The following is a 144,179-nucleotide window of genomic DNA, read 5'->3' on the forward strand; positions in this document are numbered from 1 at the left end:
TCCAACCCGTTACTAGCATGGTGTATCTAATAAAGTGGCCGGTGAGTGTATATTATAACCAGATAATATATCATAACGCACATTTATATTTGGAACATTAACATATATATTTCAATCTCAATATAACAGTAGGCACCTACCAGCACATGACATCAACAGCCCATGCCTCTTCACTTCCTTTGCCCATGTTATTTAGAACTATGCAGATTAGGTAGCACACAGGTATGATTGTCACCTCATTTTCACTAAAAACAGGTTACAGAAGCCCATCACACCTTCAGTGCACATATTTGCATTACAATTTAATTGTGTTATAACTTACCTTACACCCTGACAGAATCCTCTGTGTAGTCCTAGGGGTTGAGCTTTGGTTTGGATTCATTTAAAAAAACAATATGTGACTTGTCTATGCTACAGACTCCTCAGCTCTCAGTCCCCACCTTTGTGCTCCTGTAAAGAGAGGAGAAGCTGTACAGGAGCACAAAGTTAGGGGCCAATACCTGAGCAGTCTGCAAGTCACTTGTTGTTGTTTTTTAAATGCATCCAAACCAAAGCCCAACCCCTGGGACAACACAGAGGATTCTGCAGGGTGAAAGGTAAGTTATAGCATACAATTATATTGTAATTCAACTGCTTAGAAAAGGCAGAAAGGCATATTTGCATTACTTGTTTGATGGGCTTCTGTAACCTGTCTTTAGTGAAAATGAGATCCCGGTGACAAGTTCCCTTTATGAGTGATCCTGCTCGAAAATTTGGTCCAATAAAGAAGATGAATTTTAACATGGATTTCTAGACTCATATTCATATACTCATATACTCATACCTTTATGTGAAAAAGTATAATAAGCACTCAAATACATGTGCACATAAATATCTGCACCCACATACATGTACAATACTAATAATATATACCAGTTGGGAATAAACTGCAAAAAATGTATTGCACTCCCGCATTCATAGGCGCACCTGCCATGAGGTGAGTTGAGCATCTCGCCTCAGGTGGCGCGCCTCTTGCTGGACAAGGTGTCAGCACCATGCTCCTGCCCTCCGCTGGCTGGCACCGAGCTTCCAGGCCACTGCTGGCACTGTGCTTGCGCCCCCTGCCGGGACTGCGTTTCAGCCCTCAGTCTGGCACAGTATTTCCGACCGCTGCCAGAACTTTGCTCCCACTCCCCGCCGGCCGGCACTGTGCTCCCGCTCCCCGACGGCCAGCCAGCACTGTGCTCCTGCCCCCTGCCGGCCAGCCAGCACTGTGTTCCCGCCTGTCGGCCGGCACCACGTTTCGGTCCTCCATGAGGCACCGTGCTCTCCGCTGCCCCTAGCTCCCAGCATACCTCCATTCCTGCTTCCCCCCACCCCGATCTGCGCTCCCGCTCTTCTCCGCCCCCCCCCCTGTGTTTACGCAGCGCAACTTATTGCTACAGAATTCACCACAAGATGTTTTCAGCAGCACATTGTGAAACTGCACGAACAAACTTTGGGTCACTCATGATTACAAAATAACACATTCTCTAATTCACTGTTATTAACAAAAATTCAGCATTTCACAGATATAATTCCAACATGTCCTAGTGTATACAGTTTTGATTACCCCTAGGGGCCGTCCCTCATTTAGACAGCATGCCAGATTAAACGTGCAAAGTCTGACAGAATTGTGTTGCACCCCCATGTTAAATGTACACCAAAAAAAAGTTGGTGGACTCTTTCGGAGCTATGCAGGGGGCGCCATATTCATGAAGATCATGTGCCATAAATCCTGAATCTGGTGCGCCCTGCACACTACACATTTAGTGCAGTTTTTCCTGTTGCCCAGAGTGCCCTGTTTTTAGTAAATGTTCCCTATTTTTCTTCTATCTGACCCTGCACTGAGCTGAGCTGCTCTCTCCCTCTAGTCCCCAAGCTCACACACACACTGACTTCCTGCCAGCAAACAATATTGTGAGGAGAGTAAAGCTACAAGCTACAGGCAAATACAATCTTTATCCAGCGGAGAGGGAGGGAAGCATATAGCAGAGCGAAGAGTATGTAATATAGCAGAGGGGCGAATGTCATGTGTAATATGCATCTCAAAGATCTCATCATATCTCAGCTCTGATCTGTCTCATCTCTCTTTCTAAGTGTCGGATACTAGTGAATGTCTAGATGCTAAATAAAAGTAGAAAGTAGATAAACCTGGACCTAATAACATAAACACATTGTTAGCTCACAGAACTAAAGAAATCATGAAGTGTCTGCTTAGTGAGTCCCCGTCCATACCCTGGAATTTTACTCTGACCAACACTGAGTGATAGGAGCTAAAACAGCAATAAAACTGAGTAAAATTGTAAAGTAAGAGGTTAGAATGGTCTTTATTGTGTAAACATCACTATGGGATTGAGATTTGAATCTGAGAATTTTCTTTCTTGGTCAAACTCCTTCAAGAGCTGAAATCTCCCAGCGTCCTCATCTGGTTGAGCATTTGCACACAGCTTACTTTGGTAAATTTGCTTTCTGACAAGAGTCTTTGTTATATCTGAATATGTACAATATGGACTCGGAAATTGTCTACATAATAATTGACTTTTGATGAGGTTTTATAAGAAAATAGTCTTCATGTTTTTAAATGGAAAATCTTCTCAAATATGGAGCACTTGGCTTGTACCTCGGCATCACCTCTATATGTCTTCATTAGTGGAGGGAAATGTCTCCTGACTAAGGCTGCAGAGTTCACAAGAAACATTTAATAACATTTAACTAAACGCTTGCGAGGAACTCCGGACTGCGACAATTAATTAACTACTTCAGCAGATAACTGTGATTTGTAAGAGCAGCCGCCTGCTCTGTAACCATGGACTGGAGCTCTGTGGATATTTGGGGAGTGTCTCACAGTGTGCATAGAAAGTGTAATCACAAAATGTTCTACACCTTCCTACTGTGTTCTCATTCTATGGTTGTACAATCAGGGCAGTTTCTAGGTATCTATTGTACAGGGCAAATCTTAAAAAATGGAGGGTCAAGGGATCTCTAACTTTCCATGATCAATCAACAGTTAGAGATCACATGACCCTCCATCTGCGGCCATTTTATGGACAGTAATTTAAGGCTAATGAGGTAAAAGACAGGAGGCTTTCACATATGAAGAAAGCGGAGCAGAACATTTACCAAATGTATATGTCAATTTCCCAATATCCTGCAGACCCCCCCCCCACACACACACACACACACATTACAAAAAACAAGAAGTAAAGTGGCCAACCCCTTTAATTTTTTACATTTTATTGGGGATTCAGCTCTGATAAGTTAAGCTAGGAACCTAAGTGTTTCCAAACACATAACATAATGGAGATGCTGATCCTCCTTTTATTTTAACTCCACTCCTGGTTTGGACATCAGAAAATAGTTTCAAAAAACCCCATTCTTATCTCGGCATTCTCATTGTCATATATAGACAATTCTTCAATGACATTTTATTTAAAAAAGTCCCTGTGTGAAGATAATTTCTCATAAATGTCACCATTTTGTCCCTTAGAAACAAGATGTCCTTGGATACAACTGTTTTCGGACATGTGGTGTAAACATGGGCTCAAATTTATTAACTGGCTTGCACCGTTTTATTTACTTACTTTTTGACGTTTCTGACTGTATTGTGTTGTGACTGCAATATGCTGCCACAAAACATTACCCTGCACCTTAATGGGTTTTGCACTGTGGATTAGCACCAGTCATGACTTTTATGTCGGCAATTCCGTGGTGCGCACCTGATAAACCGGGTGCACCAGAGAAAAATTGGTGAAACCAGTTTATTCACTTTGTGCACATGCAGCGTGCGCCAGATTCATGAAGACAGTAGAAGTTTCTGATGTGGTGGAAATGGAAAGGGGCAAGTGCTCTTCACACCTCCCACCTTCATAATGAGATGTGGCATTGTGGCTTGGTCATGGTGTGGTAAAACACGGTGTGCTCACAGTACCATGCATAATGCTGGTCAATGGCATCTGTGGAAGTTTGGGTAGCCAGTTCACACAGTTGTGTGCCACCTCTAGTAGCAATATATACTGTGCCCCCTCTATTAGCTATAAATACTGTACCCCGTCTATTAACTATATAAACTGTGCCCCCTCTATTAGCTCTATTACGTGTATATACTGTGCCCCTTCTATTAGGTATATACTATGCCCCCTACATTATATAAAATGCTCCTTTTATTGATATATATACAATGTCCCACTCTATTAGATATTTCCTGTACCCCTCCAGTGCACACTGCCAACCAATATATATAGACAGTGTACACTGGGGGGTACAGGAAATATATAATAGATTAGGACTTTGTAGAAAGGTAACCCCGGCACACCTCCCCTGTATATAGCTAGATAGCCCCAGCACATTCACCCCATCCCACCGCAGTATAAGGTAGCCTCCTCATACTGCCCCTCTTCCACCCTCCCCCCAGTATACAGGTAGCCCCAGCATACTGGCATAAGGAAAATAAACTCATTACTCACCTTCCAGGCACTCTGTGCAGCTCCTCTTCTCTCCTCTTCTATTGCAGCACTGCCGGCACAGCCAGCTCCGTGGGCTCAACCCATGCGCACACTTGATGTCCTGAGGCGGCAAAGTAACTGGTTATGCCTGCACTGCTGCAAAAGAAGAGTAGGAAAGAGGAGCCACGGAGAGCAATGCATTTATTTATGTGCTGGGGGCAGTGGGTGGCTTCCTGCTCCACCCATTTCCCCCACTGGGTGGCACTCAGGCCCGGTTTAAGAAATGGGATTATGTGCAACATTTCATCTCCATTTCCAAGATTGTCTTAAATGAAACCTACCAACAGGCTTCGCGGACAAGGGTGTGCAGCTCCTCATAGCTGCGTGCCGAAGATTTCTGGTAGGAGGATCAAAGAGGCTACTGCCCCAGTAGCCTCTTTATAAAATCTAAATATTAGGGAAATGAAAGGTTTAAAAAGATTGCGGGGCTATCCTCACGTCCAATAGATGCACCTACCACCCGATATACCTTTATAGGTAGATCGGTTATGGTAGGTTTCCATTAAGTGGAAATATTCTTTTGAGGTGGAAAACTTGTCCTGGCCTACAACTAAAGCCTTGCTAAGGTCAGCCACTTCACTGCCCTAATAGTTTGTTAAACTGCACTGATTTAGTCAATGCTACATTGTGTATCTAAGGAGGAATATTTACCTGCAGTCTTGTGTTTGTTGAAGTGGTTTGCACAGATTCAGTAAAAGGAGAAGACTGATCATGCATGTTGAGATGGGACTATAGCCTCAACACTCAATCTTCAGTTTAATGGTGGACCCTTCAGACCTGCCTGGCATAGATACATGCAAAGGATCAGATTGCATGGGTATATATAGATGATATAAAGTCACAATATGTCACTTGATAAATATAGGCCTGGCTCATAATACAACCCTATTCTATGATTGTTTTAATTATTGTGTCAATCTTTTTATTTACTTCTCTCAAAAACTGGGCACATGTAAACCAATCTCCTAATATGAAGCAGCATACCGGGGCTAGAACACAATGCACTGAAGATACACTCAACAAACCTCTATTCTTTTTTACCTCATGTTGATAGGAGAGAATCTGAGACTTCATGTCTCTGAACACTGGTTTGGATCCATAATAGAATCTTCTTTGTGTTCACAAATAATAACACCTAATAGGAAATAAGACATTAAAGGATAGGTGCGGGGGTGGCAGGTGAAAGGGTCTTCTATGGTCTCCATACTGTTTTACCCAACAATATAAACACTTAAAGATCTCAGGGCAGACGCCATCATACATAGATTACACATCTAATGCTTTGTTGTAGGGAATTGCTGTTTACTACTTTCCGATTGCTTTAGCAGAATACATTGTGAAGATAAAGTAATTTATCATTGTAAAGAGTTGTCATGTGTTCTCAAATGTTAGTTTTTTATCACTTCTTATTGAGGCTTTTTGGAGAGTCTACTTATTACTGCTAAGAGATTGTAAAGATAAAGTGTAACAAGGAACAGTTTCCATGATATACAGCAATCACCCTTCAGGAACTGTAGGTCTCCATACACTTACATTTTATGAACCCCACTTTACTTCCCTTATCTGCAGGTTCTGTCACCTGGAACCCCTGACTGGACATGGTGAGAATAGATTACACTTCCTCTCAGCTTCCAACCCAGTCACTAAGGCAGACAAACCGACCTTGTACTGAAACTGACACCGTACCACTCCTGGTACTTTTCTATCCACAACCTGCAGGCTCTCTCACCTGAAACCCCTAACCGGACGTGGTCAAAATAGACCGCCATATCTTCTGTCGGTTTCCCTGGTCCTGTCTAATGGCCTCTTTCTGACCTGACAGCCACCTAACCCTGCACTGAGTCCTTACCTGGGAGCTCTACCACTCTTGGTACTTACCCATTCTCACCTGCAGGCCATTCACCATCAGCCCTCTGTCTCTCACTACAATGGAAGTCTCAGAAGACAACAGATGCCCACAGGATGACTAGCCAATCCCAAAGGTAGCCCGACAATCTGCTGGAATGATCCCCTCTCTGCAGGGGGAAGTTGGACCCCTGACATTACCCACCCCTACATTTTCAGCAGTAGGCATGTCAACCTCATTAACATCATCATTCATCAGCACCAATGACATTATCAGCATCACTACCGGTGTCAAATTCAGCTGCAGGCAGGATATTGCCGTTTGAGGGATCAGTCCCTGATGATCTTCTGGTTAAATACTGAAACGCTGGACGCCCCAAATTCTTCTCTAGCAAAGCAGTAATAGATACTTCGGATGATACCCCTACCTACCTCCCTCACTCCAATTTAAATAGACTATGGCAATGGACAGTGCTGATTCAGTTTCTCCAATTCCGGAAACAGTGAGGGTTTTCCTCGGTTCCAAATCCTGTGGACACATCATTTCAGCTTGTACAAGGGCCAGCTCAGTACCAGTGTCTCTCAGTCCATGATATCCTCATAGGTTAGGGTGGTCCCGCTGGGCAAATATTTCCAGTGCCTTCCCTCTACCAGACCCATAGCTCCATAGGCACATGGTATTATTGACAAGTCTTTTCAAAGGCCAGCAAGAAAGTATCCAAGACTGTAACTTTATATCCACCTTTGGAACATGGTTCTCAGGCAACCCTGGACTAGCTGGGGAATACTGCAGTAATTGGAGAATCTGTGGTTGGTGTTCACGCTCAAGTTGCCATTCTGCAATCTCTGCGCACTCACAATGTTCTCTTTAATCTGCTTGCATATGATGTTCTGAAGCCGCCAAGAGAAGTCAAGGCAACTTGCAAGATGCAGGACAGACCACTGGCGACTAGTTCCATGGTGAGCCTGAGCCATGCACCTCCTCACCTGGAACAATAGTGCCAACCACCTGCTTCTGGTCCACCCGCTATATTGTATCTTCCTCAGTACTATCCATAGTACTGGCCACATTCTTTCTGCCCCTGCTTCCAATAGCCATCCTTCCAGCTGTTGATAACTAACATAAAACTGCAACTTAACGTACCACACACCTTACTGTAATTGAACTTTGGCTGTGGCTACTGAGCTCATGTTAGGACACCAACGGTCATGACCGGTTATAGACAAAGAGGGGCCCTGGGCAAAACTAAAAGTGGGACCCCAAAATAAAACTATATTATGAACATTCACATTCAGTAAGAGGCTCCCATAGCCCTGCACAATAATAACACTTTGTAGTTTCACAAAATAGTATGGTAAGGCAATGTGTAATATGGCAATCTGCAATAATTCTCTGTACTAGAATTGTATAGGAGATAGACAGATGAGCAACTCAATAAAATGTCACTAAAGTAGAAAGAAATGTTCAAGGGTCGATCTAACCACTTTACAAGGAGGGAAAAAGGTGGATTTCAAGATAACAGCACATCTATAACTATCTTGTCCTCTAGAGTGCCGCATACACCGTTCCTCCCAAAGTGCTGAGAGAAGTTTGGCGGTTTTTGATGCTCCAATAAAGACTAGACATAAAAGCGTGCACACATAGTTCAGGACACTTCCATAGATTTTAAATCTATTTCTATATTCCATCTACTCACAAGAGAGCTTAAAAACTGTGCATTGAATAAAATCCTTTTGCTTATTACGGGGCATATTTCTGGCATTTCAAATCTATCATTATATACATTACTTAACAGTACAAAATTCACATTATATAAAGTTGTCCACAATCACATAATCACATTTACTTGAACGTATGCCTGCCTGGACCTTAGCCAGGCGGGCATACATGAGACGCGCAGGAGAGGAGGAGGGGTGACCCTTCCTCTTTCCATTGACAATAATGCCACACGTAAATATGGCCTAAGGCTGCATTCACATTGCCATTTGGGGGACGTATATACGGCCGACGTATATACGACCTATATACGTCCCCCATAGACAGCGATGGGCACACGGCGCCCCTACTGGTGCAGTGAAGTGCAGCACAAGTGCACCACCGTACCGTTCCGTACCCCATGAAAAGATAGGACATGTCCTATCTTTTCCCGGAATATGGCGTCGTGCACAGTGTTCCTCTATGGAGAGGGACGGGGGTGAGCACCGACGTGTGTCCACCGTGCTACGGTACGGCGGCCACAAATCAGTGTGAATGCAGCCTAAGATAGAGCATGCTCTATCTTTTTGAGGCTACGGAACGGTATGGTGAGCACATGTTGTGCTCTCTGGACCCATCTTTGTGGCTATTGCCATCTATGGGAGCAGATGTACGTCCGCAAGCTTGAAGATAGTGATTAGAGTTAAGATCATAATTGTGGTTTGATGATGATGGTGGAGACCAGGGTATTGTATTAAAGTCCCTGGGTGGTTCACAGATTTGGCCCCCGATATAACATGGTATTAGGGTATAGAACAGATTATATTTTGTTTTCATTCACTTCTCTTCATAAACTGCGTGGAGTTTCATGAAGTTTTGTAGTCTTATCTTCCGATGTCATGTAATATGTGCTGTTCTCGTGACAGTAACACATGTCTTACAAGACTCCCGAAAACACATCTGAGATATCTATCTATTTTGTGCACAGAATGAGACATGTGTTTGGTTTGGGGAAAACTCCTCCAGTCCTGCTGCAGTATAAATAGCAGCCACACTTACAGCCTCCAGATCTGGGGAGAAGCAGAATTTACAATGAGGAGACATTTTTCAGATTTATTTGTGGAAGATTTTCTTTGTGTAACAAGAAATGAGCAAATGTTTGGGCTGTAAGGAGAGTAGTGTTTTATGACACCACTGCTGCTGCTTCTGGTTCATGATCAGTATTATGTCCCCGACCAGGAGATCTGGAGTGATTTTGGGGGCGAATGGTCTCCCTTTGCAACATTTCTAAAAACCTAAGCAGCTGCTTATTAGAATTGCAGATTTGTCATCAGAACGTCTGTGCGATATATGTAGCATTTAATCTGATATTTCCTATCTATAAATTCTGCAAGTCACTCCAGTAATTGATTCTAATTCCTGACACCCACTTTTCTTGTACATCATGTTTTAAGCTACAGTCACATCCATAGCTGAAGTCATAATTCTGCTGGTATCTAGTTAATTCTCAGGATATAATCTGTTACATCTCACTGCTGTCCCCTGCTGGTTAATATAGCCTCATTACAAAATTCTTACACCATGTAGCAGTGCACTATGGGAAGTCAACAGAACTGGAAAAGAGGTCCTGCCAATACCACAAATTGCACCAAAGAAGATGATCCATGGATTCCATCTGCCACAAGAACTAAAGTTTTGGATCTCTTTATGTGAATGAAGAAGTGGTGTATTCACCACTCTATATAACCATTTAACCTCAGTACTACTGATATCAGGGTGTCCTTACAGTCACACCCCAAGTGACCAGTTATAGCATTATCCCTTTAGGGGGTTTTCAGCCAGTACAGTGGGAATGGATTTTAAGCAGCAACCAGCAGAACTGTAAATGCAGCTGTGATTGTGACAAGAGTAAAAGAGTTGACGCCCTGTAACCTTTATAGGACTTTTAAAGTAGATGTAGACTTTTAGAATATTTTGAAATGTAACCTTTCCATTGACTGATCTGTTCCTGAAAAGGCAAATCCACAGTTTCTTCCACAGCTAGAAGCAGAGCAGTGAGATGATATTGTGATAGGAAATAATGGATGACTGCTCCTTATCTCACATCTCATCTGCTTACCCTTCTGATCTAAGGACATGATGCAGACATAGTTACCGACCATTCATCAAAGCTCTGGTAAACGCCACCTCATGTATCCAGCTCACATTGTAGGAACTATTAACCGTGGATCTGTCAGTGTTACATATGCTGTGCGCCACGCTCTCTTCTTACCATCCGTCATGGGGCCGATCAAACCATCACCGATATCTTAATCTTGGAGACACAGTAATGGATGACACCGTGGGGCAGGGAGATCATGTAGGGACTTTTAGATGAAAGACATTAAAAATCGACATCTACCTAGAAACCATCTGAACATTTACAGATATTTATCACTGACACCATAGGATGAAGAAAGCATTTTAACATATCTGCTAAATAACTACATGAAATAGTTATTACTCTCCACATCCTTCCACATATTCTTAACTACATAAATCCCAACCGTGGGTAAAACATTGTTACTAGAGATGAGCGAGTATACTCGTCCGAGCTTGATGCTCGTTCGAGTATTAAGGTACTCGAAACGGCTCGTTGCTCGGACGAGTATTTCCCCTGCTCGAGATCGAGCATTTAATTAAACAAACACAGTGAAGAACAATGAAGAATAGAATAAAAACAGTGAACACAGTGAACACAGGATCATTTAAGTGAAAAAAACAGTAAAGAACACAGTGAAGAATAGATTACAGATGTTCGGCACATCTGCTTACTTGTCGGAAGATACGCGCGGAACGGCAGCAGGGAGACATCGCACAGCAGGGAGACATCTGGCGCAGCAGAGACACATCTGGCGCAGCAGAGACACATCTGGCGCAGCAGAGACACATCGGGCGCAGCAGGGAGACATCGGGCGCAGCAGGGAGACATCGGGCGCAGCAGGGAGACATCGCGCGCAGCAGGGAGACATCGCGCGCAGCAGGGAGACATCGGGCACCAGGGAGACATCGGGCAGCAGGCAGACATCGGGCACCAGGGAGACATCGGGGAGACTTCAGTGGAAGAAGAGGAGTGGATCCCGGGACAGCGTATCTCCTCTCCCGACAAGTAAGCAGATGTGCCGAACATCTGTAATCTATTCTTCACTGTGTTCTTCACTGTGTTTTTCACTTAAATGATCCTGTGTTCACTGTGTTCACTGTTTTTATTCTATTCTTCACTGTTCTTCACATCTGATAACTTGTCGGGAGATAATATACGCGCGGAACAGTGAAGAATAGATTGCAGATGTTTGCATACATCTGATCACTTATCAGAAGACATTCTTTTTCAATTAAATAACACATTTTATTCCCGAACCATGGTCCCTTTGAAAAATGCTCGAGTCTCCCATTGACTTCAATGGGGCTCGTTATTCGAGACGAGCACTCGAGCATCTGGAAAAGTTCGTCTCGAATAACGAGCACCCGAGCATTTTAGTGCTCGCTCATCTCTAATTGTTACCGGAGATGACAACATGACCTATTAGAAGTCCTGCAATTATATGACCTTTGCTCATACTGAACTGCCCATTTAATGAACAGAATTCTAGTTACACAGTGAAAACTGACACATAGGGGCTCATTTGCTAAGGGTCCGAATCACGCACTTTAGTTGGGTTTCCCGACGATTTCCGATTTGCCCTGAATTGCCCCGGGGTTTTGGCGCACGCGATCAGATTTTAGCGCATCGGCGCCGGCTTTCACGCGACTGTCGGACAACCCGATGGATTCAGAAAAACTGCGGAATTGAAAAAATAATTTGTGTTGCAAGATAAGCACTTACATGCACCGGGAAGAAGAAGGTGAACTCCTGCAAACCTCGGCGCAGCAGCGATACCTGGTGGACATCGGGCGCACGGACCTTAGTGAATCCTGGCAGACCCGAATCCTCATCGGAGAACGTGCCACTGGATTGCGACTGAATCGGGTAAGTAAATGTGCCCCATAGGCTAAAAACACATGGTCAGTCCTAGAATCACGGACTGGACACTGTTCTAGAATGGGATTCTGTGCACCATTCAGTGATATATGATGTAAGAAGTCCCTGCTTCTCTGCAGAAGAAAAGCACCAAAGTATAATTTATGATTATGCCTGTTTTGCAGGAAAGAGGGGAATCCTTTCATCAGATATTACCATGATGCATGGAGTCCCATCCTCTGCACCATGGTTGTATTTTTATCCATATTACACAGTGAGTAGTAGGACAGAATAAGCAGTACTGATTATTTACTAAGAATGTTTGCATGCCTTTAATAACTAATAATGTTAGTTCATGATTTAAATAATAGTCTGTGACTCAAGCCTTTTCATAAATTGGTAACTTGGGCCCCAAATAACAGTAAGAATAAAAGAGCACAAATATCACTGTCTTTCCATATGCCCAATGTCAGAGGAATGTATGGATATGTTATATAACATACAGTGGAACATTTTAATAGCATAATTTGCATAATTTCGAAGGGCTGAAGCAGCGGGAACAATTAGTTCTGCCCATAAAGAGTTAAAAGCGGAGAGAAATATTAAAGAAAAATCACAAAGATGTAGAAATCAATTTGCTTTGACTCCGGCAATAAAGCAATGCAATAATATCACGCTGCATTCTCCGTACCCGGAGGAAACATGTAGGAACATGTGTGCTCTGATTAACCGCTTGTGCCTGCTGCTGCGTCTGTGTTCTGATAGGAAATAAGGAATACTGAGCGGCAAATTGTGAATCTACGCAGACACGCGGAGGCCAACTTAATCCAATCACAGCCACATTTTGCTGTGTCTCAGTATGCTGTGCCATATGAGCTGGTCTGTGGATATCAGTACTGTGTAGGGTCATACAGGGAGAAGATGTACTGAAACTATGAGATAAGATACACACCTAGTTATAAGTATTAGAGATGAGCGAGCACTAAAATGCTCGGGTACTCGTTATTCGAGACGAACTTTTCCAGATGCTCGAGTGCTCGTCTCGAATAACGAGCCCCATTGAAGTCAATGGGAGACCCGAGCATTTTTCAAAGGGACCATGGTTCGGGAATAAAATGTGTTAATTAACTGAAAAAGAATGTCTTCTGATAAGTTAGCAGATGTATGCAAACATCTGCAATCTATTCTTCACTGTTCCGCGCGTATATTATCTCCCGACAAGTTAACAGATGTGAAGAACAGTGAAGAATAGAATAAAAACAGTGAACACAGGATGATTTAAGTGAAAAACACAGTGAAGAATAGATTACAGATGTTCTGCACATCTGCTTACTTGTCGGGGTGATACGCTGTCCCGGGATCCGCTCCTCTTCTTCCACTGAAGTCTCCCCCGTGCTGCCCGATGTCTGTGTCCCCCGTGCTGGCAAATGTCTGTGTCCCCCGTGCTGGCAAATGTCTGTGTCCCCCGTGCTGCCCGATGTCTGTGTCCCCCGGGCTGCTGCCCGATGTCTGTGTCCCCCGGGCGGCTGCCCGATGTCTGTGTCCCCCGGGCTGCTGCCCGATGTCTGTGTCCCCCGGGCTGCTGCCCGATGTCTGTGTCCCCCGTGCTGGCAAATGTCTGTGTCCCCCGTGCTGCCCGATGTCTGTGTCCCCCGGGCGGCTGCCCGATGTCTGTGTCCCCCGGGCGGCTGCCCGATGTCTGTGTCCCCCGGGCTGCTGCCCGATGTCTGTGTCCCCCGGGCGGCTGCCCGATGTCTGTGTCCCCCGGGCGGCTGCCCGATGTCTGTGTCCCCCGGGCGGCTGCCCGATGTCTGTGTCCCCCGGGCGGCTGCCCGATGTCTGTGTCCCCCGGGCTGCTGCCCGATGTCTGTGTCCTCCGGGCTGCTGCCCGATGTCTGTGTCCCCCGTGGTGCTGCCCGATGTCTGTCTCCCTGCTGCTTGATGTCTCCCTGCTGCTTGATGTCTCCCTGCTGCCGTTCCGCGCGTATCTTCCGACAGGTAAGCAGATGTGCCGAACATCTGTAATCTATTCTTCACTGTGTTCTTCACTGTGTTTTTAACTTAAATGATCCTGTGTTCACTGTGTTCACTGTTTTTATTCTATTCTTCACTGTTCTTCACTGTGTTTTTTTAATTAAATGCTCGATCTCGAGCAGGGGAAATACTCGTCCGAGCAACGAGCCGTTTCGAGTACCTTAATACTCGAACGAGCATCAAGCTCGGACGAGTATACTCGCTCATCTCTAATAAGTATATGATATGCATCCAGAGCAGCAACCACAATATTGCTTTATATCATGTCTTACTCTAGTTACATCTAGAGCTGTGTTCACTATGCTGCTTTCTATAGTGCTTTACTCTCCAGTTACATCCAGAGCTGCATTTCCAAACTGCCAGACTGTAAGGTGATGAACAAAACTGGGGGACTATTGTGAACCCCCTTTTTTTTATTTTAGTGTTTCCTTTTCTGTTCTCCTCCTAAGAGGCATAACCTTTTATATGATGTATGAGGGCTTTTGTGTGACAATTTGGATTTCCTAGTGGTACCATTTATTTTCCTTGAAATATACTACTAAGATAGAAAGAAACACAACTGTCCCATTTATTTTAACCCTTTCAGGACCTGGCCCTTTTTTGTTTTTTCATTTTCATTTTTTACTCCCCATGATCAAAAATCCATAACTTTTTTATTTTTCCATGTACAGAGCTGTGTGATGGCTTATTTTCTGCGTAACAAATTGCACTTCATAGAGATGGTATTGAATATTCCATGCCGTGTACTAGGAAGCGGGAAAAAAATTCCAAATGCAGTGAGATTGGTAAAAAAAACGCATTTGTGCCGTTTTCTTGTGGGCTTGGATCTTACGGATTTCACTGTGCACCCCAAATGACATGTCTACTGTATTCTTTGGGTCTGTGCGATTACGGGGATACCAAATTTATATAGGTTTTATAATGTTTTCATACATTTAAAAAAATTAAAACCTTCTGTACAAACATTTTTTGGGGGATTTTGCCATCTTCTGGCGCTAATAACTTTTTTATACTTTGGTGTACAGAGCTGTGGATGATGTAGTTTTTTGCGGATTTACAATGTTATCAATTTTAGGACTGTTCGACCTTGTGATCACTTTTTATAGAATTTTTACATTTTTTTAAATGACAAAAAAGTGCCATTTTCGACTTTGGGTGCGATTTTCCGTTAAACGCAGTGAAAAACCGTTATCATATTTTGATAGATCGGGCATTTTTGGACGCGGCGATACCTAATGTGTTTATGATTTTTACTGTTTATTTACCGTATATACTCGAGTATAAGCCGACCCGAGTATAAGCCGAGACCCCTAATTTTACCACCAAAAACTGGGAAAACCTATTGACTCGAGTATAAGCCCAGGGTGTAGTATACAGCCGGCCCCCCCATGTAGTATACAGCCAGCCAGCCCCATGTAGCATACAGCCAGCCAGCCCCCCCATGTAGCATACAGCCAGCCCCCCCATGTAGCATACAGCCAGCCAGCCCCCCCCATGTAGCATACAGCCAGCCAGCCCCCCCAATGTAGTATACAGTCAGCCAGCCCCCCCAATGTAGTATACAGTCAGCCAGCCCCCCCAATGTAGTATACAGCCAGGCAGCCCCCCCCCCAATGTAGTATACAGCCAGGCAGACCCCCCCCCCCTCCAATGTAGTATACAGCCAGGCAGACCCCCCCCCCCTCCAATGTAGTATACAGCAAGGCAGACCCCCCCCCCCCAATGTAGTATGCAGCCAGGCAGCCCCCCCCCCCCCCCCAATGTAGTATACAGGCAGCCCCCTGTCAAAAAAAATTAAAAACTTAATACTCACCCTCCGGTGTCCGGATCGTTGGTGCGGGTCCCGATGTTCAACGCGGGGCTCCCGATCTTCGGCGCGGGTCCCGGCGGCTCCTCTTCTCTCGCTGGCAGCATCGCGTCCATGCGATCTTCGGCGGGCACACACTATGATGCGGCGGTGTCGCCGCTGATGACGTCATCAGCGGAGACACCGCCGCATCATAGTGTGCGCCCGCCGCAGATCGCATGGATGCGATGCTGCCGGCGAGACAGCAGAGAAGAAAGAAGAGGAGCCGCCGAGACCCGCGCCGAAGATCGGGAGCCTCGCGCTGAACATCGGGACCCACGGCAACGATCCGGACACCGGAGGGTGAGTATTACGTTTTTTTTTTTTACTTGACTCGTGTATAAGCCGAGGGTAGTTTTTTCAGCACATTTTTTGTGCTGAAAAACTCGGCTTATACACGAGTATATACGGTATATTTATATCAGTTCTAGGGAAAGGGGGGTGATTTGAGTTTTTAGGGTTTTTTATTATAATTTTTTTTAAAACTTTTTTTTATTTTTATTTTTAGTATTTTTCAGACTCCCTAGGCGATCCTCAAAAAGATGGCGGCGCCCATGCGCCGCAATCCTTTTGAAGCCGCCGACAGCTTTGCCGGCGGCGATCAGTGGGAAAACACCCGCGATCGGTGCTGACACCGATCGCGGGTGTTACCGGTAAGCCTTTGCTGCAATATGCAGCAAAGACTTACCGGCTATGGAGAGGGCTCAGCGCGTGAGCCCTCTCCATGCACCCGCAGCCGACCCGTGACGTGCTATTACGTCAAGGGTCGTGAACGGGTTAAACCTTCGGTTTTTACAGCTTTTAATTAGGGGTGCATCAGCCATCAGACGGCAGCACCCAATGGCGGATCTTCATGTAGGCAGTATGGGCGGGCGCACGGGACCTTTGGCTCCCTAAGGGCCCACGCTCACCCATGCCTCTGTTTTATATGCAGATCCTCCATTAGTGATGTCATCAGTAAAAAAAAACTGTACTTCTGTCTTCTCCTTCCTGCCCTGGCACATACACTATGACACGACGGTGTCAGTGCCGTGTGACCTCACAGTGTGTGCGTGTGTTGAGCAGACAGGAAGAGGAGAAGACAGAGCCATAGGGAGAAGAAGCCAGATGTGGGTATGGAGGGGTTTTTTTTTCAATAGGGGCTTTTTTCTTAGGTGGGCATTCTGTAAAGGGTGACCCTACTGTGAACATTTCATTAAAGGGACATCTGGTGTGTACATTTCATTAAAGGGGGGCATCTGCTGTGGACATTTATGTAAAGGGTAGCATCTTCTGTGGACATTTCATTAAAAGGGGGCATCTGCTGTGGACATTTCTTTAAAGGGGGGCTCTGCTGAAGACATTTCTCTAAAGGAGGCATCTGCTGTGGACATTTCTTTAAAGGAGAGCTCTGCTGTGGACATTTCTTTAAAGGGGGTCTGCTGTGGACATTAATTTAAAGGGAGGCTCTGCTGTGGACATTACATTAATGACGTGCTTGGGTAGTACAATGAGATACAAAATTTGTGTAGCTTTTATTATGTTTTAAAGCCTAACTGTAAACCTACAATGATTTTACAAATTATTGTGAATGTGATTCACCCTTTAAAAACAAAAAGAGCAATCCCTGCTTTGTGCTGGTCACCTCTTTCTCACCAGAGGTGAAGTGGGCGAAGACTAATGTCTCTCAGTCTATGCCCTCAGGCTGAGGCCAGTTATCGTTCCCACAAATCCTATGATGTTCTCTCTCAAAGTATTTTAGCATTAAATACACTGAACACTGCACAGTGCACACACAGGATGCATTTGGTGACTAGCCCAGCAGCTTCCATCACATGGAAAAGCAGGGTACATGTAAAAAGTGGAAGAAATCATAAGTAAACCAGTTATATGAAGTCTATAGCCTGTGCTGTGTGAGCACTAAGGGTTAATAGCTTATCAGCACAGTACACAAAGTGCGGAGTACAAGGTGGGGGAGGGAAGCTGCGAAAGTTCTGTAGAATCACAGACTGGGATGGAGGAACTGACAGGGAACAGGGGAGATCTTGTACCTCACTATTCTGTGCAGGAGACATCTGTATCCACAGTCTTGAACACATCCAACCCTGCTTCATACATAGAGAGAGCTCTATCACATGACCTCCTTTCTTGTGAGGTGGAAGCTGCAGCCCGTCCCCTCCCAGGAGTCCTAGAGATTTTATAGTTTGTTTATACTATAGACTTATCAGCACGAGTTGAGGAAGCAGCTACTGCAGGACTGTCGATAATTTGAGAGCTATAGAAAAGAAACCATTGGATATAGGTAATAAAGATAATAGGCAAAGTTGTTTTACATCCCAAGAGCTATTGATTTGTGGGGAAAAAAATGTTACAGTTAATCTTTTATACACTTATACAAATATATAAATATAAATCTTTTGAACATAAAAAAATCCACCATATTACCATATACTGATGTCCATAACTTTTTCATTCTTCGATGTACAGAGCTGTGAATTCTTTTATGGGACAAGCTGACGTTTTGATTGATACAACTTTTTTATTTATTTATCTTGAGGTGGAATAAGGACTTTTTTTAAAAATGTTTTTAAATTTATTTTTCAGGCTCCCTAGGGGTTTTATACAATATACTGCTATACTACTGTTGATATACCGCCTCCAGCCGGGTCTAATTCTGATTGATCTACGAAAGCCATGGTAGCTCTGATGAAGCCAAGGGGACAAATCCCTGGGTGGTTAACACCTGTAATCGGTTTAGCACCAAGTGTAGGTGTTATAGGCAGGTTTTTTTAACCTCATTTTGACCAATTACCGTATATACCGGTGAATAAGCCGAGTTTTTCAGCACAAAAAATGTGCTGAAAAACGTCCCCTCGGCTTATACACGAGTCACACACATATATATATATATATATATATATATACTAAAAAAATATTTAAAAAATAATAAACTTATATACTCACCCTCCGGTGGCCCCGACGTGCAGCGCTGCACCCCCGATGTCCATGCGGGTCCTCTTCTGGCTTCCGCGCCCGTCTTCTTTCTTCTCTAACTTCGTGCTGGGGACAAGCTGTATACTACTGGGGGCAGGCTGTATACTACTGGGGGAAAGCTGTATACTACTGGGGACTGGCTGTATACTACTGAGGACTGGCTGTATACTACTGGGGGCAAGCTGTATACTACTGTGGACTGGCTGTATACTACTGGGGACTGGCTGTATACTACTGGGGGCAGGCTGTATACTATAGAGGGCTGGCTGGCTACATACTGGTGGGGTCTGTGACCCATGCATTTCCCACCCTCGGCTTATACTCGAGTCAATAGGTTTTCCCGTTTTTGATGGTAAAATTAGGGGTCTCTGCTTATACTCGGGTCGGCTTATACTCGAGTATATATGGTAAAAAAAATCACGAATATTGGCGCATAGGAGAGACCATCATCCTCTTCATATTCCAATCTTTCATGCAACTGATCTACACCCTGTCATAGATAAGGTACTGCAGTATTAAAAGTGACATGGAAAATCCTGGGTCAAAACTGACCATAAAAATATGTTGGTTGTGATGTATTCCCCTCTGATCATTTGAAAAATGTTCGATTATAATGTGCATGTTTACACTGTCTTGTTCAAGGGTGCAAAGTTACCTAGAGGCTTATTTTTTGTATCTCAATTTTTTTTTCTGTTGTATTTTTATGATAAATGTTTGTTATTTTTAGCCAACTTTAAAAGCAGAACATTTTCAGAACTTTATTTTCTTGCCGGACTTTTCTGTAATTGCACTAAATTACAAAAATAATTCCATGTTAAATAGACAGGGTACAGACTAACTTCCCAAAGGCCAAATTACAATTTCTGAATTTTTTTTTTTTTTTGGGGGGGGGGGGATAGGTGGTGTTTACCATAAAATTATATCAATAAAAACTACAGCTCCTACTGCAAACTAAAAGGCTGGAATTTGGTAAGGGAGGGAAGGGGTTGAATGTCAATGTCAACTTTGTCTAGAATGTCCTGACACTAGAAGTCCTACAAGTGATTCATTGGGGTATCGTAAAGGTTTTATGTTTATTGGTTTGTCCCTTGTGAAATCAACATTGGTACATTGCAAACCACTGCAGAATTATGTCACATAATAATGTCCTCATTTAGGCCTCTGGAATACTTACTGTGGGGGAATACCATGCAGCTGCTTTGGTGCCTAACATTGTAACCCCTTCATATAAATAGATCCTCTTTCCTGCATCCACCACTAGAGGGAGCTCAGCGCAAAGGGTATTTGACAGATTCCAGTGAGTGCAATACTCGGCATATAGATTCCAATGCACTGAGCTCCCCTTAGTGGTGGCTACAGGCAACCAGTTACATGATGTACTCTTGAAATAGAAACTTCACAGAGCACCTGTTCCACTTTTTTCAACATAACAGTTGTCTGAGGCTAGGGCCCAGACTAGGTCCTAAGATATCTGAGTATCCCCTGCATATTCCCATAATATGGCATTTGTCATTTAGACTTTTCTCTCATCTAGATTTATGACCATCAATAGCCATTTTCACTTTCTCCTTGTCCTGAGAACTTTAATACGCCTCCTATATTTACCCCAATTAACTCCTCATCATATGAGGGTGGCACATAATATTTTATGTTGTCACATAGTTCTGTAGATTCTGGTTTTATAAGGGCACATCACAGGATGGCATACAGGAGAGAAGGGGGCAGTGATCATTGTGTCACTTGGAACAACAGACAAGTCATTAATATTGTTTGCCGCCGATGACTGAACCGTCTGGAGCTGTAGGTACAACTATGGAAGCAGCTGTTCAATCATTTGGGATTTTTGCCGGGAATCCGGGGCTTACACAAAGGCAGCTTTCATGTATCTGGAAAGAGCAGAACATACTGCACCGACCCTATTGCTGGACATATTGTAGGCTTGTGGCTGACCTATTTATCAGCAGTTTATAGCTGTAAAGTGCTTAAGAGCTCAGCTGCATTCACAGGAACCTGAAATGATATTTTCAGATGGTAAAAAGAATTTATCGGAGAACAGACAGGACCGAGCACACCTGCAGCCTGCCCTACCGCACTACACATCCTGCTGGGATGACTTCATATTTGCACCTTGAACAGGATTTACTACAGGCTGCTTATTGTTAAGTTTAGTATTGACCAGAAATACATGCAACTGACATAAGAAGCAAAGATACCAATAAATACCCCATCTGTATCCATAGACCTGTAACAATGGTGCAAAATCATGTCCAATGCATTGTCAGTATAGAGCAGAAATAAGTCCGCTCGTCATCATTGTGAGAGAAGATTTGTCATCTTTCTGATATAGTTTGTGTTTCATTTCCTTGCTAATTTAAAGGGTAACTGTATAGTTTATAAAGTTTTTTCTATAGCTGCATTAGCTGAAAACTAACATTTTTCCAGGATACACTCATTACCTTATTGCATCCATTCACCTGCTAATAATCTGCATTCTGTTTGTCTCAGTCCTTCTCACTTCAGCCTGCTTTCTGGTTGCCAAAAAGGAATCTGTAGACTGAACCAGGAGGCAACAGGAAATGGACTATGCACTGTGCTCCTTTCTGCTCAGTAATTACAGAAAGCAGCTCCTTCATGTCTGCTCTCTCCTGTCTACAGTGTGCCTTGCCTTCACATGTTCATTTTAATAAATAATCTAGTGTTATCCATAAACCTCTCTCATTCTCATTGACTACAGTAAGCTCAGTGAGAAGAATGGTATTTACTTCTGTTTCTGCTATGTATTCTTTGTTCTCTGTACACCCCCTCCCCAACAGTCTGGGGTTGAGGGGATAGTGATGTGCCCAGGTTTAGCCAAAACTTGTAAGTCACAAAGTAGAAAAAGAAGGTGGCATCCGCTGCTTGCGATCCCATCAACTTTATTCTAATGACTAAATGACACGTATATCACTTTGTCAAACCTCACATTGGAATTGTTGTTGCAGGCTCTCTCTAGGTAACTTCAGAGTTATGCTTCAAGATCTCTTCAGTCACTGAATAGTCTACATTTCAAGGTTAAAACCTGTATAGGCTGACCATTGTTTATAACGGATACAATGTTAACAAAACTTTAGTCTGGTTCACCACTACAATAGGCTTATGAGAGCCCCTGACTTTCATTGCCAAGGGTCAATACCAATCACTGTTCTCTCCTTACATAAGTGGATGAGAGTAGATAGTGGTTGTCACTGGAGAGATAGCATGTGCCTGTGTTTGGGTGCTTTTAGTACTGAAGGTATGGCATGGGCTTAAGATTTAATATGTGGCTTTTTCTGCTGCAAGGTGGTGGGCACATGAGACTTTGACTACCAACATCATCAGGATCAACTGATAATCCTTCTTTTTATTGTTCCCTTCCCAATAACCCATGATTCTCCCTCTTCCTGAAGGATTACCTTTTAAGTACAACATGGAAGCGGATTACAGACTAACACTAAAGTCCTGAGAGGCTGAAGTCATTGTAATGAGAAGCTGCTCTCTGTGATCGGAGATTGTGTTACTTGTCTTCAGAGGGAGATAGGAATCTAGACTGCTTGGAATGTCCCCAGGTCATAGAGGAACTGAGGCCAGGAGCATGGGGGCTGCTTTTCAGGAAACACTGTGAGAAATGTCTGGATTTGCTGCACTGAAAATGTCCACCCATAATGCTCAGCTACACTTCCAAATGGTCAAATTTCATAACGTTTACAAAAGCACCTACAGTAGCAGACAAGTCATAAATATTAGTAAGAAAGTAACTGGATTGTCTGGCAGGATGAAGGAGACAGATGGCCAAACGCTTGTGACATTCTAACTGAATATAATTCTCACTGAATTCACAGTAGGTAGATGAATAGAAGAAAAAACAAAGTAACAAGTGAAGAGGTAGGTAAAGAAGTAAAGAAAACAAAGTAACAGGTCCATAGAGAGAAGAAGAACCAGAACTGTAACTCGCCTTTTCGTCACCCAGGACTATACACTAGCTTCCGAAGCAACTCATAAATTAATTTAAAGCATAACTGTGAAGTTATAATAATTTTACCAAATACAGGATGTATATGGTGACCAGCCTGGCAGCTTCCATCACAAGGATGAGCAGGGAACGAGTAATAAGTGAAAGAAATCCAAGTAAACCAGTTACATGAAGTCTATAGCCTGTGCTGTGTGAGCCCTGAGGGTTAATAAATTATCTGCATGGATCTGATATTGCAGATGACAAGGTGGGGGAAGGGAGCAGTATGAGGTACAGAGAGAGACAGAAAAGTTCTGTAGAATCACAAACTGGGATGGAGGGGCTGATATGAAACAGGGGAGATCTTGTGCCCCACTATTCTTTGCAGGAGACATCTGTATCCACTGTCTTGGAACACATGCAGCTCTGCTACATACACAGAGAGCTCTGTCACAGGGAGAAGCAGCCCCTACCCTTCCATAAAACTGAGTGATAAACTATAAACAAAAGTATGGATGCACAGGGCTTGTCAGCACAGGGAGAGAAAGCAGATAGAGATGAGCGAGCACTAAAATGCTTGAGTGCTCGTTACTCGAGTCAAACTTTTCCCGATGCTCAAGTGTTCGTATCTAATAACGAACCCCATTGAAGTCAATTGGAGACTCGAGCATTTTTCACTTAAATAACACATTGAAAGAACACTAAAGAAGAACACATTGCAGATGTTTCCGTACATCTGCTAACTTATCCGAAGACACGAGTACGGAAACATCTGCAATGTGTTCTTCACTGTGTTCTTCACTGTGTTCTTCACTTAAATGATCATGTGTTCACTGTGTTCACTGTTTTCATTGTATTCTTCACTGTTCTTCACTGTGTTTTCTTAAGTAAATGCTCGATCTCGAGCAGGCAAAATACTCGTCCGAGCAACGAGCCTTTTCGAGTACGCTAATACTCGAACGAGCATCAAGCTCACATTATACCAGCCCCTGAAGAGAACAGAAAACTACAATGAACCTCATTATTTCTTGGTTACACTGAATATAGCTTCTACATAGGGGGGGGGCGGTGAAAAAACAGGGCCAACTTTAGTATCATTGGATAGATTTTTTAAGAAATATTTGTAACATATTTTTTTTTTATTTCCCGAGATATCTCAATTTTTGAATGTGTTTTCTTTATCCATTTAAATTTTTAGCGACTACAGAGCCATCTGTTAATGAAAATAACTAAAATGGTTGAATGAATCACAAACACATTACGTTTCTCTCTAAATATCCCTTTTACACTACCCATGTTTCTCCTCTGTCTTATATGCTCTTAGGGTGCACATGCTGGCTCTTACTGCTTTTCATTCCTCTAGGACAGTGATGGCGAACCTTTTGGAGACAGAATGCCCAAACTACAACCAAAACCCACTTTTATGTCGCAAAGTGCCAACATGACAATTTAAACAGTAACTTATTGATCGCTGCTGTAGCACAGTTTTTAATCGTGTCCTGAGTTCACCAATACAGTAGAAAGATGATGGAGAAATTTGGATTGTAGCTTCCCTCCAGGGTCCCCTGAAGAGGAAGAGTCAAGGGACCAAGAGCAGGAGATCAAATGACAATCCATCTCTATCCACACCATCTCACTACTCCTGTATCCCTGGCAGCGAAGGATGTTGCTTTAAAATAGTGCTGAGCATGGCACATCCTGGGCTGTCTTGGACCGCAGGAGGAAGCTATTCAATGGGGGGTCATTTACTAAGGGCCTGATTCGCGTTTTCCCGACGTGTTACCTGAATATTTCCGATTTGCGCCAATTTCCCCTGAATTGCCCCGGGATTTTGGCGCATGCGATCGGATTGTGGCGCATCGGCGCTGGCATGCACGCAGCGGAAATCGGGGGGCGTGGCCGAATGAATGCCCGACAGATTCGGAAAAACCGCTGCATGTAAAAAAAAAAAAAGTGTTGCGGAACTTGCACTTACCTTCACTAGGAATAGACCGGTGAACTTGAGTGCATTTCGGCGGGCCTCGGGGGAACTTCAGCGCAGCAGCGCCACCTGGTGGACGTCGGTGGAACTGCCTTAGTGAATCCCGGCCGGACCCTAATCCACCGCAGAGAACGCGCCGCTGGATCGCGAATGGACCGGGTAAGTAAATCTGCCCCAATATGTGCAGTTTGCCTGTGCAGTGTGCAGAGGGCGCAAGATTAGAGATTTCTGGAGCACATTCTGCATGAATCTGGTGCTTCCTGCACTGCCCCGACATAGGGCATGGGACACAATTCTGTTGGGCTTTGCATATTAAATCTGGTGCAGAGTCGGACTTAGCACCAGAATACCATCTTCAGTGAAGAAAATTTTGTTGCATGAATAATAGTGCAGCCGCAACACAAAAGGGTCTCGTGCAACACATATGTGGCGCGGACCCTTCTTGAATTCATGTGCAAGCCGTTTTCACCTAAAAGAACCTGCAAAGTCCGCCAGAAAACTGCCGCAAGGGCCTTAGAAGATGTACCCCTATCGGTTTTTGCAAGCCCGGAGGCGATAGCCGTTGGGCTAATGACTGCACAAAGGGGGGTCTTAGTTAGTGGGGTTTAAATACAGGATAAGGCCCCTTTGACTGAGGTGGGTTCTTCCCTTCCTTTCTCATTTCCTGCTTTTGACATGGTGGTGGGGGCTACGTGACTAGGGCCGGGCCTGTGTCGTGGGTGGTACAGGAAGTGAGCATAGCTTAAATACCAGCTGCAGCCGTCACTCACCCTCTTTCTCTGTCTGACAAGGCTGTCCGGCAAAGACTTAGGGCCAAAGGGTCCTCCTGGCTTCAGGCCCTCTTGGATGAGGCCTCCCCTGGGTCCTCCGTGATGCCGCCGCCTGCTCCCTCCCAGCAGCGCGCGCTCCTAGTGCACGCACTGCTGCTGCTGCCGCTCACGTCGCTCTGTACGCCGCCACCTACCAATCAGCAGTGTTGGCGCCAGGCGCGAGTGTGGCTGTGGTTAATTATGGCCCCCAAAATCCCATCCCGGCGTCTCGGGCCCCTCCCCCTCACATAGTGCCGCTGGGCAGGGGTCAGGCTGCTGCTACCTTTGGCCCCCAGCCCCCTGCCCAGTTGGTCAGTGGCGGTGCCTGCCAAACACGATGCCTCCCCGCCACTGTCCCCCCCCTCCAATATTTGCAGCGGGCTCCGCAGCGAGAGCCGCTGTCCCCTTGGTACTCATGCTGTCCGGGGATTTGGGCCCTGGCTACCTTGCTACCTTGTCCCCGATAATGCTTCCCAGGCCTCCTCAGTTCTCTCTGGGGGTAGCTCGCAGCGCAGCGGCAGTTCAGGCGTCTCCAGGTGGCGCACTGCCTCCCGTTCTCCATCCGTCAGGCATAAGCGGCATCACCCCAGGGACAGGCGGGGCTCTTTCTCTTCCTTCTGTTCCAAGTCTGTTCTTCGATAGCATCGGTTGAGCCCCGCTACCGCAGCAGTCGACCGGTGCATCTTCATCATCACGATCAGCGGAGTCGGCATTCTCATCGTGGCTCTCCAGCTTCTTCCCGGGCAGCTGCGGTTCTGGCGCCTCTGCTCCCCTGGTGAATCCGTTTCCTGCAGTTCCGGTTGCTCCGGCTTCGTCTGCTGCTCCACCGGGTGAGTCCGCCTGCTTGCAGGCTTGGGGTGGGATGGTGTCCGATTCTGCTCTACTTGCTTCTGTTTGTTCTCTCTTGAGGACAGCCCCCTTGGCTTTGGTTGGAAAGTCGTGGCCGAAGCGTCCACTTTGACGTTTACTCCCTCTCTTCCAGCTTTTAGGGATGCCTATTTCTGTGGGGACTCTGTTCTCGGCACTCGCCTGATACCAGAGATAAGATTCTCCAGAACGATCATATTGATATTTGGTCCCTGGTTTGCACGGATTCGGTGACGGTGGACAAGGAGCACCGGTGGTGGAAAGGAAACTCAGGGTGGCAAAGACCTTTAACGATTGGGTGCAGACCTTCGCTGTGCTGGGTTGTGTAATTTCCCAGAAGTTCCCTGATAGATCATCGCAGTTGTTTGTGTTTTTAGATACGATTTTTAGTGCTTTCCGCTCCCATGGTGGGTCGGCGTGGTGGATGTATGATGAGGAGTTCAGGAGGAGGTTGGACCAGCGTCCTGACATTGGTTGGGATACTACGGACGTTTGTCTTAGGCTCATGATGACGCTTAGGCCCTTTCTTGGGGCGCCTTCTCCTCCTCAGCTGCTCCAGGGGCATCCCTCGGGGCGGGGGCGCCTCGCAGGTCTGGGACGTGTTGGATGGGATCGTCAGTCACTGACGGAATCTCTAAGGATTTGATATCGGTGTCTTACGTGTCCTTTGATAGGGCTGCTGATTTGGTTCGCAATGCCAGTCCCGATGCCCTTATGGCTAAGTGCGATATCGCTTGCTGCCTGTTCATGCTGATTGCTTCCATTTATTGGGTTGCCAACTGGATGACGCCTTTTATTATGACATGTGCCTTCCGATGGGGTGCTCCATCTCATGTTACTACTTTGAGGTTTTTAGCACCTTCTTGGAATGGGTTCTCTGGTACGAAACGTCCTTCTCATTGGTTACCCACTATTTTGACAATTTCTTATTTTTTGGTCCAGGTGGCTCCTCCCATTCCGACTTTCTTCTTAGCTCTTTTAAGCTTTTGGCGCAGTGCTTTGGGGTCCCCCTTTTGGCAGAAAAAATGGTGGGCCCTTGTACGGTTTTGTCTTTTTTGGGTATTGAAATCGATTATGTTGCTATGGAGTTCCACCCCCCTCCCCCAGGATAAATTGTAGAAAAGAAATTGCGCAACGCCATTTCAGGGTGCCTAGGTGCCAAGAAACTGCTGCTGCATCAGGTGCAATCGCTGTTAGGCCTGTTAGTTTTCGCCTGCCGTATCATGCCCATGGGTCGGGTGTTTTCTCGGAGGTTATCGCTGGCGACTGTGGCGACGAGCTCCCCTCATCATAGGGTCCATATCACCAGGCAGATTAAGGATGATATGCGGGTTTGGGAGTACAATGGGCACACTTGCTAGCGCTCCACTTCGGAGTCCAGCTTGGATCTCCAGTTGTTTATGGATGCCTTGGGAGGGCAGGGTTTTGGAGCTATTTTTGGTTCGGCTTGGTTCGACCCCCTTCCTGGCCCAACCGTGGCTGGTGCGGTAATCTCACCCTTCTCAAACTTTTTCCTATCGTAGTGGCAGTTGAATTGTGGGTGGCTTCCATGACTGCTAAATCTATCGTGTTCTGGACAGATAATTTGAGTGTGGTGCATGTGATTAATAATCTTTCTTCTTCCTCCCCTCCAGTTCTAGTATTGCTGCGTAGGCTGGTGCTCCGCTGCCTCCAGCACAATATTTCTTTTTAGAGGCCATATATAAACAACAAAAATATCCAAATCCATAACACACACATTCATTCACCTACAGCACAATATAGAAGATGTTGACTGCTACTCTGTCCCATGAACCCGACACTTTTAAAAGTTAAATACATTTTATACATATCTCCTGCACTTCAACACATCTCATTTTAGATTGTGTCTACTTGTACTTGTGTTTGCTTACTTTTATTTGAAAACACCTTACCCTACACCGTTTGTAATGTTTTAACCGCTTAAGACATTAGGACGTTCCGGTACGTCATTATGCCGTTAAGGATGTATGAAGAGGGCTCACGGGCTGAACCCTCTTCATACTTGCTAGCACCAATCATGTGTCTTAACAACTCACCTGCTGTCAGTGGCAGGTAAATGCCAGCAGTGCGTGGGTGACGCCATCTTGGCTTGGATCAGCGCTCCCTGTGACATCATCCGGGAGGGACAATCCGTTCCCACGGCAGCCTGGAACCTAGCAAATTCTCCATACACTGCAATACTGTAGAATTGCAGTATATGGTAGGAATGATCAGACCCCCAAGGAGATTTTGGCTGTGTCTGATTCTCTGAAGAAAATTCCTGATGGGTGGGGAATGACTGAGTTAAGAGAGATGTTGGCTGAATGTGATTCGCTAAAGAGAAATAAACTCCCTCTATCCCCCCTCCCTCATGCTGCAGGTGCAGCAGAGACTTATGAATATACCAGACTCTGCACCGAGGAAGACTCTCATAGGGTTATTTGCGTATAGTACATGGTGAGATAACTTTGGGAACAACATGTAAAAGTTTATAAGCATAAGGAAGAATAATTTAGGGATGGTTACACTGCTTTCTAATTGCTATTAAAAATATGTTTATTTAGGGGCAATAATTGTTATACCAATCAGCAACTAATAATGTCCCTATTTTTGTAACCCTTTCTGTAATATCACCCTTCCTTTAGCCCGGCAGCTATAAGGATCCTTTCTGTAATCCAACTTTATAATGCCCATCAACTTATAATACCCGCTTACCTTTTCCTATAAAATAAAAAAAATAATAATTTTTACTTCTCATAGTTTTCCTGGTTCCTTCTTTCTTAAAGGGGTATCCAGGCAATATATGATGTCTGATACAAAAACCCATAATGCTATAAATAAATGAATATAACAAAACTCAACATCATTATTCACAAAATGGAGCTTAAATAGTTTGATTTTATGTTTCACATAATGTTATTACTTTCTAAAGTAAGCTCCTCCCTCTCATGCTCTCCCAATGATGATGTAACAGACTGTCCTTATCTGTTACCATAGCAACGGTGTGTAACTGCCATCAATGCAGATTACTTCATTGAGACAACATTATACCACAACACCGACCGACCAACTACAACTGACTACAGCCAAACATAGTGATGATCTCATGACCTACCAACAGGGGCGGACTGGCCATTGTACCCACCGGGAATTTTCCCGGTGGGCCGGTCGGTCCTGGGCCGGTCCGGAGCTTCTCCGGGGCCGGCCCGCACTCCCTCCCTACAACTTTTGATTTAATCTATAGTACCTGCATCGTACGATCGTACGATGCAGGTACTATTAATTAGTACACAGACGCAGCGCAGCACCGCTGCTTCTGCGTCTGTGTATACATTCAGCTACACAGGTCGCGCAATTGACTTCATTGCGCGACCTGTGTAGTGTGGAGGAGGCTGACTTACCAGCTGTCAGCTGTCCAGTCGCCTGCCTCCGTGTAGCTCCGCGGCTTGGTGTAAGAGGCGCGGAGCAGTGACGTCACTATCCCGCGCCTCTGCACCAAGCCGCCGAAGACCGAGGGAAGACGGGAAGAAACCTGCTCCAAAGAGGTGAGTATTATGTGTTTTTTGTTTTTTTTTTAATTATAGAATGGGGGGCTTTATTGTATATCGGGAAGGGGGGGATTCATTATATGGCAGGGGGCACTATTCTATATCTGGGACTGGCAGGGGGAATTAATTATATGGCAGGGGGGCATTTTTCTATATCTGGGGTTGGCAGGGGGCATTAATTTTATGCCTAGCCATGGGGCATTATTCTATATCTAGGGCTGGCAGGGGGGCATTAATTATATGGTGGGGGACATTATTCTATATCTGGGGCTGGCAGGGGGCATTAATTATATGTCTGGGGCGGGGGGGGGGCATTAGTCCATATCTAGGGCTGGCAGGGGGCATTAATTATATGTCTGAGGCGGGCAGGGGGCATTATTATATGTCTGGGGCGGGCAGGGGGCATTAATTATATGGCGGGGGGCATTATTGTATATCTGGGGCTGACAGCGGGCATTAACTATATGTCTGGGGCGGGGGGCATTATTCTATATCTAAGGCTGGCAGGGGGCATTAATTATATGGCGGGGGCATTAATGTTTATCTGGGCCTGGCAGGGGGCATTTATTATATGTCTGAGGCGGGCAGGGGGCATTATTGTATATCTGGGGCTGGCAGGGGGCATTAATTATACGTCTGGGGTAGGGGTGGGGGGATTATTCTATATCTGGGGCTGGCAGGGGGCATTAATTATATGTGTGGGGCGGGCAGGGGGTATAATTTCTATGTCTGGGGTAGGTTGGGGGCATAAATTCTATGTCTGGGGTAGGCTGGGGCCATTAATTATATGTCTGGGGTAGGGGTGTTACATTATGGGGCACTATTTGTGTGGTACTAATATTTCAGGGGGCTCTATTACAGTATTTGTGGCACAGTATAGGTTATAGCAGAAGAAGGGACAATGGGAAAGTGCAGAACATAAGACGTCTGTGTGGTAAACTCTGCAGGAAAGCTGTGTACCTGGAGGAAGAGACAAGGAGATGGTGGAACTAATGGAGAAGATGAGGAACAAGTACAATCCGAGGAAACGTCACCTGATGTCTCTGGATGTAATAGGTGAGGATCTCGTGTGTTTTCTGTAGCTGTATATGATAAATACTGATTTTTTTCATGTTCGCTTCTGTGTATATATGTAGTATTATAGTAGTTATATTCCTGTACATAGGGGGCAGTATTATAGTAGTTATATTCCTGTACATAGGGGGCAGTATTATAGTAGTTATATTCCTGTACATAGGGGCAGTATTATAGTAGTTATATTCCTGTACATAGGGAGCAGTATTATAGTAGTTATATTCTTGTACATAGGGGGCAGTATTATAGTAGTTATATTCCTGTACATAGGGGGCAGTATTATAGTAGTTATATTCCTGTACATAGGGGGCAGTATTATAGTAGTTATATTCCTGTACATAGGGGGCAGTATTATAGTAGTTATATTCTTGTACATAGGGGCAGTATTATAGTAGTTATATTCCTGTACATAGGGGCAGTATTATAGTAGTTATATTCTTGTACATAGGGGGCAGTATTATAGTAGTTATATTCTTGTACATAGGGGGCAGTATTATAGTAGTTATATCCCTGTACATAGGGGGCAGTATTATAGTAGTTATATTCCTGTACATAGGGGCAGTATTATAGTAGTTATATAGTAATTGGCTTGTATATGGGAGAAGGTATTGTAGTAGTTTTATTTTGTATATAGAAGGCAGGATTGAATGTGTTATTGTAGCATTATTCTTGTACATAGGAGGCAGTATCAATATATTATTTCTCTGAATTGTACATGTATGGCACAGGGGAAAGCTATTTAAAGCTTATCGGGTTGTGTGTTTGCATCATTTACTAATCGACAGGTCACATTCTTTGCTCATTAGATTCACTTACTAGCAAAAGATGTTATTGTTTTGCATTAAGGCCATCTACCAACAATTTGTCTGTTATAACCCCACCCACTTTATCTGACCACACCCACTTGTTTTGACTCCGCCCGTTAAATGGGGCCACTTTTATATTTTTTTCCAGGGCCATTTTAAATTCCCAGTCCGCCCCTGCCTACCAAGGCAGGTGCAGGACATGTTATATGGACATGTGACCAGCGGCCATCTTCTGTCCTGTGTATGCTTCGCACGGAGAAAATCAATGGACTGATTAAAGGGCAGAAGCGTTTTTATTCTTTATAGTGTATGTCACAGCATTTTTCTGCTATGGTGAGAAAAATTTGAAATCACAACTAATTACATATTGGGGGTCATTTACTAAGGGCCCGAATCGCGTTTTTCCGTCGCGTTACCCGAATATTTCCGATTTGCGCTGATTTTCCCTGAATTGCCCCAGGATTTTGGCACACACGATCGGATTGTGGTGCATCAGCGCCGGCATGCACGCGACAGAAATCGGGGGTGTGGCTGTAAGAAAACCTGACAGATTCGGAAAAAACGCTGTTTTTGAAAAAAAAACTTGTCGCTTGACACGCGCTTACCTGCACCCAGGGTAGGACGGTGAACTTCAGTGAACTCCGACGGACTTCAGCGCAGCAGCGACACTTGGTGGACATCGGGCGCACTACCTTAGTGAATCGCCGGAAGCCCCGAATCCTTCACTGAGAACGCGCCGCTGGATCGCGTCAGGAGCGGGTAAGTAAATCTACCCCATTATCTTATATTTTAAGGACCCATTTGTATATGAATTCTGCTGATTCCTGGAATATCCCTTTAATTATTCTGTTGCTGATTCTGGTGGGGGGAGTAAGGGCAGAATCAGAGCTTTAATCAGGACAGTATTACCATGTGACAGTGGAACATCTGGGACTGTCCCACTAAATAGTTGGGGTTTGGAAGATATCTGTGAAAGATTAGACAAACAGTTACCTTGGTGGTAATTGCAATGAAAACATAGAAAACATAGATATTGCTACTGATCAGAATGTTTTTTGCATAGTTTAAAATGAAAACAAAAATGCTTTATTATTGATGCTTTTATTTTTAATTATGATGTAGTGCTGTTGTTATTCTTATTATTGGAATTATTATTTACAGATCATTCAAAGGTGAAATGGTGTTTACAGCCTTCCTCCTACTTACTCTATGGCCGCCTCAGCTCGGCTCTTGGACTTACTTATAATCTGGGAGCCATAATTTACTGTACAATAATTAGTTTGCTTCTGTGTTTCTGATGTGGAATTATTAATCTGAATGTGTCAGGATCAGCAGGAGCCCCCTGTAGCCAAGACCACAATGGTTAAAACCACAATATTCCAGTGAGGTCTCAGCACTGGCCAACACCTTCTCATAATATACAAATAAATTATAAAAGTGTAATAAGTGGTGGTGAGAAGGAGAGGATATGAAGAAGTTGACACATTTCTGGCGTCATGGAGAGACTTAAAAAAAAACGTGGAGTTCTTGGGCACATTTATTTAACCGATCCGCGGAGTTCACTCTGCTGCGATTCACTAAGATCGTGCACCCGATATCCTGCATTTGTCGCTTCCCCATTCTTCCACCTTCTTCTTCGTGGTGAATGTAAGTGCATTGTCTTGCGACACAATCGAATGTTAAATCCCGTGTTCAATCCGAATCAAGCAGAACGTCTGACAGCGCGCCCCACAATTTGCATGAAAGCCAGCACAGCTGTGCCAAAAAAACGATCAGGTGCGATACAATCCCAGCACATACCCCTGTTAAATACCTGTCAAAGCTGTGCAAATCCCGAAAACAGCGCACAGTCCGACAGAAGTGAGCAGGGCGACCCTTAGTAAATAAACCCCTCTGTGTCTGTAGTAGCCACTTTCCCTTCCATTCCTCCTCCATATCACAGGACATTGCATGCTGGATCTGCCTGTTGCTCTGTGGACATCCCTAATATGAGGCAGTGTGAGGGTCAGTCAGCTGCAACAAGGGAAGGAAATGACTGGACTCTGGCATCTGTTTTCTGGTAAAATGAAATGTCTGCAAATTATTGGAACATTTCTTTTAGGTCAAATGAAGTTTAAAATTAGCATTTTCTGCCAACTCTTGTCACGTTTTCTAACCTTTATTTTTATGGTAAACAAGGCAGACAAGTCACAACCACTCCCTTAGCTCTCTGGAATATGTTTTATATTTAGAAGAATTCATGGGAACATAGAGAAAAGAAACAGAACTTAGAACTGTAGATATTTCAGCTTGTATCCAGGGATTGGAGACGGCCCCAAGGCAGCCATAGACAAGAGACAGAAATCTGTCTTCTAATAAGTGGCCTGCTCTTCAGCGGGCAAAAGCGGGGTTAATTTTAAATTTACTAGTAATCTAGGATAGTATAAGTGATAATTTTCCTCACCTCCAATTAAACCAGACTGGTCTGGAATGGGGTGTATTTCCAACCAATAACTATTCCAGAAACTTTGGTCTCCTGAGAAGATTGCAGGGTTTTACACAGGTTCTGCAAATCAGAAGTCAAGGTCTTGGAGAAATGATGAATGTGCCGAAATGTCTCAGACTTTTCCGCCCATTCTCTCTTCCTGTGGCTGTAGTATACCGTCCTCCTGGCTCATCCTATCAGTTCCTTGACCACTTTACCTCTTGGCTCTCTCACTTTCTATCCTGTGACATTCCAACCATCATAATGGGAGACTTCAATATCCCTGTTAACACTCCCATTTCCCCTCCTGCCTCTCAGCTCTTAGCACTAACTACTTCTCTAGGTCTTTCACAACTCTGCGATTCCCCCACTCATAATGAGGGAAACATCCTCGATTTGGTCTTCTCCTGACCATCTTCAATATCTAATTTTACCAATTCTTCCTTTCCACTTTCAGACCATAACCTCCTTTGCTTTTACTTTCAATAATCGTTCACCTTCTCAGAATTCTTCCACCCATCATTTAAACCGGAATGTGCAATAGATATTCACTAACTCACAGACACCTTACAGTCTGCACTGTCCCCCATATCCTCTTTCACCTTTCCAAACCTGGATACTAACCACTATAATCCCACTGTCAGAAGCGCGCTAGATTAGATGGCACCACTCACCAACCTTGGCACACCGAACAAACTCGTTTCCTTTGGCAGTACTCCAGGATTGCCGAACGTCTGTGGACATAGTCACGCACATCTGCAGACGTTTTACACTTCAAATTTATGCTAAAAACCTATAACTCTGCCCTACACCTCGCTAATCAGGTCTATTTTACTAATCTAATTTCCTCTCTGTCTAACAACCCCAAAAAGCTCTTTGATATTCTTCACTCCTTACTAGCACCAAAGGTGCAGCCACCTGTCACAGACCTTGGGGCTGAAGATCTGGCCACTTACTTTAAGGATAAAATTGAATGTATTCACCAGGAAATAATTGCTCAATCCTCTCACCCCACTAATCCCTTCCCTCCGGTGCCTTACCTTGTTCACTCTCTTCCTTTGAGCCAGTCACAGAGGAAGAAGTGTCCAGGCTCCTTTCCTCTGCTTGACCCACTACCTGCATCAGTGACCGAATTCGTTCACATCTGGTACAGTCTCTTGCCCCAGCAGTCACTTCTCACCTCGCTAAAATCTTCAACCTCTCTCTTCTGGTATCATCCCCTCTTCTTTCAAGCATGCTGTTGTTTTCCCTTTACTGAAGAAACCTTCACTGGACCCATCCAATTCTACTAACTACAGACCACTTTATAACCTCCCTTTCATCTCCAAACTCCTGGAACGCCTGGTCTATTCTCGACTAACCCGCTATCTCTCAGCTAACTCCCTCCATGACCCCCTACAATCTGGTTTCCGCTCTATGTATTCCACTGAAATTGCTCTTACCAAAGTCTCCAATGATCTTCTCACTGCAACATCTAAAGGACACTGCACTCCTTTGGTTTTCTTCCTATCTCTCTGACGGCACTTTCAATGTCTCTTCTCATCTTCCTCTCAGTGTTTGGGTCCCTTAGGGCTCAGTCCTAGGTCCTCTTCTATTCTTCCTCTATACTGCCCCCATTGGACAAACCATCAGCAGATTTGGTTTCCAGTATTATCTTTATGCTGCTGACACACAGCTGTATACATCTGCGCGTAACATATCCCCTGCCTTAATCCAGAACACTAGTGAATGTCTCTCTGCTGCCTCTAACATCATGTCCTCTCTCTTCTTGAAACTTCATTTTTCTTAGACTGAACTTCTTGTCTTTCCACCATCTACTAACCAACCCAACCCTGACCTCTCCATCTCGATCTGTGGGATCACTATAGCACCGAGGCAGCAGGCCCCCTTGGGGCCTGCTGGACTCTGATCTCTCCTTTTCATCATATATTCAATCTCTTGCCAGATGCATCTCAGAAACATCTCCAGAATCCGACCGTTTCTGACAATTGAAACTTCTAAACTGCTAATTGTTGCACTTATTCACTCTCGACTAGACTACTGTAACTCCCTACTAATCGGTCTTCCACACTGGCTGCCTGTCTCCTTCTGTATTCACTTTAAAATAATAACCCTCATCCACAAAGCTCTGATTAAGGCTGTACCTCCATATCTCTCTTCCATCATCTTAGTCTATTGCCTTTCTTGTGCTCTTTGAACTGCCATTGATAGCTTCAAACATTCTCTTAAAAACCTCTTTAAGCAAGTCTATCAGACTCGCTAACTGCATGAAACGTCAACTCTCCCTTTACTAATCCAGCCTATGTCCAATCTCCCATCTATTTTTCGGCAGATAGATACCAAGTTTCAGGCTTCTCTGCAGTCTTTTTCACCTTGGACCCTGTACATAAGATGGCGGCTGATGGCTGGTGCAAGCAGCAGAATTTTTATTTATTAAATTATTTTTTAGTGTTCCCTTATAAAGAATGGCTGGACCATTCTACAACCTCTTTTGTCAACACCCTCATCCTCATAGTCTGTAAGCTCTTGTGAGCAGGGCCCTCACTCCAGTTGTTCCATATGACTGTTTGTGCTCTGTAATGTATTATTATATTTGTATATGTCCCCTATGATTTGTAAAGTGCTACAGAATTTGATGGTGCTATATAAATAAAGATTATTATAATGTCTGCAGATGTATAACAATGCAGGGATGTGATTCATCCTTACACAACTTCTCTAGTGTTTTGCTGTGGTAGTTGGTGGAGGGGGGGTGAGTTAATATTGTGAATATCTGATAACTTTAATGTTCATGCAACAGCCATTTGGTTGAAGGTGGCAAAGAGTGACTTCATAGTGGCTGTATCTGTTCCTAACGAATGTGTATCTAATAACCAATCACTCCAGTGATATTATGAGCAGCACCCCAAACTATCAGACAGTGAAGCTCCATCTGGTCAATCGCCAAGTCCAGAGCATGAAGATCTTGGCAGCATCTTGGCTTCAGGCTTGCAAGGTTCCTATTTCTTTGTGAAGGGGAAGCTGCCAAACCACAAAAAATACTGGAATGTCACATTACTTACAGAAGAAGATAAAGTGCCGAGGTCATATTTTTCACTATGGAGAAGACCAGAGAACCGAACAGAGAACCAGAGAACCGACTAGCCCTTTCTGATTGTGTTGATTTCCTACATGGGGTGATGTTGAGACATATTAGCTGGAAAGTTACAATAATGTCATTAATCTATTAGAGGATGATTACTAGAGCCATTTCTGGAAAGAAACATTTAGGGTTGGTCTGAACATTGTAGATGCTGTCTAGTTTTAATATAAAGCTGCACCGACTTTGGGTTGAAAAGTATTATGGGTATGGAAAGTATTCAGACCCCTTTAAATTTTTCACTCTTTGGATCATTGCAGGCAATTGACAAGATCAAAAAAGTTATTTTTGCTCACGCATGTACACACTGCACCCCATCTTTTTCCTTGAAAAAAAAAACAAATGTGGATATTTTTACTAATTTATTAAACAAGAAAAACTGAAATATCATAAGGTCATAAGTATTTTACTAATTTTAACACATATCTGCATTAACTAAACAGCTATTTTTTAAGACCCTGAAAACTGTATTACATGTTTATAAAGTTATTTTTCTATTGTATTGAATTTTTAGGATTTGGTGACAATACGAGGTCGGATATGTTTTGTCGCGCATCACTTCATATCATTGACAGTAATAAATAAAAGGTGCAGGGCAGAGCACTATTTGTCCAGCTTGTCAGAATGGAGGTCTGCTCATGTATAATCAGCTTTGTAATGTCAAGCCCAGCTTCAGCACTCATGTAAATGGTGTCAGCTTGAGTTGTTGTCCCCATGCTGCAATGCATCATATTAGGCATTGTTCTATATAAATGCAAAGGAAGCCAGGGAGCAGTGATTACATAATGAATGAGGGGGCACAGGTCACATGGTATGGTATAGCGACACAGGGGAGTAGGGAACATAAGGTGGAGGTCACAGAGATTTACCTTTATGATCATATGTTCTAGAAGCGACAGGCGCATAATGACACATCAGGAGAAATAAAAGATAAATGAGCCCCAGGACAGATCCCTGGGAAATAAAAAATGATTGCTGCAACTTTATGAAAAAAAAAATCTTTGTAAAAATTGAATTTGCCAAGTAAAATGAACATGGAGAAATCTTGGCTGAACCTTGATATGTAACGGTGCAAAGTAGATGAAGGTCACTTTTTAAATCACAGATAGTTTAACACAGACGGGAAGTAGATAGTAACATAGTAATACAATAATAGTAAATATAGTATTAAAGTAAAAATAATAGAGCAACATGCAGTAGTGAGAAAGCATTATAGTAAAAATGTATAAAGTTACAGAACATTGAGTAACTGACTAGGATTATAGTGAAATAAAGAATAAAGTAAATAAAAGTTAAAAAAAGGAAATAAAGAAAGCTATGGTTGCTACAAAGGGGCCCATAGCAGGCTTTTGCATGGGGTCCACCTTCCCACTTAAATATATATATATATATTTATATATATTTGTATACTCAGACATGCAAGTTACACATTTATACACTCATATAGAGCATATAGAAACACATACAGTATATACACCATATACACATTCAGCATATACACATCACAGATACAGCATGTATATATCACATATACTGTATGTTATATGCATATTATGTTGTACAATGTGCAGCATATGTATTTAATTGGGCACATCCTCTATTCTTGAGTGTGTCCGGTCAGATAATGTGGCCCCCTGACACTGCAGGCCCCATAGTGGCTGCTATGGTTGCTACCGCTCTAGTTACGCCCCTGTAAGGAAAGTTTCACAACTGCATCATGGCTTCTGTTCATGACCCTATGTGAAATCCATGTACAGCAGATCTCAGTGGAGTGCAACAGAACCCTTTGATGTATTATAAGATTCTGTTGTAGACGCCAGTGTTTATATCAGCAAAAATGGTACTTATATCCAAATAGAATCTGGGGTCCCATAGAAGCTAAACATTTGGCTGTTTAGTTGACGTATCATACATGACAGAAAATTTGTAGCCTTAATACATAGAATCTTTATTTTTGGTCTGTGCACCATTGGAGTTACTTTTGAGTCTGGTGCAACATTTGCACTAGTTGCATTGGGTTCAGGGCACTGCAATGGCTGGTGAAGTGGGTCTGAGACACCCAAAACTGAAATCTGATCATTGGACAGAACTAGAGATGAGCGAGCACTAAAATGCTCGGGTACTCGTTATTCGAGACGAACTTTTCCCGATGCTCGAGTGCTCGTCTCGAATAACGAGCCCCATTGAAGTCAATGGGAGACTCGAGCATTTTTCAAGGGGACCAAGGCTCTGCACAGGGAAGCTTGGCCAAACACCTGGGAACCTCAGAAAAGGATGGAAACACCACGGAAATGGACAGGAAACAGCAGGGGCAGCATGCATGGATGCCTCTGAGGCTGCTTAATCGCACCATTATGCCAAAACTATGGGCAACAGCATGGCCATGACAGAGTGACAGAATGAAGCTAGATAGCATCTAAAACATCCAATAATTGACCCTGACACTATAGGGGACGGCATGCAGAGGCAGCGGCAGCAGGCTAGAGAGTGGCATGGCGACATACCCTAAATGGACTCAGGCTTCAAACCAATGGGTGGCAGAGAGGAACCAAAGGAGGTGAGCAAGAAGCGCTCAAATAATATCGGTACATGATAAAAGTTTGCCAGTATATTTTGTGGATTACACAGCAGGGTGGCGACAAAGTTAACATGGAAGCCATGAAAACAACCCAAAATTCTGCCTGACACAGCTCGTTTGATAAGGGGACCATGTATGGAGGCAGTGAACTAGTAGTAGATTAAAGGTGCTGCAGTTAAAACTATGTTAGTTGGATCTTGGCATGGAGCTGGCGCTCCGCTGCCAGGCGAGCTTTCGCCAATCCAAGCCCCTGTCTCTAGGCTACTCCCCAAACAGCACTTCTAAGAACCTTTTGTATAAGATCAAGTGTAGTAGCGTTCTTATAAGTTTGGGATATGGCGGGTGAGGGGAATGTAAACAGATGCGCAAGAAGCGCTGAAATAATATTGGTAAATGATAAAAGTTTGCCAGTATATTTTGTGGATAACACAGCTGGGTGGCGACAAAGTTAACAACTTTGATGTGGAATCCATGAAAACAACGCAAATTTCTGCCTGACACACCTCGTTTGATAAAGGGACCATGTATGGAGGCAGCTATATGGACGACTTTTGGAGGTAGCAATGGAGACAACGTGTGGAGGCTGCTATGGAGACAATTTAATTTGGATAGTGCCTGTATGTGGCAGTCCCAAAAAGTTTTCAAACCAGAGGAGCAGGTAGGTGGCCCTCCAGAAAAATGAAATAGATTGAGTGCCTGTATGTGGCAGTCCCAAAAAGTTTTCAAACCAGAGGAGCAGGTAGGTGGCCCTCCAGAAAAATGGAATAGATTGAGTGCCTGTATGTGGCAGTCCAAAAAAGTTTTCAAACCAGAGGAGCAGGTAGGTGGCCCTCCAGAAAAATGAAATAGATTGAGTGCCTGTATGTGGCAGTCCAAAAAAGTTTTCAAACCAGAGGAGCAGGTAGGTGGCCCTCCAGAAAAATGGAATAGATTGAGTGCCTGTATGTGGCAGTCCAAAAAAGTTTTCAAACCAGAGGAGCAGGTAGGTGGCCCTCCAGAAAAATGGAATAGATTGAGTGCCTGTATGTGGCAGTCCAAAAAAGTTTTCAAACCAGAGGAGCAGGTAGGTGGCCCTCCAGAAAAATGGAATAGATTGAGTGCCTGTATGTGGCAGTCCAAAAAAGTTTTCAAACCAGAGGAGCAGGTAGGTGGCCCTCCAGAAAAATGGAATAGATTGAGTGCCTGTATGTGGCAGTCCAAAAAAGTTTTCAAACCAGAGGAGCAGGTAGGTGGCCCTCCAGAAAAATGGAATAGATTGAGTGCCTGTATGTGGCACTCCCAAAAATTGTTTAAAACAGAGGACCGGGTCGGTGGCCCTCCAGAAAAATTAAATGCATAAAGTACTATACCTAGAGCCAGTGGGCCCTGTCAAAAAATAGCCAGTTTCCTCTGCTTTACTGTACAAAGAGGAGGAGAAGGAGGAAAATGAGGAGGAGGAGTGGATAAATTATTCAGGTTGAGCTTCCTTCACCTGGTGGAGATTGGAAATTATGAGAAATCCAGGCTTTATTCATCTTAATAAGCGTCAGCCTGTCAGCGCTGTCAGTCGACAGGCGTGTACGCTTATCGGTGATGATGCCACCAGCTGCACTGAAAACCCGCTCGGACAAGACGCTAGCGGCAGGGCAGGCAAGAACCTCCAAGGCGTACAGCGCCAGTTCGTGCCACATGTCCAGCTTTGAAACCCAGTAGTTGTAGGGAGCTGTGTGATCATTTAGGACGATGGTATGGTCAGCTACGTACTCCCTCACCATCTTTCTGTAAAGATCAGCCCTACTCTGCCGAGACTGGAGACAGGTGACAGTGTCTTGCTGGGGTGACATAAAGCTGGCAAAAGCCTTGTAAAGCGTACCCTTGCCAGTGCTGGACAAGCTGCCTGCTCGCCTACTCTCCCTCGCTACTTGTCCCGCAGAACTACGCACTCTGCCGCTAGCGCTGTCAGAAGGGAAATACTGTTTCAGCTTGTGCACCAGGGCCTGCTGGTATTCATGCATTCTCACACTCCTTTCCTCTCCAGGGATGAGAGTGGAAAGATTTTGCTTGTACCGTGGGTCCAGGAGAGTGAACACCCAGTAATCGGTGCTGGAATAAATTCTTTGAACGCGAGGGTCACGGGATAGGCAGCCTAGCATGAAATCTGCCATATGCGCCAGAGTACCAACGCGTAAGAATTCACTCCCCTCACTGGCCTGACTGTCCATTTCCTCCTCCTCCAACTCCTCCAACTCCTCTTCTTCTGCCCATACACGCTGAACAGTGAAGGACTCAACAATGGTCCCCTCTTGTGTCTCGCCAACATTCTCCTCCTCTTCCTCCTCATCCTCCTCCTCCACCTCCACCTCCTCCGATATGCGCTGAGAAACAGACCTAAGGGTGCTTTGGCTATCAACAAGGGAATCTTCTTCCCCCGTCTCTTGTGACGAGCGCAAAGCTTCCGACTTCATGCTGATCAGAGAGTTTTTCAACAGGCCAAGCAGCGGGATGGTGAGGCTGATGATGGCGGCATCGCCACTGACCATCTGTGTTGACTCCTCAAAGTTACTCAGCACCTGACAGATATCAGACATCCACGTCCACTCCTCATTGTAGACTTGAGGAAGCTGACTGACCTGACTACCAGTTCTGGTGGAAGTTGACATCTGGCAGTCTACAATCGCTCGGCGCTGCTGGTAAACTCTGGATAACATGGTCAGTGTTGAATTCCACCTCGTGGGCACGTCGCACAACAGTCGGTGAGCGGGCAGTTGGAGGCGGCGCTGCGCTGCCCTGAGAGTGGCAGCATCTGTGCTGGACTTCCTGAAATGCGCACAGATGCGGCGCACCTTCGTGAGCAAATCTGACAGATTGGGGTATGTCTTGAGGAAACGCTGAACTATCAGATTTAACACATGGGCCAGGCATGGCACATGTGTCAGTCTGCCGAGTTGCAGAGCCGCCACCAGGTTACGGCCGTTGTCACACACAACCATGCCTGGCTTCAGGTTCAGCGGTGCCAGCCACAGATCAGTCTGCGCCGTGATGCCCTGTAATAGCTCTTGGGCGGTGTGCCTTTTATCGCCTAGGCTCAGCAGTTTGAGCACCGCCTGCTGTCGCTTAGCGACGGCACTGCTGCTGTGCCTAGAGCTACCGACTGATGGCGCCATGCCCACGGATGGTAGTTCGGAGGAGGAGGTGGAGGAGGGGTGGGAGGAGGAGGAGGCATAGTAGGCCTGAAACACCTGGACCGAGGTAGGCCCCGCAATCCTCGGCGTCGGCAGTATATGACCAGCCGCAGGGTCAGACTCGGTCCCAGCCTCCACCAAGTTAACCCAATGTGCCGTCAGCGATACATAGTGGCCCTGCCCGGCAGCACTCGTCCACGTGTCCGTGGTCAGGTGGACCTTGTCAGAAACGGCGTTGGTCAGGGCACGGATGATGTTGTCTGACACGTGCTGGTGCAGGGCTGGGACGGCACATCGGGAAAAGTAGTGGCGGCTGGGGACCGAATACCGAGGGGCGGCCGCCGCCATGAGGTTGCGAAAGGCCTCGGTCTCTACTAGCCTATAGGGCAGCATCTCCAGGCTAAGCAATCTGGAGATGTGGACATTAAGGGCTTGGGCGTGCGGGTGGGTTGCACTATATTTGCGTTTCCGCTCCAGCGTCTGGGGTATGGAGAGCTGAACGCTGGTGGATGCTGTGGAGGATCGTGGAGGCGACGATGGGGTTTTTGTGGCAGGGTCCTGGGCAGGGGGCTGACTATCAGCTGACACAGGGGAAGGAGCAGTGGTGTGCACGGCCGGAGGTGAACGGGCTTGTTGCCACTGAGTGGGGTGTTTAGCATTCATATGCCTGCGCATACTGGTGGTAGTTAAGCTAGTAGTGGTGGAACCCCTGCTGATCCTGGTTTGGCAAATGTTGCACACCACAGTCCGTCGGTCATCCCGTGTTTCCTTAAAGAACCTCCAGACTTCTGTAAATCTAGCCCTCGCCGCAAGAGCCCTCGCCACGGGAGCTTCACTAGTTGACACATTTGGCGCTGATGCACCAGCTCTGGCCCTGCCTCTCCGTCTGGCCCCACCACTGCCTCTTCCAACCTGTTCTGGTCGAGGACTCTCCTCCGTCTCAGAAGCACTGTGTTCACCCGGCCTATCAACCCAGCTTGGGTCTGTCACCTCATCATCCTCCGATCCCTCAGTCTGCTCCCCCCTCGGACTTCCTGCCCTGACAACAACTTCCCCACTGTCTGACAACCGTGTCTCCTCATCGTCGGACACCTCTTTACACACTTCTTCCACTACGTCAAGAAGGTCATCATCACCCACAGACTGTGACTGGTGGAAAACCTGGGCATCGGAAAATTGCTCAGCAGCAACCGGACAAGTGGTTTGTGAGTGTGGGAAGGGTCCAGAAAACAGTTCCTCAGAGTATGCCGGTTCAAATGCCAAATTTTCCTGGGAGGGGGCAGACTGGGGGGGAGGAGGCTGAGGTGCAGGAGCTGGAGGAGTGCCGATTTCGGTGACATGGGTGGACTGCGTGGAAGACTGACTGGTGGACAAATTGCTCGAAGCATTGTCGGCAATCCACGACATCACCTGTTCGCACTGTTCTGGCCTCAACAGTGCTCTACCACGAGTCCCAGTAACTTCAGACATGAACCTAGGGAGTGTAGCTCTGCGGCGTTCCCCTGCTCCCTCATAAGCAGGTGGTGTCTCACCCCGGCCAGGACCACGGCCTCTGACCCCTGCAGTAGTTGGACGCCCACGTCCCCGCCCTCGTCCTCTACCCCTAGCCCTCGGGTTAAACATTTTTAAAATGAGAGTTATAACTTTAATTTTTTTTTAACTTTTTTTTGTGTTTTTTGTTTTTTTTTGTGTTTTTGAGTTTTTAAAACCAAACGATGCTATCCTATTGCTATGGCTATTTTCTAGCCAAGTATGAAAGCACACTACTATGCCAGATGAGATGACGCTGAGTTATTAAAAAAATAAACGTAAAATAAAAAAGGGAATGGCAGACTGTGCCTAATTGAAATCCAACCCCTAATAAATTTTCCCACTTCGGTCTTTGCGATGGATATGTGCGTCACTAAGCGCAAAACACAGTGGTCGCAAGTCTCACTACAAATTGCTCACAATTTGCTAGTAGATGCACTGCAGCAAGTACAGCCACCAGCAGATCAACCAGAAATCAAATATATATAACGCTACTGTAGGCGTAAGTAAGCCGTTTGGATTCTCCTATGGCTATTTTCTAGCCAAGTATGAAAGCGAGTTATTAAACAAAATAAACGTAAAATAAAAAAGGAAATGGCAGACTGTGCCTAATTGAAATCCAACCCCTAATAAATTTTCCCACTTCGGTCTTTGCAATGGATATGTGCGTCACTAAGCGCAAAACACAGCGGTCGCAAGTCTCACTACAAATTGCTCACAATTTGCTAGTAGATGCACTGCAGCAAGTACAGCCACCAGCAGATCAACCAGAAATCAAATATATATAACGCTACTGTAGGCGTAAGTAAGCCGTTTGGATTCTCCTATGGCTATTTTCTAGCCAAGTATGAAAGCACACTACTATGCAAGATGAGATGACACTGAGTTATTAAAAAAATAAACGTAAAATAAAAAGTAAATGGCAGACTGTGCCTAATTGAAATCAAACCCCTAATAAATTTTCCCACTTTGGTGTTTGAGGTGGATATGTGTGTCACTAAGAGCTAAGCACAACGGTAGCAAGTCCCCCTGCAAATTCCTCACAATATGGTACTAGCTGCAAATAAAAAAAAAAAAGTATAACGTTATTGTAGCCCTAAGAAGGGCTGTTGGGTTCTTGGAGAATCACTCCTGCCTAACAGTAAGCTAATAGAACACCCTAACGCTTTCCCTGACCAGCAGCAGCTCTCTCCCTAGCGGCATCCAGACACAGAATGATCCGAGCAGCGCGGGCAGCGGCTAGTCTATCCCAGGGTCACCTGATCTGGCCAGCCAACCACTGCTATCGACGTGTAAGGGTACCACGTCATGCTGGGTGGAGTGCAGAGTCTCCTGGCTTGTGATTGGCTCTGTTTCTGGCCGCCAAAAAGCAAAACGGCGGGAGCTGCCATTTTCTCGAGCGAGCATCAAGCTCGGACGAGCATGTTCGCTCATCTCTAGACAGAACTCAACATGTCACTATTGGGCATCGGGCTTTAGGCTGAGAGGGGTTTGCTTTGCAGTGCAATTGGGCCAAAGAGGGTGCACTGGATCTTGGGCAATACCTGCAGTGCGCAAAATGATAATCTGCATTAAAAAACGTGCTGATGCCGAACAATTCATCTAAGAGACAATACTGTATACAGTAATTAGTTTATATGTGGATAATAAATTTCCTTTAATGCTATTAAGGTTTCCCAAAAATTGTCATACAGCTGACCTAGATGTAGGTGCTGAATAAATGGTCACAGAAGAGGATTTTTTTACCGTAATTTACCAATACTTGGGGACCACTCATTTTAAGGTGAATTTTTAGCAATTAAAATATAACATTCATTTTGATTTAGTTCTAGTGATGAGTTTATTCATTCTTTATTTAATTCCATTACCGCACCTATCTATTAACACTTGATGGATCTGGAAATACATTACCTTATTCCAGGGATGAATACTAGCCTTCCCAGGACAATGTCATGTTCATTCCCTATCATATTGTTCCATCTCAGGTTCAATGTCACCAAATATTCAGATTGATGAAATTTTGTGTCCAATTCCATTTCCTGATCATTTGTCATGAGCTCCGTTAACACTGATTCCTCATCAAATGTAGGAAAAATTCTATTTACGGTGTCACAGTCTCTTAGGTTCACAACATCAGATTTATGTTATGGAGGGATGCTCCAGCGCCTGCGGGGAAAGAATTACAATATAGCAGGTAGCTGCTGGGTAAGGTAAAGGTGCTGGTAACAGGTTGGCTCATTTATTAGCTAGTAACTTATGATAATGAACGCCCTTACAATATTACACAGATTCTGTATTTATAAAGCTTTAGACTGCTTAACCCCTTGCTACCACAACCCCTTTACACTTTTTTTTACTCATTTAGCACCTTTTAATATTCCTTGTAATGTACTAGGAAAAGTGATGAAATTGTTGAAAAAATGCATTCACAACATTCACCTGTTTTATGAGCGCCGGAGCTGTGCCACAAAAGGGTCGCGTGCAACACAATAGTGGCGCGGACACTTCTTAAATACCTGTGCAAGCAGTTTACACCTAAAAGAATGTGCAAAGTCCTTCAGAAAACCGACGCAAAGCCCCAATGGCCGACATTTACAAAGGGCTTTGCGCCAGTTTTCTGTCAAACTTTCCCTGTTATTTTCAGTGCAAACTCCTTGCACAGGTATTTAAGAAGTGTCTGAGACACATTTTTGGCACACGCGACACAAATTGTGGTGCACATGACACTTTGTGGTGCGCCCTGCATTATACACAGGCAAACACACTTTTAGTAAGGTCAAAATAGCGACATTTATGGGAAAATATCTTCACACAGGGTAATTTTTTAAAATAAAATGTAATTGAAGAAATGTAAATATACAGCAGATAAATCAAATGTGAATACCAAGATAAGAATGTTTTTTTTTAAAGAATTCAGTTTTTGATGTCCAAACCAGGAGTGGAGTAAAATAAGAGGAATAGCAGAATCTCCATTATATGTTCTCTCCCAGTAGTCTCCACACCTGCTTACAAAACTGCATCACAAAACAACAATGTGAGAACACAGCCTAACAGTAATGGTTATGTGTTTGGAGTCAGTTTGGCTTCACGCTTAACTTATCAGAGTTGAATCCAGAATAAAGTGTAGAAAAATCACTTAATTCTTTTGTATATCAGAAGTTTTCAAACCCCTTTAAATTTTTTCATTCTCTGTTTTATTGTAGTCAATTGAGACAATCAAAAAAGTTTTTTTTGTCTATTAAGCAATAAAACTGAAAAAGCAGAAATGTAGATATTGTTGCTAATTTATTAAACAAGAAAAACTGAAATATTACATGGTCAAGTATTCAGACCCTTTGCTGTGAGACTCACATGCAGTCAATTTCCTTCTGATCATCCTTGAGATGGTTCTACTCCATCATTGGAGTCCAGCTATGTTTCATTAAACTGAATGGAGTTGATTAAGAAAGGAACACACTTGTCTATATAAGACCTTACAGTGCATGTCAAAGCACATGAGAATCATGAGGTCTGTGGAACTGTCCAAGAAGCTCAGAGACTGAAGTTTGGCAAGGCACTGATCTGGCCAAGGTTACAAAAGAATTTCTACAGCACTCAAGGTTACTAAGAGCACAGTCACCCCCATAATTCTTAAATGGAAGAAGTTTGGGACAACCACAACTCTTCCATAACCTGGCTGTCCTGCGAAACTAAGCAATCATGGGAGAAGAGCCTTAGTGATAGAGGTAAAGAAGAATCCCAAGATCACTGTGGTTGAGCTCCAAAGATGTGGTAGGGAGATGGGTGAAAGTTCTACAAAATCAGTTGCATCCTTCTACCAGTCAGGGCTTTATGGTAGAGCATGACATATGAAAGACTGCATACAGTTAGCAAAATAAAAACCAAAAAACATAAAGGACTCTCATAAAGACTATGAGAAATAAGATTCTCTGGTCTGATTGGACAAAGATTGGACTTTTTGGTGTTAATTCTAAGAGCTATATGTGTAGAAACCTAGGCACTGCTTATCACCTGCCAAATAAAATCCCAACAGTGAAACATGGTGGTGGCAACATCATGCTATAGGGGGTCTTTTTCAGTTGCACAAGACGACTGGTTGCAATTGGAGGCAAAATAAATGCGGCCAAGTACATTGATATCCTGGATAAAAACCTCTTTTAGAGTGCTCTGGACCGAGGACTGGGTCAAAATTTCCAACAAGACAATGATCCTAAGCACACAGCTAAGCAAATAACAAAGCAACGGCTTCAGAACAACTCTGTGACCATTCTTGACTGCCCCAGATAGAGCCTTGAACTAAACCCATTGAGCATCTCTGGATAGACTTGAAAATGGCTGTCCACCAATGTTCACCATCCAACCTCATGCCTGACAAAGGTTCCTGTACAGAGCCAAAACGATTTGCACTTTATTTATTTATATATTTTTATTCATTTTTTATACTTTGCAAATACAATCTTTTTATTTGGAACTTTCTACGCTGGTTCAGTGAAGACTTACTAAACGCCAGTTTTTCGCCTGTTCCCCCTCCTGTTTCCTGCACAAACCTCAGGGAACTGGAGAGGATCTTCAAGGGAGAATGGCAGAGGATCCCCAAATCCAAATGTGAAAAACTCCAAGCATCAATCCCAAGAAGACTCATGTCTGTACTAGCGCAAAAGGTGCTTCTACTTACTGATGAGCAAAGGCCCTGAATATGTATGACCATTTGATATTTCAGATTTCTTGTTTATTAAATTTGAAAAATATCTACATTTCTGTTTTTGTAAAGCTGTGGTGCAGAGTGTACATTAATGAGCAAAAAAACTACTTACTTAATAATTGGCTACAATGAAACTAAGAGTAAAAAAGAGTGAAACATTTAAAGTGGTCTGAATACTTTCTGTATCCACTGTATATGACCCAGTTTTCCTATTAAATAAAAAATTGCAATAATGTTGAAGTTGGTTCAATGAAGTTAAAGTGCAGACTACTGTGATGGCATTTACAGGGCAATCACTTCTTACGTGTGCTCCCTATGATCTGTATCCCGACCTCCTCTGCATGTGTTTGTGGTGTCCTCCATTGTCTCCTTCCTGTGCAGGTTGTTGGGTTCAGACGCTTTCCTGCAGTGACTTCTGTTCTCATGCCCCAGGGGTTAAACCTCTGGATCACACTTTACAATAAATGATTCCTTTACCACATCCTCTGGCACAGCTCCACTCCTGATGCGGCCTTCACCGACTTGAATGAGAGCACTTACCTCATATTTAACACAAAGTATAAAAACCACAAAATGGGAATAAAATCTGAAAAAACAAATATCCCCACAGCCTTAGCCGTCTGCAATAATGTAACAAAGCTGAGTCAATGTCACTGCTTTAGAAGTATCACATGCTGAACATCTGTACTCCATCAAGAACACCTGGGTGCTGGCTTACAGGACAGTTATTGGTCATTATCTGGTAAAGAATGGCAAAGGGTGTGGCCTTGGAAACTACCAACTCAGACAACCAGCTTTGTGCCATTTTTGCAAAACATATTACCAATGTTTTGGTTTACTCCTTCTTTATCCTTTACCACATACACTTAACCCAAGAGCATCTCAAAATTGCAGTGTACCAGGATCGTATTGTAATTGTTTTTAAGACTCATATCCACAGTGGGTGCAGCAAATATTTAGACCCCTTTAAATTTTTACTCTTTGTTTCATTGCAGCCAATAGGTTAGCTCAAAAAAGTTATTTTTTTCTCACTAATGTATACTCTGCACCCCATCTTGACAGAAATAAAACAGATAATGTAGATATTTAATGTAGTAATTTATTTAACAAGAAAAACTGAAATGTCACATGGTCATAAGTACATAAGTAGAAATAGTGAACAGAATACCCAAGGTTAAAAAAAAAGACTAGTATTTGTGGAGGGTTCCAGTCAGGGGTTCCTCATGGATCCAATAATAGCAAAGAATCCATTGTGATCTTTGTCAAGCTTTCCGGGCACCACAGGAAGAAGAGGAAAAAATGGGATCACTGGAGCAATTCGGAGGTATTCATTTTTAGGGGGCCTTCGACAACTTGCTGAACTTTACACTACTTAGGGGAAAGCAAGGAACCGCCTTAATTAGTTAGGGGGGAACACAGATGGTTGGTTGTGCAGAGGTCTGCTAAATTTGCATGATTTAATTAGTGGAGAGCCAGAGTTGCATTACACTCTGCATTACATAATATTGGATATATAGTATGGGAGTTATTTTATCCATATACATCTTTACTCCTCCATTTGACAGGCTGTTAAACACTAATGACATAGCTAACCTAAATTAAACTTATTGTACTAAGCTTGTATCCTTGCTCTGTGGCTTCCATTATTATTATGTGTGGGGGCGGAGCTTGGCCGCGAGTGGAGATGGCAGCATAGATCCTGTGCTCCTCGCTCACCTCGCCTCGGGACACCAATATATCGCCTAATACCCTCCGAAAATGGGCAGACTTGGCAAGGATAAGACCAGGGACACGCCAAGCGCTTTCAGAGGAAACAAAACCCAAGGAGACTTAGAAAAATACCTCAGAAAGAAGCTCGCGGTCTCCCCTGCACGAGGTCCCAAGATGGCGCCCGGAGCAGCAGCGGAGCAAGGCCTAGAGGAGGACTCTGAAGCTGAAAGCCTCTGCAACGGCTCCGAGACTGGAGGTGAGGACACAGACTCTCCAGCCTCCAGGGGCTTTATTAAGAAGGTTCTATTTCAAGCTTTAAGCCCTATCGCCAGAGACTTAGCAGAGATTAAAATAGATATAAAACATCTGGGCAACAGAGTCGAGCAGGTAGAAACCACTCAGACTGAAATACTGCAGCACAATGTTAAAATGCAAGAGGCTTTAGCGACCCATTACAACCTAATAAATGAGGCGCTTCTCCGAACAGAAGATTTAGAGAGCCGCAGCCGCCGACAAAACGTACGCATCAGGGGGCTCCCTGAATCATATGCCCACGAAGCTCTGCCTAAGTTAGCCATAGAGATATTCTCAATTCTCCTGGGCCAAGAGAAAGCTGAAGCCATCCAAATTGAAAGGATCCATAGGTCCTTAAAGGCGAAACCTGGAAGGAATGATCCGCCCAGAGACATAGTCTGCGGTCTACACAGATATACAGACGCGGCAGCCATCCTAAAGGCCAGCAGGGAACATGGTGAAATCAAACATGAGGAAACCATTATCACTATATATCAAGATATTGCCCCTGCAACTCTAACAAAGAGGCGCATCCTGAAACCACTACTTGATGCATTAAGGGCATCCAACATCCCATTCCGCTGGTTATATCCTTTTGGACTGGCAATAATGAAAAATGGCAAACACATCGTGATCCGAAAACCTGCTGACCTGAATACAGCCTGGCCCTTACTCGAGTTGGATCCAATAGAAATTCCATCCTGGCTTCCCTTTGAACAAGAGCTACAGATGCCTGCACTCACCATCCCAACGCCATGGAATCCAGTGCTGAAGCATAAATCCCCAAAGGCGAAGAAAGTCCATAAAGACAGACTCATGTCACCCTGATGTCATCTACGTCAAGATATTTGCTTGCCCACAGGAAGGGACTATGTCCCTGTTGGTGACCCGAAGAGGGTATCGTATTGACAGACGTTTTTCATATGTTTTCTTATTTTCCCTGTTATTAATGCTAAAAAGTTAATCTAGAACAAATTTACCCGTCACAGGGATGTAATCGGTTACATGCATATGTTCTGCCTAAAATTAGGTACCCGAGGCGAGGCCGAATGAGTAGGCCATTCTAGATAGGTAGGTCTCCCCCCCCCCCACTTCCCCTTGTATTTTTCACCCAGAGGGGAAGCACAAGAGACCAACCGTGTTGGACCTAACTGTGACTTCCCATCATGTCACAGAGTAGTCCAATTTTCTATTTTTATTTCATCAAAGTTATTACTGTTTCTTTATTAAGGCAATATTCTACCCCTCAAGCAGGGGAGTCGTTTACCCTATCTGATAAGACACACTGCTCTTCCCCTTCACACCCCTCTCCCCAGCTAGTAGACAATACATACGCCCAATGTGACCAGTTATATGTAGGTGTAAAAGGGCTTTATCTCCAAATATGTACTGTATGAGTATGGCTGAAATTAAGTTAATGACATATAACGTCAGAGGTCTGGGCACCCCTCAGAAAAGGAGCCAAGTAATGCGAATTCTCAAAAAACACAAAGCGGGAATAGCTTTGATCCAAGAAACCCACTTCAAAACAAACAAAATTCCCAATTTACCCACTAGAGACTACAACCAATGGTTTCACAGCACTTACTGCAAGGCATCTCGAGGGGTTTCAATAGCTATCCATAAAAATATCCCTTTAATCACATCCGCAGAACTAGCAGACCCAGAAGGGAGATATCTCTTCATCAAAGGGCAAATAGGAACTGAAACAGTTACTATTGCTAATGCATATGCTCCTAATTCTGGACAAGCACTGTGGGTTACCCAGACCCTAAATAAGTTGAAAATGTTTAAAGATGGTATTGTATTACTAGGGGGTGACCTGAACATAGCATTAGATCCCTTACTAGATTCAACAAACTCAAAGTACACCTCCAGCAGAAAACTCTCCCGGATCGCCAGAGCCTTATCAGACCTAGAACTTGTAGATATATGGCGTACTCACTTTCCTCAAACTAAAGAATACACTTACTTCTCCACCCCACATGGAACATACCATAGATTGGATTACTTATTTATCTCTAGAAAATTTCTCCCTATGACAAAATCAGTAGGAATAGGCAACATCCACATATCTGACCACGCACCAGTGACCACTTCTTTGAATTTCCACAATATTCATAAAGGCCAGTGGTGCTGGAGATTTAATGACACAATAGTAGCAGACCCGTCTCATAAGACGATTATTGAGGCAAAACTGAAAGAACATTTTAGTAGTACATTACCAGGGGATGTTTCTCCTTCAGGTCTCTGGGAATCCCATAAACTGATTGTGGCTGGAGAAATGATTTCCATAGGCACATATCTAAAACGCAAACGCACTAGAGAGTTAGATTCCCTTTTCAACCGAATATCATCACTGGAAGCCTCGCATAAAAAGAGAGCAGAACCACACGTCCTTTCAGAACTCCAGAACCTTAGGAACCAAATTAAAGACCTACTTAACACTCAGTCATATAAAGCATTCACAAAAGCCAAATATAAACATTATGCACACGGGGACAAGGGCAATAAAATAATGACAGCCCTTATACGCAAACAGAGAGATAAAGCACACATTCGATCTATTAAACATGACTCTAAAGGTAAAGTAACATCCACTGAGCTGTTTGGAGACGCTTTTAAAAATTTTTACGAATCATTATACAATATCCCAAAACCCCCATCCCCGGGAGAATGGACAAGTAAGCTAAAAGACTTTTTGACTTCTTGTCAATTACCAAAATTAACCGCTCCAATAGTAGAAAGTTTAATCGTTCCTTTTACGGAAGAAGAACTCTCAAAAGTGCTCTCATCAATTATATCAGGCAAAAGCCCAGGGCCGGATGGGTTACCTATCTCCTACTACAAGCTGTTTAAAAATACCTTGCTACCACATTTCACGTCTCTATGTAATTTTCTTCTCCAAGGGGGCTCGCTGACTAAGCAAGCCCAATAGACGCATATTACTATAATACCGAAAGAAGGTAAGGACCCAGAACTATGTGGTAGCTACCGTCCCATATCCCTCTTAAATTGTGACCTTAAATGGTGGGCAAAAGCAATGGCCTTTAGACTAAATCCACTCCTCCCGGGCCTGGTGGGTGAGGAACAAACTGGGTTCATACAAAATAGACAAGGCAAAGATAATACTTGTAGACTTATCCGCCTTATAGAACATGCCAAAAACAAAAGTATACCCTTGGTCCTTCTCGGCACAGACGCCGAGAAGGCTTTCGACAGGGTTAGTTGGGATTTCCTCTACGCCACTCTGGCACAATTCGGAATTCCATCTCCTTTTCTGCATGCCATCTCCACACTTTATACCTCCCCAAACGCTAGAGTTAGAATAAATGGAGTTTTGTCCGCCCCATTCTCAATACAAAATGGGACTAGGCAGGGATGTCCTCTGTCCCCCTCCCTGTTCATTCTGGTTATGGAGACTTTGATCAGGAAAATTAGACTAACATCAGAAATAAAAGGCATTCAAATAGATGGATATGAACACAAAACAGCATCCTTTGCAGACGACTTGCTCATACTTACCTCAAACCCATCTGTCTCCTTACCCATTATTACCCAACTTTTCGAGGAATTTGGAGAACTCTCTAACTTTAAAGTCAATTTTGCAAAGTCAGAGATATTAAACATTAGTCTAAACTCTGCAAAATCAAAGGAACTTCAATCCCAATCACCCTTTAGGTGGCCTAGAGAAAAAGTCACATACCTAGGTATGCAGTTATCTGCTGATCCTAAGCAACTATACAAATTCAATTATCTCCCTCTACTGCAAAATATCCAAAAGCAATTAAAAGACTTACAACTCCCATACATGTCCTGGTGGGGTAGGAAAAACCTCCTACAAGCCTACATCATTCCCCAACTTATATATTTATATCAAACGGTTCCAATTTGGCTGCCTAACTCCTTTTTCAACAAAATCAAGAAAGCCTTTTCACAATTTTTATGCAAAAACAAAAAACCCCGAATCAGAGCCAGTCTCCTTAATTCAAGACCAGAACAGGGTGGAATAGGCCTTCCTGATCCCAAAATTTACTACCAAGCGTGTCAAATCTCCAGGTGGTTATCAATCACCCAAACTCCAGAACACAGTCTATATAGCAAATTAGAAAACTCCTTATTAACCGCAGAAAGTAGGGCTATTATCTGGGGACTCGGAACCTCGCTCAGAGACCCCAAGAATTGTAGTGTTCTGCACAAAGGACTAAATCAAGTTCTCACACAGCTCACTAAAGCATCTCCAATCTTCTCTGTTACCAGCCCATTAATACCCCTGGGCTTACTCCCCACCATAATACACCCAAATAGGGAAAATACACACACCTTCTGGAACAAACTGCACCATACCTCACTAGAGACATTCTTCAGCTCACAAGACACTATAGATGAAGCACACTTATTAAGAACCACAGGGTTGAGAATTACTAATTTTCTCCACAAGAAAGACTTTGAGGAAACCTGCTCCAAATTTTTAGCAAGGCCAAATTGCGATCCTGACCCCACTTGGCTGGAAAAGCTAGCTTCTTCAACTCCCCTTCACAAAAAACTCTTATCTAAGACATACCAAGAGATTGTCAAACTACAAAATACCACTAGCCCCTATTTCCTAGCGCAGTGGGAGAAGGATTTACAAGAGGTCTTTACATTAGAAGACAAAGTAGCTATTTTAAAGGCTTCTAACGGGTTCTCAAGGTGTATTAGAATTAGGGAAAATGCATACAAAATAATATCAAGATGGTACAAGACACCCCAAGGGCTCCAACAGATATTCCCACAATTAGACAATAAGTGCTGGAGATGCAAGTCCTCAGTAGGCACCATGGCACATATATGGTGGGCATGCCCCCAGATACAAACTTTCTGGAAAGAAACCCTCATAGTGGTTGAACAAATATGTAAAATACAAATCCCCCGCTCACCGAGTGTTATATTGCTAGGCAAACCTAGCCCTAACTTCGCCCTTAGGAAAAAAGATTTAGCTACCTTCCTCATATCAGCTGCCAACTTACTAATTCCACGCAACTGGAAGACAAACTTACCCTACCCTCTCCCAATGGTGCGGTAAGGTCGCAGAAATATGTAGATTCGAAGAATTGGCCCACTGGGAGGGGGGGACAAGAAACAAATTCTTAAAAATCTGGTCCCCTTGGATCCAATATCAGAATAGAATTGCTGCTAGTCTACTACCCCCCCAATCATCCCCCCTTTCTACCTAAACCACCCAAACACTTCCCCCCTCCCCCAAAAACGGTCTCTCTCTGATTAAAATGAAGGTTTATACCTATCAGTAAAGCCCATTAGAATATTGCCTAGTTCTGTTCTGTTTTTCATATAAGGTTCTTGATTTTTGTAACACGAAAAATATAAAAATGTACAAAATAATACTTTATACTGAAATAGTTCTGTATGTTTATATTTGTACACAATAAAAACAGTTTTCAAACATTATTATTATGTGTAATATCGGTAACGGGCCGCCGGATGGGTCACTTACAAACCTTTATACTTCAGGTATCCTTAGAGAGGAAGGTGAAGTATGGCCAACAAGGGCTTTTTTATTAACCAATGAAAAATGTTGTTATTTGCTTTGCCATTCCTATCCTGCCTTGAGGTTCCTGATTGTTTGGATGCTTGGAATTCAGTCAGAGTAGGAGTTGATAAATTTGTCCTCTGGCTGGAGTTCCAAAGAGTTTTGAAAAAAGTTTTCTAAAGAGTCCTGAAAGAAGAAGATTCTTCTGTTTCAGAGTTCTAACTAGACACAAGGCCATCAGACACCAGCCTGCTGCTGTCTTACCATAAGGCAATCTTCATCCATCATGCCTTCTGTAGCCCTGCACCAACAACTTCATTTGTGTTGTGTCGGGCATAGTGCTGACAATTTATAAATAAATGTATTAGCAGTTTGCACTAGTGCAAAATCAGACAGAAAACTGGCACAAACGCATTCCTAAATGTGGGCCTATGTGTGAACCCTGGCAGTAGCTAACATCACAGGCCTCCCCCGAAAATCCCTCAAACACGCATACACTGGGAGTGCCCCAGGAGGAACCATCCATCATACTGCAGCCTCTACCTCTTCTTGAATCAGCTTGCTGGAGGGGCCTGGGCTGAGGCCTGGTCCACCTGGACCAAGCGACTGTGACAAGCCTAGCCCCAATAAAGCCAGCCACTCAGGTTCCAGAATTCTGCCTCCCCAATGCCATTAGTTCTGGCCCCAATGGTAGGATGTTGCATATGCTCTTATGCTAGGTTTATTTATCTGTCTGAATAGTCTATACCTGATCCAGGAAGCTAATGATGAGCAGTGGTATAGCCCCACCCCATGTAGGGGAGTCTTTGGGCTGTTTGTAAAAACGTGGATATATTTTCAGTGTCTGGTTACAACCTACCATGCCATTCCTCATTTTTCCTCATTTAGATCTTTATTCCTTGTTATTTAAAAACTTTCCCTAATGATCTCTAATGAATCTTTATTGTCGCAGTGAAAAGGTCAAGTTTGCACTTATTAAACAATTTTGTCTGTGAGGAGTACAGGCCATAAGAGATAGTGAAGAGGGAAGGAGCCCCAACACAGACTCTAACAATCCAGGTGTCTTTATGCAGTTACTCAGAGCTGAGAATTGTAGGGCTTTTGAGGTTATTCATAAGAAAACCAAAGCAGAAACTAGACCTTGCTTGGATAAGAGAACTCTCACTAAATTTAAAGATGCGCATTTCATATTCCTAAAATAATGTTCACAGTTATGGAGTACCTGCCATAACCAGTACAGAGAATATAGGGGCACATTTACTAAGGGTCATGCGCCAGTTTTCTGGAGGATTTTGCACATTCTTTTAGGTGTAAACTGCTTGGTTAAGGTATTTAAGAAGTGACTGTACCACATTTGTGTCACACGTGACTGTTTTGTGTCCTGGCTATACTATGCTTCACGCAACATAAATCTCTGCACTGAAGAGGGCACTCCAGTGCTCAGTCGGATCGTGCACTGGATTTTATAAAGTCCAACAGAAATGTGTCGCAAGTACCACGCTAAAGGTGCACCAACAAAAAGTGGTGTCAGAGAAGTGCAGAAGGCGCCAGATTCATGCAGAACGTGTGCCAGAAAGCCTGAATGTGGCCTAAAAAAGCTAAATCTTCATACAGTAAGTCTAGATGAATTTGGTGGTGGAATCGGGGCTGTTCTTTCGAAGTTACAGTAACCAGATCGACAGGGAGCACTACACCAATCTACACAAATCAAATGTTTTCACTTTTGGGACAAAATCTTTCCATAAAACTGAAAGGGTATCAGTTTACAGTTTTATACCCCTGTCTGTACAGGTAATTTCTTGATTTGATTGTTTCAACAATAAGCTGTGAGTCATGCCAAGTATTGCCAAGTCTTGGCATGTATGGCCCTTTGGATATAAAATAAGCTTTAACTAAGCATCAATTGACTGGAAAATTGCCAATACATTTTCTGAGCATCATCTCAGAAGAATCACTTCAAAAAGTGACCTCATACATGTTCAGAATATACAGAGAAATGTGTAAATGGGTAGATGGTGACAGCACCTTGCTTGGTTCCACAGGTTTTGTCAAACACCACATATGGATACATTTATCGGGTCCCAGTGCATAACAAGTTTGCATGAGGCAGAAGAAGATGATTTTCCCTCAGTAGAAGTTTCTGATTTCAAAATTATCATAGAAGATAGCAGAGGGCAGCAGGATAGGAGAGAAAGGTCATATTTCACATATGTTTGCCCTCCTCCATCTTTTTGCCAGAACATGGGTCAACCACCTGGATAATGAATATTCTAAAGGCTGCAAGTGCTACCATCTTGTCGCTCACTTCATAAATACTGAAAGAAAGAAAGAAAGAAAGAGAGAGAGAGAGAAGAGATGGAAACAACTGTCTATTAATTGCTGCACATTTTTCCAATACTAACCCCCCCCCCCCCCTCAGCCAGCATCACAGCACAGCCACTATTCTTTAATGATAGTCCTATAGACATGATTAATACATTTACACACATAATAAATCAGCACAAGAGACCGCACAGGAATATTACTCCAAACAGAGCAAAGGTTAGGTGTAACACCAGCTACTGATTGCTAGAACAGGACAGTCCTATGCTGGAGTAGATTATCCTAAAGGTGGAGTAGACTCGTAGTACAAATGGAACATGGGTAGACACTTTTTCTGTATCTGGTAAACTAGATAAATGTATGTTTTGGAGCATAGCACAGTGAGCATGACTTCTAACTGTTCCAGTTTGGGTAGGATAGAACTAGATGTAAAGGAAATTAGCCATTAAAACTAAGCATGATAAACCAGGAGTACTTTCTCATAGATCCAGGCAGTGTCACCAGTGTCACTGGGGTAATCTTCTTATATTTGTTATTTATGCCCCCCCCCTTACTTCTAAAATGAACTTTTAAACTTATGTTAATAAGCCAGAAAAGGGTATTCTGGCTTCACAGTCTATTGCTGTCTCACCCTCCCCCCCCCCCCCCCCCCCTGCTGCCTTGGCACTTCCCCCTCTCTCTGCATGAGCAGAGAAAGTTCAGCACATACTGGAGGGCATTTATTATTTTTGGTGCTAGTTATTGCTTTTTTGGCGCCCTATTTAGAAGTGTTTTGCACTGTGTTTATATACTGTGGCACATGTCCTTAATATATTTGGTGCACCATAAGAAGAACAAATGAAGGTGAGAAATGTGAAACCACATAAGGGGGTTTAGAAGTTGCTAGACTTACTTTTTGTTGCAAAGCCAATAGTAAATGTAGCCTAGTATTAGGGGGAAGTGCTCCTGTGCAGAGTAACAGCCTGTGAAGCCACAGAGGTGCTCAGGTATTGCCCACCTATACAAAATGTGTCCGTCTTTTTTCTTTAAAAAGTTGGGAGGAAGAAAAAGTATACAGTATGTATTCGTGAGATTACGAGTATATGTCGATGTGAATTTGTTGGGTATAATGAAGGTTAAATCAGGGGTGCACCAGCCAGGAGGCCAGTTGACCATATTGCCTCAGGCAGCAGCACCTGCAGCAAGATGGGAGCAGAATCATGGGCATAGTTATTTGCTAGAAAGCAGGACCTGACACTTAAAAATAGTGGGGCAATGGGAAGCTGCACTAAAAAAAGTGCTCTGCCGGTGTATAATTCTCGGTGCGCCAGATAAATTAAGAATGTGCTCCAGAAATCATGAATCTGGCGCTTCCCTGCTCTGGCCCAACAGAGTTCACCAACTTTTTTGTTGTGCAACAAACTTTGAATGTTAAATCTGGCGCACTGTCTGATCACTGATCACCGGAATACCCCTTAATTTGTTTTACATGATGCGGTTGTGTGCGACACATTTGTGGTGCGGACACTTCTTAAATACCTGTGCAAGCAGTTTCCACTAGAAAAAAGTGCAAAGTCAGACAACAAACTGGCTCAAAAGCCCTTAGCAAATCTACCCCAGTGTCTCTTCGCACCTGTCAGCATTGGTGTAAGACACTGGATATAGACACCACTTACTAAAAAAATTAATCTGATATATTACTACTGTATGGGGCAGAGAGGTTACTATTCTATAGCTCACCTCAGGTGGCAGGGAGTTTAGGTTCAATTGTTACTAAATCACTGCAATGATCAACAGCCTGTATCTACAACTGTACAACTTAATACTTCTGTATCACCAGATTTTGTGTCATGGCGTTTATTGTTTTCTGTGTAAATGAATCTCTCTGTTGCAAATGTAATTGTGCGTCCTCAGCTCCTGGCAGCCGGCTGCAATCCGATCTTATCATAACTGGACAACAACGTCTGCAAAATCCAAACATCCTACTAACCACTTACAGATGCGCTCTGGTTCTGTGTAGGTGGGGATACTGTAAAAGAGAAAATTGTAATCATTCATTGTCCACTAACATCATAAAGAGGATGTATGCATTTTATTTGTTCACATATCCCTTTTTTATAATATGACAATATAGCCTGTATAGATTTTATCATTGTATATTTTGTATATGATCATGGGCGCTACAATCTAAACAGAACTTTCTCTTTGCCCAGATAGCAATGTATAGTGAAATACTTTATAGCAGCCTCATGACATTGAGCAGCAATAAACTGGATCTTTCTCATTGAAGACTGTGAGAGAGCAGTGAGGAGATAATGATGGCAACACAGGGACTCAGACACCCACATGGCTCAATGGCTCACAATTATTACAGTGTTTGCACCAATTTCTTTGGTGGCTTTGCACTTTAAAGAATGTGCAAAATGCTTCTATCTGTATTTATGAAGTGTTTGTGCCACTTTTGTATGCCCCTAAATGGGTATTCAATCGCCAATTCAGACCATGTGCCACAGTTGTTACTGCGACTCGACAAAATTGTGTTGCACGATATATGTGCAAAAAAAGTTGGTACACACTTCCCGAGCAGTGCAGGGTGCACCAGATTAATGAAGACTGCACGCCATTATTCAATAATCTGGCCCACGCTGCACCTTAGAGAGACAGGCTACACCTAGTGCAGTTTGCACTACCCTTGATAAATGTGGGCCAATGCAGTTTCCTGGCAGGAAACTTTTTTAAGGGAGTGGTACCAGTAATGTTAATTATAATAGCAGATTGGGAATTAGTTTTAAAAAGGCTACCTGTCATTAGGTTGAAAATGTGAAATTGTAATAGCAGGTTTCTACTGTGTGTACTGTTTTGTCTACTGTGCCTTGAAAGCAATTAAATATAAAATGTAACCTGTTCTTTTATCTTGATCCACAAAGCCCCACGTCCATGTCTTGGTTATATATATGCTGCCCTGGGGTTGACTTTCTGACCCGATATAATTCTGTTATGACCAGGCTTATATTAAATGAGAAGTTGGTTTCAGCCTACTATTCTGATAATCTAATCTTTTACTTAGGATAGTGAAAGGGGACTTTTAGCCGTTCAGAGTTGTGAGCTAGCATTGTGCCATACCGGTGGTTGTGAGGACAACTTGTGTCTATAAAATAATAATAAATTGACCTGGTGTGCCCCTTCAGGGGTCTAAAACTTTACAAGAATGATACAAAAATTAAAGATGTTGCGATCAGTTGGTATAGGCTACCTTTTTACTTTTATACATATATCTAATTTTGGGATAGACTTGACACATTGGGGCACATTTACTTACCCGGTCCTGTAGCGATCCAGTAGCGTGTTCTCCGACGAGGATTCAGGTCTTCCGGCTATTCACTAAGGTTGTGCGCCTGATGTCCCCCAGGTGTCGCTGCTGTGCCGTGGTCCGCCGAGGACCGCCGGAGTTCACCAACCTATTCCTGGTGCAGGTAAGCGCGTGTCAAGCGTGTTTTTTAAAAATACCGCTATATTTCCGAATCCGTCGGGTTTTCCGACGGCCACGCACCCCGATTTCCGTCGCATGTATGCCGGCGCCGATGCATCACAATCCGATCGCGTGCGTAAAAAACCCGGGGCAATTCAGCGCAAACCGGTAATTTTCGGGAAACCCGACGAAAAAGGGCGATTGGGACCCTTAGTAAATGTGCCCCATTGTGCTAGTAGTTAGACATTTTCTACTTTTGGTACACATTAGGAGACCATATCATATCATATTTATCACACACCAGTAATAAATCTGGTACATTTTAGAACTCAACTTTACAAACTGTTTCTAGGAAGACAGATGCATTAGTTCTTTTTGGGCTGACTTAAAGATAAATTTGTCTAAAAAAAGAAGTTTCATAAATCTGGTTCAATGTCCTTAGTATTTGTGGGCCAAGATGTCTGTTAATTAAGAAGATTTAGCTTGTAAAATGCTTAACTGGATCAATGATTTCCTAGAAACCTAAACATTTTTCAAGGCTGGGTGAACTATGACCCCTGGCACCAGGGTCAGCTGTTAATACTGAGCCTATGATCTGCAGCAAGCACAGGATCAGAAACTTTTTTGGACTGAAATCACAACTACAATAGAGAAAGCAGAAGGAAAAGACGACAAAACTGCCAAGTGGCATAAAAATAAATGTTACAGACAGAACTTCACAGTTTCATGAGGTAAAAAACTGTATGTGTCTACGGAGATAAAAATAATTCCCTGCAAGTGACTGCCATCAATATGTGGCATTCTACATAACTGCAGGCGCTTCTTCTAGTTGCTCAGGTAACTGGGATATTAGGCATTTCTGTATTTGCACTAAGCCAATACTGAAGCCTTAGATGTGGTCTGATTCCTCAACCTATTCCCAGCACACATCCACTTGTGTCCAAGCAGTTCATCACTTCCACCTTCAATAGGATTTTTCCCTTTAAGATTGGACCACATATTCACTAGGAGAAGAACGTAAGAAGATGGTGACCAGGTGCCAAATACACGAGAAGCACATATTTATATGAATTATAGTCAATTCATTTGGACATAGAGTACAGCAGTGACTCTATTCATTGACTATTCAGTGACTATTCATTCTCTACAACAAATTTGGCATTGACACAGTTAAGAAAGGGAAACTATTGGTTTACTTATAAATGGTTTCCTCATCCAGGTATGAAATGGCAATGCGGTCTTTAAGAGAAACTGCAAGCGACACTCACCCTCCAGACTCTCATCTTTTCCTCCTTTCCAATTCACTTTCATGTTCCTAGAATAAGCAACTTGTAGCTAAAACAGCATGTGCAGAACTGAAGACACCTGATGCACTGCATCACATTCAGGAAGGCACAAATCACATAAATTACATCGTTATTATAAGGAAAAACTGCCCGGCACAACTCTAGAGGTGTAATAAGTGGCAGAATTGATCACTATGTACCTGTCAGGAGGTAAAGAGGGCGAAGCAATCTTCTGCAGATCTCTTGAGAGGTCAGTGGTGGAATAATCTGCAGGATATATTAGAAGAGTGACTTTTTGCAAGATTTTTAATAAATGTATAATGCAATAGTTTTTTAGTAGGACTCAACAAAAATCTCATGGTTGCCCGTTTGGACAAACAATAAACCGGTTTAACCCCTTAAGGACGCAGGGTTTTTGGGCTCATTTCTCGCTCTCCAACTGTTTTTAATACATTTGTGTTTTAATACATTTTCAAAAATTAAACGAATGTGTACAAAAAAGAAAAAAAAATTTTTGCCATCTTCTGACGCTAATGACTTTTTCATACTTTGGCGCACGGAGATGTGTGAGGAGTCATTTTTTGCAAAATGAGGTGACGTTTTCATTGCTACCATTTGGAGGTCTGTGCGACATTTTGATCATTTTTTATTTCATTTTTAATGTTATGTAAAAAGGTGTAAAAGTCACATTTCGGACATTTGGGCGCCATTTCCCGCCTCGGAGGTCACCGCCGCCCGTAACCGTTTTTATATTTTGATAGATCGGGCATTTTGGGACGCGGCGATACCTAATATGTCTGTGATTTTTACTGTTTATTATGTTTTATATCTGTTCTAGGGAAAGGGGGGTGATTTGAACTTTTAATATTTTATTAATTTTTTTTATTTTTTAAACTTTTTTTTCACTATTTTTTAGACCATCTAGGGTACATTAACCCTAGATAGTCAGATCGCTCCTACCATATACTACAATACTTCTGTATTGCAATATATGGCATTTTTGCAGCACATTCATTACAACGAGCTTACAAAAAGATGTGCGCCCCCTTCTTTTAAGCGCCGCCGGCGGCGTTGAAAGGGTTAATAGCCGCGGTCGTTTGACCCGAGACTATCTGGCATCTGCAGATTCGTTACAATGAGCCAGTGGCTCATTGTAATGAATGTGCTGCAAAAATGCCATATATTCTGTATGCCATATATTGCAATACAGAAGTACTTTTACACCTTTTTACATAACATAAAAAATGAAATAAAAAATGATCAAAATGTCGCACAGACCTCAAAATGGTAGCGATTTTGCCGGCGGCGTTGAAAGGGTTAATAGCCGCGATCGGTGCAAGCAATATGCAACAACCCCCACCTCCATATGAAGAGGACTCAGCCCGTGAGCCCTCTCCATACATCCCTTATACCACTGCGCCGTAGAGCTACGGCGCAGAGCGTTAAGGGGTTAACATTATACAAAAAAATTTAATTTAACTACAATCCAAATGCATGTGGTGGTAGCAGTGACTACACAGGATGGACATACAGGCAGTCCCCGACTTAAAGACACCTTACTTACTAATGACCCCTAGTTACAATTGGAACTCTCTGCCCACTGTGACCTCTGGTGAAGCTCTCCGGAAGCTTTACATTAGTCTCAGGCTGCAATGATCAGCTGTAAGGTGTCTGTAACAAAGTTTTATTCATAATTCTTGTTCTTATGACAGCAAACAATTTTGAAAATCCAATTGTCACTGGAACAAAACATTTTTTCTGAAGTTACAATTATAAAATATACCTGTTTTGACTTACATACTAATTCAAGTACAAACCTAAATAACTTCTTGTGTGTAACTGCCTGTATTCTTTATACATTTAGCTTTTGATGGTGAATCTGGCAACACTCTTACCATACCTTACCAGAAGAGCAGTCTCCTCCTCCTCCTTCTCTGATCCCTTATTAATCTTCTTACTACCAGCATTGCCTATAAATCTCTAATATTAGTAAGGGGACAATAATTTATGTCTCTTTCATGTGAATATCCCCCACTGAACCCGCTGTTATGGTTGGCTTCTCTGCATACGAACTTATGAGCCGCTTTGTATTTTATCTGCTGGAACCTGGAAGTCATAGAAAATGGCTGTTACCGAAATGAGGTGTCAGAGATCAAATACCAGCCGATGGCTCTTTCATTTACTGCCCGCATTAACCTTGGCACCTCCTCACTGTGTTCTAGGAGCCTTAAAAATACAATCATGTTAAACAAAAGGAATGTTGCAGGGTGATCTCATCGAGGAGCCTGGAGCGCTGGCTGGGCCTAAGAGCAAACATCCAGGCCATGCAAGGCTTGAATATGAGCCAACTCCACAAGTTCTAAAAATTACATTTTTCACCCCGACGGCAACACAGACATTGTGTAACTCCCCAATTTGATGTGGACAAACTTTTTGACAACCACACCGCCCCCTCCCAAATCTGACACTGCAATAAGGAATGAGATGATTATTATAGCAAGACTGTGAGAGCCACAGCATTCCTCAGACTATATCTATAAGAAGACATAATAAACACCAGATCAGGCTGAGCCAGGAAGGACGATCTAAAACACAGGTCAAGAAAGCAATCACACAGACTTACTCAGTGTACTGTTATACTACTCCCTATATGCAAGAATAGAGATACTCTAATACTGCCTCTATGTACTTGTGTAGAACTATTATACATCTCCCTATGTATGAGAATATAACTGTTATAGTCAGGGGCGGACTGGGAATTTAAAGGAAACCTACCATTTAGAATGGCCGGGGTAAGCTGTAAGTACCGAGCACCAGCTCAGGGTGAGCTGGTGCCGGTACTTACTTTTGTTAGTGTTATAAACCGCGGTATCGCGGTTTTAATACTTTTTAAACTTTAGAGCAGGAGAGGCTTCGGCGCTGTGCGCGACATCTCCGCTATTTCCTATGTAGGCGCACGCACGATCGTGCACACGCAGCGCCGAAGCCTGTTCTGCTCTAGAGTTTAAAAAGTGTTAAAAACGCGATACCACGGTTTATAACACTAACGAAAGTAAGTACCAGCACCAGCTCACCCTGAGCTGGTGCTCGGTACTTACAGCTTACCCCGGCCATTCTAAATGGTAGGTTTCCTTTAAAGTGGCCCTGGAAAAACTGTAAAAGTGGCCCCATTCTGTGGGCAGAGGCAAAACAAGTAGACGTGGCCTTGTTATGTGGGTGGAGTTACTAAACTCCATACAAACTGTTAATAGATGGTCTAAATCAGCATGTACACCGCAGAGAAAGACACTCATACTGCCTCCTTGTAAAGAAATAACACTTCTATTTTAAGAGCAAACAACTTAATACTGCCATATATGTACACTAAAACCATACTACAATACCTTCTCCAATAAACAAGAATGTAACTAGTATAATACAGGCGGTCCCCTACTTAAGAACACTCGACTTACATATGACCCCTAGTTACAAACGGACCCCTGGATATTGGTAATTTATTGTACTTTAGTCCTAGGCTACAATGATCAGCTCTAACAGTTATCAAATGTATCTGTAATGAAGCTTTAGTGTTAATATTGATTCTTATGACAACCCAACATTTTTAAAATCCAATTGTCACAGAGACCAAAAAAGTTCTGGCTGGGATTACAATGATAAAATATACAGTTCCGACTTACATACAAACTCAACTTAAGAACAAACCTACAGACCCTATCTTGTGTGTAACCCGGGGACTGCCTGTACTACTGCCCCTAAGTAAAATATATTGTAATACTGCCCCCTATGTACAAGAATATAACTGCTATATACTGCCCCTATGTACAAGAATATAACTACTATAATACTGCCCCCTATGTACAGGAATATAACTAATATAATACTGCCCCTATGTACAAGAATATAACTACTATAATACTGCCCCCTATGTACAAGAATATAACTACTATAATACTGCCCCCTGTGTACAGGAATATAACTACTATAATACTGCCCCCTATGTACAGGAATATAACTACTATAATACTGCCCCCTATGTACAAGAATATAACTGCTATAATACTGCCCCCTATGTACAAAAATATAACTACTATAATACTGCCTCCTATGTACAAGAATATAACTACTATAATACTGCCCCCTATGTACAGGAATATAACTACTATAATACTGCCTCCTATGTACAAGAATATAACTACTATAATACTGCCCCCTATGTACAAGTATATAACTACTATAATACTGCCTCCTATGTACAAGAATATAACTACTATAATACTGCCCCCTGTGTACAGGAATATAACTACTATAATACTGCCTCCTATGTACAAGAATATAACTACTATAATACTGCCCCCTGTGTACAGGAATATAACTACTATAATACTGCCCCCTGTGTACAGGAATAAAACTACTATAATACTGCCCCCTGTGTACAAGAATATAACTACTATAATACTGCCCCCTATGTACAAGAATATAACTACTATAATACTGCCCCTGTGTACAAGAATATAACTACTATAACACTGTCCCCCTATGTATCCCCTAAGGATATAGCTACTATTACTAGTAGCTATATCATTCCCCCCCCCAGTATACAGCCAGTATATATATATATATATATATATATATATATATATATATATATATATAGCCAGCCCCCCAGTATACAGCCAGCCAGCCCTCCTAGTATATTCAGTCTGCCCAGTATACGTCCAGACAGCCCGTGCTCCAGTATACGGCCAGACTGCCCCAGTATACAGCCCATAGCCCCAGTATTACAGCCCATAGCCCCAGTATTACAGCCCATAGCCCCAGTATTACAGCCCATAGTCCCAGTATTACAGCCCATAGCCCCAGTGTTACAGCGCCAGCCCCTGGTATACAGCCCATAGCCCCTGGTATACAGCTCATAGCCCCAGCATACAGCCCATAGCCCCAGTATTACAGCCCATAGCCACAATATTACAGCCCATAGCCACCGTATTACAGCCCATAGCCACCGTATACAGCCCATAGCCCCAGTATTACAGCCCATAGCCACAGTATTACAGCCCATAGCCCAAGTATTACAGCCCATAGACACAGTATTACAGCCCATAGCCACAGTATTACAGCCCATAGCCACAGTTTTACAGGCCATAGCCACAGTTTTACAGGCCATAGCCACAGTATTACAGGCCATAGCCACAGTATGCAGCACCAGTCCCAGGTATACAGCCTGCCCCTGGTATACAGCCACCCCCACGCCAGTACATAAAAATAAAAACACATTAAACTCACCTCTCCGACACCCCGACGCTGCTCCCCTGCTTGATCCCAGTCCAGCCGCGGTGACAGCTCCGTACGGGCCGGCGTCGCACAGACCATGACGTCAGCCGCTTGCTGGTCTGTGCGACGCCGGCGCGTACGTTGTTGTCACCGCGGCCGGACTGGGATCGAGCAGGGGAGCAGCGTCGGGGCGTTGGAGAGGTGAGTTTAATGTGTTTTTATTTTTACACCGGTCCCACCAGTACAGGACCGGCCCCAGACCATGACTGTAAGCTGAATTTGTATATATGTCAGAAAAGGTATGTTTTATAGCTGTAACTCCAGACAAATTTTTTTTTGTCCCTTTGACAACTGGATTTTCTAATCATGGTTTTTCATGGGAACAAGGATTATCAATAAAACTTTGTTACAGACACCTTCCAGCAGATAATTGCAGCCTGGGACTAAAGTAAAGCATTCAGAGAACTTCACCAGAGGCCACAGTGGCCAGAGAGGTCTGTCTGTAACTAGGGGGTTGGCTGTAAGTCGGGTGTCCTTAAGTCAGGGACTGCCTGTGTTGTATGAGTGGGATAGTATGATACATGTGACCATGTTATGTACTGTTATGTGTATGTGTCCAGGTTATGTTCTGCACATATATATGTATATATGTGTGTGTATTTGTAGGATAGTATGATATACAGCATGTGTGTATGTGAGCAGACTGCATGCATAACCATGTACACTAACCTTACCCACCCCTGCATCCCCTTTAAATAAAACTCAGACACAAGAATTATATTTAAACTTATGGTATGACATCAGGGAGTCGGCCACAGCTTTATTAACATAATTTAACTCTTTAAACTCTACTCTTAGAGTAGTAACTTGTTAACTCTTTAATATCAAGAACATATCAAGAACATATAACCGGGGCACCTGAAATGCCAGCCTCGTTAGAGGGCATGTAGGTCCTCACCCCCTTCTAGAAAACCGCCAGCTGTGACATTTTGTACTTAAGACCAAACAAAGGGTGGGTGGGAGGGGAAGATTTTCTGGAAGAGGGTGAGTGGGGTCACCAAACCTCTTTTAAAACCTAAACCCAACCCCCCAGGTGTGGCTAATAGTTGCCACCCACAGTCACGTAGCCCACAGCCCGCCAAACAATTAACCCTTAAAGGGGATGAATAACATTCACCTCTACTTGACCCCTGACTGCCTGCAGTCCCTAGCCCCACGGCTATACGCCTACGGGCTATCAAGACTGCATGCATAACCATGTACACTAACCTTACCCACCCCTGCATCCCCTTTAAATAAAACTCAGACACAAGAATTATATTTAAACTTATGGTATGACATCAGGGAGTCGGCCACAGCTTTATTAACATAATTTAACTCTTTAAACTCTACTCTTAGAGTAGTAACTTGTTAACTCTTTAATATCAAGAACATATCAAGAACATATAACCGGGGCACCTGAAATGCCAGCCTCGTTAGAGGGCATGTAGGTCCTCACCCCCTTCTAGAAAACCGCCAAGGAGGAGAACATGTACCCCTACATGTCTCTCCGACCCCCCACTAGAAGGGACATAGCCCTCTCTATCCCGTCCTGAAGACCGGATAGGAAGATGTCCAATCCTATATCCGTTAAATGGACACCGTCGGGTAGTAACATACCACGATTGTCACCCTCCAACTCCCTGTGCCTGACCACAACACCCCCTCTTTCACGCACAAAGCGTGATACTTTTGTATTCAGCAATCTCCTGCTTCTTTCAATGCCTGCCACATCCCTGGCCCCTTCCCAGATCGCCCTGGGAATGATCTCCGACCACACTAGAACAAAACGTGAAAAGAAAGAAGAAAACCTTTCCAAATCAGATTGGATCAACGGGATCAATTCTCCCAAGCGTACGGTACATAAATCATTACCCCCAAGGTGCAAAACAAGGATTGATGGGGACTCGGAGTAGCGACTGATGTCCACCATTTCTGGCAAGGCTTGTAACCATCGCAGGCCCTTAATTCCACGCCATCGAACGTCCGCGTTGAAAAACCCGAGTGACCTTCCACCCGGACGCACCATGGCCCGTTGCTCAGCCCAATAGATGAATGAGTGTCCCAGGATCCATATTGTTGGCCGAGAATCTAAAGAAAAGAGGGGAATGGGGTAGGGGATTTGGAAAGAAAACAAAATCAATTAATAAGCAAATCGGGGCGAATATAGCCAGCAAAGCATTCAGATTTCCACCTCCCAATCCTCTGAACTTCCGCGTCAGGAAGCCCCAATTCGCTTGCAGTAGTAGCTGCCCCTATTCTGAATGAATGGGTGCCAAAATCACCCGGAGGGAGTCCGATGGCAGCCAGCGCCTTTTTGAAAAGTATAGTAAATTGAAAACGGGTGAGAGGAGAACCATCAGCATGCGCCAGAAATTGAATCCCACCCACCCTTATAGTCAAATAACGCTCGACTGCGGCGACCGGGCATGCCAAACCTCCAACCGGACGCAGCGACACCCAACAGCCTCGCCCGAATACATCCGTTTTTGACCTACGTATCCTAAAGCGCAAGCCCCCGGCCGATACAAAGACATCCTCAAACAAAAGCCCCCCCGATTTCGTCTTACTTGGAGGGACCAGCTCGGATATCCGAAGGGCCCCAAAAAATGTTAGTACAAAGGCAGCATGAAATAGGGTGGCTTCAAAGGCATCCTGACACAAGGTTTCCAACTGAGGCAATAAACGGATAAGAATAGAATAGGAAACCGGACGGCGGGACTCCCGCCGCACTGAATCCTTCTTCCAGCCTTTTATGACCTGCTTAATGAAGAAACTCTGAGTTACATCAGCCCACCCATAAAGCTTTAAGAAAAAGGCAACCCCCGCTAGCCGCCGTTGTGCGCACAAACCAGACAACCCCTGCTCCCTTAAACCTTCTAAATAACGCAATGTAACCTCCAAACGAGTTGCCCCTGTTGAAAAACCCGAGTCCCCAGCTACCTTGCACCACTCTCCCCATGCTTTACCGTGCGCTGCCCAGGTGGATGGGGCGACAGACGACCTGATCAAAGGGAAGAGTTGGCCTCCAGGGTGGACCACAGGGAGCCTGGGCATGGGGTCCCCTCCGCGTCCGCCAAAGGGCATAGCGCCCGAAATGCCTGCCAATTAAAACGAGAAAGGGCATCAGCAACTCTGTTCTCAACCCCTGGTACATGCTTGGCTCTGAAATAAATGTTAAACTGAAGACAACGTAACACAAAACGACGCAATAAACACAGAACTGGGAGAGAGGAGGACGAAAGCCCGTTCACCACCTGCACTACGCTCATATTGTCCGTCCAAAACACCACAGATTTGTTCGCCAGCCGGCCACCCCATAATTCCACAGCAACTACAATGGGAAAAAATTCTAAAAGCGTCAAGTTCGCACACCAACCCCGTTCCCGCCAATTCGGCGGCCAGCTTTCAGCGCACCACGTGGGGCCTAGCAACACACCGAAACCCGAACCTCCCGCCGCGTCCGAAAACAACTGTAATTCTGGGCTGTCTACCTCCGCCTCCCGCCAGCATGTCCGCCCATTATAATTTTCTAGAAAATTGTCCCATACTCGCAAATCTGCTTTGATTCCCTTAGTCAACCGGATACGGTGATGTGGCGCCCGGACTCCGGCAGTAGCCAAGGAGAGCCTTCTTGAAAAAACCCGACCCATTGGCATAATGCGACACGCAAAAACCAACGACCCCAATAATGATTGAATCTGCTGTAGAGAGGCCTTCTGGATTGTTAGGCAAGTTGCTAATGCCGAACGTAATTTTGCTAGTTTTTCACAGGGTAGCCGAAACTCCATTGCTACTGAATCTATCTCAATTCCCAAGAAGGACAGAACATTACATGGCCCTTCGGTCTTTTCTGCTGACAAAGGTACCCCAAAACGCTGCGCAATATGGCAAAAGGAAGTTAGTAGGAATGAGCAATGACCTGAATCCCGGGGGCCTACAAATAAAAAGTCATCCAAATAATGGGTTACCAGCGAGGAGGACGTATCCTGCTTGAGGACCCACTCCAAAAAAGTACTAAAGACCTCAAAATAGTAACAGGAAATAGAACAGCCCATAGGCAAACACATGTCGTAGTAAAACTCGCCGTCCAGCTGGCAACCCAATAAATGAAAACAATCGGAATGCACTGGGAGGAGTCTGAAGGCAGACTCTATATCAGACTTTGCCATAAGGGCCCCCTGACCTGCTGTGCAAACAAGGCTGATAGCCTTATCAAAAGAGGCGTAAGACACGGACACTAAATCCCTGCTAATACCATCATTCACCGAAGATCCTTTCGGATGGGACAGGTGATGTATGAGCCTAAACTTACCAGGCTCCTTCTTCGGCACAACCCCGAGGGGAGAAACCCGCAAATTAGGAAAAGGTAAACCCTGGAATGGTCCTGCCATTCTACCCAATGCTACTTCCTTGGCTATCTTACCGCGGGCGACATCTGGGAGCTCCAAAACTGATTTTAAATTCTTGGAAAAAACTGAAGAATCACTTGGGAGAAATGGGATAAAGAAACCAAAAGAAAAACCTGTCCTAAGTAGGGCGGCTTCCGCCCTCTTGGGATACTGGGCGAGCCACGGCAGCATCTCTAATACGCGTACCGGAGTCCTCTGGCCTACCGACACTCTGAGGGCGAGGGGCCGCAACTGCCGGCCGGGAACAGCGGATGGAAGAATGTGCTCCCCCGCAATTGGAGCACTCATGTCTGAATTTACATGACCCGTAGAAACGACAGTGGCCCTCGTTATACATCCAGCATGTTCCCGACCTTCGAGCCGCCCCCGGCCCCAGGGAACCAAGCGGGGTTGAGAATGAGGAAGAGGAGGAGGCGGCTGCTGGAAAGGGTTTTGGACTAGACATAATTCTAAGCCATACATCCGTGGCTTTGCTATCCCATCCAACCTCAGGCTTTTGAGCCAGCCGCCTCCTGAACTCCTCATCATACCTCCACCATGCAGTACCGCCATGAGTCCGGAAAGCATTAAAGATAACATCCAAATATACAAACAACTGCGGCGCCTTATCCGGCAACTTCTGTGTCAGGACGCAACCCAACACAGAAAAAGCCTGAATCCAATTGTGGAACGTTTTTGCCACTTTTGGCTTTTTCTCCACACCACGTTCCACCCGCCTTTCTTTGTCAACTGTCACAGAATTCACAGACACCAAGGACCAGATATCCACATAATCATTGCGGTAAATCTTGTCCTTCGTGTCATCGGAAAGATGATAGCCCAGAGGAGAAACACCGCAAAAATAGCTATCTCTGAAAGCGGTTATTGACGGGGTAAACGTGGATGTGGATGCTTCAGCCGTGACTTTCCCATGAGTGGACAGCGACTGAGTGGCGGGAACCACCGCAGCCGGTGACCCTAGTAATGACCTAATAGATGATAACAAAGCAGCATCAGAACCCGACCCACCCCAAGCCTGCAAGCAGGCTGACTCACCAGTCGCCGGAGAAGGTACCACTGCTGACGTCTCTGCTGTGGAAGTTGTAGCCGCAGGTGCAGGCGCCCTATCCCTGCGGGAGCGAACCGAACCAGCGGACCCGCGGCGGGACCTGCTCCCGCTATGTCGCCTCTTTGGAGATGGAGTCCTGGAGGAGTCTGACGATGCCCGCCGAGAGGAGCGGGAAGACCCTGACCTGGACGATGACCGGGCATCACGTGACCGACGCCGCTTGCTCCGCCCAGAACGCGAGCGGGAGGCCGCCCGACGCCTGGAGGAGGCGGAGCGTCGGCTGGAACTGGAACTGACCCTGGACAGCACAGAGGAAGCCCGGCGGGACCCTGGGGCTAGCACGTAACCAGGGCCAAGCTCCCCAGCCATCATGGGTGCCACTAGTGGGGCCGGAACCACCAGTGTCCGCGGATCAAGTGGCGCAAGATCAGATGCCAGGAGTTCTTCCTCTGAGGCACCATCGTCATGATCAGCCGTCCCTGTAGCGAATGAAGGAGGGTGATTACACACTAATGCAGTTGGTCTCCTGGAAGGGGGGTTAAAAGCCAAGGCTTGGGGCTGGGTGGGCAGTAGTGAACCAGCTGCCCTCATGCCTGGCACATCAGCTAAGGCCGGGGGAGAAGAGGAAGCGGAGCCAAGGGGCACCCTATCACTAGCTGTGGTGCGTGAGGCTACACAGCTCAAGCCGGCACCGCGGGAACACGAGGGGTTAACCCCTCGCTTCCCGGGGCCAGCGCTAGATAAAGGCCGCCGGCCCCGGCCAGTCATAAGAGCAGCCGGCACCGGAGTCGGGGGAACAAAGTCGGGAGACTCCCCTCTCCTAGCCGCGACCACCGGCCGCGGTGTCGCAGGGGGATCGCGCCTCCCGACCGGATCAGAAGGAGGAGGAGGAGGAGGAGGAGAGGCGCAGGACTGGGAGGTGGGAACTACAGGGACACGCGCGGCTGCCTGCGCTGAGGGGTATAAGCGCTGCGGCGGCCGCGTCTGCCTACCCGATCGGCGCACGTCTGGAGCGGGCGAAGTCGTCGCCGGGGGTGATCCAGCCTGGGCCTCCGCTAGTAAAGAGGCCAGCCAGGCAGAGCCCTCATTGCGGAGTCGCAGCCGAACAGCGTCATCAGAAGCCATGGTCCTCGCAGAAGAAGAAGATTTTCTGGAAGAGGGTGAGTGGGGTCACCAAACCTCTTTTAAAACCTAAACCCAACCCCCCAGGTGTGGCTAATAGTTGCCACCCACAGTCACGTAGCCCACAGCCCGCCAAACAATTAACCCTTAAAGGGGATGAATAACATTCACCTCTACTTGACCCCTGACTGCCTGCAGTCCCTAGCCCCACGGCTATACGCCTACGGGCTATCAAAACTGCCAGATTTCTTATTATGGATCCACACTCCCCCTATTATTTAGTGCAGGGGGATTTGGTTGTGCTTTATCTGGATCATATGAGTTAAACCCTCTCGGGAAAAGGGCCATGCATCCTGGCAGCTCCTCCTAAACCTTCTCACCTGCCTGACACCTTCTGGCCAAAATTCAAGGATCCAGGAGTGACTCAGTACAGATATATTCTGCTCAAGCTCACTGCCCAAACCATATTTCATGAAGCAATATCTGGAAGGAGTGCGGCTGGAGATTACACATTGTAAGGAATGTTCTATGGCTGGAGGAGTGAGGGGGTTACTGAAAGGAGAAAGTCCAACCTGTTGTAAATCATACAAATCTCAGAATATAGAGCCCTAGCTCATATTTACTGCTCATCGGAGCATAAATATCCATGTTTATAAGACACGTATAATCCTTGGAAGCTCAAGCATTTTCATAAATTACTGGTGATCTCTTCTACATTACAAAATATCAGAGAAATCTGCTTTACTTACAGGCTGATGCAGAATTAAGACATAGAAGTCTGTCATCTACCAGAAAACTGCACCTACTGACTCTATAAATGTCCACAAAGCACCTCAGCCTCCATTAAATATAATGTAACAGAGCAAATAGAGGAGAGGGGAAGGTGGAGGAGAGAATTGCTGCTGCAGTCTCTCTCTCCGCACCTGCGTAATAGTGGAGGGGAAGTTGTAGAAGGGGACACCCTGGAGAAAACAGTTCTGTTATCAGAACACTGAGCAGGTTTATAGAATGTACCATGACACTTTATATTATACGACCCACTCGGAAGCTTGGTAGCTGTGGACAGTGTCTGTGTTATTAACCCTTAGGCTGCAGTAGATATGACAGCACTGATTTCCAGCAGAGCTGTGTTCATACGTCCATTTAAAAAAAAGTAAAAAAAAGTGTTGTACCGTATCAGTTAAAAATCCCATTGAAATCAATGTAAATTTTTGTATCATCCATTATGTTCAAGGATCTGTTATGCATGCTTTTTTTTTAAATGGAGGAAAAGTATTGTAGCCACTGTTTTTTTCTTTCCTATAAACACATGGAAATATAAATACAGACAGTCCCCGGATAACGTACAAGATAAAACTTCATTACAGACACCTAACAGATGATCATTGCAGCCTCTGACCACAGTAAAGCATCCAAAGAGCTTCATCAGGGAAACAGGGGGCAGAGAGGTCCGTCTGTAAGGCTACGGCGTATATACGTCCCTCATACACGGCAATGGGCGCACAGAGCTGTACGGGAGCAGTATGGTGACGTCACCATACCGTTCTGTAGCCGGGAGAAAGATAGGACATGTCCTAGCTGTCTCCAAAATTCGGATCCGTGCGCCATATATTACTTATATCATGTCTGACGAAGAGAACTAGTATTCTTGAAAGCTCACCGTCAAATATCCTCAGCCTCAAAAAGGTATCAGCTGATTTCTTCATGAAATGGAGGCACATTCATTGTCCAGCCCAATAATGTACAAGGGTACAATGAAAGTAAACCATCACATTAAAGTACATTAATCTATGCTCACATCTGCAGGGGCCCAACATTGAACTATGGGACGTTACATATTGATGTGAACTTACATTGCTTCCATAGCTGAATTTATATTTCTAAAAGCAGAACAAAGAAACAGTAATGAAGTGATAGACACGCCCCATTATGTTTTTCTTATTGCTACATTGCATTATGGTAGAAGAGCACAGAATGTTGTACAGGTACCGACACTAAAGCACCGGTAGTAAAAAAGATAATCCCAACAGGAATTTTGGAAAACTGTATCTGCAGCTCTGAATGTGAACAACAGCAAGCAGTGTTCTGAATGTTCTGAATGCAAGGTTTTCTTTTATTTTCTATTGAGGGCAGACGCGGGGTGTTTGTAGCATTCAGCTAAATGTTCTTGCATTTACTCCTACATCTGAGCACATAATTACAAATAGCTGTAAAGCTGGAAGTGACAGCGGGAGCGGCATGATTCTGCGAGCAGTGACGAGCCCGTAGCCTTGATTGATGAGCTCCGCCACTTTGTATATCTTATAATTATAAAGGAAGCAGCGCTCTGTGAAGGAGATCAGGGGAAGTGGAAACACATCTTAGACAAACCGCTGGAATCCACAGACATTAAAGAGAGAAGTGTGCTACACAGACCCTCTCTCTAATCTGTGCCGCCATGATGAGCATGTCTGCACTTTGCCAGCAACCAGATTACAAATCTCTGTGTATAGCACTGCTATGGAACATCATTTTACTGAATAAATCTGCCTATAATGATGAGCCGCTTCAAAAACACTTTGCTTTACTTCTGCTTTATTGATCCTGAGTTACAACATCCTATAGGGCAGTGATGGCAAACCTTTTAGAGACCGAGTGCCCAAACTACAACAAAGACCCGATTATTTATTACAAAGTGCCAACACAGAAATTTAATTTGTGATTTATACTCTCTTCTCTGTCACAGTTTTAATTGATACCAGCACTCTGAGGACACCAATAAAGCAGAAAATAGTCCCAGGTAGAGCTGTCACTTTAAAATACCCCTGTGCACAGCAAGTCCTGGGCTTTCTGGGACAGCAGGAAGATACCTGGAGTCATCTCTAGTGATGGCCTGAGTGCCCACAGAAAGGGCTCTGAGTGCCAACTCTGGCACCAGTGCCATAGGTTAGCCATCACTGCTATAGGGGCATAGTTAGAAATCACTGAGCCCTATAGAAAACTTTTAACTACCCCCCTCCCCCCAAACACATTTCTGTACATTAATTCCATGTGCTGTAGAATCAGTAGGTGTTCACATTAAGATGAGAACAAATGCAAGTACATAAAAGACACAAGCTGCCCTTGTGGGGGATGTACATGCAGCACCTCCAAATATACATTTATGGTAGTTCCTCCAAAGAATATACATACAACATCTCCAATTGTATACATGCACTGCCTCCAAAACTTAAGCCCCTCTCCCAAAAAAACATATACTTGCACCACCTTCAAATGATACACATGAAATGGTTCCAATTGTATTATACATGCAGCGCCTATTGCAATATACATGCAGAGCCACCGCATAATATAAATGCAGCTCCTCCACATAATATTCATACAGCTCCTCCAAATAAGATATGTACCTCCCATAAAAACAAACCTTGTGCATTGCCATTTTCCCCCATAGTAAAATAAATTTGGATGCAGCCTCCAGTGAATGATGCAGGTGGCGCAATTCTATCATCGTGCTAACTGTGCCACACAGTGGGGGCTGCAACGAGACTCAGATAAGAAGCCCTGCTGCGGCATTACCAGGACAGGGCTGACACCGAGGGAGTAAAGTGCTTCCCTACCATCCCAAAACTGAATAAATCACACATACAACTTATAGTTGGAAAGGTGACTGGTCACAGCTTTATTAAATTCTTTTGAACGATGGTCTGTAAAATATAAACTTACATAATGAAATATACAAACGCAATATCACGAGTACTTGACAACAGAGCTGTAATCACTTTGTCTATTAACCCCTTAACGCTCTGCGCCGTAGCTCTACGGCGCAGAGGTATAAGGGATGCATGAAGAGGGCTGACGGGCTGAGTCCTCTTCATACAGAGGTGGGGGTTTTTGCATTTTGCACAAAACCCCCACCGCTAATAACCGCGGTCGGTGCCTGCACCGATCGCGGCTATTAACCCTCTAAATGCCGCCGGCAAAGTCGCCGGCGGCGTTTAAAAGACGGCGGCGCGCGGGCGCCGCCATCTTTTTTCCGATCGCCACGCCCCCGAACGTCATCGGGGGGCGGCGATCAGTTACCGTGGTAGCCTCGGGTCTTCTTTTGACACGAGGCTACATGGCTTATGCAGGTTCGTTACAATGAGCCAGTTGCTCATTGTAATGTATGACCTGCAAAAATGCCATATATTGCAATACTGTAGTATTGCAGTATATGGTAGGAACGATCTGACCATCTAGGGTTAATGTACCCTAGATGGTCTAAAAAATAGTGAAAAAAAAAAGAAAAAAAAAGTTTAAAAAATAAAATTAATAAAATATTAAAAATTCAAATCACCCCCCTTTCCCTAGAACGGATATAAAACATAACAAACAGTAAAAATCACAGACATATTAGGTATCGCCGCGTCCCAAAATGCCCGATCTATCAAAATATAAAAACGGTTACGGCCGGCGGTGACCTCCGAGGCGGGAAATGGCGCCCAAATGTCCGAAATGCGACTTTTACACCTTTTTACATAACATAAAAAATGAAATACAAAATGATCAAAATGTCGCACAGACCTCAAAATGGTAGCAATGAAAACGTTGCCTCATTTCGCAAAAAATGACCCCTCACACATCTCCGTGCGCCAAAGTATGAAAAAGTTATTAGCGTCAGAAGATGGCAAAAATTTTTTTTTCTTTTTTGTACACATTCGTTTAATTTTTGAAAATGTATTAAAACACAATAAAACCTATATAAAAATTTGGCATCACCGCGATCGCACCGAACCAAAGAATAAAGTAGGCATGTTATTTGGAGCGAAGAGTGAAAGTCGTAAAAACTGAGCCCACAAGAACGTGACGCACGTGCGTTTTTTTTTCAATTTTTCCACATTTGGAATTTTTTTGCAGCTTCGCAGTACACGGCATGTTAAAATAAATAACATCACGGGAAAGTAAAATTTGTTACGCACAAAATAAGCCCTCACACAGGTCTGTACACGTAAAAAATGAAAAAGTTATGGATTTTTGAAGTTGGAGAGCGAGAATTCAGCCGAAAAACCCTGCGTCCTTAAGGGGTTAAACAATCAACATCAAAGTCCAGCATAATTATCAATAAAACTGGAAATCATGCTCACCGTGCAAGCCACGCCTACCATATCCACAAGCCACTAACCTCCTGGAAATTGGCGAGCGCAGATATGGCTACCAACCAACCATTTTAAACCAAACCATCTCCTGAGGGTCACTCCCTCAAGCAGTCTGTAATTGAACTTTCCTAAATAAATACTTAATAATTACCAAAATCATTACCATCAATTTACCTTACTTCTGAATATCTGTGGCCAAGCACCTGCCCACTTTACCCAAGCACCTGCCCACCCTGAACAAAGGGATCCCAAATACGAAAACATAGAAGTGACCCTAATACAAAGACTAACTAATGGGGAAGGTGGGTTAGATAATTTGCTCCGACCGACAAAAGATGTTGTGCCCTTCCTGTCCTGCTTTATAAACCCCTTACTGGCTTCTCCCCCCAAATCAAATCCCCCTTTCACCTGCCACTAGAACTCCAACTCCCAGCAATATTCATCCTCCTCTCTCTCTCTTCACGATCCTAGTGTACAATGCTTTCCCTGCAGGACCTGTGATGATGTCACGATCACATGACCTGCAGGGGGAAGCAGTGCACAGAGCTGCAGGAGTGAGGTGAGAGGGAGAACTTAGGAAGATATGTATGGGCACATAACAGGAGGATCTGTGTAGGGCACATAACAGGGGGATCTGTGTGGACACATAACAGGGGGATCTGTGTGGACACATAACAGGGGGATCTATATGGACACATAACAGAGGGATATATATGGGCACATAACAGGGGGATCTATATGGACACATAACAGAGGGATATATATGGGCACATGACAGGGGGATCTATATGGACACATAACAGAGGGATATATATGGGCACATAACAGGGGGATCTATATGGACACATAACAGGGGGATCTACATGGGCACATGACAGGGGGATCTATATGGACACATGACAGGGGGATCTATATGGGCACATAACAGGGGGATCTTTGTGGGGCACATGACAGGGGGATCTATATGGGCACATGACAGGGGGATCTATATGGGCACATGACAGGGGGATCTATATGGGGCACATGACAGGGGGATCTGTGTGGACACATAACAGGGGGATCTATATGGACACATAACAGGGGGATCTATATGGACACATAACAGGGGGATCTATATGGGCACATAACAGGGGGATCTATATGAGCACATGACAGGGGGATCTATATGGGCACATGACAGGGGGATCTATATGGGCACGTGACAGGGGGATCTATATGGGCACATGACAGGGAGATCTATATGGGCACAAGACAGGGGGATCTGTGTAGGGCACATGACAGGGGGATCTGTGTGGGACACATTACAGGGGGATCTGTGTGGGACACATTACAGGGGGATCTGTGTGGGACACATTACAGGGGGATCTGTGTGGGGCACATAACAGGGGGATCTGTGTAGGGCACATGACAGGGGGATCTGTGTGGGGAACATTACAGGGGGATCTATATGGGCACATGACAGGGGGATCTGTGTTGACACATAACAGGGGGATCTGTGTGGACACATAACAGGGGGATCTTTATGGGCACATAACAGGGGGTCTATATGAGCACATAACAGGGGGTCTATATGAGCACAAAACAGGGGGATCTTTGTGGGGCACATGACAGGGGGATCTATATGGGCACATGACAGGGGGATCTATATGGGTACATGACAGGGGGATCTATATGGGCACATGACAGGGGGATCTATATGGGCACATGACAGGGGGATCTATATGGGCACATGACAGGGGGATCTATATGGGCACATGACAGGGGGATCTATATGGGCACATGACAGGGGGATCTATATGGGCACATGACAGAGGGATCTTTGTGGGGCACATGACAGGGGGATCTATATGGGACATGACATGGGGATCTATATGGGCACATGATAGGGGGATCTATATGGGCACATGACAGCGGGATCTATATGGGCACATGACAGGGGGATCTGTGTGGGGCACATGACAGGGGGATCTGTGTAGGGCACATGACAGGAGGATCTGTGTGGGGCACATTACAGGGGGATCTGTGTGGGGGACAGTACTGGGAGGGATGTGTGGGAGACGTTACTGGGGGCTGTGTGAGGACATTCCTTGGGCCGTGCTCATACGTGGCAGTAGGAAGAGCCTAGCTTTGATCTCACATGAGTTTCCAGTGAAATGCATGTGATGGATAACGAGCGCCTGGTGTCTTGTATTGGTTTAAATGCAATCGTGTGAGCGCAACCTTGGTGGCACACGTGCCGTTTTGTCTGCGTTTGCAAACGCATACAAAGCCGCACCCACTGGGACGGCCCGCGGCCTGATTGCATCGGTGTTTCTATGGAAACGCCATTTTTAAGCTGTCCATTTTTGAAAATGCTTCCGTTTTTGACAGGTTTGATCAATTCTCTAAATTCAAACTAGTCAAAAACGTAAAACGTTTTTGACGGGCTGCTTAAAATGGGCCAAGAACGCGTTCAATACGCCACGTGTGCCATCACCCTTACAGTATTTTGGGAGAGTGTTAGGGGCAGCAGCAGGATAACACTGTCAGGGTGCAGTCACAGTTACAACTGCATCACAATCAGTTTTTAGGTGAAGTTTTGTTAATTTAACAAGTGAAAGACATGAACTGGTGAATTTAAGTTTGAAGGGGAAACCTGTTCCACAAATGTCTCTCGCTTGTTAAAATAACAAAACTGCACCTAAAACCACCTCAAAACTGATTGTGATGCAGTTGAAACTGCAACATGTGAACGCAACTTCGGAGAACCAAGATTTCGGGATAATGAAGCATATAAGATGTTTGTGTGGTGAAGTCCACAGAAAGGAGACGTGGTGATGCTGGGTCTAAGGGTAGTTGCACATGTGGCGTTTTGAACCAGTTTTTTAGAAAACACATCCATTTTTGTTCATTTTTAATTAAGATAATTGGGAAAACCGGACAAAAACGCATGCATTTTTTAACAGTCTGAAAAGGCATAACTTAAAACGGACTAACAGCGGGTTCAAAACGTCACTAATAGTGAGGTGGACATGTCACCAGCAGTCACTGGATGTAAGTCAGGATTTCTCCTGTGTCTCTGTAGCTGTATACACCCTCAGTAAAGTTGTTATTGGCAAAACCAAATGTGAGGGGGTTATGTACAGGAGGGGGCATTACTGAAAGTGCGATACACATGCATTGGGGCCCGTGCCCCGGATCTTTTGCCACCCTAGCAACGCCCCTGGTGCAATGACTTCCTGTGAAACCCAGGCCATGAACCAGTAATCTGAGGAAGGAGGAGTGTTCCCGAAATATCACATGATGTGCAGGAGACTAGTACATACCTGAACAAGACCCATGAGGGTCTCGGCTCCTCTATGTTAAATAATGGACTGCCTTTTCTAAGGGAAAGCATTTTTGTGTGTTATAATCGGGAATATGTTAAACTGAAACTTGTATTTCTGAAAATCAAAGCTTAATTCAAGTAAATAACTAGAAAATAGAGCAGGTGTGCTGATTATTGAACTGGAGAAATGAAGATTCAGCTACAATTTAGAAGATATATCTGGCCAGGTATTGCCTTGAACTCATGCTGCACAACTTTCTTTAACCTTTAGATATTAGTGAAATTTTAAACTGTATGTCAAGATCAACCTACACAGACATTATAGCAGTACAAACCTTCCCTACAGCTCCACATAAACAACTCTAACACCAACTTCTAAAATGCTAATTGTTGCTCTGATTCACTCTCGACTAGACTACTGTAACTCCCTACTAATCGGTCTTCCACTCTCTAAACTCTCTCTTCTTCAATCTATTCTTAATGCAGCAGCCAGGCTGGTCTTTCAGGCCAAACGCTACTCGGATGCCTCCAGTTTGTGCACTGGCTGCCCTTCTCCTTCCGTATTCACTTTAAAATAATAACCCTCAAACATGCTCTTAAAACCCATCTCTTTAGGCAAGCCTATCACACTCGCTAACTGCATGAAATGTCAACTCTCCCTTTACTAATCCATCCCATGTCCTATCTCCCATCTGTTATCTGGCAAACAGCAGATATATACCAAGCTCCAGGCTTCTCTGCAGTCTTCTTCACCTAGGACCCTGTACATAAGATGGCTGCTGATGGCTGGTTCAAGCAGCAACATCGTTGTTTAGTAAATTATTTATTAAATTATTTTATATTGTTCCCTTATAAAGAATGGCTGGACAATTATACAACCTCTTGTGTCACCCCCTCATCCTCATAGTCTGTAAGCTCTTGTGAGCAGGGCCCTCACTCCTATTGTTCCATATGACTGTTTGTTCTTTGTAATGTAATATAGTATATATAGTATATGTAATATATGTATATGTATATGTTCCCTATTTGTAAAGCGCTACGGAATTTGATGGCGCTATATAAATAAAGATTATTATTATTATATTAACTCTCCCCTCTTCTGTGTATCATCTTATGGTGCCTTTGTGATATGATGCTACATGACTGCTATGTGACATGTAGCATCACTATTCATCGATAAATCATCACAATGTGGTTGGATGATGTACCCGCCGCATGCTTATGTCCTTGAGAGACATATTCTGCTGGGGGAAGATCCAGTCACTTGACTTTGTCAGTTATTTCTCATAACAATTCCTTTAACGCAGATCCAGAAATGAATCCAATTTTAAAATCAAAGGGAAAAAGTAAAAAAAAAATTCTAAACTTCTAAAAAAAACTCACTAGTTTTCGTTTCTTGATGAAATCCATCTCATTCGCTTCTCTTCTTCCCTTTGAGGTGGAATTTCTACTCTGTCAGGTTTCCCTTCTTAATGAATCTATAAATGAACATTCAACTCTTTCATGTCTACGCTGTCTAATCAGCTTCTACCCAGACTCTGTCTTTTGATTGCGCTTATTATCAGTAAACATTGGCAGCATTACCCCTTACCTGTAATTATCGGGTATTATGACAATACACAAGACATGACATTGTACAATAAATCTACTGGGGCTCAGAGGGCACAACACATGTCCTGAGGCCCAGGAATGTGTCTTTGAAGAATAAGCCACCCATTCCTTCATCCGATTCTGCCCCCTCTTTTTTTGAAGGAACTTCCACCTGCACAAAAATATTATACACTGCAGTGAGATGTTGATCTATGAAGGTGAAGCCGGTGGAAGTATTAGTTTGGAGATCACAGTGGTAGTCTATTGTGGAGCCCCAAAAAGACAATGCAAGGAAACCGGAGGAAATGTGGGGTTTGATCTCTTCATGCATCTCTTTAGGGAGAGACTTTCTTTTTGATGTGAACCCTGGATGCTCCTTTTCTCAGATGGAAGGCCCTTTCTGATGATCAGATGATGGTATGTTCCACTTTAGAACATAGTCTGGTTCCAGATTTCCTGGACTGATAATACCTGGTGTGGAGTGATGATTCTCCTTATCTCCACTGTACTGTACAGGTGTTGACATTATTGTGACTCATACACACTCACAGCCATTGTGTTAAAACATGAGTCATTACATAAATTGTTGTGATTTGCGATTTTTTCTCTTGTTTTCATGGATATGAGAAATAATAATGTTATGACGAGCCGGACAGAATTTGTAAACTTTCCATGAACCTACAGAATCGTGTATGAATCTCCATGGGAATGTGGGTGAGAAAATCCCGGTATCACACCCAGCACAGGCACTCTTTGTGTTCCAAATCTCATTTTTTTACATTTTTGGACAGTTGAATTCTCACTAAGTTTTAGGTTTCCATAACCTGTCCAAGCCCAGAATAATTAGCAACTTCAGGATCAGAAGCATATTGGGGCAGATTTATCAAGCTGTCTGAAAGTCAGAATATTTCTAGTTGCCCATGGCAACCAATCACAGCTCTCCTTTAAAATATTCATGTGCACTGCTAAAATGAAAGCTGAGCTGTGATTGGTTGACATGGGCAACTAGAAATATTCTGACTTTCAGACAGCTTGATAAATCTTCCCCAATCAATGTTCCATTTTTAGCACCAGTTCTTTTAATGGCTTTAATGTATTACATTTTTTAAGCTGGTGACAAGATGTTTGCTACTGTTTTTCAGGCAAAATATGGGATTCTTATTCTGTTATTTTTTTGGTCAGCATTTTTAATAAAAAAAAAGGCTTAAAAGCTGATATGAGTGAAATTATGTTTTCCATTTTTGTAACTTTTCCACTGTTTCTGTTCTGCCCCAGTTACAGGTGCAGCAGCAGCCTCTCAGTATCCAGGCAATCTCGCACTCATGTGATCACCAAGATGAATAGAGGCAGAAAACCTGTGTATCTTTAAAGTAGTAGAGAGAAGCGGTAAAGGAACTCCACATTTGGCCGGCAATCACTCGATAAATAAGTTATGGCACGGGCTTTAGGGACCCCGATAGTGATGATTCTGGCCTGCAACGGTTAGCAAAAGGCTACTGTAATTGTTGAGTACATAAAGGTATGAGAGGTCCTCTCTTAAAGGTTAATTGTCATAATGACACACTTGTGTGTCATTATGACAATTGTGTGTTGAACTGCTGTGCAGCAATTGTTTAATCAGTCATACATTTTTGCCATTTCTGTAGTTATTAAAAACCCCTTCTCGACATAGGACGTAATAGTATGGCACAGGAGGCAGTGACATGCCAACCCGTGTCATACTACTGCAGTCTGCTTATGGCTCCCAAGACGGGAGAGGGGTCTGATCCTCTGATGGCAGCTCCAGGGTATGATGAGTGCCCTGGGGCTGCGCAATGTCTGAATGCTGTAACATACACAGTTACATAACACAGTACAATAAGTTTTTGGTAGCTCAATATGAGCTCAAATAAGCGATCAGAGGATCGCTTGTTCAAGGAAACCTGTTAAACAAAGTTTTAAACAATAAATAAAGTTTGTTTAATAAAAATAAGAAAGTTAAAGGGGCACAGTTACTAAGAATAGGGCAAACTGCACTAAATGCACTAAAGTGACAATGCAAATCTGCTCTTAATGGCACAGCTTTCCTTCAGTGCCCTGGCGTGTGCCCATACAGCAGGTTACTACCACATGGAACACACAGGAGAAATTTGATATCAAACTTTGTGGAGCATTTTGATATTTTATCACTGAGAATGTGTACATTTTTTAAAAATGTATTTGGTTTTAACCCCTGTTAAATAATTAAATGTTTAAAACATTTCATAAAAGTTTATTTACATACATTGAAGGTGTAGTTTCTAAAATGGGTTCATTTATGGGGTTTTAGTAATAGTTATGCCTCTCATAGAGACTTGGAGGCTGAGCAGGTCCCTCAAAAGTATGATTTTGCATTTTTTATGAAAATGTGAAAAATTGCACCTAACATTCTAAGCCTTATAACATTCTACAAAAATAAGAGGATTCTTAAAAAACCATGTCAACAGAAAGCAGACATTCGGTAAAAATAAGTTATTAAGATCTGCACCAAATATCTTTTTTCATAAATAAAAACAAAACATATCACCCAAGTTTTCCAACTAACATGAAGTGCAATCTCAAAATCACCTGGTTATGTTAAAGCGTTCCAAAGTTATAACCACTTATAGTGACATGAGTCAGATTTGAAAAAATGGGCAAAAGGTGCAAAATGTCCAAGGGGTTAAATTGGAAACTGTGGAGCAACAGGATTGTTCCCTTTGCCACCTTTGCTATTTGTTTAGCTATATTTTTTTTTAGTAAAGATCATGCATTGAAATGGAACTTCTCAAGTTCTTGCAGCCATGTAACATTTGTAATCAGATCATCAAAACTGCCCCCCCCCAAAGAAATTAAATAAATAAAAGTAATAATTAAAATAATCTTTTTAATGTAACATTTGGATCTGACAATGGAATGACAGCAAATCTCTGCTGAGCGTGGACAACAACCACATCTGAAATTGCTATTTCCATGGAGCACTCGCTGAGTAATTGATGGTTAAGTCAGTGACACAGGGGTGCTCTGCATGTGTGGGATACAATAATACCGCAGATGTTTCTAGTTTCTCATCCTTAGTGTAGAATTGGCAGGAAGAACAGACTTCGATCTGTAAGACGAAGAAGTTTCCGACAGTTTCTTTCTTGCTAACTGGTTCCTGGTGGGAAGGTCTCGCCGTCCATGTGTGTGGAGCTGTCTGAAAAGATGATCTGATACATATCACACGGCACCAGCCTCTGCCAGTTCATACATCACAAGGCTGTAGAATCAGCTTTTTCATGGTGGAGGATATAACTGTCAGGACTGGCCATCTGATGGAAGGTCCATGAAATCTGCTGCTTAAAATATAGTGAAATATGTCTTGTTCTTGTATCTCTTCTACAAGTTCTAAAGAGATCTAGAACAAGTTTCTTGTTCTAGAAAAACTTGTATTATGGAGGCATGGAACTAGGTTCCATGGGATCTACTGTTCAGCATCTAATAGAACTATGTGCAGCATGGTGGGGCCGTTTTTTGTCTGCAGTCTGCAGTATGGAAGGACAATCTATTGTATAGCAGATAGCACAAGTCTGGAGTATGGAGGGACAATCTATTGTAAAGCAAATGGCAAAAGTCTGGAGTATAGAGGGACAATCTATTGTACAGCAGATGGAACAAGTCTGGAGTATGGAGGGACAATCTATTGTACAGCAAATGGCAAAAGTCTGGAGTATAGACGGACAATCTATTGTACAGCAGATGGAACAACTCTGGCTTATGGAGGGATAATCTATTGTACAGCAGATGGAACAAGTCTGGAGTATAAATGGACAATCTATTGTACAGCAGATAGAACAAGTCTGGAGTATGGAAGAACAATCTTTTGTACAGCAGATGGAAAAAGTCTGGAGTATGAATGGACAATATATTGTACAGCAGATGTAACAAGTCTGGAGTATGGAAGGACAATCTATTGTATAGCAGATGGCACAAGTCTGGAGTATGGAGGGACAATCTATTGTACAGCAGATGGCACAAGTCTGGAGTATGGAGGGACAATCTATTGTACAGCAGATGGCACAAGTCTGGAGTATGGAGGGACAATCTATTGTACGGCAGATGGAACAAGTCTGGAGTATGGAGGGACAATCTATTGTACAGCAGATGGCACAAGTCTGGAGTATGGAGGGACAATCTATTGTACAGCAGATGGCACAAGTCTGGAGTATGGAGGGACAATCTATTGTACAGCAGATGGCACAAGTCTGGAGTATGGAGGGACAATCTATTGTACGGCAGATGGAACAAGTCTGGAGTATGGAAGGACAATCTATTGTACAGCAGATGGAACAAGTCAGGACTATGGAGGGACAATCTATTGTATAGCAGATGGCACAAGTCTGGAGTATGGAAGGACAATCTATTTTACAGCAGATGCAAAAAGTCTGGAGTATGGAGGGACAATCTATTGTACAGCAGATGGAACAAGTCTGGAGTATGAATGGACAATATATTGTACAGCAGATGGAACAAGTCTGGAGTATGGAAGGACAATCTATTGTATAGCGAATGGCACAAGTCTGGAGTATGGAGGGACAATCTATTGTACAGCAGATGGAACAAGTCTGGAGTATGAATGGACAATATATTGTACAGCAGATGGAACAAGTCTGGAGTATGGAAGGACAATCTATTGTATAGCGAATGGCACAAGTCTGGAGTATGGAAGGACAATCTATTGTACAGCAGATAGAACAAGTCTGGAGTATGGAAGGACAATCTTTTGTACAGCAGATGGAACAAGTCAGGACTATGGAGGGACAATCTATTTCAGAGCAGATGGAACAAGTCTGGAGTATGAAGGGGCAATCTATTGTACAGTAGAGAATGGGCAAGTCTGCAGTAGGGATAAGAAGTATACTGTAAAGCAGATAACAAATGGCTGCAGTTTGAAGGAGAAGTCTGTGTTGCGGCAAATAAACTAAGTCTATAGCATGGAGGGGCAGCGTATTGTACAGCAGATAGAACAAGTCTACATGTCCATGGTTCTAGTTCTCCATGACACATCTAGAGCTGCTTTTAAGGAGTCGAGTAGGTAAGTAGTTATGGCCACATTTTTGGGGACTGGATACTTTATTTACCATCTCTGAAGCAATTGCAATTAATGAAAGGAATATTTAAAAACTAAATTAATTGTAAAGCCTCCCCAGATAATTACTGTAACTGTGAGCGTATAGATAAAATGCCTGTGCTGCAGAGTAGGCATCCAAAGGACATAAATAATCTATAATATCCCATTTCTGTAGTTGGCTGCCAGGATCTTCTCACTTCTGCATAAAAAAAGTTTCTACACAACTGGATAAAGTATAAATTGCAGTAATTAGGAAGTGTAGCTAATTATCTATGTAAAGATGTATAAGATATTTATACTTTAGTTTACTTGTTTATTCAGATTTCTATACAGTGGGGCTCCAAATTTAAGGTGGTGGTAAAGTGATTTAGGAAGCACTTTGACACTTGTGTGAAAGGACCCTTAGTGCTGGAGTACAACTTGTGACTGCTTTCATCCCAAATGCTTCAAATTCAACAACCTTTGGAAGTGTGCAAAAATGGGCCTTCTGAAAAGCTGCACTAGTGGTATGCCTAGCTATGCTATGGCTATGCTGCCAGTACAGATGGCCCTCACTTCATCTTTAAACAACAAAAACTACAGTGTTTGGAATATATATGCAAACCAAATAAGTAAAAATGGCCTCAGCTTTATTTAAATCACAGTCCTAAATCACAGGAATAGTCAGGAGAATTGGCCCTGGGATTCACTAATAACACAATCCCCAGCCTGACATACAGCACCCGGGCAAATAGCAATAAAGAGGTGGCATTGGCATTCTAACAGATCCAATACAATTTCAGGACACCATTTACCCTACTGAGGATTGTCACTTGTGTTCTTCACCAACGTGCTTGCCCCTGGCTGCCTTTGCCATCAGGACATGCTTGGGGTTGGCCACTTCCAAAGCTTGGTGTGCTCACCTCCATGAGGTTTGATATCTGCTATAAGTTAAATTAGTCCACCAATAACTATTCCACCTGACTCTTCCACCACAGAATCAATGCTGCAACAGAAAAGAAAAATTGGATATGGATACACCTAAATAAAATGGGAACGGTGATATCAACTTTTTGTTGCGGTACATTATGAGAGACGGGAAACTTTTCAAGATGGTTGTTAACCATGGCGGCCATTTTGAAGTTGGCCATATTGGATCCAATTTTTTTTTTTCCCAATGGGTAGAGGTACATGTCACACTTCAAACTTAATGCGAATTTAACAAGAAAAACAACACTGTGTTTGGTTTTAACAAAACTTTATTCTTTCGTGAGTTATTTACAAGTTTATAACCACTTATGAAATGTGTTCAAAATGCTGCCCGTTGGGTTGTCAATGCAACCCACCTATCCAACTCTTGACACCACAGAGGAAATGCTAGCACAGCTTCCAGTATCCATTGTTTCAGATGCAGCACATCTCATATCTTCACAGCATAGACAATTTCCTTCAGATGGCTCTAAAGATAATAATTCCTTTATTTATATCACACCTACAGATAATGCAGTGCTGCACAGAGTTTGCTAAATTGGTCCCTGTCCCCACATGGCTCATAATCTAATCAACCTATTTGTATGTTTTTGCTTGTGGGAGGAAAACGGAGGACCCGGAGGAAACCCACACAAACACGGAGAGAACATACAGCCACCCCACTCAGCCACCGTGCTGCCCTGAGAAAAAGTCTAAGGGGGTCAGAAAGGGAGTCCATGGTTGCCATTCAACTGGCCCAGGACAACCAATCCACTTTCCATGGAACTGTATTAATGCTAGCACAGGCTTCCAGTATGCATTGTTTCAGATACTGTTTCAGATCGTGTATCTTCACAGCATAGGAAATTGTCTTCAGATGACCCCAAAGTTTCAAGCATGCACACATAAACAGCTCCCTGGAAAGTGGATTGGTCATCGGGGGCCAGTTGAATGGCCACCAAGTTCTTCCGATCTGACCCCCTTAGACAATGTTACAGGCATTCTCATAGCACTATACATATCCAGGGGATTCCCTACTTAAGGACACCCGACTTACAGACGACCCAGTCCCAGACTGCAGTGATCAGCTGTGTCTGTAATGAAGCTTTATTGATAATCCTTGGTCCCATTACAGCAAAAAAATTTTGAAACTCCAATCGTCACAGGGGCAAAAAAAAATTTGTCTTGAGCTACAATCAGGGGCGCACCTGCCATGAGGCGAGTTGAGATTCTCGCCTCAGGCGGCGCGCTTCCTGCTACATTAGGGGGCGGCGTCGGGCTCCCGCCCACCGGCATGTGTTCCAGCCGGTTCATCTCCCCGGACCCCCGCACATTCTTCCGACCATCACATCCACCCGCCCACGGCCGGCACATATACCTGCGCGCGGGCCGACACTTCCCCCCACAGCCTGCCCATCCTCTCAACACGCGCGCGGCACGCACATGTACCTGCGCGCCCACAGAAACTTCCTCCTGCGCGCCGCCCTACACTTCAACCTGCGCGCCCGCTGACACTTCCGCCCCCCGCAGCCTGCCTATTTCATCCACCGGCCCGGCACAAGTACCACTCCCCGTCCCAGCCCAATGTCCATGCTGGTCCCCCCTCCCCTTCACGCTCCGATTCCGCCCACACGCTCCGTTTTCGCATCCCCCTCGGTCCGTCACTGCCGCCCCCCCCCCCCACTCCGACATCCCCGGCAACACCCCCCCCACACACCAGAGGACAAGGCCAAAGAGAAAAGAAGAAAAGAGTGAAGGTAACTTCTATGTATGTATGTATATGTGTGTGTATGTATAGATGTGTCTGTGTGCATTTGTATGTGTGTATATGTTGATGTATGTCTGTATATTTGCTCTATATACTGTTTATATATATATATCTGTATGTATGTGTGTACATTCAGCGTGCCACCATGTAAAATATACTATATGGAGGTACGCTATATGTATTATATGTTTTATGGGGGCACCCTGTATGTATTATATGGTATATGGCTGCACACTGTATGTATTATATGGTATATGGCAGTACGCTATATGTATTATGTTTTATGGGGGCATGCTGTATGTATTATATGGTATATGGCGGCACACTGTATGTATTATATGGTATATGGCGGCACACTGTATGTATTATATGGTATATGGGGGCACGCTGTATGTATTATATGGTATATGGCGGCACGCTGTATGTATTATATGGTATATGGGGGCACGCTGTATGTATTATATGGTATATGGCGGCACGCTGTATGTATTATATGGTATGTGGCAGCACGCTGTATGTATTATATGGTATATGGCGGCACGCTGTATGTATTATATGGTATATGGCGGCACGCTGTATGTATTATATGGTATATGGCGGCACACTGTATGTATTATATGGTATGTGTCGGCATGCTGTATGTATTATATGGTATGTGGCGGCACACTGTATGTATTATATGGTATGTGGCGGCACGCTGTATGTATTATATGGTATGTGGCAGCACGCTGTATGTATTATATGGTATGTGGCGGCACACTGTATGTATTATATGGTATATGGGGGCACGCTGTATGTATTATATGGTATATGGCTGCACACTGTATGTATTATATGGTATATGGGGGCACGCTGTATGTATTATATGGTATATGGCTGCACGCTGTATGTATTATATGGTATATGGGGGCACGCTGTATGTATTATATGGTATGTGGCAGCACGCTGTATGTATTATATGGTATATGGGGGCACGCTGTATGTATTATATGGTATATGGCGGCACGCTGTATGTATTATATGGTATGTGGCAGCACGCTGTATGTATTATATGGTATATGGCAGTACGCTATATGCATTATATGGTATATGGCGGCACGCTGTATGTATTATATGGTATATGGTGGCACGCTGTATGTATTATATGGTATATGGGGGCACGCTGTATGTATTATATGGTATATGGCGTCACACTGTATGTATTATATGGTATATGGGGGCACGCTGTATGTATTATATGGTATATGGCGGCACGCTGTATGTATTATATGGTATGTGTCGGCATGCTGTATGTATTATATGGTATGTGTCGGCATGCTGTATGTATTATATGGTATATGGGGGCACGCTGTATGTATTATATGGTATATGGGGGCACGCTGTATGTATTATATGGTATGTGTCGGCATGCTGTATGTATTATATGGTATATGGCGGCACGCTGTATGTATTATATGGTATATGGGGGCACGCTGTATGTATTATATGGTATGTGTCGGCATGCTGTATGTATTATATGGTATATGGCGGCACACTGTATGTATTATATGTATTATATGGTATATGGCGGCACACTGTATGTATTATATGTATTATATGGTATATGGCGGCACACTGTATGTATTATATGTATTATATGGTATATGGGGGCACGCTGTATGTATTATATGGTATGTGTCGGCATGCTGTATGTATTATATGGTATATGGCGGCACACTGTATGTATTATATGTATTATATGGTATATGGCGGCGCGCTGTATTGATTTTATATTATATGGATTGTTATATGTATATTGTTCTTTGTAGTAGCTCGCTGTGTGTATTATATAGTACATGGAGGGAAGCTCTATGTATTTTGCATTGCTTTATTTTCACATTTAACCAATATGATTGGGTCTGGTCCTGACACTCCTTGATATTTTACATGTATAGAGGTGTGTGGGGGGCGTTTTTCTATAGCTCGCCTCAGGCAGCAGAAAGGCTAGGTGCACCCCTGGCTACAATTATAAAATATACGGTTCCGACTTACATACAAATTCAACTCAAGTAAAAACCCAAGGAATCTATCTGGTATGTAACCTGGGGACTACCTGTAATAGTTAAATATTTTGTTGTGAAGTAGTGCTGGAAAAGGGAGGCAGAGGGACATGTTTCCTCCTGTTCTTCTGGTGAGATATAGAGGAATAGAGAGGACAGGAAGTGACATCTACTACTACAACCCATCTTAAATCAGTACATAGAAATTCAAGAGTCATATTCTCCCTCATTGCTTTGGATGAGGGACTCAATGTTCAATGTTCCCTATCAGAAGCCTAGTTTCCATCTAGGTTCACTAATTCACCCATCCGTCCAACACATTTGGTTAAAATGAAGTCTCCAATTAAAGACAGTTTAAATATTTACAGCAAATCTCAATCCCAACATCCATGCATTTGCATTGTTTGATAATTAAAGAGACATTGATGTCACAAAAGTTTTTCTCTATCTTACTGCAGTTGTTGCTCCTTTTTACTTCCATCATCCCTTCAGCTGTTTATCTGTGCAAATGCGTGATGAAAAACAGATGCACTGCCTGCACTGTGTCCTCCCAAAGCTGGAACACACCCCAGGGTGTTGTAATATATGACCTGGATAAAAAATGATCCAAGTAAAGCCAAAGGGAGTGACTGGTGATATGCGGACTGATTGTCCTGAGCGAGGATTCCTGAGCAGTTGATAATCTGTCCTGTGATATTGGGGGAATTTGACATGTATCCACGGCTAATGACAGATGTAGCAAAATTTATTGGAAAAAAATTATATTCAATAAAAGAATAAGGTTACACATATCTGGCTATTTTCTTGTTTGGTTTTATTCCATAAAATGCAAAAGAATTACATAGAGCAAAAGAATTACATGCAGCCATCACTGAGTTATTCTACTTTCACACGGCCGTGTGCTCACCCAGAGCATATCCCGGGATCCAGGGCTGGATAAAGAAGAGGGGATGAGTTAGTGCTCCTTACCCCCCTCCCCCCTCCTTCTCCATCACAAATCTGACGAGGTATAGGACTAGTCCTATGTTTTGCAGCATGTTGGAGTGGGTGCTATGGACCTCAATGGGGTCATGTGAATGTGGCCTTATAAAAATGCATAAAGGTGAGCGTTTTGGTCTGTGTCTGTTTCTGGAGAAACTGGATGACAAGCAATGTTGTTGCCACATAACCCTGCCTATAGTCATTCAAGTCCCAAAAAGTGTTAGGGTAGTTTTACTTGGACACTTTTTCTATAAATTGGTTCCTGGGATTGTATTTTGCTACTAGTTTATTGTATTCCATTGTATAGTACTGTGCTTCATGTATATAGCAGTGATATGGAGCAAATTCAGGGGAGCATTACACAGCATGTATATACAGTGCATACCAGTATATAGTTATGGAGTATGTGCAGCAGGGCACTGTCCCAGATTTTATTAGGAGTTTGATCATTATGGAGACATTTCTACTAAAAGGATTTCTGCATTAAATATCTTGGAAAAATCATATGCAGCAAGGTGAGGAATGTGCTGCTACTCTCCTCCTCACTTATAGGAATAGCATGAGGATACACGGCTCCATAGTTTATTTCCAGGCGACCTGCTGTGTAATGTTTCTATATTGCAGGAATTCATGTGTTTAATATTAAGTGGCATCTCCTACCATGTCTAGTAATCTTAAACTGCTGCCAGCACAGATTTTCACTTCACCTACTGCATACATGAAGGGTGTACCACACAGCATTCTTAGGGCTTTGCTCCGTCCACAATTAGAGATTTATAAAGGCTTCCATTTCCATTCTGGTTTTAACCTTTAACCCTCTAAGGACCAGGCCACTCTCATTTATTGTGTTTACATTTTACACTCCCCATCTTTAAAAATCCATAACTTTATTTTTCCATTTACAGAGCTGTAGGAAGGCTTGTTTTCTGCCTAATACACTGTACTTCCTATTGACAGATGTTATGTGATTCACCACCAACAATAACCGTTTTTTATGTAGATTTTTTTTTAATAAATGTATTTACTTATTTTTTTTCTTCCTTTTAGACCCCCAAGGGTACTTTAACCCTGGGGGATCTGATCACACCTCCCATACACTGCGATAATACAGTATTGCACTACATGGAGAACAGATTGTTTTCCTTCTCTGGAATGGATACAATGAATATTTAGAAGTAACAATGATTTATGCTGCCCAAAAAGTTATCACACCAGGGGTACAAATATTGTGATTGTGTTACCTGCATACCTATGTACCACTACACACAACATTTTGTGAAAAGAGTTTGTGTACATATAAACCTGTTGGGTCCATTGTATCTATTCATCACAGTCTTATATAAAGTAATACTAAAAATAAACCCCAGTAATTATACATCCCAGTTTTTATAAAGTATTACTAGATATAAACTCCAGTTTGGTCTATTGTATCTATACATCTATACATCTTATGTAAAATAAAACTAAATATAAACTCCAGTTCAATTTAGAGCTATGATACTGCATGTATAGAATTATTTAAAGTAATAGTAAATATGGATCCCAGCCCCAACTGAGTGTCATAGCAACTGTACCCTCCTCATACATGGGAGAGTAATAGCAACCATACACCCCAGCTCCATAAAGAATAATGGTATAGAGTACAATTATCTTATACAGAGTAATGGTAGCAATAACTCTGAGCCCTTCATACCGAAATGTTATAGACTCAGCACCATATAAGTAGTGGTAATGATGTTTCCCTGTGCGGCTCCTCTATTCTGCTGATATTACACACAGTACCTATCACCCACACACTATACAGACATAATTACAGGAAGTTAATTAGAAATGTTCATTAGATATAAAGAATTACAATGTAACCGGCACAATTATTATCTACACATTAACCTCCAATGACGTCACTGATCCTTCTCTGGGAATGCAAGGTATAATTGACACTCGCTGCCTCCATCATATAAACTCCTTTCCACATACCTAAAGTTTCCAGAAAGTGACAGATCTCCATGTAACAATCAGTTACTTAGGGGAATACATTTTCCCTTTGCCGCCTCCATCTTAGCGTTCGATGATCACCCTCCCTGTACAGTAATCGTGGTCCTCCTGGGAATAGGACAAGAAGCGTAGAAGTCTCTTAAGTTATGTGACTACACAAGAAGCTTCTATCTGAAGATGACAAGAAACCTTTCATCTCTTCCCTATAAGATTAGCGACTAATAACTATATGCAGGAAAGGGTTAATGATATAAATAGGTCACGGCTGTGATTCGCCTGCAGCGCACAGCGACAATCTTCCCGTCACAACTTTCCTTTCAGCTTTAATAAATGCTCCCAAGGTACCAAACCTGGTTTCATGTCTGGATAAGAGGCTGCAGCGTCCCATAGGCTCAGCAGATACATTGTGACATGTTGCTGTTTGCAGAGTAACATTTTCAGGATAAATCACAAGGAGGTGGCTGTCACCCCGAGAGCAAAGCACAACATGGAAAATCACAAGCTAAACGCAATGTCTCGACCTGATCAACACGAACACCAGAGATGTCTGGAACGTAGCAACACTTCTGGTGCCGGGGGAGAAGCTCCACTCACATCCGATGCTTGGGTGCTCATTTTTCTCCTGCTCACATAAGAAAGCTATAAGCGAAGATAAACCAGTATCGTGGCTTCATCTAGATTATACATTCTCATCGAGGTCTGTGTCGAATATTTAAAAATGACAAATTATCCTGGTTTGGAGTAATACAACTCCTTATTAAGATGGTCAAAAATATCCTGACACCTTGATTGTATTTACTAAGGAATCCTGACAAGATTTCCATAGTGTGACTACTCTTACAGTAGAGAGCACCGTACCATGACTGCTCTTACAGTAGAGAGCACCATACCATGACTGCTCTTACAGCAGAGAGCACCGTACCATGACTGCTCTTACAGTAGAGAGCACCGTACCATGACTGCTCTTACAGTAGAGAGCACCGTACCATGACTGCTCTTACAGTACAGAGCACCGTACCATGACTGCTCTTACAGCAGAGAGCGCCATAATGTGATGGCTGTTATGGTAGAGAGATCCATATTGTGACTGCTCTTACAGTAGAGAGCTCCATAGTGTGACTGCTCTTACAGTAGAGAGTCCACAGTGTGACTGCTCTTATAGTAGAGACCCCATAGAGTCAATGTTCTTACAATAGAGAGCTCCGTAATGTGATGGCTCTTATGGTAGACACATCCATATTGTGACTGCTCCTACAGTAGAGAACTCCATAATGTGACTGTTTTAACAGTAGAGAGCACCATAGTGTGACTGCTCTGACAGTAGTAAACTCTGTACCATGACTGCTCTTACTGTAGAAAGCTCCTTAGGGTGACTGCTCTTACAGTAGAGATCTACATAGTGTGGTTTCTCTTACAGCAGAGCTACATAGTGTGACAGCTCTTACAGTAGAAAGCTCCGTACCATGACTGCTCTTATGGTAGAGAGCTCCATAATGTGACTGCACTTACAGTAGAGAGCTCCATAGTGTGATTGCTCTTACAGTAGCGACATCTATATTGTGACTGCTCTTACAGTAGAGGCATCCATAGTGTGACTGCTCTTATAGTAGAGAGTGCGCAGTGTGACTGCTCTTACAGTATAGAGATCCATAGTGTGACTGCTCTTACAGTAGAGGCATCCATAGTGTGACTGCTCTTATAGTAGAGAGTCCACAGTGTGACTGCTCTTACAGTATAGAGATCCATAGTGTGACTGCTCTCACACCAGAGCTCCATATCGTGATTGCTCTTATAGTAGAGAGTCCGCAGTGTGACTGCTCTTACAGTATAGAGCTCCATATTGTGACTGCTCTTACAGCAGAGCTCCATAGTGTGACAGCTCTTACAGTAGAAAGCTCCGTACCATGACTGCTCTTATGGTAGAGAGCTCCATAATGTGACTGCACTTACAGTAGAGAGCTCCATAGTGTGATTGCTCTTACAGTAGAGACATCCATAGTGTGACTGCTCTTACAGTAGAGGCATCCATATCGTGATTGCTCTTATAGTAGAGAGTCCGCAGTGTGACTGCTCTTACAGTATAGAGATCCATAGTGTGACTGCTCTTACAGTAGAGGCATCCATAGTGTGACTGCTCTTATAGTAGAGAGTCCACAGTGTGACTGCTCTTACAGTATAGAGATCCATAGTGTGACTGCTCTCACACCAGAGCTCCATATCGTGATTGCTCTTATAGTAGAGAGTCCGCAGTGTGACTGCTCTTACAGTATAGAGCTCCATATTGTGACTGCTCTTACAGCAGAGCTCCATAGTGTGACAGCTCTTACAGTAGAAAGCTCCGTACCATGACTGCTCTTATGGTAGAGAGCTCCATAATGTGACTGCACTTACAGTAGAGAGCTCCATAGTGTGATTGCTCTTACAGTAGAGACATCCATAGTGTGACTGCTCTTACAGTAGAGGCATCCATATCGTGATTGCTCTTATAGTAGAGAGTCCGCAGTGTGAGTGCTCTTACAGTAGAAAGCTCTGTACCATGACTGCTCTTATAGTAGAGAGCTCCATAATGTGACTGCACTTACAGTAGAGAGCTCCATAGTGTGATTGCTCTTACAGTAGAAAGCTCCGTACCATGACTGCTCTTATGGTAGAGAGCTCCATAATGTGACTGCACTTACAGTAGAGATCTCCATAGTGTGGTTGCTCTTACAGTAGAGACATCCATAGTGTGACTGCTCTTACAGTAGAGGCATCCATATCGTGATTGCTCTTATAGTAGAGAGTCCGCAGTGTGAGTGCTCTTACAGTAGAAAGCTCTGTACCATGACTGCTCTTATAGTAGAGAGCTCCATAATGTGATTGCTCTTACAGAGGAGAGCTCTATAGTGTGACTGCTCTTACAGAGGAGAGCTCTATAGTGTGACTGCTCTTACAGTAGAGGCATCCATATCGTGATTGCTCTTATAGTAGAGAACACCATAGTGTGACTGCTCTTACAGTAGAAAGCTCCGTGCCATGACTGCTCTTATAGTATAGAGCTCCATAATGTGACTGCTCTTACAGAGGAGAGCTCTATAGTGTGACTGCTCTTACAGTAGTGAGACTAGTTGCCTCTCCACCAATAAATAAAATGTGTGGAAAAAACACTGGAATTGCACAACATGCTAAGTAATCTACTAGGCCAGTGTCATAAACCAAAGCCAATCTTGAACTAGAATAAAATGCAAAAATTTTATTGGCATGCTCTAAAAACACATACAATATGAGATACTTCTTAATGCGCCATTCTGCCACTGTGAAAATATACAACAGTGTGCTCCTCCTCACCAATGCCTACCAATCTGGCAATCTCTGTAGTATGGACACAGTGCAGATAAATGCAGGTCAAACAATAATCAATGGTGATGACAATAATATCATAACATACAGTAGAGAGCTCCATAGTGTGACTTCTCTTACAACGAGACCTCCATAGTGTGCCTGCTGTTACAGTAAATTGCTCTTATAGGAGAGAACTTCATAGTTTTACTACTCTAATATTATAGACTTCCATAGTGTTATTGATCTTACAGTGTGACTGCTCCTACAGTAGAGGGTCCACAGTGTGACTTTCCCTTAGTATGGCTGATCTTACAGTACAGTCCATAGTGGGACTACTCTTGTAGTAGAGACCTCCACACTATGACTCCATAGTATGACTGATCTTACAGTAGAGACACCACAGTGGGACAGTCACTGCCAATGCCATAAATAGTCTACAACTTGCCAAATCTGCAATGTGGTAATGTAGTGTTTACACAATACAATGGGGGAAATAAACTAAAACTGAGTAAAAGTTACAAAGTACAGAATTAAACTGGAAAATGTTAAATTAAGTCAGCTTTATCACAGTGTCTGGTGCAGGATAATAATAAATTGGAGACATCATAAGACTGTTAAGTCTAAACTTACACCCTCTTAGTTGGCTTAGGGTGTAAGCAAACCACTCAGTCGGTCCGTGAAAATCTGTTGACCCGATTTCACAGAAAGCAACCTGGTGGGCACAGGAGTAGGACTTCCTGTCTGCTTGTGGTCGAGATTTTCAGAGACAAGGAGCTGTCAGTCAAAAGAAGGAGGCCTTGTTCACTGGCAGCCTGGAGAAAACTTGACTCTTCAGACGTTGACATACTAATTTGTATATCAGAAAAATAGCTATAATTAAGATAGAGTGCCTCAATGGCAGATAATTTAAGGTGAAATGGGGAGGACTTCTAACCATTTACCAGCAGGTATTACTGGTGTAAGGGGTAAAATTTGGGTGACAGGTGTTTTAGCAAACCTTAGTGCATTATGGAAAAAAAAACCAAAAGTTTTCATCATAAAATAATGGGGCACATTTACTTACCCGGTTCTGTCGTGATCCCCGATCCGGACGGTCCAACGAAGATGAAGTCTGGTGTGATTCACCAACATCGTGCACCCGAGTTCCTGCATCTGTCGCTTCCACACTGAGGTCCGCCAGAGTTCACCTTCTTCTTCCCGGTGTATGTGAGTGCATGTCTTGCGACACAATATGCGATGTTAAATCCCGTGCGTTGTCAGAATCCGTCAGATCGACCGACAGTCCGCCCATCGATTTGTGTCGCGTGAAAGCCGGCGTCGATGCGCCAAAATCCGATTGCGTGCGCCAAAAACTCGTCCGTGAACCCTTAATAAATGTGCCCCAATGAGTGTTAAGTGGCAGCCAACAAAATTACGAATGTAGCTTGGGATGTGACCAGAGCATCACAAGATGTATAATACGGGGCCATTGCAGGCTACACATTAGAGTAAACTAAGAGTGATTGTCCCAGTGTAGAGACAGAGTGAGTATATATTTTATAGTGCAGCAACGTTCACACTGGAGATGTGCTGATATTTCATTGAACCCTGCACCCATGTAGTTCTCTGCATCTGTTTTGTGAGAAATGAGAACTTTACTTCCTTCTCTGCTTTTTCAGCAGCATTCAAGGCTGGGCAGGAAATCTCTGTTTTACAGGGATTTGTGTAATCTCATGATTTTACACTTGGGAGAATTCAATTAAACCCTGTACTGTAATATACTCATAGGCCTCTCTCTATACTCATGGGGATGTTTTCGGAGTCTGGAAACACTGAAGATTGGGGGGGTCAGGGGTTCCTTGTGGGGAGGTTCCCCGCTGTATTTTGTGATAAACTATTTTTAATAAACTTGTTATTTGCAGTGTTTGGTCATGATTTGTGTGTCTTGGCCACATGAAGGCAAGGGATCTGCTTCTAATAAGATGATGAAATTCCATCTATCCAGAGACGCTCCATAAATCACAGTGCGGATGGCGGATTTATCTTCTCCACACCCCCAAACATTGAGCAAGATAGCATCCACTATTATCAACATAAACAGATATCAGAGGAGAAACTGTGCACGAGATGGAAACTGCCTCATAAATGCTGCGGGCAAGTCAAAGAACCATGGAATTTATTGGAATCGTCAAATTGGAGTCACATGTCCTTAGAGGAAATTTACCATCAAAATCTAGTATGATCAACCACTTACTCATAGATTCAGGTCTAATATGCTTATATTTTTTATCTATGGCCTCTTTCCTTCTAAAACCAACTTTTAAAATTATTCTCATGAGGGTGAAGGGCTCTGGTGGGTTAGGGCCCATCAGTGATATAGCTTCACAAGATGTTATAATGAGCAGAACAGTTCTCCACTCCCCCTGAACTCACTGCTACTGCTAAATTACGCAGGCATTGGGAGGTGGGAGATAACAGGGGGTTGGGTGAAACAAAATTAAAATTTCCCATTCCAACGCACAGTGTCCAGAATCTTCTAAAAGGCCCTGGCTTTAGATTCTCCAGCAGTTTGGACCTGTTTAGATGTTTGACTTGGCAGAGATTTAAGCTATAGCCGGTTTTCTGGTGGAGACACTGACGCCTCATGTTGCATGGGGCTTCATAAATGCTATGTCTGACAGAAAACTGTGGGACAGGGTTTTAAAAAAAAACCATTTATGTTTGAATATGTTTTCCACCTCTATATGTAAGTAATTATTCTCTTATTCACTGAAAAGATGCAGACATAAAAAAAGAAAAGCAATTTACAGTAGAATTAGAATGTTGAAATTCCGAACTTTGATTCAATGGGGGAGATTCATTATTCTCATGGCAGAGAAAGCACATAAATATCCCCCTCCTCGCCATGTTCCGGCTTCTCCAACCTGCACGCCATTTTGGGCGTGTCAAGGTAGAGAATGGACGGGGAGCGGGGGATCGGAGGGCAGGCCATGGCCACGGCCACCACATTTCCTATAGTCTCCACCTGTGAAGACTATAGCAAAAAAACTCAGATCTCGGTAAGTGGATGGAATTTTAAGATTGCTATTAAAAATTATATTCTTAATGAATTTCTCCCAATTAATAAAGTGACGTTCTGCCTAAATAACTGAATTTGTCTATACATTAGGCCGGCATCATCTTCTGAGTGCTTTATTCATTTCCAACTTCAGGTCTCTCTTAAATGGGTTTTCCCACAAACAAAAGTTAGAGGATCACAGATCATGAAAATGAGGATCTCTATAGAGCTGACGGAAATTGCTGAGAGCCATGCTCACCAATTTCCGTCAGCTCTATAAAGACTAATGGAGCAGAACGGTAATGTGCGGCCATCTGCTCCATTAGTCTGAGGGAGCGATGAGGGGTCCGTCGGAGGTACGCGGTACCGCATTGGACCTCTCATTTTCGTGATCTGTGGAGTCTCAGCACTGAGACCACCACTGATCAGCAGGTTAGGCCTTATCCCATGGTTAGGGTTTAATTTTTGTTTGTGGGAAAACCCCTGTAAAAGGGGGGGGGGGGATTTTTGTGATTTACAAGCAGCTTCCCCAATGTCTACATCTATTAGGGGAGATAAATAATAGGGGACATGAATTGAGCAATGGAGCAATTTGGAGATGACCATAGAATGCTGGGTATACAGACTAACTCTGTGAGGGTCACTTTTAGTAGTTTAATACTTGCCTACAAATATTTAATATGTGTTCATCTAACGGAATGTAAAATCTTGGAAACAAGTTATGATGCCCATGATTATTAGGCTAAGGCAACATAGAGGTTTAGTCACGTGACTATGCGGGTATGCATTGGCATAAAATAGGCATCAGTTAAAAAATAGGAAATTCATTATTTCTGACGCATGTTTGGTTAGCGGACTTTCCATTTTCTTTTTTATCCCTTCATTCATTATTCTCATGTTCTTACATTAATGTGGCCTTTTTTCCGAAGGAGCTGGAGACCACCATTTACCTGGTCTAAGCAGTGACACAAAAAGCACCCAAAAAATTAAAAAGACAACTTAAATAAAACACAATTTCCAAATCTGTAAAAACATGCTCACATTCCGAGAAAAAAAAATGTTGGTGGAGTTGAAATACTGTGCATTTTGGAAGCACACAAGTAATAAATCGATCAGACACAGAAAAAAGGAAAAAAAAAGTTTGCAAAAAAAGCCGAAAGCAATATCATGAATTCCCCCCATTGGATCACAGAGCTGCAGGGGTACAGATGCTGTGAAGCTTTTCTGTAGAATGGTCGGAGACCCTGTAATGACGTTAGTTAATGAAGTAGTCACTGGGTTTTTTCTCTCAACAAGGATTCAGTTTTGCAGTTTCTTCATTTCAGATTCTGGTCATGGTCAATCATGAATGAAATCCATTACTTTCCATGGAGCATCCGGCTAAAATATTCACATTCAGAGAGATTAAAGCTGGTGTCATTCTGTCGCTGCGGACGCGGAGGGTGAGGATTATGCTGCTTTCACGCTCTTCTCGCTTTAGGGTGAAAAAAATCCCGGTCTTGCGGCACCTCATCTATTCTTATATCCATCCAGGTAAATGAGAGTGGAATATTGAGTGCTGCCATATATCACTTGCCTGGCCCGAGAACCTGCTAAATGTCATATGGCGTGGTGTAAATCCGGACAGGTGGCATCCACGCGGCACGGCCGTACAGTGAAGATCAATGAGGCCCATAAATAACGCTTTATTCACGGTCCCCATGTGTTTCATTTCATGGAAACCCAAACTAATTACTGTAAGTTAGTCCATTTGGCAAATGTTGTCATCCCTTTCCCTTTGTGCAGATTAGCAGCGCTGATCCCAGACTGATTCTCTACTTGAATGGACGAGGCTCCACTGCCAGCAGCGCCTCACACCTCTTTCTTCCCCCTTTTCTTTTTATGCCCTTTGATATGCTAGTAAAATATAAAAAAAAAATCAATTTTTCCATAAAGGCTGAAGCTGTGCTTGGTTATGATGTCTTAGTCGCTACATATGTCTGGCAGGTCTCTAAAGCTCTGAATACTCCAGCTGTGAGAACAAACATGGAGCCCGGCGCTGATTCCTGCTCTTTATTGCTCTTACGTGATCCGCTTAATGTCAGTAGCAAGTTATAAAACCAGTGTCTGCGTCCTTCAAAACCATGGTAAGGAATATCCTTCCTTAGTAAGAGCTCCACCTTAGAATATAGTTAATATCTTGAGTTTCCTCAAGTCTTCTACTCCAGCTACTGGGACACCTATTGTTCAGTTGCCTCTCCTTTTTCATTGTATGTGCAGAACATTCTCTAGGGAGATCATTGTGGAGAGTAAAGGCAACTATGGATGTGAATGGAGCATACAAGATCGAATTTAAGTTACACTTGAATCCTCGGTATGATTGTATTCATTGGCAGATTCAACATTCAGGAGTCTAGAAAAGCTCAAAGCATAGATCCCGGCACCGTTACTGTAATCTTCTTATATATATTATCCATGGCCTCCTTCATTCTAAAATCACTTTTTATAAGGAAGCCTGAAGGGCTCTGGGGGTTTTTTCCAGAGCCGCACAGTGCTGTAGCTTCACAGGCCGAGCAGAGCAGGTTTTCCCTCCCCGTAGACTTCCTTTCGCTACTATATAACAAAGGCCGAGGGAGAAGGGAAAGAGCAGGGGAGCAGAGTTAGACATGTTCTGCTCATTGTAACATCTTGTAAATATGCAGCACTGAGGGGCTCTTGTAATGCCCTCACAGCCCTCAGGCTCATTAGTATAATTTTACAAGTTGATTTTAGAAAAAAGGAGGCCATGAATAACAAATAAAAGAATATTACCAATTCAGGGGGTCTATGAGTAAGTGTCCCTGGTTTATTATGCATGATTTGGATGGTAGATTTCTTTAATAACAAGCCAAGACTGGAATCTAAAGAGTTAATGATTTCTTCAGTCTCACAACAACCCACCAACACCCTGAGCCCACTCAGGAAACCCAGACACAACTGAAAATAGCTTGTACGTACCTAGGCTGAACTGACTTGTTATTCAGGGATTTGGGAGAGCTGAGTTATATAGCCTTAACGATATGTTGTCATTCAGCTTTCCCAGAATCAGAGAAAACACTAAAGATTTGTTTTTTCAAGCTTGACTGGAGCATCTGAATTACAGTATTATTTTTGGATTTTTCTTTGTGTAGTTGAAGGTTCCACAAGCATGATCTATTCCCCAGTATGACAGAATGCACACGTGTTTCCCTAGCCCGTGCCTTCATTATCTTGATGTCATCCTCATTTATTATCATTTCCATCTTCGAGGACAACAATGTGTACCAGAAATGGATTTTCTTATCAGGTGAAGAGATGTTTCCTCCGCCTCCAGGAAATAGGAAGTGATTGAATCCCAAGATGACTGATCTAGGACTGGAGGTAGGGGGGACACTGTCCGCAGGAATGTTCCTCATCAAGGATCAGTCCCAGTGGGATTCTGGTCTCTTCCTGATTCTGATTGTTCATGTAACTTTCATTCAGGAAGAGTCTCGCCCAGGTCATAACTGCAGTCAGCACTGGACTCCATCATCTGTCATGTGGGAGGGGGGGTTACACACGAGCAGATGATGCTTGAGTACCTGACCTGCTGAGAGGTTCTCTGGTGGTAGAGTTGTCACTTACTATTTATAATGACAATATGACAAATGTGTGAGGAGGAGTCAGTGGTGAACATCGCCACCTTTTATATCAGACTTTTCAATGCTGTTCCCTCCACATAATCTTTATTTTAATGAATCCTATTTTCTGTTTACAAAAATCAATTTTCACAAAAATTCTAATATTTTCAGGGAAGTGAGTAAATGTTGAGAGGCTGCAAAATTGTACAGTCCTAATATTTCCCCCAAACAAGAAGTAGATATAAAGCAAAACTTTTAGTTGCTTTGTAGACTGTATACGGCGCTGCCATTTCTCAGTCACTGAAGCAAATCCAAATCTTTTCTGCTTTACTTTGAAAAATGTCTTTTAAAATGGCAGCTGGTTAATGATATCATTCATTCGAGAGATTATGGAGGGGACAGGTGAAACAAAAATGAAACAAAAATTAAATATAAACACTGTCAGGATCAGTGGTAGTGGATCCTCTGGACCGCCGCGGATGATGGCGTAAGCCGACACCTGGCACCATAGTCTAAATGGCAACCGGTTTTCACCAGAACCTGTTGCAAAGCGTGTTGGACTTGCTGTGACCTGGTACCACCAGGTCGTTCCACAGGCGTGACTATGTCCGCGGTGGCGGCCAAGGGGAAGTACAGAATCATAAGGCAAACTTGTGGTTCGGGGACAGGCAGGAGGTCGAGACAGGCAGCACGGAATCAGAGTCGGAGACATAGTGGAAGGTCAGGATATGCATCACAGGATCGGAGTTAGGAACAGAATCAAGGTCACAATTGGAAATCACTATAAACGCAGAGGACATAGGAACAAGCTTACTCAAAGGCAACGAGGCACAAAGATACGGCAGGGAAGACAGGAAGGGGCTGAGAATTTATCAGCATTCGCAGCCGACCAGGGCCAATTATTGGCGCACTGACCCTTTAAATCTCTGGAAGCCAGAGCCAGGATGGGAACGCAGAGAAGTAAGCACAGTTGCAGGGGTCTGGGGGCACATATTGGGGGGCACATATTGGAGCACCCGGTGCGCCTGTGACCCGGGTCATAGGATTGCAGGAACACACGTGACGAACACTGACACGTCAAACATTGGTTGCACATGAAAGCAGAAGAAAAATCATAGTTCAGAAACATAAAATCACCATAGCAATTGTGAAGTAACAGTTTTAGGCTCCTAGGGGGAGATTTATCCCTGCACGACCCCTTTCTGGATCACTTACCAATACGAAGCCGGTCCATCCGCTGGCACTTACAACCATTTCTAGTGAGTAGTACACATGCTGCAAAATGGCACCGGCGGAACTTCTGATCACGTGTTCAGATTATGTGACAAAACAGGGAAGGGTGCTAGGTAACAAGTCGTCATGGTTAAATGACACTGCCAGAGTAGTGTGCATCGGCGGACCGCTCCCGGACAGAAACAGCTTATAGAGGCTAGTTTAATCAGACAAACAGCATAGAAATAAGTACGGAAGCTTTTGATTGATCACATAGAAGTTTTCATTAAATCATGAATAAATAGTCAGGACCCAGAGAACATAGTTAATGGGCGATGATTAGCACATAGTATTACACCTATGATATACTTATATAGTCACCTGGAGAGCCAAAGGTAGTATTCTGCACTACAAAAAACATGTATATTGTAGTTGCTTATTTAGTCCTCCAGGAGATACCATCCACAACCTATATATCCATTTGGCCCCCACCTTCAAAATCCTTTTGTTCCAATCCCCCCTCTTTGTGGGTATGGTATTATGTCAATTCCCACAAAGCGTAGATGTTTTGGGTCACCACCATGTACTTGTTGTCTGTGCCTTGCTATCGGGTGTCTCTGGTATGTGTAATGTCTCCTAAATGGTCTCCAACCTTTCTCCCGAATTCTCTGTAGTTTTAACCTATATACTCTAGTCCACAGCTGCATGTTGCCTTATATATAACTCCTGTTGACCGACAGTTTATGAAACCACGGATCTCAAACACTTTACTGGTTACGTTACTGTGAAATGTTTTCATGTTTTGGATTTAGGGACAGGCCACACAGTTCCTACCACATTTGAAGCAACCCTTGGGACTCCGCTCCAGACAGGATCCGTCTTGTTTGGCAGAGATAAAATGACTGTGTACTTTTCTGTCCCTGATGGAACGTCCCTTCCTGAATGTAACTAGTGATCTTGGACCAACCATTTCCCTGATGTCATCATCCATCATTAATATGGACCAGTGTTTTTCTAATATGGCCCTAACTTTATCAGCCCTGTTGTCAAAGGTAGTGATAAGTCTCGACAGCTGATCATCCCCATCACTATCCTTGGTAATACTCTCAAACAGTTCTGTCTGATTGAAGTGTAAGGCATGCTGATATGCTGTCCGCAGGACCCTGTCCGGGTACCCCCTTTCAATAAACCGTCTCCGTAGCTCATCTGCTTGAACCTTAAATTCAGTATCAATACTGCAGTTCCGCTTCATGCATAAATATTGGCCTTTCGGTATCCCCTTCCGAAGGGGAAAAGGATGATGACTCTCCCAACGCAAGCAGGAGTTCGTCGTTGTCGGTTTTAGGAAAATGGTGGTTTCTAGAGTACTACCAACAGTCCTTCTCAAGAGTACATCTGAAAAGGGAAGTTTATTCGGGTCCATCTCGTACGTGAATTGTAGCCCTATCAGGTTATTATTAAGGCTTTCAGCAAAGTTAACAAAACTTTCCTTGTCCCCAGAGCACAAAGACATTGTCTATGTAATGAAGAAAAATCTCTGCTTTCTCAGTGCCTAGATAGGGTGTGTCTCCAAATAGGACAGTGTTCTCCCATCAGCCCAGGAGTAAATTGGCATACATGGGAGCACTCGGGCTCCCCATAGCCGTGCCCATGAGCTGGTGGTAGAATCTCCCATTAAACAGAAAAAAATTGTGTCTGAGGGAAAAATCAAGCAGATCCAGGATAAACTGATTATGCTTATAGAACTGTCTGGCCCTACTTGACAGAAAAAACGCTATGGTCTCTAGCCCTCTGTCATGAGGTATCGACAAGTAGAGGGCCTCCATGTCAATGCTGGCTAGTATATGATTATTACCCATGCCAATACCCCCCACATTTCTAAGGAGACCTGTCGTGTCCCTATATAGGTGAGGAGTGAAAGTACAAAAGGTCTTAGAACCTCTTCAACATAGATGCCAATGTTCTGACATAGAGAGCCTACCCCAGATACTATCGGATGGCCCTTGAGAAGGCTAAGGCCCTTATGTACTTTGGGCAGGGCATAAAAGGTACTACATACCGGAAATTTGGGTAACATAAAATCTAGCTCAGCATCAGCAGACCTGACGAAGCATCAATTGAGTAGGACGCGAAACGCGTTGTCTTAAATTTATTTCATTTCATTTTTATATTTGGTTTTATCTATTTATAATAAAATCGTATATTTTATACCAAATTACCTGGATCGGAAAGCGCCGTTGATGTAGTATTATTTTTATCCACTACCCGCGAGGACGGAGGTGAGCCCCTGCCCTTCGGATATTCTATAAATCCTCCCTCCTTGCCACTAGGAGGATCTACTTGAGTTCTAGCAGAAACTGTGCATTGGGGTCTCAGTCCAAGATCTGATAACACTGTCTGTCCCTTAGGAGGTCACATCCTTTTGTACTGTGGAGTCTCAAGCACTAGTATATTACCCCCTTTGTCTGAAGGTTTTATAATCAGACTTTTATCTCTTTCTAGGTCCTGTAGTGCTTGAATCTCTACCTCAGACAAGTTCTTATGTATGTGTTTCCTAGCTAGCTTCAAGGTCCTTGAAACCACTTCCACAAACACATCTATACATGAAACCTCCCTTTTTGGGGGCATCTTAGTGCTCCCTAACTTCAGGTCCGTGAAAACTGCATAATTGATTTTATTGCCAGCTTGATGCGTCTTTATGTGATGGTGTGTTGCAGAACCACATGGTATGTTTTTGTCCGCTATATATTGCCACAGAGGAGCTAGTGTTTTGGCATTCAGTAAAGATGTGCAACACCCTCGCCGATGCAAGGCAGAGCTGTGTTTGCAAATACGTCCCACCATGTAGCTTGCAGCCTGTGTAGGGTCTGATTAGCCTCACAGCATGTCACTACATAACACTAGATAACACAGATGAACTCTGCAGTGGTAGATCCTGCCTGGTAAGGCAGGAGTTAATTCTTTGATGTGATGTAAAATGTGTCATCCAATCACATGTATTATCCTAATGCATTGTAAGCTGGGATGTAATTGGAGGAGTAACCACCACATGACCAAGAGCTGAGAAAAAGTGATGGTTGGAGACTTCCAACAGTCAGTTCAGCCAGAGAAGTGAGTCTGACAGGATTTAGTCAGAAAGACTAGCCAGTCAGACCAAGCAGTGAGACAGTAGAGTGTAGTGAATTAGTCAGTGAGAGGAAAGGGGTATCATCCTACCTTCCAGGGTGATATCTGAAGCAACCCAGGACAAGCTGAAGCATCCTTCTAGGACACAGCTATCTCCCAGCCTGCCATTGCATCCAGGCTGATGATCCCTCCTGTGGCTCCCTCCGACTGCATCTCAGCAATCCACCATTCTGTTAAAGGCACGTTGCTGCGGTTCCTGTCGGTTCCAATAAAGAACTGTAAGTTGTTTTTTTCAACCTCTGCCTCCGTCTGGTCCCTGCTACTTCGGCTGCCATCATCACAGGCACCCTGTCCACTACACAGAGACTTATACTCTAGACACCAAAGGGTTGCCCCAGGGAGAACCGCTATAGCAGCCTCTCCCTCATCATTTCTTGCCAACACCACCCTGCTGGAGACCTGGCAGGCTGTAGGACAGCCCTCCGGTTCCCCCATACCAAGCACCGTGACACTAGCGTGCCTAGGCCGCAATCGCCAGCCACTCAGGTACTGCGGGCGCCGGCTGACTCCAGGCCCCGAGAAAAGGCTAGGCCCCGGTGGGGGATGTTGCAGATGCTTACAATTTTGCATCTATAATTCGAGTTAAGAGTGTTATTTTGTAATTTTAATGTATATCTAATAAAACAAGAGTCTTAATTGTTCATTGCCTTGCTGGTAGATATTTATGTACTTTGTTGAAATATAGGACCAAGATTCTTCATTTGGCAAATTTTGGTGCTTATTTCTTTAGAAACACTTGTGCTACAAGTAACTAACTATGTCACTGCTAAAAGTTTTTCATACCCCCTAGAATTGTAACTGCCAAAGTTCTGATAACTATGCACAATAATGGGGGGACGGGGGGTCTCATTCTTACCTTCCTCCTCATCATATACTGCAAGTACAGCAGACTTTGCAGTATACTACAAGGGACCATCCTTTCTATATAGTTTCCATTATTATGTATATTTATTATTGGTATGTATTACCTAGGGCAGTGATGGTGAACCTTTTGGAGACAGTGCCCAAACTACAACCAAAACCAAACTTGTATGTCGCAAAGTGCCAACATGACAATTTAAACTGTAACTTATTGATCCCTGCTGTATCAGAGTTTTTAATGGTATAGTTGTCCTGAGTTCACCAATACAATAGAAAGATGATGGAGAAATTTGGATTGTAGCTTACCTCCATGGTCCCCTGAAGAGGAAGAGTCAAGGGACCAAGAGCAGGAGATCAAATGACAATCCATCTCTATCCACACCATCTCACTACTCCTGTATCCCTGGCAGCCAAGGATGGTGCTTTAAAATAGCACTGAGCATGGCACATCCTGGGCTGTCTGGGACCGCAGGAGGAAGCCTTGAGTCCTAGATGGCAAACTCTGTGTTGGTGTGAAGGCCTGAGTGCCCACAGAAAGCGCTCTGAGTGCCACCTCTGGCACCTGTGCCATGGGTTCGCCACCCCTGACCTAGGGAGTAGGTAAAACAAGTCACTAGCTTGTACAACATAAGCTACACAACATCTTAATGCCAGTTAACTGCCTATAAAGCAACCAGGATACTTTTGTGAGTCAAATGAGGCAGAGTTTCCAGAGAGAGGGATTGAAAATTCTAGGCTCTGGATCATAAAAAAATCCAAAAGAGCTGGAATGAGTACAGAGGATTGAAAAACTGATAAGGATCTGGGAGAACCTAAGTAATGAGGTAAAAATGACAGAATTAAGAATTTAGTGCTTGGAAGAAGCATTTATAATATCTAAATGTCCTATACAAAGAACAGGTTTTATGTAAAGTTTTTAACTGGAGACCCAGAGGAGAAAAGATTCAATTTTATTGCAAAAAAAAAGGCTGACTGGTATGTGCCCCCTTGGTTGGGATCTGCTTTTCTTTTACTTTTTGATGTCCTTGTTTAGCCAAAAAATGTTTTTCAAAATTATGCAACGGAACCTGAGGGGTTCTGGAGCTACTCCGGGCTCTGTTGTCTCTAACTTATATACTCCTCTTGGCAGTCTTACTCTCCGCCTCCCCACCCAAAGAGCCGGTGACATCACCCAGCTTTCAGCAATGCTAGATTTATACTTTTATTGCACATCCCCTTTAATTACTCTTGCCAATTAAGAAACATAATAAATATGAAAATCCTCACGTAATGAATTAGCACTGGCTCTTTTCCCATCAGTATTCCCAGTGACTCTTCTATTTTAATTCTGAATCAGAAGCAGAAGATTTCAGAATATGATATATCAATACTTATAAAATGGAGATGATATGAAACGTGGCCCTCAGGAGAGATGAAACCAGCATCATGTATGGCCAGGAGCCAGGCATCCTCTGCCTGGTCAGTCCTTACACATGGTCAACACATGCACAGATAAGAATGAATGCAAAGAGGAAATTTACCAAAAGTACATCACACGACAATGAAAGTATAAAACTCTGTATCAAACTATATCCACGCCTCTACCTACAAAGAAGCTTTACAGGAAAGGGACATTTTCACTTTTTAGTCAAATTATTCTAGATTTATCAAGTTCAACATCTGCAAAGAGTTTATATGTTCACTCCGTGTTTGCGTGGGTTTCCTCCAGGTACTCCGGTTTCCTCCCGCACTCTAAAACATACTTTGTTGATTGATTAGTTTGTTTGATTAGTTTGTGAGCCCCATTGGGGACAGGGATCAATTTGGCAAGCTCTGCATAATCTGTTTGCACTATATAAGTAAATAATAATTATATATATATATAAAATGTCACCAGGGATGTCACCAGGAACAGGTGTTGAGACAGATATAATCTATGGAATATGATGGAGCTATATAAATAATGATTATTATTAGCAGAGTTAAGTGATGAACATGAAGATCTTCCTTGAGAAATGAGTCAGTTCTGGCTGTTTGTCACCTCTGGTTCCCTTCCAATAACCCCACAATTCTACATGTGCTCAGTGCACTTTCCATATGTTATAAGCAGGTTGTGACATATTTCATTTCCAGCGACACAATCTCCAATAACAGGAGTCACTGAGGCGAGGATCATAAAGATCTGTACATAGCAACAGTGCACAAGGGGCATGAGATATTCAAAACATTTTTTTTTCAATGGATGGCACACTGACATATCGGGAGGCATCTATTATTTTTTGGCGTACGATTTTAGCAGTGTTTTGCACTGTGATGTTATATTGTGGTGCACGTTCATAAACCCCAAAACCCCACGTTCATAATGGGGTTTAGAAGTTGGTAGACTTGCTTTCTGTTTGTCACGGTTACACCCGCGATCGCGGGTGCACCCGTGCCCGCTGACGCTGTGGTCCCACTCCCCCGGGCCTGTACTTACCTCTCCGGGTTCCAGGCTATGGTCTTTGGCCAGGCTGCACACCTGCCTCATCTGGGCTGGCGCTCCTGCTGTTAGGGTGCATGCGCAACGACTGTTCTGGATTTAAAGGGCCAGTGTCCTCCTAATTGCGCTGGCATTCCCGGCTCTGCTACATAATCCGGCGGCTCCCAGCATCCCCTGCCGAATATTCAAGTAATTCCACTGAAGAGAAAGCCCTCCGTGTTTCCTGAGTGTTTCCAGACGCCTCTGTGTTTCCCATGTTCCTGTGGTATTCCTGTGTTCCTGTGGCAATGTTGTGTTACTGTGGTGGTCCTGTGTTCCTGTAGTGGTCCTGTTTTCCTATGGGGGTCCTGTGCTCCTGTGGTGGTCCTGTACTCCTGTGGCGGTCCTGTAGTCCTGTGGCGGTCCTGTACTCCTGTGACAGTGCTGTGTTCCTGTGGCGGTCCTGTGTTCCTGTGGTGATCCTGTATCCCGGTGGCCATCCCGAGGTCCTGCCTTCCTGAGGTCCTGGCTTCCAGGGTCCTGCCCTTCCGAGGTCCTGCCTTCCCGAGGTCCCTAACTTGGCTGCCACCGCAGACCTAGTCTCACCCGTGGAGTGACCTGGTGGCTTCCCGCCACAGCAAGACCATTCCGCTTTTCTGCGGGCTCTGGCGAAGACCAGGGGTCCACTTAGACTCCGCTCCCGGGTTGTGGCTAGTACCATCATCCCCCGGGGTGGTCCAGGGAGTCCACTAACTTTAGCCTCAAGAGACTCTTCCCACACCTCCCTGTCTTATTATGGTCTAAAATTTGTGCCAAAAAATGTCAGGATTCAAAAGCTGCACTGAAATTGAGCTATAAAAAGAAAATTAAGGTGAGTGACGAAAAAATTATTTTTCTGTGGCACCAACATATAATAAAAGTGATGCACACGAGGGTGCAGTACCCAAAGCAGTGGCAGAAGTCATCTTCCTGCTTCAGCGGGTGCCCGCTGTATATGCCTGCTCTGAAGCCAGCAGAAGTGATGATTTCATATCACATGCTCTGGCTTCAGAGCCGATACTTACACTGGGTGCACGCTGAAACAAGAAGATGGCTGTTGGCTGTGATTTGGGAGAGCAAGGACAAAGGAAGGGCTACTGGGTGGACTGTGGCTACTGGGGGGGAGTGTGGTTGTTGGAGGAAGTGTGACTACTTTGGGCACAGTGACTGCTAAAGGGCATTGTGGCTACTGAGGGGCAGTGTGGCTATTGGGGCCACTGTGACTTTGGGAGGAGCAGTGTGGCTACTGGGGGGGGGCAGTGTGGCTACTGGGGCCACTGTGACTGAGGGGGCAGTGTGGCTATTGGCGGGGCAGTGGGGCTAATGGGAACACTGTAACTGGTGAATGGTAGTGTGGCTGCTAGGGGAATTGTGATTGCTCGGGGTCATTGTGGCTACTGGGTGAACTATGACTACTGGACGACTACTGAGGCTACTAGGGGCAGTGTGGCTATTGGGGACACTGTGACTGTTGGGGGAGGCAATGAGGGCACTGTGGTTGCTGGAGGGGCACTTTCGCTGTTGGAGGAGCACTAGGGGCACTGTGGCCACTGTTGGGCACTGTGGCTATTGATAACATGCTGACTGCAAAAATGGACCACGCATTTGTTGTATGCACATGTTCATGTGAAGGAAGCCTAAAATACACTCACCGGCCACTTTATTAGGTACACCATGCTAGTACCGGGTTGGACCCCCTTTTGCCTTCAGAACTGCTTCAATTCTTCTTGGCATAGATTCAACAAGGTGCTGGAAGCATTCCTCAGAGATTTTGGTCCATATTGACATGATGGCATCACACAGTTGCCGCAGATTTGTCGGCTGCACATCCATGATGCGAATCTCCCGTTCCACCACATCCCAAAGATGCTCTATTGGATTGAGATCTGGTGACAGTGGAGACCATTTGAGTACAGTGATCTCATTGTCATGTTCAAGAAACCAGTCTGAGATGATTCCAGCTTTATGACATGGCGCATTATCCTGCTGAAAGTAGCCATCAGATGTTGGGTACATTGTGGTCATAAAGGGATGGACATGGTCAGCAACAATAGTCAGGTAGGCTGTGGCGTTGCAACGATGCTCAATTGGTACCAATGGGCCCAAAGAGTGCCAAGAAAATATTCCCCACACCATGACACCACCACCACCAGCCTGAACCGTTGATACAAGGCAGGATGGATCCATGCTTTCATGTTGTTGACGCCAAATTCTGACCCTACCATCCGAATGTCGCAGCAGAAATCAAGACTCATCAGACCAGGCAACGTTTTTCCAATATTCTACTGTCCAATTTCGATGAGCTTGTGCAAATTGTAGCCTCAGTTTCCTGTTCTTAGCTGAAAGGAGTGACACTCGGTGTGGTCTTCTGCTGCTGTAGCCCATCTGCCTCAAAGTTTGACCTACTGTGCGTTCAGAGATGCTCTTCTGCCTACCTTGGTTGTAACGGGTGGCGATTTAAGTCACTGTTGCCTTTCTATCAGCTCGAACCAGTCTGCCCATTCTCCTCTGACCTCTGGCATCAACAAGGCATTTCCGCCCACAGAACTGCCGCTCACTGGATGTTTTTTCTTTTTTGGACCATTCTCTGTAAACCCTAGAGATGGTTGTGTGTGAAAATCCCAGTAGATCAGCAGTTTCTGAAATACTCAGACCAGCCCTTCTGGCACCAACAACCATGCCACGTTCAAAGGCACTCAAATCACCTTTCTTCCCCATACTGATGCTCGGTTTGAACTGCAGGAAATTGTCTTGACAATGTCTACATGCCTAAATGCCGCCATGTGATTGGCTGATTAGAAATTAAGTGTTAACGAGCAGTTGGACAGGTGTACCTAATAAAGTGGCCGGTGAGTGTATGTACTGTATGTAAATCCACACAAAATAAGTATGCTTTTTATGCTTGTTTTTAAGCAAATTTGTGTTTTCTAGTGAATTTCTAAGAGGATTTACATGTGTTTTTTCTGAATTTATTTTAATCTCTTTTTTTTCCACCTGAAATAATTTCAAGACAGAATCTGCATAAAATTCAAAAGGACGCACAAGAAAAGTGACATAATTATTTTATTTTCAGCTTCGAGCAACAGTTTCCCTGTGTAGAAAAAAACATTGTCTACATTTCTTTTCCAAAATCACATTCACTTTACAGCTACTTTAACCCCTACATGTTCATGGACCTAATAGTACCCAGTATTGCAGTGCAGTGTCTTGGACTTTAATCAGCAATCAGAGCATCACTGGTTCAAGTCCAAGTTTGTATAAAGAATAAAAGTACAAATAAGTTTAACTGCTTGAAGACAGAAGACGAGATAAGTTGTCTAAATTAACTAGCCATTAAGGCATTTAGACGATCTATAGCGTCATGCAGTTAAAGTGTCACCCTGTGTAAACACAAGGTGATAGAACAGTGGCAAAAGCTGTCATTACACCCAAGACCTCTCAAAGCTGTACCTGCACCGGGACATCCTCAAATCTGACTGAACAGTCATAGCTAAAAAGTTAAAAGAAAGAAGTGTCTTGCCTCAGCAGCTGTGATCTCCACATTCCTGCCAGGAGATCAGAGATAAGAGCTGTCTGAAGTGATTTGTGCCCATCACAGTTAAAACTCAGCAAACAGGCATACCTCCCTACATGTTTTACAGTTAACCCCTTCTGACAGCTGTTACCTGTTGCTTGCTTCTAATGTTTTACAACAAAACACATAAAGGGTTGACAAACAACCTAAAAGTTGTTTTGCATAATTTAAGGGAGTAGTTTGACAAACTTTATATGTAAATGTTCCTGAAGATTTGTAAATGTACAATTACATTTGTTAACCTTCTAACATCCTAAAATAATAAAAGGATGTTTAAAAAAATTATACCAACATAAAGGAAACATATGGTAAATGTTATTTAATAATTAATTGGAATGCCTTGACTCTGCAAGGCCGAATATTTCAAGCATAACAACATGCAAATTCTTCCAAATCTTTGGTGATTTTTCATAAATAAACACAATGGGGCAGATTTACTTACCCGGTCCGTTCGCGATCCAGCGGCGCGTTCTCTGCGGTGGATTGGAGTCCGGCCGGGATTCATCAAGGTAGTTCCTCCGCCGTCCACCAGGTGGCGCTGCTGCGCTGAAAAGCATCTGAACGCACTCAACTTCACCGAGCCAGGCCAGGTGAAGGTAAGCGCGTCCCAAGCGACACTTTTATTGTTTTAAATGCGGCGGTTTTTCCGAATCTGTTGCGTTTTTGCTCGGCCACGCCCCCGATTTCCGTCGCGTGCATGCCGGCGCCGATGCGACACAATCCGATCATGTGCGCCAAAATCCCGGGGCAATACAGGGAAAATCGGCGCAAATCGGAAATATTCGGGTAACACGTCGGGAAAACGCGAATCGGGCCCTAAGTAAATGACCACCAATGTATATGAATTGAAATGTACAACTATAATAATAAAATATGTAACAAAAAACTATGTCAAAATCCCCTGGATATGTTAAAGCATTCAAATTTTATTTGCACATAAAGTGATGCATGTTAGATTTGGAAACTGTGGCTCTGTCCTTAAGCTGAAAAAGGCCCCTGGCCTTAAGGTGTTTAAATGTTTTTTTTTAAATAAATAAAAAAAAACATAATCCCATAAAATTCCCATACAAACACACAAAACCAAATCATAACACTCTGCTATCTTCTCGGCACTACATTTGTGTGCAGAACCTCTTCTGCGGATTACAGTACCATGAAAAGTGGTGCAGTTTGAAAGCAGGTCATATGTAAGTTTTCTAAAAGGCAGAAATGCGTTGACTTTTACTGGTCTAAACAACGCATATGGATGAGCACTTGCAAACAAATGGACTTTTACAGTATATGATCATTTGAAGATTGTAAATAAACAGAAAATTTAGATTTAGCTCTCACACGGTGCTGGAGACAATTTTTTCTGCAATATATGCCATATCTGTTTGTGGTCCAGACATGATTCCATTTCCAACTAGAACTGGCTAACATACATCTATCCTATGCTAGTCATATAGATAGACATTCCGTTCTTCTCTATTGCTAGGTAGATATGCGTTTCAGGAGTCTAGGAAAGTTGAAATCTGTAATGATGCTAACATTATCTGTCTAATAACATCCTGTAACTAAGTCTGACAATGTTTGGAGACACAGCATTTCCAGGTGAAGACAAAAAAAGGTCAGAAGCTCATGTGAAGCTCTTTGTGGACATACATTTATTGAACAGAGAAAGATTTGTATATATGAACCAATCAGATAATAAGTCCAGCAGTTAGATGGTGGAGCTACTGTCCAACTCTCACGCCATGAGAACACCCCAGCCCACACTACAGAGGACACAGGCGGCTGTTATGCTGGCTCTGGCCCCAGAATTGTTCCTCACATCTGGAGCACAACTGGCGCGATGCTGAGGATATGTGAATGTAAAAAGGCAGAAATAACACAAAATAACACGGTTGTAACATTCGCTGAAATTCCGTCCGGGCCAAAAGCTGATTCATATCCAAATGACTGGAATCGACTCAAATGTTCCAGATAAATTCCTTCAATTTGACAACTTGTCATCCAACTTTTTTGGTTCTGACTTGTTAGAAAGTCTGAGTTGATAAAAAAGTCATAAAAACAAGATAAAACAACTTTTACTTCAGTCCCATCAGGGAAAAATATTATGAACATAGTGGGAAACACGGACAATGTGATGCATGTATTCAATTACAGCAGAATGGTGTTCACAGTACAAAGCTGTACCTTATACTATAATATACTATAATGGTGACATTAATAGGGACAATCAAATCTGATCACAGTGTAATTATATAAATGTTGTATTCTGTGGTTGTATTCTGCTGGCAGCCCGATACATCAAGAGGCAGAAGCCTCTTGATGTATCGGCTTCCGAATTTGCAGCGGCGGGGCTATCATACGCTGGCGCACGAGCGCCAGCGTATGATAAATATCCCCCTATATGCAGTTTTCCTGTGTAGTGTGCAGAGGGCACCACATTCAGGATTTGTGGTGCATGTTCGTCATGAATCTGCCTCCCTCTGCACTGCTCTTACAGAGTGCACCCCTTTTTTTTTGGGTGCAGCTTTCACATGGGGAGTGCGACACACTTCTGTCGGACTTTACACCATAAATTTGGCGGATGGTCTAACTGAGCAATGGAATGTCTGAGGCCATTGTTAGGCTGCAGTAGGTGAAAACTACTCAGAGATGAGGAGTTTTTTTGATTTTTAAGAGCAGCCCCTGTCACTAGTTAAAAATATATAATCTTGGAAGACTCCTTTAAGTTGTTCTGGTGAATCTTTGAGAAACAAAAAATGCAGAAATCACTTTCAATTCTTCTTCAATAATAATTTGAAAGCCAAAGAAATTGAATAGTTTTTGCCAAGTTTATCTACAAACAAGAGCAATGTAATCGCTCCGACTCCAATAATTGCAGAAATTACATTTCCAGAACATTCTCATTTCCCTTGTGACATAATAAATTGCAAAGCTGGCCCAGAAGAATCACCTAACTATGTGGATGAATCTCAGGTTTATGATGAACCATTCAAATAAAGGGGAAAAAAATTATACAAATTTCTTTGCAAAAGTGACCCATCCCCATGTACTGTAAGTATGGAGATCAATTTTCAGCATTTAATGTAGGCATGTACCTACATATTTCCTGTCTCCTCCTCACATACCCTGTACCGCAGTGTCCCCCTCCTCCATTTACAGCCAGCCACCTGCATGTTCCCTTCCGTCCCTTCACACAGCCTGTTCTCCTTTTCCCCCTCCTCCTCAGACAGACAGCACCCCATGCCTCTCTTCTGATTATACTGTGAGCACCTCCATGTACGCAGCCAGTACTCTCTTGTTCCCGTTTCCTCCCACAGCCGCCCCCCCCATGTCCTACACCTGCACACAAAGCCAGTACCCCTAAATCTCTTTATCCTCACATAGCCTGCTCTCTATGTCCTCCTCCTTCTCACACAACCTCCCCACCGGTTTGCCTGCCAGAGACTTACAGAGTGCAGAAAATGAAACTTCCCTAATGCTGGAATAAAAATGTGCACAAACCCAGCATAGTGCATTTACCACAGGTCAGACTCACATAGCACAGGACCATGATGTGCCAGAGCCTGGACAGGATAAAGGAATCCAGCACACGCAGTAGGAGATCACAGTAGATCCCAGGTGGGTCCACTGGAGGTCAGCAATATGGGTCCAGCCTCTCCTCAGACTTTCTTCACATTCCTGGCTTTTTGTTGATGTGATGCATGGCCGGGAAACTGGTGCCTATTTGGGAAGTTCCTAGCAGTAATGGGATTGCATGTTAATGGAGAAAGAAGATAAGTGGCTGTATTAAAAAAACCTGAGATTTAAAAAGTGTCTACAGTTCTACATCCAACGGCTCTAATCTGCATATGCAGTCGTTACATCTTTTCTTAGTGTTGGTTGAGTTACTAGAAGTGGTTGAGTTTGTAATGGTGGTAGTGATAATAGTATTGTGAAAGTGCTGGTTATAGGTGGCAGAAGTGGCAAAAGTAAGGTTGGTAGTTCGGATGTCGGTGGTGGTAACAGTATTGGTGATAGTGGGGGTGGTGATGGTAATAGTATTGATGATAGTGCGTCATGGACAGGGTCATGTGACAAATAATCTCCTGCCTTTATGATCGACAGGAATAAAATGTCAGTAGGGACTCATTGTAATAATGTTGTTATCCAATTTAATCTTCCAGGAAGAATAAACATGTTTCATTGAGGCTATGTAATGGAGTCTGCACCCAGATCTGATCCTACATTGCTTGGCTTTATGCCTTGGAATCTGTCAGCTGCCAGGTGTTTGAAGGTAGATCAAAGCTGGCAGGGAGTGATCGATATGGAAGCTTGCAACGCCTCATATCATATAAATTATAATTATTGATCACATATTGAGCAGCGGCGAGCTCCTGTCACAAGGCAGGCGCGCTCTGCTCACATTCTGCATGTGTCAGGACAAACTCATTAGGTATTAATTTGGCTGCAATTGATGGCTCAGCAGGACGTCACTGCTAATTAGCCGCAGTATAGGCAGCCGTAAAACACAGCGGAATCTGTGCAAGGATGAACCATGTTTAATTGAAGCCTCTGGATGCATTGATAAGCCTAGGCTGATGGTGGATGCTAACCATCCGCGAAAAACATGATGATCTTGTCCAGATCCATCTGCAACTCCTGCACACAATATAGTGAATAGTCCCAAAGTAACCATTGTTTATAAACAGAAATTACAAGTCTTACAAGAAGAGGGACTTTATTATAGTATTTAAATTCTTGTACATAGATGTTGTACTTAATAGTTATATACAGAGCAGATCAGTAATTTAGTAGTTATTTTCCTGTACATAGGTGCATTATTATTTAAAATGTGTTTTTATTAAGTTTTTGAAAAAAAGTTTACAAATACATGGTGAATAGTACATAAATAAACTAGTGATTAAGTATTTCACAGAGAATTCCCAACATACACTGCTAAGACGCAATGGACGAGAGAAATGAGAAGTACAAAGAGGCTATAGCCATACATGCCCATCTAAGTGATTTGCCCCAGGCTACATAGCCATACATGCCCAACTAGGTTATTTTCTATGGGCTCCATTGCCATATGAGCCCATGTAAGTGATTTTCTCCGGGCTCCATAGCCATACATGCCCATCTAAGTTATTTGCTCCAGGCTCAATAGCCATACAAGCCCATCTAAGTGATTTGCCCCAGGCTACATAGCCATACATGCCCAACTAGGTTATTTTCTATGGACTCTATAGCCATATGAGCCCATATAAGTGATTCGCTCCAGGCTCCATAGCCATACATGCCCATCTAAGTTATTTGCTCCAGGCTCAATAGCCATACAAGCCCATCTAAGTGATTTGCTCCAGGCTTCATAGCCATACATGCCATCTAACTGATTTGCTCCAGGCTCCTTAGCCATACATGCCATCTAAGTGATTTGCTCCAGGCTCCATAGCCATACATGCCATCTAACTGATTTGCTCCAGGCTCCTTAGCCATACATGCCATCTAAGTGATTTGCTCCAGGCTCCATAGCCATACATGCCCATCCAAGTGATTTGCTCCAGGCTCAATAGCCATGCATGCCATCTAAGTGATTTGCTCCAGGCTCCATAGCCATACATGCCATCTAAGTGATTTGCTCCAGGCTCCATAGCCATACATGCTCATCCAAGGGATTTGGTCCAGGCTCCATAGCCATATGAGGCCATCTAAGTGATTTGCTCCAGGCTTCATAGCCATACATGCCCATCTAAGTGATTTGCTCCAGGCTTCATAGCCATATGAGCCCAACTAAGTGATTGTTCCAGTCTCCATTGGCCAACTCGCTACACCCATCTGACAATAGAGATCTGAAAATCATAAAATCGGTTGCTCTGGAATGGTGGAGGCTACAGAGAAAATTGGATGATTTGAAATGGCACCTATGAAAGTTGTATTTTAAGGATCCACTTTAACATTGTAGTGAGAAGTGGTTAAGGGAAAAGAGAAAATGTAAGTCAGAATGTAAAGTTGCTTCACAATGCTTATTCCTCATCAGGTAAGAATAAGATAGCCAAGGCTTAGATTTTCATGAGGTGGGCCTAAGGGTTCTAAATGTAAATGCAAAATGTTCCATCATCAAAATACAGAAGAGGGACTGGATAACCGTATGGGGTGCCAATTTTTATTACAAAAGAATCTTTAAGGGAAATCAAACACTTAAAAATATTCCGATTTTAAATGAGTTTGCAAAAAATATATTTTATTATCCCCCTTTTTCCCTGGTTCTTAGCAAATAAAAATAGATATTGTGCCCCCAAAATAAATTCATTCTCCCCAATATAAGTTATAAAATTATACTGCTAAATAATTGTATGTACATAATCAGTATTTAATACAGTATCATTTTGTTTCTGACTACTATTGCATACCAATACATACTGATGTATACCTTTATTTTTTTATTAATTGAGCCCAAAATAAAATAACAAAACCACATATCTTCCATCAGCTTCTGCCCCTGATGCAGTGACGTCATGACGCAAGCCATGGGATGACTGCAGGTGGAGGAACCCTGCCGCGATTCTCTTATTCTCAGCTGTCCTGGCGTCTAAAAGATACTGATACATATAGTACTCGATGTGGCCTGACCAGCCGCAATGACGGGTCACAGTACTAAGGAAAAAGGCCCGGAACCGGCTATACAACCGGGGTCTGCATTGTCTCTGTCTTCAGGCCCGGTCGCCGTCACATCCCCTGTGACTGAGATCGTTATACCCCTGCCACCCCCTGTGACTGCGATCATTACGTCCCTGCGACTGCGATTGTTCGGCCTTTGCCATTACCATTGAAAGAAGGCATCTGTAGAGTAAGGTATGATTCAGCGAGCTCTAGAATGACAAAACTGCTACTGTACTGTGTTACAGCTTTCACAGTATTATCAAATGAATGACTATGAAATTGACACTGATAGTATTACCTCTTAGTGTGTGTTAGGGAAATATCCCCATCTCTGTGATGTGTGGGTCCAAATTATTGTATAGTACGAGCTGCTCGGTGAATCAATCAGACCTTCACATGTTTGAGAGAATTCCAATTTATTTAGGTAGCAGGGAGCAGTAGTAGCAGTAGGTTATAGGTTCTTGGGACAAAGGAACCTACTGAGCATGTCCACATTCCAATAGCCATCAACAGGATGTATGACTGTAAAACGATCTGTGTACACGGGGGGATGGTACTATGCATAGGGGTCTTTTCTATTAATAGAGCCAAAGAAAAAGACACATAGAGGGAGAACACAATAGAAAATGGATTCTATTCCCTCACAATTCCTCCCTTTTGTGAATAATTTCAGGTACTGCTCAGGTGGTACATTGACATGTGCTAGTCACACATCCAGGACTTATCTGACCACTTCACCTGCTTCCCTCCTGAGCATCCTGAACATTACATCACAACACAATTCATGTAAATCCATTGTAAAGGGCAGAATCTCTACATCCTATTGGTCTATATCCTTATATATGTCACCCTACCCACCCCTGAGTACTATTAGACATAGTACAGCGCACACACTGTCACAGCTTTCTTTTGCATAGCCCATTAAAGATATTATGCATCAAAATACACAGATTCATGTTCCACAGTCTCTGGGTCCAGCGCTCTTCTTCTTCAGCTGTCGCAGTCTCCTTGTAGTTTCTACACGTTGATGTGTCAGATGTACTTGGGATGACCCTTCAAAAGACTCTTCAGGTGAGTCACATCTTTAGGTTCTGGAACTAAAACAGATACTTGGTTATGCACCTAAGGAAAAAATGTATCTGCAGGTTTTGGACATCCCACCAATTCTCTATGACACCTCTGGACAACCTTAGGGAAGTATTCATCCATGGGGCAATTCTAAAAACAACCTCAGTAGGTGAAAAGTCTTTTAATCCCTAGAGCTCTCATCAACTAGATTACTACTCCAATAGGGATTTTTACTTTAGTCTCTAGAATAAGTGGACTAACATATTCCTCGATCCCTGGCTGTGGTCTTTACAGTTGCTTTAGTTACAGGATAGGGTTCATATTACCCAGAAAAGAGGTCCACACACACAAGCACATGTTCATAGCTACTTACCTTTGGTAGCTGTATTTAGCCAATCTACAACCGGTGGAAGGGGTAAAGGGGCTTCGGAGTGTATATATAAGGGTTTTCACTACTCTCCCTACATTGTACTAAGCATATATAAACATACTTGTGTAAATGGACAGTAGCAAAAGTGAATCTAAGTGATACTCAATACTTATCCACCACGGAGCATATAGAGTCTTAGAATGGTGTCTCACCCTGTGGGTGCACTGAACCATCATAGGGTAAAGGGCCCTTGGCAGACATTGCTTGTCACCTCTTTGCCATAGTCCTCCCTCCATCCATGGGGTCCCAGTGTTACTCCAGTCTTGCTTCCTCACCTGTGAAGCCTGTTTCCATAAAGACAGGAGTATAGATAACCCTACTGGGCCAGCGAGGGTCACGGACTGTACTGATCCAGGCTCCTTTCCCCTAGGCTTTCTAGTAACCAGTATGGTCACTTCATGTATTAGAGACCTTTATTGACCTTTATTGTAACACTAAGGCCTCTATCAGCTATTTCAAAGTCTCATAGTTGTTGATATACTTACTAGATCATGTCAGGAATCATGGGGCATTCCTACCCTCTGCCACTTTTCACCCATCCATCAGTGTCGTCACCTCCTGTGCAGACAGGTAGGTTAGGAGTGGTTCTGCTTTTGTAACCTCATGTTGTGTGACCACTGCATCTAATGTAGAATTAACTTCATTCCTGGTTTCTAAAGCCATCTACAAAAGACTCAAAATGCAGATTAATGATATATTCAGTTTTGACATATTAAAAGGTAACTGATTCATTAATCATTAAGATAATACAAAATTTTAAATACAACCTGTCTACTTAATGTCTCCCCCCTTTGAATCTAGCAAAGGTAGTGGAGCTGGATTCAATGTAATACATTATAAAGAGGACACATTATAACCAAGGTTTCTGGTCATGAAGAGGTGAAACAGTAACAGGATAGTCGAAAACTACTACAGAAGCTTTTATACATAGGCAGCAGTAGGATACAAAACCAAGGAGGGTCCAGGTTGTCATGTTACACACGTTCAGCAGAGCTTCCGGCCTGAGCAATATACTCCAGAAAAAAAACACAGTTTTGGGACTAATGCTGATGTATCAATGCTGTATAATAGGAGACATACAGCATACAAATTATTTAGATCTTATTATAAAACTATACAGTCATGCTGGGGGCACATACTGGGGGCACATACTGAGCAGAAGCATCACTAGAGCCAGTGACGTAGGAGGCTTCTAGGGGTGTTATAACTTCTGCCTAAAAATCTCCTAATAATAATCTCAGTCATAGCTGCTGAATAGGACTAATAGTATGGCATCATAGGGAGGTTTTACTCCTGGTTAAAACATTAAAATTACAGAAGTTGCAGCAAATCAAACCCAAAATCTGCTTAGGGCCATGAGGGTTATCAGTCCTCAGTAATGAACACACATTCTCATTGTTCCTTTCTTCTCTCAACATTCCATCATTTGTCCCCCTCCTCCCCCTCCTGTGTTCACTAAGACAAGAAGGGGAGGCAGTCCCCTCCTTCTCCCTGTGGTGTCTGTAGTACTACGTGTCCCAGCATACCAGGATAACAAAGAAGGAATCTAACACACCATTGTAAAATCTAAGTTCACTCCATCATCCTACACAAATTGGTAAAACTTTTGACCACACCCTTCAAACTTTAGGTGTATTTATAAAGTTTTACACTACATTTCTGATTTCATTAAACATACATCACAAGATTTCTCAAGTCCAAGCCTGCAATGAACAATATCCACAATTGTGTGCTGTGCTTTCCTCACATCTGGTAACTCTGATGAAATACCACTAGCACTATACATGATATAGACAAAACACATATTTATATCTTTGCCATAATCTGCAGGACTGTATAAAGGAATAAACTTATAGAACATCTACAGTATCTGGCAAGGGTCAGCTCAGGGAATCCAATTGGGACTGCACAACCGTCCAGGAGCTCTCCGCACAGAAGACCAAAATCCGTAACAAATATGTTACTACCCGGGTTTTTGGACTTTGAAGTTCTGAGAGGTGACTCCTAGATAAGAAGGCAAAGTCTCCTACATTTATTCCCTGGGTACTATATCTTAGTTGTCCTCTAAAGTTACAGCAATAAATATAGCTAAATACAGCCAAATACAGCTAAATACAGCTGAGCGGACTGTGGGTGCAAATCCACAGATCTTTAGGCAATGCATCATTCTCCATACCACTGGTCTACTAAAGTATATCAAAGTGAGATGCCTCCTACAGGAGAAACATCTGAAGACTGTGGGGGTCATTTACTAAGGGCCCAATTCGCGTTTTCCTGACGTGTTACCCGAATATTTCCGATTTGCGGCGTTTTTCCCTGAATTGCCCCGGGATTTTGCTGCACGGGATCGGATTGTGGCGCATCGGCGCTGGCATGCACGCGACCGAAATCAGGGGGCGTGGCCGAACGAAAACCCAACGGATTCGGAAAAACCGCCGCATTTAAAAAAAAAAATGTGTCGCGAAAATTGTACTTACCTTCACTCAGCCCAGCTCGGTGTATTCCAGTGCATTCTGATGCTCTTCAGTGCAGCATCGTCGGAGGAACTACCTTAATAAATCCTGGCCGGACCCGAATCCACCGCAGAGAACGCGCCGCTGGATCGCGAATGGGCCGGGTAAGTAAATATGTCTTTTTTCTTTATTGGGAACCCGCACTTTTTCTAATCTTGTCATGACCGGATATATCCAGTGTGGGGGTTGGATCTAGGTGCCACACTGCACATGTCTCCCGCCAGTCTGTTTCTTTGTTTCCATACACTCTGCAATTCATCCACCATTTTAGGGTAGAGGTAGAACTTTTCCTGAATGTTGTCTTTGTCTTTTGTCTGTCCAGCGTTTTGGCTGTCATCGTCATAACACTCATACAACACACAATTTCCTATGGCTGTTTCTTTATAACCTCCTCTGGTCACTTCCTCTGTAACTTTCTTCTATCCACTTGCAATTTCCATCGTATCATTATCATGCAACCAGCCTTTGTTCTTTTAAGAACCTTTCCATTTACTAACATACAAACAACCATCTTTTGATATACTTGTCCTTTTCCAACATTCTCTGACATTCTTTTACAGCCTCTTTTCCCTCTCTCTTTCACGATCTGTACTACTGGTTTCCCTCCGAATTGCCTCTCACCTACCTAGCAATTTTTCCATAATTTTCTATATATCTCTAGTGCCGGCACATACTCGCAGTCACTCTTCCCTAGGGCAGTTTTAACCAGTTTTATTTTATTTTTTTCCTAAACCATTTGCCTGTCAAGAAATGACTGTAGTCCCCTTCCCTCAAGCAGATTTGGATCCTACCACACAAAAAATTATTGTATAGTACGAGCTGCTCGGTGAATCACTCAGACCTTCACATGTTTGAGAGAATTCCAATTTATTTAGGTAGCAGACAATTTTTATAGGTTCTTGGGACAAAGGAACCTACTGAGCATGTCCACATTCCAATAGCCTTCAACAGGATGTATGAGTGTAAAACGATCTGTGTACACGGGGGGGGATGGTACTATGCATAGGGGTCTTTTCTATCAATAGAGCCAAAGAAAAAGACACATAGAGGGAGAACACAATAGAAAATGGATTCTATTCCCTCACATGTGTCAGTATTTCTCACATCAGTAAAAACAAAAAAATGATGAATGGCTGAATGCCCAATGAACATGTTATGTTTCTGGTATCAGACCCGTGTGCTGGTCAGACCCCACGGACCGAACAGTGGGGTCTGACCAGCACACAGGTCCGATTCCACGGACTAAACTTCTTCATGTGCAAGGGGCTTAAAGCAATATGTGAAAAAATGTGAAAAACTGATTGCACTTTGATGGTGACCTACCTTACCAAATGACTTCAAGAGTGTCAAGGTTTTCTCTGCAAGAGCCACAATTGCATTCAATTCTCAGAAGTGATGAACCTTATCGATTAAAATTTTTTTCAAGCTTTCCTCAGACACAACTTATGCAAGAAAGGGTACTAAGAACATAATTTAACAAACCGTACTTATCACCTCACTTCCCCACATAACGCTGCTGACTTCTCAGGTTTACCCATCTCTTAGGAGTAAGACATACTGGAAGATTTTAGCTTCTCCAAAATGTTATTGTTATGTGGTTGATTATTTCGATACTGATATTTGCATTGTTTCCATAGATTGCAGGGGCATCACCACATCTGCTTTGTTCTTGTGTCCATACAATTATTGTTATAATCATAGGCTTGTGCCGTCATGATGAATGCACAGAGGTGAGTGATTGGCACAGAACCAGCGTCCAGCAGTCCCTGTGTTATTTACAGGAACAGTAATTATATTCAGGGCTATTAGATCTCCCACAGGAAAATCACTGACACAAGGTAACAAATATTTGTTTTAATTTGTATAAACACTGGAGATAAAATATTCATTATATAGACAGAATGGTAAGATAAAAGCTCACAGCCAGAACAGTCATGACCTACATGAGAACAGAAGAAATGATAATAATACTAATGAAAATACTACATGTATAATAATGCATGGCAGCTGAGCGTACTCTTAATCCCTTCCTGTCAATGCCCTATTTCGGTTTTGTGTTTTGTTCCCCTCCATTAAAACTTGTTTTCTGCATAACAAATAGTATTCCATGCCGTGTCCTGGGAAGCTGGAAAAAATTCTAAATGCATCGAAATTGACAAAAAGACGTTTATAAGTTTTTCACTGTATGTTCCAAATAACATCTCCCCTTGTTCTTTGGGTTTGATAAAAAACTCAATTTATACAGGTTTTATTATGTTTTAATATATCTAGAAAAATTCTTTGTTTCATCATATTCTAAGGCCAATAACTTTTTCATACTTCAGTCTACGGACCTGGGTAAGTCCCCTTTTTTTTGAGGAGGAACTAACGTTTTCATTGCTTGGGATTGATCACTTTTTATTCTAATTTTATGCAAAAAAATGATGTTTTAGATATTTGGATGATATTTTCCATTATGTGGTTCACTGCCAGGAATAGTTTTTATATTCCATTTTGGAATGCAGTGTTACCTAACATGTTTATGATTTCATCGGGTTATATATTTTATATCAGTTGTGAGAAAAGGGAGTGATTTGAACTTTAGGACTTTGAACTTTATAGATTTTTTTAAATTTGAACTTAAAACAAAATAAAATACCAATATTGATGCCCGCTGGGGTACTTAGATGGTATGAGCGATAGTACTATATACCATTTATATACTGTATTGCAGTGTACAGGGAGATTTTACTTCTCCTCCAGCGACAGGTCTGAGAGTCTTGGACAGATTCCTGTCTGTCACAGCAATTGATCGCCACCCTGGTGAACCATGAGAGGTTATAATAGAAGGTAATATGGCAGCAAAGCTAACACCTGAGACTGGTGCCAGTGGCAATCGTGGGTGTTAGTTCTGGGTGTTTGCTGCCTATTGCATGCAGTAAACTTTGAGAAGCCAAGAGGTCCATTTCTTGGAGAGAGTGGGGAAGCAGTACCCTCCTCAGCATGTCCAGGGTGTGAGGTCGCCATATGTGGACTGCCAGGGTCTGTGTCCCCTGTACTAGTCCAGGGTCTGAATACCTATCCCAAATGTAGAAGGGGGGATAGCAAGTCCAGGTGATGGTGGTGTTAGGGGGAGACACAGGGACCCTGGGTCCAGCACGGTGAAAAAGATCTATGGGGGAGCATACAGTGCTGTTGGTGGAGGCTACTGGTCTCAAGCAGAATCAGGAGGCTCAAGGAGAAGTCTTTTCTCTTGTAATGGTGTCTGTTGTGCAGTGCTGCGTGTCTGAGATGATCTGTGATGCTGTTGCAGGGAAGTAAGGGCACTTTGTGTCTCTATAGAGGAGAAGTGCCACTATCTACGCCACCCTCTTGCCTCATGGGGGCAGCACTCCGGGGGTCCTTTTCTTCAAGAAGTCCACTGTTGGGGGTAAAGAAGCTGGCACTCCCCTCTCCTAGACTGCCTAGGACTAGGCCCTTTCCTAATAGCCATAGGCATGTGGGTGCGCTTGTTTTGGCGTATTTGGCGTATTTAACCTGGGGTGTAACAAGCTACACTATCAACCATGTGTGCTCTCCGGCAAATGACCATGCCCTAAGGCTGCAACAATTCTGTCACAATCAACACCAATAGGGCACATTTTACTTACCTGGCCGAGGAATTCATCCAAAGTGCATTGTTCCAACGATCTTGCACTCTACCGCGCTTCACTAAGATCATGCGCCCGATATCCTGCATGTGTCGTTTCCCCGCTCAGGTCAGGCGGAATTCACCACCTTCTTTCCAATGTATGTAAATGCATTGGATGTGACACAGCACAGCTGTGCCAAAATCCGATCGCATGTGACACAATCCCCTGCTAAATACCTGTCACAGCCGCGCAAATCCAGAAAACGTCAGGAGTTCCGACGAAAATGTGATCTGCGGATACTTAGTAAATAAGCCCCAATTTGTTTTCACCCGTATGCATTTTGCACAAAACTGTCCAAAAAGTAATCGAAATGCTTCATGTGACCATGGCCTTAGGGTGTACTCACAAGCTCAGAAGCCTGCAATCAGAACCTATTCAGAGGGTTCTGTTACATGTCACATTGTTAATGTGGCAATATATTGATAACAAACTGCATGAATTAGTAGGGGCCCTACAGGCCTATTAATTATAAATTTAGCTCTAACATTATTCTAAGATATCATTTATCTGAAGTGTCTCTATTAGATTTTGCAAGGTTCTTTCGTATCTGCTCTGTATGTAAATCAGAAAACCCTCCACTGTTTCTTCATGTCTTAACACTGATATAGCCAGTAAAAGGAAATTTTTCCCATGTGTAGAATGTTCTGTGAGCTCTAGCAGTGTTCGATCATCTCCGCAATGTTCAGTAAGAGTCCGTCCTATTATGTCCCATTGCTTTCAATTTATGGCTTGATTAATAAATCTCATCACAGCAAACAAGCAATGAAGAATGTGTATGTGTTGCAATGAAGAACAAAGTGGCATTCACAAATCCAGAGAAGATAGATATGGAAGATGTATGGACTGTGTATGACACCAATAGCTTTGTTTATCCTGAGTGTCATGATTCAGGAATATAATAGCACAATAAGAACGAATGGTGCTGAAACAGAATAATCCTATCTGCACATGAAGTGTGTAGTTCCTCGAGCAGCAAGGTCTCGTGGGACTTTCATCGGCGGGTAAGTGGAGCTCACACAACAAAGGCGATAGAAAAAGATTCACGTGGCCCTGAAAACAAAGGGGCAGATTTATCTTTGTTTTTTTGTGACTTTTTGTTAAATTTTTTGTTACTTTTTTGTCTCAAGTATGTGTTTGTGCCATATTTTTTGAGACTTTTCAAATGTAACCGGTGCATGAGTTTTAGCCAAGTACGCCTTACTTAACTTAGGAATCCACATGTTTTTCCTAATTTATGATACGCAACTTTTTAAAAATGTCTCAAAACTGTTCCTTTACAGGAGTGTCATAGATGACCATAAAAAACCTATTTGACACATTTGATAAATCAACTTTCTGCTTTTTGTCATCTTAAAATATAGGTAAAAAAAAAACTCAGTGTGTTTGGCTATCTGCACATGTTGTGGATTGTCATGCGCAAAATTCGCATCCAATACGTGCACTTTGTATGTGTGGTTTTCATGCAGATTTTCCGCATGCGTTTTTTTCTTGTTTTTTTCCCATCTCTTTTGGCTGAAGGAATTCTGCATGAAAACTACCACTGGGGCACATGTATAATAGTTTGGTCTCTCTGAGGTGAAATTTAGAGACTTGGCAGCTAGTTTTTGCACCTTATGTATGATCCTGTCTTTTTACTTGTGATACATGTTCCGTTTTTCCTATCCGAGCAGGCGCAAATTTTGGTTTCTTTTTGAGACTTTTTGTTGCAAATGTCTCAAATCCACATGGACACAAGCCACGTGAGGGGGTTATATACAGGAGTGGACACAAGCCACGTGAGGGGGTTATATACTGGAATGGACACTACTGTTAATTTGGGATTTAACATGTTGCATTTTTAATGGATTTTGAAGCCTATTACAACAGCTGAGGCGAGTGGATTTTCCTAGTTAGATGACTGTTAACATTTGAATGTACAAAACACATAGTAAATGCAATGTTAAAACATGCGTTAATGTGACTTTTCTATTGTGTTTTGTAAACGCAAATGTTAACAGTAATGAAATAAGGCAAATCACCTCCGCACAGCTGTTGTAATTAGTTTCAAAATGCACTAAAAATGCAATTAAACAGCTACGTGTGACGTCACTGTTAGAAGTAACCAATAAAAAAGAAAATAAAAGGCAAACATTTAAGAATTTTGACAAAAGAGGTTACTGTGCAAAATGTTAAACAGTTAAAGCATGTCAAATAATTCCAATTTACATGGTAGAATCGGGTCCATGAAAAAAAAAACTTCCTATGCACCTGCCCTGGACCAGATGCAGAATTGCGCCAAAAATAGTTTTAAAATGGCACAAAAATGTTGCAAAAATGGCAAAATGTTGCACGAAACATCTGGGAAACAAATAAATAAGGCACACTGCACAAAGCTGCAGACAAGGCGTAATTGAAACAAAACAGAGTTAAAAGTCGCAAAAATGGCGCAAAAACGGCAAAAGTTGCTAAAATTTTACAATTTGCTTAGCTGAAACTATGATACATGTGCCCCATTGATGCAGATTTTCACTCTCCCATAGACTTCATTGTGAAAAAAAATTGAAAAACTGTTTAGAAAATTCATATAAACATTTTGTCAAAAGCATACAGCTGCCCCCACCCCAAAAAAAAATACTATTAGTCTGAATAATGTTCCTAAATGTTATATGATTGTATGTATCTAGCAGAATGTTGTTAGCTGAAGCTGATTTATAGGCTTTTTTCTCATTGAGACTTTTTACAATAAGTCACAAAAATATGAAAAAGTTTCAAAAACAAGCCATGAGAATGAACATATCTATCTAAGCAAATTTTGACAATATGGCGCAAAATAAAGACATTTTAGGTGCAAAAAAACCCCACAAAATAGAAAAAATGAAGATAAATCTGCCCTAAAGTCTATGAAGATGATACTATTTAATGTGGCCGCCTGGAAGCCATTAAAAAACCGCTAGCACACAGCCAAAAGACGTGGTCTTGTACAGGAGGACTATGAGATAAGAAGGTTCATGAGGGATCCTGTATGTAGCTGTTGCTTATCTTATGTTGCGTGGAAAGCCCTTTGTACAGAACCTGGTTGCCTGAGCAGCATACTCTTACAACACTAGAGAATATGGCCCGGAGTACAACGCCTGGCTTAGGTATCACATCCCATTTCTATATACACGATACAGAGCATTGCGTAACGTCTCAGCCCGTCATGATCAGCCAGGTTGATGTATGAGCTGATACGTTCTCCCCTCATTAACATGTCCTGGTGCTTTCCTTACATCGTTTTCCAGTCGCTCCTGCCTGCAGGATCAAGTAGCTGTGCAAACAGTCAAAATTTTACCTTATTCATGGGTTCATTCAGCGACGACTGCAACCACAGGAGGTGCAAAAAATATTTATCCAATTATACAACATAAGTGCGACATCATGTGAGCGACCAACACCTACACCCCACGAGTAATATGATATCATTGCCTACAGACAGTGGTCACACTGCAGGGGTCATGTCCACAGAATAGACTGCATCACCTCATTGGGACAGAGTTATAAAACTGAACAAAAAAACAAGTATGTTTCCCCTCGCAACTAATCATAGCTTAGTTTTCGTCAATGTGCTCTTTAAAAAATAGGAAAAAGGTTGGCTGGCACTTTAAATTTACGAGGTGAGTGACATTGGGGAGAGATGGAGCTGCTGAGAGGGGCGCAAGTGCGGGTCGCAGGAGCACCCGTGACAATAATAAGTGTTGTCAGATTGCTGTACCATGCAAAGCATTTGACTCATATTCTACTGACCAAAAATACAAAATCAAATGGTTTATATTGTATATTGCAGCAAAGACCCATTGCTATCACCCGCGGTCAGATCTTGCACCGTTCGTGGGTGTTAACCTCTTCTTTGCTGCCTGCAAAGTCGCCGGCGCCCATGCGCCACCATGTTTCCTCAGATCGTCGCTCCCCCGAACGTCATATGGGTGCAGCGATTGGTTGCCATGACAGCCTCGAGTCTTCGTCATGCCCGAGGCTGCATGGTTTCTGCAGATTCATTACGAGCCAGTGGCTCATTGTAATGAATCACATGCAAAAACTCCATACACTGCAATACAGTAGTATTGCAGTATATGGTAGGAACGATATGACTATCTAGGGTTAATGTACTCTAGAGTGTCTAAGAAATAGTGAAAAAAAAAAGAAAAGCTAAAAAAATAAAAAAAAATTATAAAATATGAAAAATTCAAATCACCCCCCTTTCCCTAGAACTGATATAAAACTTAATAAACGGTAAAAATCACAAACAAACTAGGTATCGCCACGTCCCAAAATGCCCGATCTATCAAAATATAAAAACGGTTACGGCCGGCGGTGACCTCCGAGACAGGAAATGGCGCCCAAAAGTCCGAAATGTGATTTTTACACCTTTTTACATGATATAAAAAATGTAATAAAAAATTATCAAAATGTCGTACAGACCTCAAAATGGTAGCAATGAAAACGTCGGCTCATTTAGCAAAAAATTACATCCCCCCCAACTCCGTACACCAAAGTATGAAAAAATTATTAGTATCAGAAGATGGCAAAACATTTTTTTACCTTTATTGTACACATTCGTTTAATTTTTGAAAATGTATTAAAACGCAATAAAGCCTGTATAAATTTGGTATCACCACGATCGCACCAAACCAAAGAATAAAGTAGAGGTGTTATTTGGAGCGCAAAGGGAAAGTCGTAAAAACGGAATGTGACGCACATGCGTTTTTTTTTAATTTTTCCAAATTTGGAAATTTTTACCTGCTTCCCAGTACACGGCATGGAATAATAAACAACATCACGGAAAGTAAAATTATTTATGCACAAAATAAGCCTCAAACAGCTGTGTACACTGAAAAATGAAAAAGTTATGGATTTTTGAAGGTGGAGAGTGAGAAATGACCGAAAAAACCCTGCGTTCTTAAGGGGTTAAGAGGATGTATTCATAATGAACTGATTTCTGGGTCTGTGATCAGACATTACATGTAAGTACAGGTTAGAGTTTTACAACAAATGGAGAGCTACAGTTGGAGTCTCTTCTTCTGTTTGGGGGTTTGGGGCCCCGGAGGTCTCAGTGACACCTGGTCTATAAATGAAAAGTTTGCTTCTCTACGCAGACAATGGTGTGGGGTTTTTGTACAGCAGTGTATTCTTCCCTTGAGGGCAGATCTCACTGAAAAGCATTGAACACTCTGTGCATGATTCAAACATTTCCTCCGACCTCCATGTGCATTTGAATAAATCATGTTTACAAATGAGTCTTGTAAGCAGCAAGGACCCATCCGATAAGCGCGTTAAGTGCGACCATGGCAGTTTCCGATACATATTCAGTCGAAACTCTATTAAAAACATTTTAATAATGTGATGCCAAAGTTTCTGGAGGTGACAAGCAGCTTGTGATTCTCCCCACCACTGTGAGTTTGTTACCTGTTATCAGCCATCCCTAATCCTCTGTATCCTATGTGATTATGGGCATTAGGAGGATATTACACATATTTCCCGCCGCAAGCTCTTGCAGGGACAATCTAAATATTTTATATAACATGACATTTTGCTGCTTGAAATCCTATTGACTTCATAAATCAACTGCAAAACCACAACTATTTATAGACACATTGTTGGGTTATTTTTCAGGGCTTCTGCGTGATGCTAGCGGCTGGGGCGTGGGCACAGCTAACGGGGAGTGAGCCGGTGTGCGGTGCTCCCCTCCTGCGCACTTCTTGCAGCCACCAAATTTACATATTTGTAAGCTATGCATGGTCTAAGCAAAGGGGGCATAGCCAAAGCTGCACTAAATATGCTATAAAAATATAAAAGTAAAAAATAAAAAAACTTGCTAAAAAGTACCTGCAAAAATTCTACTGATCACATGATTTGTGCATTACTGCAAGGTCCTTAAATCATTTCATGCTGGCAGCAATAGGTCATGACAGAGCCAGAGAAGGACAGAGAAGAAGTTGTGGCTGAGACTGGGTATGAAGAAGAGAAGAATGTGCATGACTGAATGGATGTAGCAGTGCTGATTATGTAGCAGACCTGAGTAAGTGGATGAATGTAGAAAGAGGTGTGAGAGTGAATAGTTGTAGCAGAGCTTTGTGTGATTGAATGATAGTAGCAGAGCTGTGTGATAATAAATTGAAGAAGCAGAGCTATGTGTGTGAGTGAATGGATGTATCAGTGCTGTGTGTGAGAGAATGGAACTAGCAGGGCTGTCAGGGCTGTACTTGTGTGAAACCAATTTATATATTAGGTAACTTGGATGTTATCAATCCAATCCAGGACACAATGGTTCTTCCTAAAGTATCTTGTAAACTTGTTTCTATTTTTTGTTATGCTGTTGATCCCTAAGTGCTTCTTTTTAGCACTAAGTGGCAAACTATAATTCTCATTATAATAAAAATTCCTTCATTTATATAGCACACACAGATAATGCAGTGCTGAGCTTGCCAAATCTCATCTTAATGTCTCCTCCCATTCTTGGCAGTGTCCTAGTGATGGAACTGAGCATGCCCGACCAGCTAACTACCGGCAGTGACCCCAGGTGAACAAGTTTGGAACATTATATTTAGTGCTGGTGATGTATGTTAATTGGCATTAATAGGCATAGTGTCCCAAAGTATAATGGATAGCAACAAATCATATTTTTTTATTTTTATATTAAATTGAATTTAATGAATAACAGATGCCCATGTCCAATGAGTTCAGAAATCCGATCTGGAAATAAATTGTACATACACATCTACACACAGCCTAAAACCATAGGGCATGGAGCCTTACACAGCCTCTGTGAAGTAAACATAGGTTTAAATGCATGTGTGTGAAAGACAAGGTTCCTAGTATGAAAGGAACATGGTTCAGAGGCGTGAATCCAACAATGGTCTCAAGCCCCAGAGAGTTGAAAATAATTAAAACTAATGTATTCTTCAAACTGTTGAAGTTATGTTGTACAAGTTTAAGTAACAGTGCCCTTTTTGTGAACCGGATTCCTGAAGCTTTGGTGTCTTTTATGTGATTTGAAACCATCAAGAGTTGACCTGCTACTGATGCATGAGAAAAGTAAAGTTCACCATTATAGTCTGTGATCATTTCTTTAAATAGAAATACATCACCCCATTACCACATCACCAGGTACAGCCGGATCCACAGTAAAACAGGAAGGTTCATCACAGGGAGAGCAACTCGCACACCTAAGAGTTTGTAGTTTTTAGGAATAAGTAGTTCAGTGTGTGTACATGAGGCGCAGTGATGAGCAAGATGGGCAAAATTTGGGCTTGGACGATATACCAGAATACACTTTAAAGGAAACCTACCATTTGATTTGATGCATTATGAAGCAAACATACCTTCAGACTGCTGTAGGTACACTGATGCAGGATTATATCTTGTTTAATCCCTTAGCTAAGTGGTTTTGCCGAAAAAAAACTATTCTAAAATTATGATAGTGAAGTTCTGTCGCTTTGGTGCCTGGGCTCGGCGCTTTTCCTTTCACATTAGTTATGCACTGCTCCAGAGGACGACACAGTCACTGTTCTCCCTGCCAGGCAGAATAATCAATTGCTGCACCATCCTCCAGCTGCTGTGTATGACTGATCCAGCTAAGGTTTATTAGTCCTGTCTTGGCTGTTCAGAAAGCTTGTGTGTAATGTGAATCCAGCTTTCCCAAGGTCCTGAAGTTTATAATAGTTTTTTTAACCGAAACATGAATTCAATGGAGATCTGAATTTTAACACCCAAAATGGCTGTAAAATCGGGCTAGAGGGATGGGAAATGGTGGGAATAACATAGCATAGAAAAGTGTAATAAACAAATAAATATAAAAATAGCTAAATATAAAATAAGTAACAAAAATGTATAACAGCTGTTAATGGTGCTCTGGGTGTTCAGACCCAGTTATTTATATAGAGGATTAAATAAACAATGGAAAAAAACACACATTCTTCCTCTACTGCTGTAATTGACAATTTTACGTCAAAAGTGCAGGGGGGCCTGTCAGATTGATTTGGAAGTCTAAACCAACTACAGGTCGTTGTGGATATGTAGTCCAAAATCAACCTGTATGAGAGCTGTATATGGGCACAATGTAAAAAAACAAACAAACGTTTGTCACATAAATTTGAGTCCAATTAGGAACATCGGCCTTACATACTCCTCTTGCACTGCTTCGATGAATCCAGGATAATAATAAGTATAAGCGAAAGAGAAGTATAAGCGATAATAAGTGAAATAACATAAAATGTATATCACAACAAGTAGATAAACAAGTAGAAAGTGAAAAGTAAAAATCATTTCTATAGGTCAATAAAACTTTATTGAACAGAATAGAACAGAAATCATAAGTACATAAGACAATAAAACTGTTTAATATCAGGGGCAGAATCTAAGCTGGAACAAAGCTATCAAGAGCCCCATGCATCAAAAAAGAAACATATCAAGTAGGACATAAAAGAACACAGAAATTGAAGTATAAACAAAGAGGACACATAAGGGAAAGAGGGGAAGGGGAAAGAGGGGCTTTGAGTTATCTATATTCGATTTGTAAAGGGGGAGGGTGCAGGCTAGAAATACTGGCCTTAATATCCAGTGGCAATCCCTTGGAGATAAGAGATAAAATCCACTCATGGGAGGGTGGCTGAGGATACCCACTGTGCACAGGATCCAAAAAGGATGGCCATGGGCTCCTTAGCTTATAACAGACAGTGATCATACCATCATCAATCTCTTTCAATTCTTCAATCCCAGGGATATTATTAGGGTAAAAATCATTTTTTATTATTATTTTTACTTTCTACTCGCTTACCTACTTGCCATATTACACATTTTATATAATTTCACTTAGACTTACATCACTGTTATATTATATTACATTATTTGCCCTAATGAAGATGCTTTTCCTGCATTGAAATGTATATCCCTAATTTATTATTTCCTAGTATTTCCATGATCATACTGACCCAAAGAATACAGGGTTGTGTCATCTGGACCACACAGCGAAAGCCTGTAACACAAAGCCTGTAACACAACTGCAGTTGTTGCCAATTCCACCGCATTTCAAATTATTTTTCCAGCTTCCCGGAACATGGCATGTAATATTAAATGGTTCCACTGGAAAGTACAATTTCTTTCGTAGATCACAAACCCTCATCAATCTTTGTAAACAGAAAAGATCAAAAAGATTTGGCGAGGAGAGGAGTGAAAAACGGAAACTCAAAAGCCTTAAAAATTTGGTCTTGAAGAGTTTAAAGGAAATCTACCATCAAAACCAAGCATGATAAACTAGGGACACTTACTCATAGATCCAGGCACTGTGACTGTAGTAATTTTCTTATATTTGTTATCCATGGCCTCGTTCCTTCTAAAATAAATTTTTAAGATTACGCTAATACACTTCCCCTTCCAACAGTAGGGAGGGGTAAAGTGCTGAGGAGAAGCAGGGGAAGAGTAAGGCAGTTAAACAGCCTGTGAAGCTGCAGCATGGAGGAACTCTGATAAAACCCCTAAAGCCTTTGAGGCTCATTAGCATAATTTTAAAAGTTTATTTTAGAAGGAAGAATAAGAAGATTATGGATCTATGCTTTACCACAGGGCCGAGACGAGGGTTAGGCAAGGGTAAGCGATCACCTAGGGCACTACACTTGCCTCCCATCCTGGGCCACCGTCCCTGCCCTGTAGCGACCAGCGATATGTGTATCTTTAAAATACACATAATTACTGG

This window comes from Engystomops pustulosus, chromosome 7 (assembly GCF_040894005.1).
Source record: "Engystomops pustulosus chromosome 7, aEngPut4.maternal, whole genome shotgun sequence".
In the NCBI taxonomy this organism is placed as follows: Eukaryota; Metazoa; Chordata; class Amphibia; order Anura; family Leptodactylidae; genus Engystomops; species Engystomops pustulosus.